Source organism: Sciurus carolinensis, chromosome 9 (genome assembly GCF_902686445.1).
Source record: "Sciurus carolinensis chromosome 9, mSciCar1.2, whole genome shotgun sequence".
Taxonomy (NCBI): Eukaryota; Metazoa; Chordata; class Mammalia; order Rodentia; family Sciuridae; genus Sciurus; species Sciurus carolinensis.
In genome coordinates, this window is record NC_062221.1 from 115,739,538 (window position 1) to 115,883,716 (window position 144,179).

The 144,179-nt window shown below is 37.2% G+C and overlaps 2 protein-coding genes across 3 annotated transcripts; one reads left to right on the forward strand and one right to left on the reverse strand.

Annotated features, from left to right (window-relative positions):
* The first annotated feature begins 21,379 nt into the window (after positions 1-21,379).
* On the forward strand, positions 21,380-82,322 carry Cxadr (CXADR Ig-like cell adhesion molecule). Of its 2 annotated transcripts, XM_047563518.1 has the most exons (8): positions 21,380-21,550; positions 46,969-47,135; positions 50,245-50,449; positions 57,232-57,387; positions 58,420-58,542; positions 59,114-59,252; positions 60,292-60,475; positions 81,970-82,322. In XM_047563518.1, the coding sequence occupies exons 1-8, from the start codon at positions 21,508-21,510 to the stop codon at positions 82,009-82,011; spliced, it is 1,059 nt and encodes a 352-aa protein (XP_047419474.1). In that variant the 5' UTR covers positions 21,380-21,507; the 3' UTR covers positions 82,012-82,322. The 2 variants fall into 2 exon arrangements, with proteins under 2 accessions (XP_047419474.1, XP_047419472.1); XM_047563516.1 differs by lacking the exon at positions 81,970-82,322 and having other exon boundaries at positions 21,381-21,550; positions 60,292-64,620.
* A 136-nt stretch (positions 82,323-82,458) lies between these two features.
* On the reverse strand, positions 82,459-99,722 carry Btg3 (BTG anti-proliferation factor 3). Its single transcript, XM_047563519.1, has 5 exons — positions 99,462-99,722; positions 96,024-96,202; positions 91,747-91,884; positions 87,086-87,293; positions 82,459-83,140 (listed from the first exon to the last, which is right to left on the reverse strand). The coding sequence occupies exons 2-5, from the start codon at positions 96,194-96,196 to the stop codon at positions 82,901-82,903; spliced, it is 759 nt and encodes a 252-aa protein (XP_047419475.1). The 5' UTR covers positions 96,197-96,202; positions 99,462-99,722; the 3' UTR covers positions 82,459-82,900.
* Positions 99,723-144,179: the final 44,457 nt, after the last annotated feature.

The window sequence follows — 144,179 nt, forward strand, 5'->3', positions numbered from 1 at the left end:
CAACCATCTGCCCTCACTTTACATTTGGTTGCAGTGGTCTTTTGTTTCAAGGACATTGGTGTGGAGAATCAGTCATTTCCCTGGGGTCTAGATAATGTTAGCCTTAGGAGGGACCATTTAGGGTAGCCATTCTGTGCCAGCATGCACATTAGAATGCCAAAGATGCCCATGTCCTTGAATATATTTGTTTTGTGCATGTTTCTGTGGTGTGTGCGGCTGACTACAGTGTGAGACCCACAGCGGAGGTCCCTCCCACCCAGGTCAGAGAGCAGAACAACTGCAGGGAAGTGAGTATTCCAACTGTCTTCAAAGTCTTTGTCCAGAGCTCCCAAACAGACATTGCTATTATTAGGGTTGCTGGTGCCAAGTCCTTTAAAATGTGAAGTAGAGGAGGTACAGGTATTCTCTGGGGCCAGATTTCCAAGAGAGAGCTCTAAGAGGCAGACGGCCTTTACAATGATAGCAACTCAGGGAGCAGCTGGCCCAGGACAGCTAGTTCAGGAGCTGGCCTCAAGCCCTCCTTGCTCCCACATCTTATTCCAGGGTATCCACTGCATGACTTGTAGTTGGACCTTAGCCGGAACTACCCTAGTCAAACCAGATGTCTGACAATAAATGAATGGATCAAGAGAATGTGGTATATATACACAGTGGAGTTCTACTCAGCCATAAAGAAGAATGAAATAATAGTATTTGCTGGTAAATGGATGGAAATGGAGAAAATCATGCTAAGTGAATAAGTCACACTCAGAAAATCAAAGATCTAATGTTTTCTCCTATACGTGGGAGCTAGAGCAAAATAAGGGGGGGGAAAGCAGTTGGAGCTGGGGGATTGGAGATCATTAAGCATAAAGATATAGGGAAGATCAGTGGCATAGAAGTTGAAGAATGAGAGGGAAGGAGGAAGGAAAGGAAAGGGAACGAAATATGGAATGACTCTAACAGAAGCATGTCACAGACATATATAAACGTATCAAAGGGAATTTCACCTTTAAGTATATATAGAAAGTACCAATCAAAAATAAAGGAGTGAAAGGAATAGAGTAGAGGAAAAAGAAAAGGGGGAGGGAGGAGAGAATAAAAGGGAGGATGGGAATTGAAATCAAATTCCTTGCATGTATAATTATGTCGAAAAGAACCCAAATACTATGTATAATTTTAATGCTCTAATAAAAAAAATCAGTATTTTAACTTCTTTATATGCAGACATAATATGTAAAAAGGAAATTTTATTGCTTAGGGTCTGGCCTTTAAGTAATCACACAATAGGAAACTTTAAGATTCTATTTAGTATCTATAATATTTATTTATTTTCTGACTACAAAATTAATTTATACTACAGAAAACCTTAAAAATACAAAAAAAAAGCACAAAGATAAAATTAAAAGTCATTCATATTTCTTCATCTGTATTTAAATGTTTACATTATGATGTAAGACTTATGCTGTATTTTTTTCAGCACCTATAAATGTATACCATTTATTTCAAAAACCTAGGTTCTAAATACATTCAGTTTTATATTTTGATGTCTTTACTTAACACTTTGCAATTTCTTCACATTATTCAATATTCTTTTTGGATATTTTAGTGGTTGAGGAAGAATATATCATATAGCTATACTTAACCAAACTCCACTTTAAATCTTATTTGTGCCAGGTGTAGTGGTGCATGTCTATAATCCCAGCAACTGAGGAGGCTGAGGCAGGAGGATCACAAGTTGGGGGCCAGCCTCAGCAACTGAGCAAAGTCATAAGCAACTTAGTGAGATCCTGTATCAAACTAAAAAGTACTGGCAAAGTGGCTCAGTAGTTAAGCACCCCTGGGGTATAATCCCCAGTACAAAATTTTTTTTAAAAATAAATATATAAATGATTTCTGGTTTATTATTATTTATTCAAGCAAATTTTTAAAGTAGAAATTTGAATTAAAAAATGTATATATATGTTGCAGTCTCAAGATACCTACTGCAAATTACATGCACTCACTCCATGCCCCTTCTTGCTTTTCACCCCAATTGATATCAAAGAACTAGTTAATATACCCACAAAAAAATGCATACAAATGTTTGATTCCAGTAGCTTCTGTCATGGGGCAATATGTTTTTCAGTATTGCCAATGTTTATAATTACCACAGAAGACTTTCCTTTTTTTATATCTAAATGTCTTTTGAGTATTTTACCTATTTTTAAACTTGGGGGTTCAACTTTATTATCTTTTACCTTGAAAAAAATAAATATTAAGGTAATTATACTTTTCATGTATTGACATATTTTCCTCATTTGTCATTTCCCTCTGTATTTTGTTTGACATTTTTTGATACACAGATGTTTTAAATTGTTTATGTTGCCAAATTTATCAATCATTTCCTTTATGTTTTTTTCCCTTGGAAAGATCAATATCAAGAACTGATAGAAGGATAAACAGATGTGCAGGAATCGTTGGGCCAAATGTCTATACCATTACCAATGGCAGGAAAGGTGACATCATGCTGTGAGCTCACCCACAAAATAAAGAGCTGCTCTGCCGTTAATGTGGCTATGTTGGCCGCTTCTGATCGCTTCTTTCCAGGACTATTTATTTTAGCTATCTGGAAGAAAAACCTTCTTTTTAATTTTTTTTTTTTTTTTTTTTTTTGTGGTGCTGGGGATGGAACCCAGGGCCTTATGCTTGCAAGGCAAGCATTCTACCGACTGAGCCATCTCCCCAGCCCCCTTTTTAATTTTTTATTTTTAGGACCATAACCATTGATAGGTTGATCATTCAAGTCTTTCTAGACTTGTTAGATGAAGTGCCTGATTGGTATATTTAGTTCAGTGTCCTCTTTATGGCTTTAAATCACCAAGGCTTACTCTCCAATATCTATGTTACTAAGTCATAGAACCGATGACTCAGAGAAGAGCCAAGACATGGATCTGTCTTATTCATTTAGAAATATCAGTGCTAAGATTGGGGAGCAGGCCAGCTACTAACCCATTATTCAGAAACAAATGACTTTGCTAAAATTATGTGGCAAATTTGGAACAATATATTTGGTTGGCTCATTTTATAACAACATGAACAATATGTATTAAACAATTTTAAAAACATACTCTTTTTTTTTTCCACTCAATTGTCCTCAAGTTTCTCTCATTTGCAACTGAAACAGTCCCGTCTAATGTGTCAACTCACAGTTGCTATAAGCACTCCATGATTTAATGCATGTGCAGTACTTAGGAAATGCTTGGTGCACATACAAACGTAGGTTGTTTTTGGTTGTTATTCACGGTGGCTTTGCTTTAATCTCTGCTACCATCTGGAAACACTTGAAACTCCTTACAAAAATTGATCATAAATATCTTCAAAACTGTGAAAACAGTCCTGTTTTCATGGCTACCATGGGATGATCACAGAACTGAATTCCCCGCAGCCTGGCACCAAGGTTAAGCTTCCTGTGGCGGCTCCCAGCCAAGGATCAAGTGTGGTGGGAAGACAAAGGCAGACCCATTCCTAACCTGGTGACATTGGCTCAACTCCCACTCAGTCATGTCAAAACGTTCTTAGCACTACACTGCAGTCTAAGATGTCTGCTGTCCACCTTTCTTCCTGCCCTTCTCCTTCCCAGGTTAAACCAGAATTGTGATCTCAGGTGCTTCCAGCCTCCTTTGTTCCGTCTCCATTTTCCCTTAGAGGTGTTTTTTGCAAGAAATTTTTTATAGTTTGAATATCATCTTGACATCAACTTCTTTTGTTTTGTTTTATTTTGTTTTGTAACTTTTTACTATTTTTAATTTAAATTTTACTTATTTTTGAATTTTTAATTAAATTTATTTTTAATCACTACATAAAAAACATAAAAATTCTATATATCAATGGAGTAGCCTGATGTTTTGATGCATGTGCATTGTATAATGTTTAAATCAGTTTAAACAGGCTGGGGATATAGCTCAGTTGGTAGGGTGCTTGACTCTCAAACACAAGGCCCTGTATTCCACCCCCAGCACCGCAAAAACAATTATCTCCTTAAACATCAATTATTTCTTTATGGTGAAACTTTCAAAATCCTTCTTTCTAGCTTTTTGAAGCATGCAGTGCATTTTTTTTATCTATAGTCATTCTACTGTGCAATAGCAAACCATAATTTTTTGCTATTATCTAACTATAAGTTTACATCCATTGACCAATTTTTCGCTATTATCTAACTATAAGTTTACATCCATTGATCAATTTTTCCCTACCCCCTCCGTCCCAGCTTAACTTCTGAGATCAACTTTTTTAGATGCCACCTATGAGTGAGATCATGGGGTACGTGTCTTTCTATGCTTGCCTTATTGCATTTAACATAATGATCTTATTTTCATCCTTCTAATCACAAATGACAGGACTTCAGTTTTTTTTTGATTTTTTTATGGCTAAATAGCATTTCATTGTGTGGATACACCACATTTTTTTTATTGGTTTATCAGTGGATGGACACTTGGGTTGTTTCCATGACACCAGCTTCTTGAAGGACCTGAACTAACATGTGTCTATAGTCTGTCTTGTCATTACCAGGTGCGCATTTCTCCCTAAGCGATGAAGGTCAAGCAGAGATATCAAACTTGTTAAACATACACATCCCCCATACTCCAAACCAAAGGCTAAAGCTGGTCATCAGGAGACTTTAGGAACTGAGAGTGGCAGTACTTAAAGGAAGTCAGGCTGGTTAAAATAGATGACAAAGAACCACAAAGCACTGGCAGTTTATCAAGATGTTGAATCATGGACAATTGTTCCTCCATCTTGTTGGTGGGAGTTTGTGGCCATAATTTATTCCTGGCACCCCAAAACTGGAACTTCTGGTCCATAAGTCACAGATCCTTTCTCCCATTCCTCACCTCCGATGACTCAGTCACCATGTGAGAACCATGCAGGCCAAACACTTGGCCACCACTATTCTTCTCTGGACCAGCAGGTCCTCTTAGAAAACAAACCACAGAATTCCCGGCCCTTGAGAGTTGTTTTATGGCTAGCTTCCAGTTAAGAGGAAGGCTCTCTCTAGGCAGTGAACCCACCTGTTGCCAGTCTAGCCTGCAGTGCACACCAGAAGCCAGCAAGTTCATACACAGTCCCCACCAGAGGGTCACCAGGCATTCATTAAGGTGTCACCCTGCCACAAGGGATGTGCAGGGAAGTGTCATCCACCACAGTGGGAAAAATGTTTCTGTCACAACATGCAAGGTCTGAGCCACCCCAGAAGCCTAGAAAACAAACAAACAAAAAACCCAAAAAAACTCCTTTTTCACCTAGAATAGACATAGACATCATGAATGCTCTTACTGGTTTTATGATATTGCCTTTGTTCCAAGGTCATGATGCCATAGTAGCAATTGTGAACACCGTTTCAATAATGGTTTATTTTCTTAGGTACTGAGACTATCCTTCCCACAGCCATTCATACCACCATGATAGAAACTGATCACACTTATGGCTTCTGAAGGAATTCTAGGTGACTAGCAGTCAGGTATAAGGAAAAAAATTAATTGTATATCCTTATATACCTATTGAAGTTGGAGTCGTAATTGCAATACCTACTTAAACAAAATGTAAAATAAAATAGACTATTGTACTGTTCCTCCAGGACTGTTAGGCGACTGCACCAGTATCAAATTAGGGTTCACAATTCCCCTAATTTGGAAAGACATTGTTCTTTAGTCTCTAGGCATTTCTCTCTGACACAATACCTTTGCAATGATATTTGGATAGCCTGCATGCCATATTAACACCTGACTTTTCCTCCTTCATATAGCTGAGTCCTGCCAAGACTGTTATCCCTCCCTCCATTAAGATCATGGTATCTCCATATAACTATAGACTTTGTCATTCAGATCTCACAATAATTTCTTCCATGAGACCATTCAATATTGATAACTCCCTAGCAGGTCCTATCCATCTTGGATTTGTCTTCCAGCATGCTGAAAAAAGGTGAAAATATTCTATAAATCAGAATAAATTCCTAAAGATAGAGACCCTGGCACTTCAGGTGAAAATCCCAACAAATTGAATGCAAAATCATATATATATCTGCATGTATTATTTTTATAATGAGAAGATTAATAACTTTAATCCAATTCTCTGATTGATAATCACACACATACACACACACAAAGAAAACAACAACAACCAAAGAATTATGTAGCAAATGCTGTAGATGCCTGTCCTGTATCCACTTAGCATTTGCTGGCCCCACATTTCCTAGAGGCAGTGATGCCTGAGAGTTTTCTCCAGCTGCTGGAGTGCTAAACTCCTGAGGGATGGGTGGGAGATGCTTGGGAGTTGATGCCTCCTGGAATAGCCTTCAACCATTGGCAGATGGTGAACAAATATCTCGACTTCTTACCATTCAAATAGTGAACTCCAAGACCTACTCAAAAGAGTCTTCCAGGGGCTCCATGGGCTTGACCCGATAGAGTCAAACAGCTCAATAAACATACCCTCTATGACTTTATTTCATGGTTGTCTTACTTCCCTATTCCCCTGCCTGTGTTTCCTGAGACCACCTTCCAACCTGGACTTCAACATGTACTTCAGTGTCCACCTCTGGAGAAATTCGGCCCAAGTCAAATCACTACCCATTAGTTCTCCCTTTCTGGCATTTCTTCTGCCATGCTGTCGTTGGATTCTATTGATGTAACATCTAGGTTTGTTTGGGGCATTTTCTTCCCTTGTTTTCTCATATTGTTCAGGAATCAGTGGGTCATTAAGATATTGCAGATTTCCTCTATTGACTTAAAATGTCCCTGAAGATTGCTAGTATATCCCCTCTTATCCTTCAGTAGCCTGAAGTCTTGGAGGAAGTTGACAATGCGGAGCTCCACAAAGAAGCTGCCTCTCTAGGGTGGTGACCCTCAGGTGGTGTATATTCCCTGCTAGTGGGCAGAGGTGCCTCCACTTGTTGACCAATGGTCATCCAACGGGGAACTAGGCTGCGGGCTGAGGCAAGTCCTGTTTGTGCCTGTGTCTCTGGTTTTACCGTCCCTGTGGGAAAACCTCTCCCAGTAGGGAAGACTCACTCCGTGGGAACGTCTCGCTGGTCAGTTCCCTTCCTAGAGGTTCCCCTCAATCTACAACTACCGCCTGGGCTGGGCTGTCTTCCTCTGCAACGTTCCCAGGGGCCCGGACCTACCTCCTGGGCCTGGGAGCCTCACCCTCCGCAGGCGAGTCTCCTTAGGCTGCCTCTCCCAGAGACTCTGCCCGCAGTCCTGGAAACTTTGCTCCGCCCCTAGGCGTGTCTCTGTGTGGCTCTTCCAGCAAGAAGCCACCTAGCTCCTGGGACCCTACTCTGCACCTAATTGCCTGGCTATGCGGCCCCTCCTCTGAGCCGCCACCTGGAGCCCCGTACAATAGCTCCGATACCCAGAGACCCGCCACACACCTCCTCCACCGGACAGCAGCCCAGTTTCCGACGCAGTCACTAGGAGTCCAAGCAACTCACTTCGTGTTTCCTCCTCCCGCCAACCGCCCGTAGCCCTAGGCAGTCACTCCAAGTCCAAGTGACCCGCCCTGTTCCTCCTCCTCCTCCTCGGGGTAGCCCCCCGGGTGTTCAGGGGTGGTGGCTCCAAGACCAAGTGACCTACCTCGCTCCTCCTCCAGGCAGGCCACCGGTGTTCAGGAGGGGTCGCTTTGAGTGCAATCACCTCACCACTCGCCTCCTCCTCTGGCAACCGCCTGTGGCTCTGATGCAGTCACTCCTAGACCAAGCGACCCACCATGCTCCTCCTCTTCCTCCGGGCAACCCCCCGGTGTTCAGAAGTGGTCGTTCTGGGTCTAAACAGCTCGCCATGCAGCTCCTCCTCAGGCAGCCGCCCAGAGCCCCAGTGGTTGCTCCGAGTCCAAGCGCTGTGCTGAGCCGCCTCCTCTACGATGATCCCAGTTGTCCGTGTTTACCGCTCCAGCGGGGGGAGGGGCGTCTCGCCGAGCAACTCCACTTCACAAATTCCCTGCGTTCCGGGGCTACTGCCCCATCCGAGACGCCTCCCCAACGGGAGAGACTCACCCGGCGGCTTTGAGTTGGTCCCAAGTCTCTCACTATCTCCTCTTTTGAATCCTGCGTCCTGGAGCAACGTGAAATGCAGCCGCCCTCTAGGCCGCCATCTTGAAACCCATTAGTTCTCTTATAGATAATCTATTCTGGCTATCAACTGGGTCATCTATAGTCAAACCAACCAATGCTAAAGTCAGTGTGCCTGCTAAAAGGGCCCAATTCTGTATCCATCTTTTGATATATTCATGTTCATATTTCACTGATCCCTCCTATAATTGAAAATAAGAACCTCCTTTGTGTTCATACTCTCCCAAAGCCATAGCACACTAGAGGTAGCTTATGGAGAAAGTCCACTGCTCTTCCTGATATTTTAGCCTTTTGTGTTCAGCATAGGGGCTTAAAATGCCTGGAAGTCCCTTGGAGCCTTGGGGATGAGGAGATCAAATGAATAAAAAAAATTATCTAACTTGGGATACCATGGAAGCTAATTATTTAACTGATCTTATTTTGTTGAAGATCACAACCTACTCAGGTTTGTTTTTTTTGTTTTTTTTTTAAACTTGGTTTTGGATCCTTCCTTCTTTCTGCCTTAGCTTGGTGCACATCTTTCTTTGAGATTAATTGGAGTGTTAGTAGCTGTTACAAGAAGTTGGACTCTGGAAACTGTAGTCATGTTGTTTGGCAGATGGATTTTTGTAGTTCTGCAGACTAAACCTAATTATCCATTTTGAGTTTTTATTTGAGTTGCCAATGTTTGTCCATTTGACTTTTCTCCTGTCCATTAAGCAATTTTACTGCATGATAGAGCATCTACACACAAAGAATGTCAGGAAACCAGCAGCCATGTGCTGACAGCAATAGGAGATATGATCAGGCTCTTCATCAGAAGTCCACTTCTCTCCTGAATCCAGTGGGTAGGATATGCATAATATTAGAATAAAGAACTCAAAAAAGACAGCCTAACACACCTACAGAACAGAGTCTGGATAATTCCTATTGGTTAGTAGAGTCCAACATGTGGCCTGAATGCCTTTCTACTTGTTCAAGCCAGAAAGCACTTAATCTCCATCTGAATAATACAAAAACTAAGATGCTATAAATTGTACCCACCAAAGTTTTTTTTTTTAATCAATGCATATTAAATATATTTAAATGTTATTTCCTCAATTTTCTCAAGTTTCTAAAAAGGATCAAATGCCACACCCACTCAGCACCTTCTGCCAAATCAGAAGTTTATCTGACTCATTGACACAACAGAAGTTCATCTCCCTTTAGTAATACATCCTAGGAGACTCTTTCCTCCATTTTATCATTGCTCGGTAATAGCACTAGGGGAAGAGGAAAGCACAAAAAAAGAATAAATTTAACCACCTTATTTTTATAGACAAAAATAATTTCACTTTATACTACAATGAAAGCATGATGCTTATCATCAACACAAATTCTTTTTAATGATAAGGGGACTTCAACATTTCAAGTATTTTTTTTTTTTTTTTTTTTGAGATGGGGTCTTGCTCTATTGCTCAGACTATAGACTAGTCTCATATGCCTAGGCTAGGCTCAAACCATCTTACTGCCTCAGTCCCCTGATCAGCTGGAATTACTGGTACACACCAGCACACTGACTTCAAGTGCTTCTGAATAAGGAATTCTTAACTGACTCTTTGGTTGTTGGTTGTTCTAATGCACTTTGACACACCATACATAAATGGAGTAAAACCTCTCATTCTTCTTGTTGTATGCGATGTAGAGTTGCACAGGTCATGTAATCATATATGCACATAGGTAATAATGTCCAATTCATTCTACTATCATTTCTACCCCCATGCCCCCTCCCCTCCCATCACTCTCCTATGTCTACCTTTACCCCTCCCCTTATTGTGAATTAGCATTTACGTATCAGAGAGAACATTTGACCTTTGGTTTTTTGGGACTGGGTTACTTCATTTAGCATGATATTCTCCAGTTCCAGCCATTTATCTGTAAATGCCATAATTTTGTTCTTCTTTAAGGCTGAGTAATATTCCATTGTGTAAAAAAATATTCCATTGTGTATATATACCATAATTTCTTTATCCATTCATCTATTGAAGGGCACCTAGGTTGGTTCCATAATTTAGCTATTGTGAACTGAGCTGCTATAAACATTGATGTTGCTGTATCATTGCAGTATGCTGATTTTAAGTCCTTTGGGTATAAAACTAGGAGTGGGATGACTGGGTCAAATGGTGGTCTTAAATGACTTTTAAGCCTGTAAGAGTAGGGACAGTTAAGATCACCTAGACAGAATTTCTATTTGAACAATAGTAGTTTTCTTCCTTTATCAGAAGTTTACAAACTTCCTAGTCCTTTAAAGTCTGATTTGTAAGTTGGAAAAATATATGTTCTTTCTATTGTAGAATGGCTGTCCTAACCAGGCAGTCACCTGATGTCAACAGAACACCATTTGCCTACCTAGTCCCACTCCTGAGTACCCCTCCCATTCACCTTCCTTCTTTTCACCGCTGATGAGCAGGATGCATGGCTGATATTCTCCCAAACCCATTAATGTCACCAAAGTGGCCCGGGATCTGTGGTTCCCAGGCTTTCTTATTTATGACTCACTCTTCTAACAATAATCAGGGTCCTTCGCTCCAACTTTCTACTCCATCCCACCAGCATCTACACCTGCTAGATCACTTTCCCTACCGGAAACATTGCCAATCCTCTCACTTAGTTCTTTAAATGAAAACGTAGCCCCTTCTCCCTAAGCCTGCAAATAGTACTAGTTCCAGGCCATAGAATCTGCTTACTTACCCTTAAACGATCTATGCTCCATCGTTACTGGGAAGAGAATAAGTTATGGCAAAGAAGTCTCAGCTAACAATTCTGTGTCAGGGCAAGAAAAGATGCTTTATTGTAGTACTGAACTGGCCAGGTGAATGCGAGTCCCCATAGAATCATTCTTACAAATGACATTTCATCATGTTCTATCAGTAAAACTGTAGGCTAAACAGGTATTTGTGGACTTCCATCAGAAATTAACCACATTTGTTATGAGATGTGATTTATAAAATTCAAACTCATTCCTCAAAGGAGTTGATCTAGGTTCCAAATCTGGATCTCCAGCCAGGTCGTCTCTCTTTCGGGCATATCCATTTGCATGTCCCCCAGGCGCCAAAAACCTAACATTTGCACTCCACTGAACCTGCTCTTCTGCTTCCTTATCTAGTTAATAGCACACTTACCCAAGGACTGCCCAAACCTAGAAACCAGAGACAGCCTGTTTTTTTCCTTTTCCTCACTGCCCACATACAACTGGGCTCAAATCTTTCTAGTCCTTCCTCTAAAATACCTCTCAAACCTCACTTGCTGCCATGACTTGAGTTCAGACCTTCCAACTTTCATTGTGACCATGGCACTAATTTCTTCACTGATTTCCTTGCTTTTGTTTCTTAACCATCCTCTTTCCCATCTATCCTTCTCTATCCTTAGCAATGCCTCTAGAGTTTTCTTTTCAAAACACAGATAGGATTATGAAGGCCCCTGTTTAAAAGGGGCGGGGTGGAGGAGATGAATTGTTATTTGTACTAAAACAAAGAGCCTGACTTCACAAGAAAAGGGATTCTTGCCCATTCTGTCACACTCGAGCACCCAGGCAGTATGACTAAGGTTTTTGCAGACAGTAGATCTCCAGGAGTCTCAGATGTGAACCATTCAATAAGGCCTGAGAGTAGAGACCTCTAATGCATCCAATCTTCTCACCTCAGGTGCCCTAAAAAAAGGACAGAGTCCCTCCTTACTAGGATCCAAAGAAATATGGAGAGAGGAGTCCCCCTCATGGATTCAAGTGGGGACTCCTGCTATAAAAACAATCCACTAGCTTTCTTGTCTAATCTCAGATTTCTAAGGACCAGAGATAATTTTCTCATTAATTATCGTAGCTCTCCTCAATCTCAGTTTTTCTGAACTCTCCTGCTTTCACTGCATTTCTAATTTGTCTCAATTTACTGGAATTTCAATGGTTTTATTTGAAAGTAAGTTGCCACACATTCCTCTATTGAAACATATTAGAGTAATAATTTAGAATGTCAATTTCAAGTTGAAGTTCCAGGATTTGGGTTCAAATTCTGAAAGAACATTTTCCCTAAGAATACAAATTAATTCAGTCAATACATGTGTTTAAAACCCATATTTAGCACAAAGTGTTAAATTACTGCTGGGGTTACAGCAGTAAGGAAAAATAGACATGTTGCTTGCCTTCATGGAGTCTACAGTTGGGGGGGCGAGGTAGGCATTCATCAAACGATCCAATAATTAATACATTCAAATATGAAATTGCAGCTGTGGCAAGTGCCCTGACTGGGGAATACCCTAAGACTAAAATATCAGTTCCTCCCTGACCTTTGAGCAATCCATGTGAAGCCAGAATTGGGGACAGGCAATTAGTGTAGAAATAGGGGATCGGGTCAAATTGAGGAAATGGAGGCCATGAAAGCCATCTGCCTCTGGAATTTGGAGACCGCCCCTGGGAGAATGGAATGTCAAGGATCTCCGGAGCCCATTGATTACCAAATTTACCTGCCCTTATCAAGGACTGCAGGCAAGGAGCTGCTAATTAATGCCCCCTGGGTCCTTGCCTGGCTGAATCACCTTGGCCCTCCCCCTGCCCATTCGCTTCTCACTTTATGTATCTCACCTGCAAAACCAGGCCTAGTCACATATGCAGGAACTAGAGATAAGTGGGGAGAGAACTGGAGAACAAAAGAGACCTTAATCTATAAAAGACGTAGGGCACGCTCACTTCTTGGGATACTAGAACATCAGCCATGGTCCCCTTCTCCCTCCTGGGAGAAGTCTGTATTATTACTACTTTTAAATAAAACCTGCTTAATATGCTTGCCTTGGCGTGCTTCTCTAGTGTTCAAACTTCAGACAAGCAGAACTCATCACCGGTAAATGGCGGTATCACATGCTCCATCCATCTATGCTTTAGAAATGATAATGCTAGAATTTAATTTAATTGGAAGTATGCTTACCCACGTGCCCCTTTGGGAAGAGCCAGTTGATCTGAAAGGGGAGACTATTAGGAGATATCCACTTGATAAGTGGTAGGTATCCAGGCAGAGGGAACAGTATCTGCAAAGTGTCTGTAGTTACTGTAGGAGATGAACTTGAAGAGTAAGTGCTACACTCTTCAGAGTTAAGAATTGTCTTTCTTGTAAATGTACCTGAAACCCTTGAAGATCTTTACAGGGAGGGAATGTGTGCTATTTGTTACAGTATAATCAAAGAAAGGGGAACTTATTCTAAATTCCATCTCTGATTCCTGAAGTGCCGTCAATATTTACATCACCTCCAGTTTTATAGAGATAATTTAAAGAACAATGAGTCATAATTACTGAGTTCTTTGAACTCCTTGCATGAAAGATGTTTTACTGCCTATAAATGTAAAGCATTGTTATTATCAGACAGAAAGTTGTCTCCAGCTAAAAAGACACCAGTGAAATGTAAAGTACACAAGGCTCTGTACACTTCTGTAACATTTAAGTGATAATCTGGGTATAAATTAAATGGGTTTATGTTGGGTAAGCCAAGTATCTTTGATCTAGTATGCCCAGAGTGCTAAGCAAACATCAAATCATGTAGTCTCTAAATGCCCTATGGGTGTGTGGGTCACCAACATCAGGCGTTATGACTTTTTCTCTCAGCTTTCTTTCTGAAGTTCACTACCAAATTTAGTAGGAAAACCCTGAAAGTGGGGTTGTGGAACGTAGCTCAGTGAAAGAGCACTTGCCTAGCATGCACGAAGTTCTGGGTTCAATCCCCAGTAATACAGAAAATTTAAAAATAATAATAATTGAGGAAATGAGAGTGATGAACACATATAAAGAGAAGCAAGAATCTGCCTAAACAACAAAAAAATAAAGTGAGACACTGAAAGGTTTCAGATGATCTAATTATTGTACATATTGTACATATTATATATATAATATATGCTTACATTAACATATATATATAAAGTACATTTGCTATGTTTCAAGAAGTAGAAGAGAAATTGGTAGTATGAACAGATAATAAGAAACCAATGGATATGAAAATAAGACTAAATATCTATGAAAATATAACAAATTAAAACCCATGCTGTGGTTTGAATATGGAATATTTGTTCCTTCCAAGCATTCATGTGATTATAAAGGATTGAATCTTAGGGTGGCACTATTGGGAGGCAATGGAATCCTTTAAAAAGTGGGACCAGTGGGTGGTTCGTAGGTCCTTAGGTCCCACAGGTACTGCTCTTAGAAAGGAATACCAGTCTTCTAGAATGAGCTATGGAGAGCGAGTTGTTCTAATGTTGTGTTGGAGAAGCAGCAAGCAGCACTTGGAGAGCAGAACTTCAACCTTTTTTTACACTGGTGGGCCCAGAGGAAAATAAAAACTCCAAATTCTGAGAACTGATTCACAGTTTCTCACAATATTTATAGGTTATTTGACGTCATCGTAGGCCCATCCTATCATAGGGACTTTTACCTCTTAAAAAAAAAAAATTCCTATTCTATGCAGCTGAAGACCTTGTGCAGGGTCTGTAATATAAAGCATGCTTACAGAAACAGATAAGAAGAAAAGGCTCTTTTCACAAGCATCTGTTACATTTCAAGAAGGAGTAGTCAGATTTCTAGGGCAGTTATTTACAATTCAAAAGGTAGACCCATAGTTAATCTAGGTTTCCTGGAGAAAGCTGAGAGAGTGGAGCTGAACTGACCCCTTCCCCAGGTATTGACTTCTTACCATAACATTTTTGTGATTTCATTTCACAACCAGGTCTGGTTTTGCCATCTCACTAAAATCTTGAGCCTGTTCTAAAGCCCACCCAGTTCTTTGGTTTCTGGCTTGAGATATAACTTCTGGTCCCAGACATGTGCTCTTTTCATTGCCTCCCACCACAGACCATGTTCCACGGGGCCCTCCCCAGAACTGAGCAGGTACCAATGACCTTGAACCTACAAAACTATGAACTAAATCAATATATCTCTCTCCCTCTCCCTTCCCTCTCCCTCTCCCAGCCCTGCCTCTGTGTGTGTGTGTGTGTGTGTGTGTGTGTGTGTGTGTCTTTCTCTTTTTCCAAAAGAAGGCTACGTGGGGTATTTTCTTAAGTGATGAAAGTTAATACAAACCATTAAAAGTAATAAATAGATTCAATATAGTTGAAGGGAAAGTTGTTAACTAGTAGATAAAACTGTAATCATTACCTAGAATTCAGCTAAGAATATAAAATACATGCAAAACACAAGACAATAAGATAGAAGGAGAAGGTATAACATATATCTAATTGGCATCCCAGAGGATGAAATTAGAGAATGTGGGAAAAGCAACATTCAACAAGAACATGAATATTGTGATATCTCCAGAATTCAGGGATAACACAGATACTAAATTTTAGATCAACATAAGCCACACAGATCTTTTTACTTTAAGGAGATCGTCAGTAAAGAAGTTTGGAAAGTACATGCTTCTGAAAGAAGGAAGATGATCAAGAAGACAATACAAATAAAGATGAAATGGTGAAATGGTGAAAAAAGACACATAGAAAAATCTAACTGTTGAACATATGAAAACATGACATTGTATAATTCATAAGGCAGAGAGAAAACATGTTGAATTACAGTACAAATTAAGAGAGGAATATGATAGTTTGAGATTCAGAAGAGTAAAGATACTCATTCTTTTTAGACTTTTAAAACTTAAATATGCCTAGGGACATTTCACTGCAATTGAGGGCAGATTTCTGTAGAAAGGTGGAGATTTAAACGCATACATTCACCTCCACTTCTCATGAAAACTTCATTAAAATTACAGTAAATACAGCTGGGGGTGTGGCTCAGTGGTTGAGCTCTTGCTTTGCAGGCATGAGGACCCAGGTTTGATCCTCAGCACTAAAAACAAAACGACAGTAAACGGAGTTTTCAAAAGGCCTGTAAACACAGGACAAAGAAAACATCAAACTTTGGGACAGGTATGTAGAAAGATGAGAATTTACTGACAACATACACAAGAAAATGGATTCTAAGTCAGCAGTGGTCAAAGTGAACATTTCTGAGAGATTCCGAATTTAATAGTATTTGGATATTTGAGAGTGGGATGGAGGTGAGGCTGAAAATAAGGAGATTGACTCAAAGTTAATTTTAAAATAATTTAAACATTGATATCCCATCTCTACCCCTGTGCACTATTACATAAGACTGGATGTTTATTCTGTAGAGTGAGAAAAAAAGAGAGATTGGGGCTAGGGATGTAGCTCAATGGTAGAGTACTTGCCTAACATGTTCAATCCCCAGTGCCCCAAAGGGAAAAAGAAAAAGAGAGTTTTTAGACAAGGGGTCACCAAACTAATGGGTAGGTGGAATACCCTATTGAATACACAAGGATTAAATAAAAGCTTATAAACAGGTACTTAAATTGAGGCTACCTGTCCTATTCCAGTCATCTTTCCAGAACACTGGCCACCCTGTGTTTATACCTGTGCTTATATTTGAGTGCCAGAAATTAGTGGGATTTTTTTCTAAAAGTAAGTAATTATTTTGGGGTCCTCCCCCAAAATAATCTGAGGCCACAGTAAAAATGTAATACTTACAAGCCCAGAACTTCCATACTTCTTTTTTTATACCCTATCCTAATTGTTGAACAGAAATCCATGAATTACCAGAAATTGGAGGAAGAAAACTAGTATGAAATGATAAGAGACAAAACGGAAAGGGAAGCAATATGAATAAACAGATTTTTCTTGGATAAGAATATGTAAATAAATGCTCAATTTTGGTCTGTATAAATGTATCACTTTTGTGTATTCATTTTGCAAACATTATATACATGGCATAAAACTAAAATTGTATGTATTTATGAAATCACTGCTTAGGGGTAAATGGTATGGATGGTATTAGTCCTTGAAAGCAATGTTCCTAGTAAAATACTAGTAAATGTAAATACTAGTAAATGTAAATACTAGAAAAGTGATAAACTTTGGTTCCTTATCAAAAATAGCATATGGTTCTCTCCCCACCAAAAACACAAAAACAAAAACAAAAACAAACCATAAAAATCAGCAGTCTCATGTATGATAGAAAATTTCTGACTCTAGAGCCAGACATGGTGACACATACCTGTAATCTGTGATTCAGCATTGGGGATGGGGAGAACTGAGACTAGGGGATCAGAAGTTCAAGACCAGCCTCAGCAAATTGGTCAGACTCTCAGCAAGTTAGTAAGACCCTGTCTCAAAGTAAGATATAAAAAGGACTGGGGATGTAGCTCAGTGGTAAAACATCCCTGGGTTCATTCCTAGTATCAAAAAAAAAAAAAAGTTTCCAACTTAATATGTCTTCATAGTCTAGGTTCTGGAGAGGTGATAATCCTTTAATTCTTAAGTATAAATTAACCTTTGAATGTACTTGTAGAATTTTAATTACCTGTGGGTGTGTTGACAGATCCATTACTGCTGAGAAATTTATGTAAGGATGGACGCTTTATTAACCACAGGGTTATTTATGTCTCTCTAATTATTATCTTCTTGATGGACTGGGAATCACCTTTCTGCTGGTTTAGAGGCTATACAATGTGGAGTGCTTGGTGCTTTACTAAGAAAGGATAATTCATTTAATGGTTGTGCACTATTTGCTATCTTGGTTTAAGCACACAAAGCAATGCATAATTTGAATGTTCCAGAGTTAATGAGATAAACTCATTACAGCTTCCAGAAGACATAATTTCCAAGCTGACAACAGTCACAAAACCTTTTTAAGGCATCATTAATAGGTTTCACCTAACTGCATGAATTCAGCTACTATTTATATAAAATATTAGTCACAATTCAAAGACTAAAGACAACTTCTTATAACTTTTCAAAGGATACTTTGAAAGGTGAAGTCTTCCTTTTATGATTATTTATGTTAGAATGATATAACTTTAAAAATTTGCATTCAGTAAAGAGTCAGAAAACTGTAAGCTTATACATTTTACATTTTTATGAAGTACTTTCTCAAAAGATATGTCAAGGTGTAATGATTTGCTACTGAATACATATTTAAATATTTTAACATGACATTATATATTAACATATAAAAATGTTTTAACATATGAAAATATTTAATTCAACAAACACCTGAGAACCTAATATATTCTGTGCTTCCAAGATTGACGGAAATGAATAATATGCCTTTTTTGCTATCTAGAAATATTTAGAGTAAGAGAAATGAGTAATAGGGATGCAAATTCCTACCACAGAAGGAGGCAAAATGTGAGGATTATAAGAACAAGTGCCAGGAAAAGAAGAGAAATAAAAAATTTTTGGATAATTTCTAAAATTTATTTCAGTAAGTGGTTGAAATGATTCCTGAAGAGTGGGTTTGCTTTCTTCTGTAGGATACCTAAGGTTAGCAACATTATGACAAATGTGTGCTTCTATGGAGCAATACATATTAAGAAAAGTTCTCAGAAAACTGTGAAATGGGATAGAAACAACTTGATCTTCTCTACTTATAAAGTATAATGTGGTATGACAGCCTTCCACCACTGTGACAAAATACCTGATTTAGGCACTTTAAAAGGAGAAAAAATTAATTTTGGCTCATAGTTTTAGAGGTTTCAGTCCATGGTTGCTTGGACCCCATCACTTTGGCTTTGAAGAGGTCATGGTGGAGAGCTTAGTGCACAGCAGAGCTACTCACCTGGTCGGCAAAGAGAGGGGAGAGGGAGAAGAAGAGCGAGAAGGACAAAGGTGAAGGAGGAGTAGAAGAGGAAGAGGAAGAGAAAGAGGGCCAATCAAAGGAGAGAGTGGAAGAGAGGAAGAGAGGAAGGACCTAGGAACAAAACATAACTGTCATGAACAAGCTATGCCATTAACATAGACCAAACTCTCTTTTGTCTTTCTACAATGTCAGGATTTATTTTAATAACAATAATTTCATAAGTTACACCACTTTCAGTGGTTGCAATTCACTGACTCTCATGAGTCATCTGATAGTCATAAGTCAGGCAGTCACAAATTCCTTTATTCCATTCTGAACTTAATTTCTGGTATCTGCAGCACTCAGTCTACCCATCATAATTCACACAATCTTATAAGAAGAGCAAAGAAAGGGTTAAGATGGTGTAGGGGTAGAGAATGCTGTGCCAAGAGCACAGGTGATATGAATACAAAGAGTCAAGAGTCACTGTAGGTGGTCAGATAAGGGTTTTAAGAAACCAGTTTGAGTTGTCAAGTAGAGTATCTGGAGGCAGGGATGGCAGTTTCAAAGTGTCAATTTAAAGTATCAGTTTGGAGTGGCAGCTTGTAGTGGACCTGTGTGTAACCAGCAGGAGAGACAGGGTTGTGTGGAAACTGGGAGGGGCTGAACCAGGGACTCGTTGCTGTGGCAATTGTCCTGAACAAGTCTCCTGATAAGTGACTAGGTGATGGGAGTCAGCATGCTGCCATGCCCAGGCTTGGGGAAATCCTGCCTTTATGGGTCTTAGGTGAGAGGGTTACATCTGGAGGCTGATAAACTCCTGTGTTTCTGATGATTTGGAATGACAAGTCTAGGTGCTTCTGATTTAGTTTGATAGTTGACATGAGTAAGTTATTTATCAATTTGTGCTTCATGGTTGTGCTAAGCAAATAGGGGTTGTTCACCTGTACAAGCAAGGTGTAGTCATTCTGTATTAGCACTTGTACTCAAAATGGAGTAACCCACGGCAAACCATTGCTTTCACAAAACAGAATTGCTCAGGGTTAGGCACAGCTTGAAAACTACCCTTCTATACATCATGGAGTAACTCAGAGCAAGGCCCAGTCCGCTTTCCACAAATACCCTTCAAAGTCCCCATTGATCTACTAGACCCCCCACCTCCTGAGTCCCTTTCCTCTCCTCCATAACACCACCAGCTGGGGAGCAGGCCTTCAACCTGAGCCTTTGGAGGGCATTACAGATCCAAACTACACCATGTGATTAGTAAAATGTGAATTTCAAATATTATATATCTGCAACTATATCCAGTAGAAATCCTGTTTCCTCAATTAATAGGAAGTCCGTTATTGATGTTGTCTCACATCTACACTTGCATTTCTTTTGGGGTAAGCCAGGATTCCACTCAAATTACGTTAAACACTAGGGTGAGGCTTAGGCAATGTAGGGTATTTTTGAAAATTTCTATACGTAATTTTAATGTGCACCCATGATTGCAACCAACTGGGCTAAAATGAAGTTGGGCAACTTTGGTCTTCTAGATAACTATTTTCTCTGTCCTTTCTCCTTTCTGATTCAATAGATAAAAGAATGGTCCACTATTATTTTTATTAGCTTCCATTTACTGAGAATACTTACTACATGCAGTGCCAGATAGGTCACGCCCATTTTTATGCATTATCTCGTTTAATTTTCACTTCAATCCCAAGGTGCGTGCCACTTCTGAGTAACTTGCCCACAAAGAGGGCAAGCTTCTACCCATGGCGCAACACGGCTGCTTTTTTCTACTTCACTCTTGATATGGAACCGTTGTGCAACCCAGTCTCTCAGCAGTTATAAATAAACGTTATCTGGGAAAAGCAACCAGGAACAAGCCACAAAATAGCACCAGAACAAGTCCGTGGAAAGCATCAGGAGGCGGAAGCGACACTGCAGAGTTGAGACTTTTTAGCTCCTTAATTGTGCGGACCCGCCAACACCCCACCCTACCTAAAGCCTTTAACTGCCCCACTTAGTCCCACTTTTAAAGGTCCTTGTTGGCCAATTTCGGGGCTAGGATAACCTATACATGCAATGAGGAAAAAAAAATTGAGCATTTCCCAAATCGTAGCCGCAGTTAATAGCTTCAGTCATTACTGGAGAAGGAAAAAAAGCCTTTTCTCGCTCCTTTTACATCAGCCCACCGACTCAGTGAGAAGATAGATAGTGCTTAGGGCTGCCCAGCTCGCTTTCTCCAGCACATCGCAGAAGGTGGGACCGGCGGCTGGAATCCTGCGCCCCTTACTACCCCGAGGGACGAGTCGGGTGGGTGCCCGCCAGACGGACAGGTCGGGGGAGAGGCGAGCAACCATTGTCCATCGCCGCGCCCCAACGGAGGGCGTGACTGCAGTTTCAGCTGCCCGGAGAGACTAGCCGGTCCAATCCTGGTGCACAAATACCGATTTAACTGAGATGAAGTCTGGGTCCCCGGGTTACGCTTGCGGGCGTGGGAGGAGGCTACCAGCCGACTCCCAACGCCGCGCAATGCAGTCGGAGGAGTACTGGACCTGAGGTGTCCCCCGGGGCGGCGGCGCGCTGCACCCGGTTGCCATGGCAACCCCACGCGGCTGGTGCTGCGGGCACTTGCTGCCCAGCTACGACTGCTGCCGGAAGTGACGCTAGTTCACCTGCCGAGAGGGGGCGGGGGAAGGCGGGGTGCAGAGGTGCCGCCGCCGCCGCCAGCCCAGTCGGGAGCGCGCGAGGCGCCGGGAGATAGAGAACCAGAGCTAGAGCCGCCTACCTGCAGCCGCCGCCCACGGCCGGGCAGCCACCATGGCGCTTCTGCTGCGCTTCGTGCTCCTGTGCGGAGTCGCGGGTGAGTGGGCGCCGTTTGGTCCCCAGCACGTTCCCAACCCGGGGGCGCTAGCTGCCCGCGGCCACCCGGGAACAATGGGTGTGGGGGAGGGGGCGGGATTTGGGGGGCGCTGCGGCATTGGCGGGTGGGCAGAATTGCACCGGAGTGATTTTTGTAGAGCCAAGCGCGCGAGCCGGGAGGGTGGAAACGGCCCCGAAGGGGTAGCACAGCGATTGGGGTGCCTGAGGTGCCATAGCAGAGCTGAGGACCGAGCGGGGCGGTAAGGGGTGGGCGCGGCGTTCCGCGTGCGCCTGGTGGGTCTTGCTGAGCGTTCTGTGCCTCGGGTGCTGCTTTGCTCCTGCCTATTCCGATGTTAGCCTGGGTCCAGCGATACCCAGTTTCCAAGCCTTGGGCGGCGAGTTTCAGGTGTCGAGTAGTCCAAGCCGGGAGGCTGAATTACGAACGCCATTATTCAATGGACACTGAGCTGTTCCGTGCCTCGAGTCGTCCCAGCTACCTCTAGGAAAGGCGCTGGACGAGCACCAGAACCCTTGGAAGAGGCTAGCCCAGACCAGGGCTGCTCCGTAGAGGGGAAATTAGGAGCAGACCGTGGGAAATCAGAAGTCCGTTCCTGCAAAAATGCGGTATTGATTCCTGCGGTACTGGGGCAAAGTGCAAGGGAGAATTTAACAACCTCGGGTTTGAGTTTGTAATGAGTTGGTTCATTTTAAAGATAAGATATGGTCACTTGTACAGGGTAATTCCTAAAGGACTTGCCAAGTACATTTTTTGACTGCACCTTTTTCTGGGAGGGGAAAAAGGCATTTAAAATATGCGTGGACCACTAGACAGCGTAAATATTTTGACACTTGAAAAAACGGATCTGTTTCCTTGTCTGTTTTAACCACCTGATCTTAGCCCAAGCACTTGCGGCTTTTTGTAACTGAATGATTCATTAAAAAATAAAATCAAATTCATAGGTGGGACAGTAAGAGACACACTTTGTGTAGCCTACAGAATTTTTTTTTTTTTTTCTTTTAAAGTGCTCAACAGCAATATCGGGTGGCCTTGTCTGTTGGGATGGCTCTGCTTCCTGTTGAAATGTTAATTCCATTGTTGGATGCCACAGCTGTGAGCATTACTCATGGGATCACCAGTCTATTAACAAGTCTAATCTTTGATCTGCGTCTATAGCCCTACCTCCACCTTTTTTGATACATTTCATTTAGGCTTGCCTGAAATTTCGAAAGAAATCTGGGGGGAAAAAAAAAAAGGGTCAAATAACCAGTTTACTTTTCCACCTTTGTTTTGTCAAGGCCTAAACTGAAGTTGAAGTTGAGAACACAGGGGTTTGTGTTCTCAGGAAAAAAATCATCTCAATCAGAATATAAATCTCGCAGAAATTTTTTTTTTTCTGGGGGGGGAAATCTTCATTTAATTAGGCTTATTCCCCCACCCTCAATGCCTCACTTTAAGCACAATCCCAGTTGAGGCTATTTTAATACTATATAATCTTTCTGCTCTCAAAGTGTACATTAGGGTACAGTGAATAAATATATCATTAAAAGACTAACGTCTTCAGCTAAACAAGACAACTCTTTTTCTCCCCGGTGTTCCAACTTAAGAAACAACTCAGAAACTATGTAATTGATGTTACATATGCTTCTGAATATTTCTTCAGATATTTCAAGCCATTTTAGAAATTCTTTGCTAGAAACTCAAGTTCAGTGTTAACATTATTGAATCCTACATTGGCAAAACAAGGCTTATATATTAAAAATTGAAATGCTGTAATGATAGCTGTTCTAGATTTGTCCCTTTAGAGTTTCGTGGTGTACTGTGTTTGCTAGGGGACTCTTTGTGATGCATTTTTATTACCTATGTAGCAGCAAGTCTCACTGTCATTAGTAGTAGCAGCAGTAGAGCAGAGACAGTAGCAGCAGTAGTATTAAACCCTTGATTCAGCAGTTATTAATGCCAGATACTTTTCCAAGGATTTTACATGTATTCAATCTGTCAAACAACCCTTAAGGGTATTTCTTTTTTTTAATTTTTTGATCCATTGTACCCAAATGGGATACAACTTTTCATTTTTCTGGTTGTGCTCGAAGAAGAGTCACACTGTGTAATCATACATGTATATAGGGTAGTGATGTTCGTCTCATTTCATTATCTTTCCCTCCCCTGGAATTTCTTATAATTATCCTGTTGTGTAAGCAGAGAAACTGAGGCATGGAGTAGTTATGTAACTATATTTGCCAGGCCATAAATTTGCATTCCAGTTTGTGCTCTTATCACTATGCTATTATATGTGAAATAGCCACTTTCCTCTTTGATTACCTCTAATTGAAATCCTAATTTCTGCCATTGGTCACCTGTCATTTATTAAGAACCTGTTGTTATGTTGACTGGGCACTGGTTATTAAAGACTTTTATTATTTGCTTTTAAACTTCATGATCTTAGGTGAGTACTTTGAGGCATTGTGAGTACTCCAGGATATTCTGCAGGACTTAGATTGTTGGAATCTAAAGGGCCTATGTACCTAAGGTATCATCATTAGACTTGGTTAAAATAATAGGTCTGGGCATATGACTCAGTTGGTAGAGTGCTTGCCCAGCATGCACAAGGCCCTGCATGCAATCCCTAGCACCACACACAAAAAAGTTATATATATATATATATATATGATGTTTTTCACAATGCCAGTGAGTGGAACTAAAAAAATGTCCAGCTAGTCACCCAGCCACTTATTAGCTATTTGATGGTGACCAGGCCACCACTGTCTTCTGTGTGCTTCATTTGCCTTATGTGTCAAGAATGAAGATACTGCAGAAGGTGTTGGGGAGATTTGGTCAAAGAAGAAAATATTTCATGGAGATGGTAGGAGTAAGTTCAAGACATCTGTTGTTCAACATGCAGGTTATAGTTATAGCAACATATTGTATTCTTGAAAATTGCTGAGAGTAGATTGAAACCACCACAAAAATTAAGTATGAGATAATATGTTAGCCTGATGTAGTTATTCCCCAGTGCTTCATCTCTGACCTTGTTGTTGTATTTTATCCCCCCACTCCCCAGTTGTCATAGATAATGATAACCTGTGTGCCAAATGCACTTATCTCTTTGGAGCTCCATGACACCTATTTTGGTTCTTTTCAATCTTGTTGACCTGCCCTTAACTGCCATCTGTAATAGGTCCCTTAAATGTCATCTTCCCTATGGTTTGGCCCATAACCCTTTTCTCAATTTCCATCTTAACCCTGGATGACCTCCTCTGTCCATCACTGTAACCGCCAAGTAGTTGTATTTCCAGCCAAGTCTGCTTTGAGTTCTGGGCTGCTGTTTTCAACTGCCTAACAGTCATTTTGAAGTACTTGAGTACCTCAGACCCTCCAGGTTCCCAAAATGAACTCATCTGTTAATTGATTTATTAAATGATCCAGTCACTCAACGCTTTATGGTCTACTATGTACTATGCCCTGTGCTAGGTGCCCCTACAATAGTAGTATGTGGCATTACAAATTGCACAGGGAATGGTTTTCCAGGTAGATGGTAGTTTTTTTGCAGAGACATGAAGATCTGAAGGGTATGATGTATCTTGAGAGTTGAGAAGTTCAGTGCATATAAAGCATCTAACCAACAGTGCTCAGATAGTTAATATGCATCTGAGTCATTCATATGAGAAGACCTGGGGTGGGGCCTGAGATTTTTAAAATTTTAACAGTTTCACATGATGTCACTGCTGACCTCATTTCATGTGGGCAGGAAGCTACAGGTTGTGCTTGAGAGCTCCATAGGAAATGATAGGTCAGTCACATTATGTCCCCCACCCCCATGGCACTAAGAAACCTATGGAGGTAATGAAGAAGTGAGGTTATTCTCTTAAGTGGTAATAATACAACAGTTTTGGAGATAGGTAGAACCAATAGATCTAACACAGAAGTCCCTCTGGGATGATCTGGATGGACATAAGCAATCCCTGTAGAAACACAGCTGAGCAGAGTTAGACTTTCTTTTGATTTGGAAAGCTTTTCTGAGGAAGTAGAACTTGGTAGTTGCTAGAATGAGTGACAAGAAAACATTGAAGAGAAGCAATCAGATTGCTGATTTGAGTGTATGGTAATGTCACTGACCTACAGGGGAAATACACAAAAGAGGAGCAGGTTTTAGGGAGAGGACGATGAACTGAAGTTTGGAAAGGTAGCATTTGAGGTGCCTGAGAAGATTTAAAGTTAAAAAAATAATAATCCAGTAGAAAGATTTAAACAAAGGACTGGATCTTAAAAGAGAGGCAAAGATTGGAGATGCAGAATTGAGCAATCACTGCTGATAGGATTCACCCGTGTAAGGCTGACCAGGAAACGCAGGTAGGGCTAGAAGAGAAGGTGGAAAGTGAGGCAGGAGAAACACCACCCTCTAAGAGGTAAACACAAGATGAAGAACACAGGAGCAAGAGAATAGAGAACTAGAGGGCAAGGATGTCCTAGACACTGATGGAGAAATGAGACTGTTCTTACCATTTGGAGACAATTGAGAAATTCAGGAAGTTATTGATTTCACAGGAAGGATAGTGTCTGTACTGGTGAGAGTAAAGCTGGATTTCAGTAGGTTAGTGGAGAATGAGAACTGTACTTTGCACTTGCATGTAGTGTGATGGTGAGGCACCACCCATGTGGCTGTAATCCCAGAGGGCAGTACATACCCCAAGAGAGAAGGTGGAAGCTAGCTAATAAGGACTCTCTTAACTTTCCTCCGTCTAGACCTAGAATTTTGTTCATCTCGTAATTCTTCCCTGATTTCCTTTCAAATTAATTCCTGAACTCTTCGGCATCTCAGAGATGTCATTTTCTCTCTTTTATCTGGATCTCATCAACTTTCAACAGGCTTATTTATTTCTATTTATCGCCCTTTCAACTCTGCAGTCCTCCATTCAACACTGCTCATCCTTCCCCTGTCTTACCCAGGCTTCTTAAAGTAGTTGCCTGCATTTACTCACTCCATTATTTCCTTTCTTGTTGCTAATTTTTCCTTGCTTTAAAATTTAATTTTCACCCCCTCTGCTTTAGACTGCAGTTTTCCAATGGGCATCTCACACCTTCAGCCTCTTAAACCTCTCAGCATGAATAGCTCTACTGAACACTTTCCCCTTTGACTTATTCTTTATTTTCTTTTCGGTGCTCAGTTTTCTCCTTACAAATGCTGAGGTTCCTCAATTTATGGTTTCAGTCAACATTTTTGTGCTTACAGTCTTCAGTCTGTTTCTAGTTTCTCTCTCCCAAGCTTTATGCATAATATCAAACCACCCACCTGGCATCTCTGCCTGGACTTCTCATAGGCATCTCCAACTAAACCTGTTTACACATTATTCCCACTCCCATTAAGTGATTTTTTTTTTAGCTACAAAAATGCTCAGACAGAAAGACAGGTATTTGATTTGACTCTTTTTATATTTCCACCTGCTCACATCCAGTGTCCTTCCAGCCACTACCTATAATCCAGTTTAAACCATCGTCTCTTGTTGGAAGTAGTTTCATAATTGGCATCTAATCAAGCAAGCTTTTCCCTGTGCTCCAGGCATATCCTGTTACAGCAGCATGTTCTAGCACTTATCAAACATGCCTTTATAACAAAGGCATAAAATAATTGTTTTCTCTCTCCATAAGCTACTTTTCATTAGGTCAGGGACTATTTCCATTTTATTTCCCACATATGGCACAGTGATGTTCAGTGAATGAATGGGGCAAGGTGTGCTAGACAGGAATCTATGCTTGTAGCTCATTCTTTCCCTCCAGGGGAAAGAACATTTGTAGATCAAGAATAGGGACATCATGGAAGAGATGGGCAAGGCTGGGCTCTATATGGTACACAGGTCAGCTTTGTGTATTTGGCTTTGCCCGGGGTTTGGGAATGGAGTGAAGGCTTATTTCCACTCCAGTCTCAAATTTTAATCTCCTGTTTGCAGTCTGTTCCTTCCCTCCCCTTCTTTCCACATTTCTTTTGTCATACACAGTCATTATTGAGTGAGAATTGATCCTTTTTGTAATTAAGAAAGAATAGGGACTGGGAGTTCTCAATTGGATTGATTTGGTGGCCAGCAAGTAGTAGATGTGAACTTTAAAGTAATTACTAAAGTTACACAGAAAGCAATTAAATATTATCTAACCAAAATGACCTTAGGGCTTTATCTGACTTTCATCTAACTTGTATTTTTTAAGAAAACAAAGTTCATACTCCAGAATAATAACTGTTAGATTGGTTTGGATTTAGATTATTTTCTGTGGAATGTAGTGCTAAGTAAGAGTAAGAATTCAAAGAACAGAGGAGTAACCTTTTTGAGTTCTGGTTTCTTAACCTTTTCTACTTGATTTCTTCAGTGGGGCTGGAAATGCAGATGGCAGTATGTGGAAGGTATGGAAGAAGGTCACTTTGTCAAGGAGAAGTGATCCATTCAGGAAGCTGGCACTGAGGTCATGGTTTGGGTTGGTGTTCTCTTGGAGCTCTGTTATTTGTATTGCTTTGTAAGTGTTCAGAAGTTAAACATGCTTTTGCTGGGTGCAGTGGCATGAGCCTGTAATCCCAGCAACTTGGAAGGCTGAGGCATGAGTCACAAGTTCAAAACCAGCCTTAGCAACTTAGCGATGCCCTAGGTTAGTGAGACCCTGTCTGTTTCTGGAGAGTGGAGGCTGTCTCTCTCTGCTTACTGATTATCATGTGAGCTGCTTTCCTCCATCACACTCTTCCACCATGATGTCTGCCTCACCTTGAGCCCTGAGGAGTGGAGCTATCCTTCTATGGACTAAGAACTCTGAAACTGTGAGCCCTCAAACTTTTCCTCCTCTACAATTTTGCTGATTGGGTCCTTTAGTCACAACAGTATAAAAACTGACTAAAACAGAAATTGGTACCAAGTAGAGTCTGATGTTACTGACCTGACCATGGGGTTCAGAAGTTTTTTGGAATTGGTGGTAGCAATTTTGAAATGCTTTGCAGTGCAAGCTGGAAATATTTTTAGATTGTTGTAATGGGAGCTTAATGGACCATTCCAGTGGGAGCTCAGAAGATCAGAATACCAATTGGACCATGGACAGTGAAGAAAGGGCTCAAGAGGGTTCAGAGGAGGATTCTCGTGGAATTTGGAGTAAGGGCCATTCCTATTATATTCTGGCTGAGAAGTTGTCTGCACTGTGCCATGTCCTGAGAATTTCTGTAAGGCTGATTTTAAAAGCAATGGACTTCTTAATCTGGTGAAAGAAATGTCTAGGCAGCACAGCCTTCAGGAAGTGGCATAGGTATTGCTGGCAGCTTTTAGCCAAGTTTATTGTGATATTCAGAAGCAGAAAGCAGAGCAGAGAGATTTAAAAAACTTGGACTTTAAAGGTGGAAGTAAAACTGGGGCTAAGAAAGTTTCAGTTGTTAGAGATGTTATCGCCACTAAAGAAATGCTAAAGACTTTATCCATACACAGTGACAAAGATGGCTTGATGGCATCTCAGGCTCAAGGGAGGAAAAGTGAAAATTCTCTTGAGCAGAGACCAGTGGGGGACCCATCTTGCACAAGGGTGCCTAGGAGGTTTTTTCAAAGTGCTCAGCCACCCAGACACTCAGTGACTGATACAGCCAGGATCCCTGGAGGCTTGATTTCTGTTCAGGATGGTGACCAACTTTGAGGTCAACCATGTGGTGCTGGTTCTGCAGGAATTAGGAATTAGTTAGGAGGTAATGGAGGCTTCTACCAAGATTTCAAAGGAAGGCCTGGGAGGCTAGGCAGAGTGCAGCAGGTTTGGAGTCCCTGCAGGAATCCCCTGAGAAGGTGAAGCATGAAGATGTGAGGAGGAAGCCAAAGCTTCAGTGGAGACCCCCAATATTAAGAAATGCCAGAAACATGGGACATCATCCTAGGAAAGCTGCAATTGAGCAGAGATAAGCGAACAGAAAGGCCACTTGAGCTGCAACCAACAAAGCTGCAGGGGTGGAGCTACAGAAGTCCTTTGAACAGAACATCACCATGCCATGTGCCCCAGATGCTGGATATGGAGCTACAGGACTTGTCTACCCAGCGGGATTTCATTCTTGCTTTGGTGCTATTCCTTCTTTGTATACCCCTATTTTTTTCTGAATGGAAATGTTTACTCTGTACCATTATATATTGGATATTTGTAAATTGCTTTCAATTTAATAGGAGCTCACAAAGTGAGATTACCTTGAGTCTCAGAGAAGACTTTGAACTTGAACTTTGAGCAGTCTCAGAACTGTTGAGACTATGGGGACTCTTGGGCATGGACTAAATGTATTTTGCATTGTCAAATCAGTGTGAGCTTTTGGAGGTCAGGCGTGGAATGTTATGGTTTGATTTGAGATGTCCTCCAAAACCTCATGTGTGAGACAATGTGAGAGGGTTCAGAGGGGAAATGATGGGTTATTAGAGCCTTAACCCAGAGAATTAATCACCTGATGGGATTAACTGAGCAATAACTGAAGGCAGGTGGGGTATGACTGGAGGAGGTGGGGCATTGGGGTTAGGCTTTGGGGTATGTATTTGTATTTGGTAAGTGGAGTCTCTCTGCTTCCTGATCACTATGTGAGCTGTGTTCCTCTGCCTCACTGTTCCACTATGATGTCCTGCCTCATCTCCAGTCCTAGGGAATGGAGCCTGCTGCCTGTGGATTGAGACCTCTGAAACCGTGAGCCGCTAAATAAACTTTTCTTCCTTTATAGTTTTTCTGGATGGGTCATTTAGTCACAGCAGCAAAAAAACTGACTAAAACCCTGTCTCAAAATAAAAAATAAAAATGAACTGGGATGTGGCTCAGTGGTTGTTGCCCTGGGTTCAATCCCTGGAACTAGAAAAGAAAACATTAAACATGTTTCTATAATCAAAATGGTAACAGAGTAGCATTTTAGCTTTTCTGTGAGTTTCCATTTGTCTTTTCCATATCCTCCACCTCACAGCCTCACCCATTCTGATTTAGAATAAGCAGTTAGGCAGTTAAAGTCTTACAGGTAACTTGAGTCAGCAGTTTTTGCAGTTTGGTTGGCAGGGTACTTGTAGGAAAAAAAAGTAGTTTTCCTGCTCTGTGGGCAAAGGGAAGATAGGAAAAGAGAGGGAAAGATAATAACAGTATTTTTAGGGTAGGTATGAAATCTGAAATCAGTGGCATGGCTCTGTTTGTCGTTTGGTATTCAGTGAGAAAAAGGATTAACAGTTAAGTAAACAACATGTGTACATACTGAGCAAAAGCAAATTTCTTCAGAAACGTTTACATCATTTTGATGCTTTCAAAGTTTACAGATTGGAGTGGGAATGAGTTTTACTTCATTTACTTCTAAGAAATAAAAATAAGTTTAGATTTCTCAAAGAAACAAGTTGCAGTTACTTTTGTACCATTCCCTGGTATAGACGTGTTTTCTACGCGAGCCTTATCAAAGAAAGATGGTCGGGCTGCACAGATGAAGTTCTCTCAAGGAATCCCATGGGACAGCCAGATACAGGGAACCATCTTTGTTGAGCTGTCTTTGTTAAATCCAAAGTGTGACTATCGCTGACCCACTTCAGTCTTCGCAAGGGATATGTCTTGAACTGTTGAATACCAGACCTTTCTCAAATAGTGTTTCTCGAATGGACTAGATAAAAACTTTTGACTTTGTGCCAGAGTATTTCTGCAGTAAGAATTGAGAGGACTCTTCACTGAAGACAGTTGAACAATATGAAATCTGATGTTTTTAGAATGAACTGTTAAGTGTGGGCTAGAAATGTGAACATATATTTTTTTTTAACACAATTTCCCACATATCGCATTTGAATCCACTCAACCGCCTTAGGACAAGAAGGATGCATCATATTGTTCTCATTGATAGGAATTAAGGCCTGAGTGCAGCATGTGTGGCAATAGTGTAAACTGGTGTTGTTCCACCTAAGTATCATGCAAGCCACATGTGTAATTTAACATTTTCTAGTAGCCACATTAAAAGATCATTGGAAAGAGGTGAAATTAATTTGAATGTAATTTGCTTAACCCAGTTTATACAAAAGATATATATATATTTCCATATGTAGTCAAATTAAAAACACTGAGATGTTACTGTTTTTCATACTATCTTTGAAATCTGGTCAGTGTTTACTTGGGTAAAACAGCTCCTTTTATTTTATGCCAGCTGTCTTTGCAGTGTCTGACAGCTGCCTTAGTTTAGTGTCAGCATAGGGCTAGAACTTGGGGCTTTACTTCCACTGTTTAGTCTTAGAACATCTAACCTGAAAAAGCATGGGCGCATAGTGCCGTCAGAGCAGCTTTGTCCAATGGAACATGCCTTTGGAATGGTTCTGGTGAGATTTTACTTCTGAAATTATTATTTGTGTCATAAAGTGTTTCCTGTTGGCAGTGAGCTTAAAGTCTGTTGTTTCTTACTTAGTTTCTTGTATTCATGAGAAAATTTGTTACCTGCACACAAAATTATAATATCTGTCCTTATTCAATAGTTAGGAACATTCACATTTTAAATATGTCAGAAAAAAATAAGTCTGTGCCCGGAAATCATATTTTTAACTTGACCAAAGGGAGAAAAATGCATTTATGGAGAGGGGCAAAATAAACTGGGTAGAATGGCCCTCCTAATGGTTGCTGAGGATATTTGAATTCACTGTGGGATGTTAAAAAGGGATTTATACCAACATTGAAGGAATGAATTTAGGTATGTTCCCAGTGGGTGTGATTTTCTTATTGTAAGTAACCATTTCTTTATTGACTTGAGACTTTTCCATAAGGAGACACACAGTTTACTCATTTTACTGTTACTGAGGTTTCTTATTTTCTTTGATCTCATCTTTACAAGACACTTATTTCATCTGAGTGAATTTTTCTTGTGGGGGGGGGACAAAAAGTCACTTTATCCGTCTTATGTTAATTAAAAAGGAAAAGAAGTAACCTGAGGTTTTTGTGAGCAAGGAAGCAAAGGAAGATTTCCTAAAATGGAGTGATACATATTTTATGAAGGTGATGAAAATATTCACCATGGCAACTGGTCTGCTTTACCCACAATGCAAAGCACCCTATTTGCATTTCTCTTTTTTTCTTTTTGCTAGAGAATTCTGAAATTAACATCTGTGTATGAGAGGCCAAGGGAGATGTAATATACTATTTAGATTGAAAAGAAGGTCTAGGATAATTTGGATTGCAATTGAGAGTTGAATACTTCTCTCAGATTCATGTCTGCTCCAGGGAAATAGGGGAGGGGTGGATCACAATCCATTTCAGCAGATTCTTGTGGTAAATCTGTCTGCTTATTTACTTTAACTCCCTGTTTGGCTTTCCATTAGAGTTTACATTTTCACTAGTCCTGCTTTCTAAGAAATACTAAATATTTCTCATAAGCCATCTCATTCCTGTGGAAGTTCCAGAGTAAATACGTACTGTGACATGAATTTATAGCCAAGGTATTGTGTTGGATGTTTCAGAAAACAAGTAAGACCGTTCCATTTCTCTTGGCACGTTTAAATCCAGAGACAGTTTTCACTGTCTTTATTCTAAGTTAATATAGTTTGCCTCCTTTGTCACAGAGAAAATAGAGCTTAGCTGGTACACATTCCCTTAATTTTTTGAACCCCAGTATGTGAATTTACCTGCAACTGTACCAATCCTTACATCCTTCCCTCTCTCTGGTCTTTTTCATTTTGTTTGCTTTTGTGGTGCTGGTAATAGAGCCCAAGGGCATCTGAGCATGTTAGGCAAGCACCCTACCACTGAGCCACACCACACCCTCTTCCCTCCAGTCTTAATTAAAGGTGTCTTGTCTTAAAGTTGCCCAGGCTAGCCTTGAACTTACGATCCTTCTGCCTGGGCTGGGATTACAGGCATGCACCACCAGGGTCTGTCTTGCCCTTTTGTCTTGACTTTAAAATTGCTCAATAGTTCTCATTTTCAAAACAACCTTTTCCTGACCTCACATCACATTCTGTCTGCGCTTTTCATTTTCTCCTGGAAGGCCAAGTTCCTCAAGACAGTAGTCACTTCTCTCTGCTCACAACCATGTTGACAGCTGTGTGGCATTCCACCTCCACAGAGCCTTCACTAAATCAGGTTTGCCTTATGTCACCAGTGAATACATTTCGGTGTCATTTCTTTCTTTTTTTTTGGGGGAAGGGTGTGTACTAGGGATTGAACCCAGAGGTACTTAACCACTGAGCCACATCCCCAGCCCTTTTTTTGTATTTTGTTTAGAGACAGGGTCTCACTGAGTTGGTTAGGGCTTGCTAAATTGCTGAGGCAGGCTTTGAACTCGAGATCCTCCTCAGCCTCCCGAGCTGCTGGGATTATGGGTTCACGCCATTGCGCCCATCTGTCTCTCATTGTTATTTCTTTATGTGGCAAATGTTGAGTTCTTTCTATGTGGAAGGCACTGCTAGCTGTTAAGGGTGAAAAAGATCAATAAAGTACCTCTCAACACACACAGTTTGCATCATGGTAGGAGTGACAAGCTTCTAAGATGCCAGCCAATTAATTGTCTGCTAGCCATTGTTTCCTGAAGAGTGAATACCAGCTTATGGTGAAACTATTCGAAGAGCTTTATATAAATTATTTTATTTAATCCCTATATTGAAATAGGCATTATTACTGTTGGTATTCATTTTAAAGAGGAAAACATCTAGTCATAATGAGACTAGAAATTGCCAGTGGTGGAGCAGTTAATAAGGTGAATTTGAGTTTGAACTCAGATCTGACTTAGAAACCCATGCTCTTAATGAACTGGACTACTTCTATAATTCAGGATGCCATTGTTTAAGCAATGTCTGCATTTTGGGGGGAAGTGGACTCCGGGCTGCTAATGCCATTGAGATATGTGGAGGGCAGGGGAAGAGACCATATCAGAAAGGCTTCTTGTTGGTTGACTGATTGATGGTCTAGAACTAGAACATCATTATATCTGAAATATGTAGTTTAGTTTAACAACCTTAATTTATGTTTGAGCCCTAGAGAAGCAACTTGTCCAAAATGATACTTAGCTTTTGTGTGTGTGTGTGTGTGTATCATAGATTTGACAACAGATTTCTGGTCTGATATTTAGTTCTCTGTTAAGAAAAAAAGAAAGAAAAGAAATATTACCCCAAACTTCACCTAAATTGCTACCTAGAACTCTAGTGTAGAAGAGGACTAGTGTAAATTCCAGACCTTCCTCACCATGGTGATTGGAATGGAGTTTCTAATGGGGTACTCATTATGTTTTATAGTGATTTCAGAAATGAAATCTCTGTGTCTAGGGTGTTCACTGATTTACTCTTGCACCAGGGATGAATGCAGCTGAGATTTGCCTGCATTTGTCATATTGCTCCATTAGCTCAGTGTCTCTCTTTCTTCCCCCCTAAAGTGGGAATAATACTAGTATCTCTTTAATGGAGTCATTATGAGAAGGAAAGAAATGTGTATAAGGTATTTTAAAAAGTGCTTGGCTATTTTTTGTTGAGATGATGGCTTCCCCATTTCTGTCTCAACTGATTCACTTGGTACTTGCTTTTTGATTCTCATTGTGGGTAGGGAGCCAGGAGTTGACATTTGTAAAAAATACCTAGAAAAGTGAAAATCATCCTATGGCATTTCACTCATTCTTATTAATTTATCAGACTAAGTTATAATTTTCTTAGTTCTGAGTGCATTAGTTTTGTACCTACAGGAATTAAACCACTAAAACTCCTGGACAGCAGAGGGCATACTTTGTATCTACCTGTTTTCTTATCTCTCTCAAAAATATTTAAAGGCCTAGTTGGTGTAGTTAATTATATTAACAGTTCAAAGTATCTTTCCTTTTTTATTTATAAAAATGGGCATTTGCCATTGTGGTAACTGTCACAAATATCTAATCTCAAAGCAACTTCCTGTAAGAAGCAGGTTGGCACAGGTGGTTGAAGGGGGAAAGGAAGTAGCATTGCTGTGCCTTTTTGCATAGGTTTGGAATGTCTGTGACTTGCAACTTAGACATTTATAGTATTTGTAGTCAGACACATAAAATTGTCCGTGTCCTTATCAGTCCCTTAAAAATACTAGCTCCCAGTTTTTCTAATTCATTTCTTAAAATTGCTCTGGTGAATTATCTTTCTTTTTTTCTTTTTGGTACTGAGGATTGAACTCAAGGGCACATGACCTGAGGCACATCCCCAGACCTTTTTTGTATTTTATTTAGAGACAGAGTCTCTGAATTTCTTAGGGCCTTACAAAGTTGCTGAAGCTGGCTTTGAACTCACAATCCTCCTGCCTCAGCCTCCATAGCCTCTGAGGTACAGGCATGTGCCACCTCACTGAGCTCTGGTGAATCATTTTTCAATATTACAGTTTTAATATTAAGGTTGATGAATTCTGGGATCTGAACTCAGCAATATTACTGAATGTGTCCTCTCTAAAATAGTGACACTGATAACATGCTTTGACAGGTCTCAAAAAGCTTAAGTTTGTAAGTAAGTTTTTCATAACACTTGACATTGAAGTCATTCCAACATCCTTTTGGAAAAAAAAATGTGCAAGACTTTTGGAATGTGAATTGAAAGTTCTCTTATTATTTCCCGAATTTTTCCCTTATGTTAATATTTTGGGGATAACTAGCTCTTTTGCATAAATGTGTAATTTTTTCTTTGTGCTTCATTTTGCCTTAGAGATAGTTGAAAGATAGTCAAGCAGTTTTTCTTCAACTGTAGTTGTGCTTTTAGAATAGCTGCATGTAAGTTTTTCTTAACACATTTCTCTTGTTAAAAATAGCTATCTATAAAAATAGTAAGTATTCTGTCTGTGGTTCCATGTATAGCAGGCAGCAATGACCAGGCTGTTCATCTCCCTCTGAGCCATATTCATGACTGACTTCTTTGCTTTCCCTGCAAGGTCTGATGGTTCTCTCTCCCATCCCCATTCCTTTTTCAAATGGCTCCTTTGCTTCACCTTCGCTTTGCTCTGAGTTCCTTCCCTCCACTTGCTTGGTCCGCAGACCCATTGAATGAGGCTTAGGACAACCCTCCAGATATGAAGCACCAAGACCTTATTAAATGAGTAAAAATATGTGCTTCAGGGGAGGTACATGGAAACAATTACCTGTAATGGAGAAATATAATACATAGGAGGAAGAAATTAACACTACTTTTGGGGACAAGGGAAACTTCAGAGAGGAAATGACAGGTTAGATGTACTTTGGTGAATGACCAGAGAAGGTGAAGCAAGGAAAAAATGGGCCTTTCAGACCTAAAAGGAAGAGCATATACCACCATGGGTGTTCCACAACTATGGACTTAGTTGTTTTTGCTCCCTTAATGCTTTCTCTGATTTTTTTCCCTCTAGGATTGGGTAGGTAAAAACACAGAAAATGTTTCCAAACATTCCTTTGTTTGTTTCCTTAAGATAGAACAAAGAAAACTTTCAGCAAATATTAATTGACTTCTAGCTGAGTACTTGAAATTTTGCTGTGCCAAAGGAAAACAGTGATCACCAAGACCATCTTGGTCTCTGACTTCAAAGTCAGATGTGAAATAGTCAGTAGAGGTGAAGGTTGGGAAGGACAGAATAAAGCAGTGAGATCAGTTCTTGTGATGGTGGCATTATTGGCCTGAGGAGTACGTGGAACACTTAGTCATGTATGGGCAAAGGAATGCTTTCTGAAGAAACGAGACTGAACTGAGAATGTGGTGGTAGGAGTTGACCTCAAAAATGGGATGGAAGAGAGGAGGTATCTTAAAGTGTGTGAATGCACAGTGGGGAGAGAAATGTAGCCTTCTATGAAAGTGGGGAGTGGGAAGAAGTCAAAGGTGGAGGGTTTCAGATCATACAGGGCATTGGAGGAGAGTTCAAGTGGCTGAAGCAGTGTGGAGCCATTGGAAGTTTGCAAACATGTCAATGACATCTCTTTTTAAAAAATAAAAAAAATAGAGAACTCTTGGTAGTATGGAGAATAGGTTTGAATGAGAAGCAGTGGATACAGGGAAGCCATTAGCAGACTCTGTTGAGGCATGGGAGAGATGATAGTGGGCTGCATGTGGATAAAAATGGTTGGATTTGGAATATATTAAGACGGCAGAATTAACAGGATATAATATTTGCTACACAGAAAGGAAGTGAATGTTGATACCTGCTTCTGTAAGTTTTATTTCCAGGTTGATGCAAACCAATTGGTAATGCAGCTGTTTCTTGTATTCATGATCTTATGCAGGGATTGATTGCCACAGGTGATGGTGGTGGGTCTCATCACCAAGATTGGGCTTCAGATTCAGTGTTTTTCTGGGGGAACAAACCCACTGCAACTTGATGTCATTGGCTCCTTCTGCCCCCAAATCAAGTGTGTGGGTTGAATTCTGAAATTAACCTCATATTTTCTTACACCATGAAAGGTCTTCCAGTCCATCTTCAAAACTGTTGGTGTTTTGTGCTTTGCTCATTTTAGATTCTTAGGGGATCTACAAAGATCACTCTTGCCTTATCAGTTTTTTTCTTTTTCTGCTAATGAATTTTCTTGCCTTATTAATCCTTTTTCTTATACCAGTGCTTTTTTATCATCTGTTACCCCCTCTTACTCTTTTTTCCTGGGTCTGGAGTAAGTAACTGGTGTTATTCAATGTTTACCCAGATTTCACATGAGAAACAGTTCCTTGGTATCATCGTTAATATCTATTTCATATATTTTGTAAAGTTTAAATGAAGGTAGGGGGTAGAGAGCAGAAGCTCACTGGATTAGATGGAGGGAATGAAGGGAAGAGGGGAAGAGAAAAGGAAAGACAGTAGAATGAATCTGACATGACTTTCCTATGTTGGAGTATGAAATGCCACATCATGTACAACCACAAGAATGGATCCTAATTAGAAGAAGTTATACTCCATGTATATATAATATGTCACAATACACACTACTGTCATGTATATCTTTAAAAAATAACAAATAAAAAAAGATTAAATGAAATAATAAATATAAGGCCCCTTGCACAGCGCCTACTTACAGATAAGCAGTAAATTTAAATTTTCATATGCCTCTGTACCTTAATGTCAATTTATTATTATTATTTTTATTATTATTTACTTCTTGCCTGGAAGAGTCATGTAAGGAATTCCCTCCCAGCCATCTTTACTAGCTGTGAATTGATTTGACTGTGGATTGATAAGCACATTTTTCCATTGTTTGGTAAATTTCAATATGTTTAAATCTTCTTCAGAGTTTTTGTCCTATTGAACAGTGTGCCTCTTACAAGGAACTTTAGGTAGTGTGTATTAGTCTGTCTGAGCCACTGTAACAAAATACTGCACCCTGGATGGCTTAAACAAAAACTTTATTTTTATAATACTGGAGGCTGGAAGACTAAGATCAAGATACGAGCAAGTTTGGTTTCTTTCTTGTTTTTAAACAGCTGCCTTCTCATCTTGGTTCTCTCCAGGTGAAGAAAGAGCTCTGATGTCTCCTTTTCCACCAGTACTGTCAATTCAAAGCTCCACCATTATAACTTAATTTAACCTTAATCACCTTGAAAGCCACCTTTTTTTTTTTTTAAATTTTAATTTTTGGTGGTACTGGGGATTGAACCCAGAAATGCTTTAACATTGAGCTATACCCCTGCCCTTTCTTCATTTTTTATTTTGAGACAGGGTCTCACTAAATTGCTCAGATCTCTAACATGCAGTCCTCCTGTGAAAGGCCGTATCTCTAATGCAGTCATGTAGGGGTTTGGAGCTTCCAATTACAAATTTTAAGGGGGCATTCAGTCCATAGCACAGTCCTCTTACTTTTATTATATTAGTATGTTTACCACACATTATTATATGTTTAAGGTAATGTTCTTTTTGGAAGACGTAATTTAATTAGATGATTCGTCTTGCTGTCAGGTGAATGGAAGTAAATCATAAGTGGCAATGTTTTGTCTTACTTCCATTAATATGGAGGAAAGTAAATTGTATGACTAAAAAGCCAAAAGCCAAATTTTTTGCAGGAGGAGAATGGTTCTACCTGATACCGTTACCCTAGGTTTTTGTCACAGGGAGATAGATGAGCTCAGATTATTTTAACCCTGACTTTTCTGTCTGTTATTTAGCATTTCGGTTGTTTTGAGATGTTTTCTTGTTTCAGAATACATCAGGGAATGAGTGTGTTGGTGAATGATGTCCTTGCACATGTGAGCCCTGCACCGTAGAGTTCATCCCACAATTGCTAAGTTGTGCTAGCAGTACCTTCTGTTGATAGTAGGCTGTACTGATTGAGTTTTCATGTTCCCTGTTTCCAACACAGTTGCCAAGGTTGGCTTTCATCATCATCATCACCATCATCACCATCACCATCATTATTTTTATGATTTTGCCTTGTGCATGCTAGCCAAGTGCTCTGCCACTGGGCTAAATCTCAGCCCTTTTCATTTTATTATTTTGAGACAGGATCTTACTTTCTGCTTTAATCTTCCAAGTAGGTGGGATTATAGGTCAATGCCATCATGCCTGACTTACTCAAAATTTTTTAAACACTGAGTTTTATATGAGGAATAAATTTTTACATTGTTCCAATTTATATTTCTTCAATTATGAATGTGGTTACATATTCCCTCATTGTCTTTTTTAATATAAAAATTTTAGAGCAGTTTTAGGTTTACAGCAAAATTGTGTAGAAAGTACAGGGTGTTCTACTGTAACCCCTGCCCACTTCCACACCCAGTCTCCCCGACTAGCCAAAGGGTACATTTGTTAGAACTGATCAATCTTTATCAACACATCATTATCACCCATGGCACCTAGTTTATGCTAAGGTTCACTCTTCTTTCTGGTTCTGTAGATTTGGACCAATCCATAATGACATGTAGCCATTGTTACATTATCATATAGAAGGGTTTTGCTGCCTTAAAAATCACCTGCTCTACCTTTCATCCCCTCCTCCTCTCTAATCTGTCAACCAGTGGTCTTTTTACTGTCCAAGTTTTGCCTTTTCTAGAATGTTGTACTATTGCGGTTGAACAGAATGTAGGCTTTTCTGATTGGTTTCTTTCACTTAGTAACATGCATTTAAGATTCTTCCATGTCTTCATGTCTAGATTTTTCATTTTTTGTTTGGTGTGCATTGCCATGAAAGTAATATCATATCTTTTGAATCGGGAGGCACACGATGTTTATTTGTTCTGAAGGCAACTTTGATCATTTGGTTAAAGAGGTGCTTACATGAATTTCACATTGTGAAGTTATTCCTTTTCTTTCTGTAATTGATAAATATATTTTAATTTGTTCTAATTAGTCGTACATAACAGTAAAATGTGTTTTGACACATTGTACACAAATGGAGCATAACTTCTCATTCCTGTGGCTTTACATGGTGCTGAGTCACACCAGTAGTGTAATTATACCTGTGTATAGGGTAATGTCTGTCTTGTTCTACTGTTGATAAATATTTTGTGAGAAAATTTTTTTGACACCATGTAAAGCATCCTGTTTTTCATCCTCTTGTTGCACTAATTTTCAGTATCTTGCCTGAAGCAGTTATTAGTGTGATTTTGCCAGATGGTGATTTTCTAACTAAAAGTGTTTAACAGAGTCAGATTCTTGGTTTTCCTTCATAGGTTCATTTTGTCTTTCTCTTTACTTTTCTTCAAGGCTTTCTGCACTCAAAACACTTAAAAATTCTCACAGAAGATTTCTCACAAAGAGGTTTCTTTTTAAAAAGCAACCATAACATTTCCTGAGCACTTTCTAATATTCCATAATTTTAAGATTGTCGAACTTCCTATGATTTTGAGGTTGCTGGAAGAAAAAGATCTCTTAAATCAATTAGGTTCGCAAGTAACTTAAACTTGGAAAATCAGGTTAAAGGAATCAAGGCTTGTTGTTCGTTTAGAATACTGACTCCCTTCCAGAGGACTGGGTCCTCCCATTGTCCAGGGTTATGCTCCATTCTTATTTTAGAAAATGAGCTTCTATGGTCTTAGTAGGAGGTGACATCAAGGGCTGAAAAATAGTCTTTGATGAACTCATGTCACTTTGATGCTCAGAAAGAAGTCAGACTGGACAGCAGAGAAGCTCTGACAATCCAAATGATTTGGTAATTGAAGATTGAAAAAGCAAACAGAAAACTGGGAGATGTTATTTCAATCACTGCCAATATGAGATGTGGTTCATTTTGTTTATATACTCCAGCATGAACCGCTTATTAACTGGACTCTACAAATACATGCGGCTTATGAATGTGCTGCATATTTCATCACACTCTGTGAGTTTGAGTAACATAAGATTTCTTAATTGATTTCGTTTTTTGAATCAGGTTTGAACCTGAAAATGGTTTGCAAATTAAGTTGTCACTCAATTTGCTGCATAAATAAAATTGGGCAGTATTAGGAAAGAAGCCCCAGGACACTACATGAGACCAAGTGTCTGCCCTTTGTCTCATATTACTAGTCACTGTTGCATACGTCGGAAAAACTATGTGTCTGTGGAAAGAGACCTTTCATTGTTGCTAGGAAACCCAACTGTTTTGCACAATCTTGAGATTTCAATTCATTTTTAGTTCAACACAGTGAAGAACAGTAGAACGTTTTAAACATTAAAAAAAAAAAAAAACACTGAAAATCATTTAAAAATCTGTTTACAATTTCTCAAGCAGTATAGTTCTCTCTCGGTATCTGTGGGGGATTGGTCCCTCTCACAGATTTTCAAACATGCTCATGTTTCTTATATAAATGGCACAGTATTTCCGTGTAACTGAAGCATATCCTCTGGTAGACATTTAATCATCTCTGGATTACTTATAATAATAATACGTGTGCGAATGCTATGTAAATAGTTTTTAAACTGTGTAGGTAATAAGGACAAGAAAAAGTCTGTACATATTCAGTACAGGTGTAATTAAAAAAAAACCTCAATTCAAGATTAGTCAAATCTGTGAATGCAAAGCCCACAGATGGAGGGTCATCTGTATATAAATAAAATTTCCAAAAAAAGTAGAAATGGGCATTTACCTTTCTCAAAACCTCAGCTCTCAAAAATAATTTGTTATCAGTTTAGACTATATCTTTACAAGTTTGTATCCATATACTATTATAGTTTGGATCTGTTTCACATGTTAAAGTTTCACATGTTAAAAGCTTTTTGGCTAGACTCTGTTGCTTTTGGGAGGTGGTAGAAACATTAGGAGGTATAGCCTAGTGGAAGGAAGTTATGTCATTGGGAGGCGTGCCCTTGAAGGTGTGTTGTGACCTTAACTCCTTCCTCTTTTTGACTTTTTGACCACCATGAAGTCGAGCTTTGCTCTACCATCTGTTCCTTACAATGATGTTCTGCCACACTGAGGGCCCAGAGGGACCATGGAAACTGTGAGAATAAATCTATCCTCCTTTTAAGTGTTTTATCTCAGGTATTTTGTCACAGCAATGGGAAATTAACACACACATATAATACTTTTTTAAAGGTGGTTTTATAAAATTTAAGTATTTTTTCTATATCAAACAAGAAAGAATGAAAGATAATATGAAACTAAGTTGCATTTTTTTCTGATGAGTTTGTGTATTGTTAACCACTGAGAGCATGAATTAGCCTTTGAACTCTTACACATTTAGATGTCTAATCATTTAGGTGAGATTCAGCATTTATTTTTTTCAATTATTGTTTCTAATGCCATAGTTAGGGTAGTCAGGATGTTCTCCTTAACTTAAATCTTGTTAATATTTGAGCCCATTTTCACATTGTTTGTTGTCAATTAGAGAATTATTTTGGAACATTTTCTGTATTTACAGCAACTCTACCTGCATTATCTTGTTACACACACACACACACACACACACACACACACTTTTGAATAAATGGGACATCAAAGAACACTGGAAAGAACACAGACTCAGACAGACCTGGCTGTGAATCTCTCATCTTCCTCTTTGGACCATTACTACCCAGGACCCCAGATTTCCTTTGTGACCTTATTGGTAAATGGTACTTATAAAATATGAACATTTTGTGTTACAGATTTGGACAGCAATATCAGGTGTGTTTGAGACAAACTGTCACATGTAGTTCACTGTCTATGCAGCATTATATATAATTTTGTATAAGTTTAACTGAAACTTACCCAAAGTAAACTTAACTTTTATGTAAGTTTAGCTGAAAGGAGAAGACCAGTTTTGTGTTAAGTGACATTTTATAATAAAATCTTTATGTCCTTTGACCTATAAAAAAAAAGATGTCTAATCAACGTCATTTAAATTTTTATTTGATTTCTACAAAATGAAAACTCCAAAAACATATGTGACCATGAAGCTTTGTTATTTATAGTAATTTTGAATTCTCACTTATATGATTTTTTCCTTTATATTTTTAGACTGTCTTGATTCATTTTGAAAGGAAATTTTTATTCTGCAATGTACTTAGGGTATTCTTATCTTACTTGATACAAGCAATATTAATACTAGACAAATTAAATGAGACAATAAATTCTAGTAACTATAAAAAGCACTTGAAGTAGCAGGAATTTCTTATGGCATATTAATGCGTTTTCAAAAAACTTTTTAAAATTGATGAAACTTATAATTTAATCACCAGTTATTTTCTGCTATGTGCAGGGAACTACCTCAAGAGGTAGATGTATCCATGATTTCTCCCAGTCTTAATAGAGCTAATTATTTAATGGCAAGCCAGGAAATGCACTTCAAAAGTTCCTAAGAAGACAAAGTAGCATGGGAAGAAGATAAGCTCATCAATATCTAGGAGATATTGGGTGCTATCAGTCAACTTCACCATAAAATTGATAAACCGGGGGCAGGGGGAGGACAATCCAAGGTACCATATGCTAATTGCCAAATAGGTGACCCAGATGTTGTAAATGAACCCTCAGAGAAGGAAGGACAAAGTCCTTGTCAGGTGGAAAGGTGACAGATATCTAGTGAATATGGTAGGAATGAAGTAAGTTTATTAGAAATGACAAAACGTATTTATTCAGAGGTTTAAATATTTATTCAGGAACATTTGTGATTGTACTCAGAAGTATGAAGTAATGTAATTTTAAATAAGATATGTGGACACAAAGAGAAGACGGAGTAATTTGGACTTTTGATAGTTGATTTGGTCTGAACTGGTGGATTCAGATGGTGTACCATCAATCTTTGCTATATACCAAACCAATCCCATCTTAAGAGGCTTTTCACAAAAGTCATGTATTCATAATCTTGACAATGCCAGACTAGGCTAGGCTGGAATTGAAGTTCTGGCTTATACAGGGTCTGCGTGTTCTAGGATGGACATTTTGAGGAGGGGAAGCTATTGGTCAGACACTGCAGTTCTTTCCCTGTGGCAGTGATCCAAGGAGGGGAAGATGAGCAGAAAGGGCTTTTGAGGGCTAAAGGCTCAACCTGCACAGCAGCACTGTGGCCACATTCTATTGACCAAAGCAAAACCAGACTCCAATTTTTTTTTTTTTTTTGTATTAGAAATTGAGCTATATCCCCAGTGCTTTTCACTTTTTGTGACAGGGTCTCGGTAAGTTGCTTAGGGCCTCACTAAGTTGCCCACACTGAGCTGGAAGTAGCCAATACTCCTGCATCAACCTCCTAAGTCACCAGGATTATAGGAGTGCACCATCATGCTCAGCAGATATGTTTATTTTTATGAGTGGGAGCAGGGGGACAGGGAAGAGGCAGGGAACCATACCACAAGCTTAGCTCTTAGGGTCTCTCCCAGGTCATCGCCTAGCCCTGAGCGTCAGTGTCAGGCAACAAGGTGACCCAAGTGGTAGAGCTGCCTCTTAACAGAAAACGGTGAAACTTAGGGATCTGCACACATTAGATGCTTGTGTTTATACTTAAGGAAATGTTAGGTTATCACAAGGAACCACAGATGTGACAGTTTGTGCTGTGCACACTTTTATATTGTAAGGAGTAAAAAATACAAATTATATATGATTTCATTTGTAGACTAAATTTGTATTTCAGATCAAATTGATGGCTCTTTCAAATGTTTGATCTTGTTTGAAGACAAATACTGAGCACACCTATTTTTATGTGCAAATTGATATGAATTGAATTACTTTCCTTTTGTAAAACAGAACTGAATTTATGGAACTGATTTTCTCTTATGATTAAGAAATAGAGTGATTTCGCTTATAGTTTATTTCTACACTTTATGCATCTAAGATATACTAGTAATATAGTAATAAACTATTATATATAATAGTTTATTATATATAGTATTTATAATAAATGTAGTACATATGTAATAAACTATGATATAGTTTATATAATAATTTATATATATATAATAAGCTATTAGCAAGGAGGAGACTGTGAGATCTTGCCCCACTGCAGGCTGTTTAAGACCTCTCTTTAACAAACCCTACTGGAAGAATGTTTATGGTAATTTTCGTGTATAGCTCAGGGTATCTTATTTTATATCTTTTTCAGACATTGCCATCTAGCATTGATTTTTCTCTTCAGTTAGGATGTAAATGGAATTTTTGTGGAATATGAATTTCAGAATAAGTTTGGGATTTTAAGATGTCTTTTTAAATATAATTGGTAAATAAGAAATGTCTTAAAGTTAATACTGAAGTCAGTTATTTGGTAAATTAAAAAAAAACATGCAGTCATGGGTCATTTAATGATGGAGGCACATTGTGAGAAAATGTATCTTTAGTCCATTATGTCATTGTGTGAAGAGTGTAGAAACACAAATTTGGATGGTGCAGTCCACTGTACACCCATGCTATATGTTGTGCCCACTGTTCCTGGGCTATAAACCTGTATAGCATGGTGCTGTGCTGAGTACTGTAGGCAGTTATAACACAATGGTGTTTGTGTGTCTAAACACAGAAAAAGTACAGTAAAAATACTATAGATAGTGGGAATTTTCCCACAACATTACAGTCTTATGACCCTACTGTCAGATATGCAGTCCACCTTTGACTAAAATAGTTATGCAGTGCATAACAGTATATAAATCAAGTGTTTCGTTTCATTTTGAATTGTCCTCATTGGAATTTATTGCTTACAAGTATTTAAGCATTTAATAGAAACTGGAGAATCAAGTTTAATAAAATATTAGAATTAAAGAAGGCAGAAAATGTGTCAAAATTTATCATCATGTGCCCCATGAACAGTGAGTTCTCAGTGTGTTCATGGAAGTTTGGCAAACATGAATTAATGTACTCTTGAATTTGTATGACATAACTGACCTTTTAGATACTCTGACTAAATACATTTTTAAACATCTGCTAATATGTAGAGACCCTCTGGTAGTAGAAACTTTAATTTTTATATGATGCTGCAAAGTCCACAGTGCTCTTACAAGGAATTGTATGGTGTCAGATAATATTAATAGTGTCATTCCATTTTTATGAAGGCACTGCTGAATTTGAGCTTCATCCTTCTGGACCCAAACCCTGTCCTGTGTCCCTCACATCACTGTGCTCTCTTCAGTGGCTGTAAGACCGTACATATGTTAGAATCATCACAGATGCTCAGTTCTGTGTGTGTTTCTTTATACAGATTTCACCCGAAGTTTGAGTATCACGACTCCTGAACAGACAATTGAAAAAGCAAAAGGGGAAACTGCATATTTGCCCTGCAAATTTACCCTTAGTCCAGAGGACCAGGGACCACTGGACATTGAATGGCTGCTATCACCACCCGATAATCAGAAGGTGGATCAAGTGGTAAGTCTGATATGTGCTTATTCACTGTGGATATCCGTGCCTCTCTCTCCTGTGTCCATCACTACTTATTACATAGATGGGGTGTAGGCATCTGGGAAGAGAGCCCTTAACTGCTCATGCTGGGTACAGGTGAGGAAGGCAGTCACACTGGCGGAAACTGAGATACCTACAGTGGAGTGGAATGGATAATAAGTGACCTAAGATTACAGAAGGGGACTAGATTTCTTAGAGAAGGCCTCAGAGAAGAAGAGGAGCTTGTGAAAATTCTGGAGATCTGGGTTTGAGGCAGGGCATCGTGGAGAGGTGCCTGGGGCAAGCAGACCACTGCTCTGATGGCGTAGACACGTAGGACAGGAGAGTGTGGGCTTTGGTGCTTCTGTCTGAGACATACAAGAGCTGGGAAGCCTGTGACAAGGTGCGTGCAGAGACTCAGAGGCACTCCATCGCCTGAGCCTAGAGTGTCCTCATGGAAGGAAGACCCGAGTCTTCCTGGCCGAGTGACAGGCACAGCCTTGCTGTCCACAGGAGTTGTGAGATAGGTGAGCACCTGGCCTTTAGTGTTCATTTCTGGGTTAAAAACCTAGCCATGGGCTGGGGCTGGGGCTCAGTGGTAGACTGCTTGTCTAGCATGTGTGAGACTCTGGGTTTGAGCCTCAGCACCACATGAAAATAAATAAAATAAAGGTATCATTCCATCTACAACAACAACAACAAAAAATTAAAAACAAAAACCAAAACCCTAGCCTCAACCTAAAACACAGTAAAATCAGACCAAAAAAAAAAGTGGAAGGATTAGGGAGAGACTACAGGAGAGGACGCTTAATAGAATTTCAGGTATAATGTTAACTGAACCCCTATTTCAGTTTATTTAAGCTGATTAAGGATGAGAATTTGGAGGACCAGACTGGAGACACTTCCATCCTTACTCCTATGTAGTCACTTCAGTTAGCAGTGCCATGTGCAAGACAGTGCTTGATATACTTTCTATAGGCCTTCATTGCTGCTTGTCAAGAATACGTTCTAAGAAACTTAAGATGACAGTGAAATAATCTGATGATTCAACTTTTGTATATATGCACTTGCAGTTTGTGACTGTATTTTATTTAAGCCTTAAAACACACCCTGCAAAGTTTTTTTTTCTTTTTTTTATCTTTTTTTTGTGGTGCTGGGGTTTGAACCCAGGGCCTCATGCGTGAGCTCTGCCATGCAACTATATACCCAGCCCTATAGTGACAATTATTGTACATACAAAAAAAGAGGAAAAAGGGCCAGAGATTTGAAGAGACATACACAGAATAGTGACCACATATGCAGTAGAGATTTTAATCTAGTTTTCTGTTCTCAAACCTGCACTTTTTTAAAAAAAAAAATCTTTTGCATTGTCTTTTCCTGCCTCCCATGTTACATAGACCTCTGTTTCTTCATATGTACAATAGGGACAAATATACCTACCATTTCTAGGTTGTTTACAGATAACTGTATGCACAGGCATTTTGTGGGCTCGTAAGTGATACAGAAACATCAGTTGTACAGTATGCCACATCAAACAGATCTGGCTTACATCTTAGCTGTGTTACCATGTAAAAGCTGGTGTGTTGTGAACCACTGCTCTTCTTAGGCTAATGTGACATGTGGACAATGCTGTCTGAAGACATGTAAAATTGCCCAGTAAATATGAATTCCTCATTTTATAAGCCTTTCATGGGAAAATACTAAGGTAGTTTATAAAATAACTACCATCTGGGACATATCTTGTTTGCCAGGCCCTTCTTCAAAGACTACTAAAGTGTGTGTGTAGCAAAATGAGCTACTGAAAGTAGAAGAGATTGAACTTGATGGCCTTTCCCAGCAAATGAGCCAATAGTTTAATACAAAGGATGCTAGAGCAGTCCATTGGTGGGATTCTCGGTGTTGCTGCTGACAACTGGGTGTGGCAAGAGTGGAACAAATAATGTAATGGTGTGTGTTTGCAGTGTAAGTCAGCTGGGGACCATCCACCTGATTTTTATATTTACGTAGCAAACTGGTTTGAGTGCATCCTAGTTGCAGACACTTGGTATATAAATAAAAGATCTTGAGGGGACTGGCGGTGGGATCAGTGAGGTAGGGGAGGTGAAAATACAGAAAAGAATCCAAATCTTTCCATTCAAGACGTTCCTACAGAATAAACTTGGAAAAGATATTTTTAATGGCATTTATTCTGATTATACTGCCTATAATTAGCATCTCAGATTAAAAAAAAATTATTTGCAGGGTTATGTACTTGTTGTCTTGATTACTATTTGAATTTGGCAGTCACTGCTTTCTGGCCCTTGAGTCTCACATGACCAGAAGAAGGAATTCATTAGTCCCTTCTTGTGATAATGTGAAAAATTAACAAGTTTTAAACTAGTTTTAGAAGATTATTCAAGATGATTGCCACAGTTTTCTTCTAAACCAAATTCAACACAGATTTTATTTTCTTTCTAAATCTAGCCTTTGATGATTCCCATTAAAACCTGTAACAGTGCATTGCTCAGAAAACCCAATGTAATAGGAATTGGTCTTTGATTTAATCACAGAAGATTCATTGCCAGGTCTTGTTAACCTGGGTCCACTTATCTTAGCCCTATTTTATGATTTTTGTATATTCGAGTCTAGAACCCTCAAGTGCTTTCAACTGAGTATTAAGATTTAAAAATTTTCTTTTTTGTTAGATTCTACAGGTAAATTATGGTAAACCTTTTTGGGAAGGGGTGGTATGTGTTTGATTCGTACCCTTAGCTGATGTACTGCAGCCTTTGAGGCAATGGAAAAATAGAGTGTGCAGGAATGAACAAATCTTCACCCTTGTCCAGTTTCCCTGTATCTCTTGCTTGCATAGGGGTATGTTACATAATCATGTGTACCTCTTTTCCTCCATTTAAAATGGGAGCATGGGACTATACTCAAGGATCCCATTGATCCCTTTCCATTCCATCATTCTGTGGTTTGGATGGTGGTTACTTTTTGTAATAATACAGTGTTTTTCTTCTTTTTCTGTTCTTGGATTCCACAGTGTCATAGTGTATGCAGAGATCCTTCAATGACGCCGGTGTTTGTCCCAATCTTTTATTTTGTTTTCTTTTAGATTATTTTATATTCTGGAGATAAAATATATGATAACTACTATCAAGATCTGAAAGGACGAGTACATTTTACAAGTAGTGATCTCAAATCTGGTGATGCCTCAATAAATGTCACAAATTTACAGTTGTCAGATATCGGCACGTATCAGTGCAAAGTGAAAAAAGCGCCTGGTGTTGCAAATAAGAAATTTCTGCTGACAGTTCTTGGTAAGTCACCTTGTTTGTATTAATGGATTACTTAATTTTAGCGTCAGTGGTCATACATAGTACTGTAGTAGCAGCATTTATGTGAGACAGCTTAGTTTCTTAGTGTAATAATTTTAAACATTTGAACTACTTCTGATGTAGTTTTCAAATAGCATAAAATATAAAGCTTAGTTTTATTATTATTATTATTTTATTTTTTTAAAAATTTTTTTGGCAGTACTGGGGATCGAACTCAGGGCCTTGCACTTGTGAGGCAAGCACTCTTCCAGCTTAGCTATCTCCCCAACCCTAGTTTTATTTTTTTTGATAAGGAAAACAAGAAGTGCTCCACTTGTGAAATTCTTCAGGATTAAAAGTAAGGGTTTGGGGATGTAGCTCAGTGACCGATCACTTGCCTAGCACATGAGAGACCCTGCTTTTGATCATCAGTACTGCAAATCAATCAACCAATCAATCAATGGAAGTGTCTTGTGGTCAGGAGATAGAACTCTTCTATGGTTTGAATATGGTTAGCGCCATCAAAACTCACAGGCTTAATTTCCTAATATAACAGTATGTGAGAGGTGAGTGGACCTTTAAGAATTAATTAGGTCATGGAGGCTCCGTGTAGTTCCTATAGTGGTAGATTAGTTCTCATGAGAGCCGGCTCTTACATGGGTCAGCTCCATTTCCCTCTACCTTTTTTCCTCTGTTACCCATTTCCCGTCTACCATGAGGCCTTCTGTAGAAGTCAAGCAGATACTGATGCCATACTCTTGGATTTCCAGAAATATGTTTGCTACATAAACCTCTTTTCTTTATAAATTATCCAGCCTCAAGTATTTTGTTGCAGCAATAGGGAACAGACTAAGACAAACCCTAAGCCAGGAGTTAAGAGATCTAAATTTTTTACCGGGTCCTCAGAGTTAAATAGAACCTCCTCATTTCCTTATACCTCAGCCAACTATTTTGAAACATAGAGTTTTAATCATCATTAAATCTGTCAGATCTCATTTGGTTCAAAGTTATTTATAAATGCTTTAAAGCTTTTACCTTCATTATCCAAAGAATATATGAGGTTACTATGATGAATAATTGTAGAATAATGCAATGTGGTAGCAGGAATACTGAATTGGAGTAGGGCCATTAAACATCAGGTAGTTATTTGAACTCCCAGCATCAGTGTCTTTCATCCTTCAGGTGGGGAATTAGACAGTTGCTAGGATGTCTTGGAGTTCATGTTAGTTAAAGAGATGAGTGTAAGCTTCTTTGTAAACTGTCAAAGACTCTAAATTCTGTGATCATTGAGTAAGCCTTTTTAATCTCTTCAAATTGAGAAGCTCTGAAAGGTTATAGCTCATAAATAAGCTTCTAAAACTTTATTTACACAAAATGTACAATGGCTACCATGTAGTAAAACACAGCTGTTCATTTCTCTATTCTGAGTCTGTCAGTCCTCCTGTTCTGTGACCTTAGGTCTTGTTCTGGATGACATTTGGAGATCCATTTTTGTAGGAAATGCTGATTGCTTGAATTGTTTAGTATATGCAGGAAATAAAAAATCAGGGCATGTCTGTCCATGTCAAATTTTACCATATTCCTTTGTTGTAAAGATCTGGTTAGGGGTAAGATAGAGCAGTGAGTAGTTAATGTGTTTGGGGTCACCAAACTCTTAAGAGTTGTTGAACACCAACTCTTTTCTAAAGAATAAGTATCAGTGCAGGGATTGTCTTTGTTGGTAAGGTGGATTTTTTGCTGGCAGCTTCATCGAGTGGACATCCAAGGGGGTCCTGGTGAAAAGGATTCTATACTAAATGGCATTAGTTAAAATGTTTCCTGTGGTATGAAAGCAGATGAACCTGAACAAGGAACCCAAGGAGGAACTGTGGTAACACTGGAAATGGTGGCTTTCTATGTCTGTATTCTGTATGCGTGAAGTAATCTTGTTTGTTTGTTTGCTTGCTTTTTATTTATTTTTTTTGGTTGGTTGGTTGTTTTTTAGAATAAATGTGTAAGCAGGTGAATATTTCTTTACTAGTTGGTCTGAACTCTTATCCTAGGTCCAGAGGTATCTGAGATTATAACCCTGACTACACATTCTTTCAGTACTGTTCTCTGGGCAGCATTAAGATGATTATGGACTTTTAATTGATTTATGATATACTAAGCAGATCATACCTGGTTATGGAATCAGCATTGGATTCCTCAGAATGGATAAGTGGGAAGCACTGACTGTTGCGTTAGCTCTGTGGAGGACTGCTTTAGTCAATAAGCTTTGAATTAATCAGGGTAAGTTGAATATGAGGAGAAAGAAGGACGTGATTGCTGAAGGATAGCAGGGATGACTAATGCTGTGATCTCATGAGGCTGTCACACAACCAGAGAGGAATGACTCATAACTCTTGCCTCCATGTTTTCTGATGAGTCATGACCTCTGCTGGGAGAAATCACCTGAATTGTTTTCCTTAGAAAGTAAGAATTGGAAGGAAGCTTAGCTATTAGCTTTGCTTGGGAAATTCTGCCTGGATAATTCAGGAGTGGACAAATGAAGTGCCCTGTAGTGACCCAGCTAAATGGTAGTCCATTGCAGCTTTCACTTGGTTCACTGGTGGTGGCTCTGCCTATTAATCCTTTGATTCTGAAGGAGTTGCCACCATGGCATTCACAGGTGTTGATAATGGTTCATTCATTGAACCTATATGCTGTATGACGAGGAGCCCAGATGACTTAGTTGACTGAATGTGAAGGGTGACATGTTGCTGTAACTTAACCCCATTGCCAGAGCCTGCCCTGCTTTTTCATATGCCCCAAAAATTCATATGGTAAAGAAGCTGAAGTAGGTAATGATAACAAAGGTAATTGATAAAGGTTAATATTGCGGTCTCATATCACTAATGCCTTCCCCTGAAGCTCTGAGAAGTCTTTTATGGAGACCTATTTAATATGAAAAGTTGTTTTGAAGAGTACAGTAGACATAAGTGATGGTCTCCTAGATGTATATGGTAAACTCGAACAACGTCATGCTGTCAGAACTCAGTGGCAACAGCTCATATAGTGGTTCAGTCAACTCTGACCATAAAGGTCCTGGGGGATTTGCAAGCCATTGGTACAGACCAGGGCCCCCCTAATTCTTTTTAATTGAAATAATTTTTATTTAATAGAAATGTTGGGAAACTACTAGAGAGTTCTGAGAATATAACCATCATCTAATTTCCCCTAATGTTAACATCTTACAAAAATCATATTGCAATTGTCAAAATCAGAAATTAACATTGATATATAATACTATTAAAATACAGACTAATTTGAATTTCACAGTTTTCCACTAATTTCCTTTTTGTGCTAAGATGAAGTCTAGAATCCACATTGCATTTATGACTCCTTAATTTCCTCTAATCATGTTAAGGGGTATATGATGTCATATTTTACCGTTAATCATAATTTCTTAGTTTAGGTTTTATCTGATGAGTTTCCCCACCATAAAGTTGCTATTTTTGACTCTAATTTAAAGTATATAAATCTTAAGGATTCTACTGTGAGATGCAAATATCCTGTTTCTCTTCTTAACTTTTGCCCATTGATTTTAGTATGTATTGATGGCTTTTGTCTGCAGTCAGGATATTTTAAAATCAAGCAGAAATGACATTCTTGGAAGGATGACATAAGTATAAAAGTGTGATTTGTCCCATGTAGGGCTTTGGAATGTATTTCTTGTCAGCTGTGATAGCCACTAACATGGGAGCACATGCAGGACCAGTGTGGAGTACAGGAGTATTAGGTTGGTGGGATGCTGTAGCCAAATGCAACTTGATGGTCACAGTGATCCTAGGGCCATGCTGACAATGATGGAGTCAGATGTTCCCAGAACAATGGAAGCATAGACCAGAGAAACACATAAGGGGTGAGACAGTAGCTGTGTTTCCTTTGTGGTTTTCTTTCTTCTACTTCAGCAAGAGTGTCATGTGTGAAGAGTTAATTGTTTGTATGGTGTAATAACTGGGGATTGGCATAAAAAAGACTTTCTTCTCCACTGGAAAGGGGCTGGGCCACTCCTCAGTGAAGCTCAGAAACCAGTGCTGATAAAACCTTGTTTTTGGGGGGATAGGATATGTTGAAATTTCAGAGACACTGAATAGCCTAAGCAACCACTTTAAATAAGTACCCATTATTGGATTTGTTTGTTATATCATATTTACCATAGAAAAGATGAGGATTTGAGTTACGGTTAGGATACTGTTTTACCAGTAGTTGTTTGATACACAAAATATTACTTTAATATCTTATTTTTTGTTAGGATATTCTAATAAAGGATTTATTGATAGTTCAAAGAAATGGAGGCAAATAAGACTTATTTCATTGAAGATTCATAGGGTGAAATAATTTTACCAAACTTATTTTCAGTTGATACAGTCTCTAGGGTAACTGATCAGTCTGAAAAAGAGAGAGATTCATTTAGAAAAATCAATAATGCAGATAAGTACATCTATTGATTCTTATTAAAAAGTATGAATAGTAAAAGGGAGATAAAAGGGAGAAATTAAGTTTGTTAGGAAATTTTGATCATGATTAACAACCTTATTTGAAGATACCCAACTGGATATGACATTCTGTTGCCCAACTCTGGGAAACACTTTTGCATTTTCTTATAGAATTAAATGTATACTCACCATATGACTCAAGTACTTGCCAAGAAAAAGGAAAATATATGCCAATATTAGAGTGTTAAAAAAGTGGTGTTCATAATAGTGCAAAACTATAAACCTCATTCATCTTTCTACATAATACTGAAGGAATAAAAACGCTTCCAGGACTTAAAGAACAAAAACCAACTTAGACTTTAAAAAAAAGGAGTGTTCCTGGCAGAGATGGACTGGGAAGACAAATTATAAAGCCAGCTATAGAAACAGTGTTTCTCCCAAGGTCATAGAGCAGCAGCAAAATATTGACTGTTACTGTTTTTCTAATGTCTCCAGACCCCCTTTGCACTACAGAAGCTCCAAAAGGTACTAATACTGAAGGGTCCTACCCTCTGACAGCACCTACTCCACATTTAGTCCCCACTTCGAATTGTTTTTCTGAGAGTCTCCTTAAAATCATCAGGCTCTCCCCTTGCCAGGTAGCATTCCACGGTTCCTCCTAGTGCATTCCTCTCTGGTCATTCTGATTTTGACAGATGACACACTTGCTACTGGTCAGTTTGGCCAGTTAGACTTCAGCAATAACCCCCAAACTGGAAACAGTGTTCCTTAGCCAGGTGAATGGAAGAGTTCACATGCTATAACCATTCAGTGAATCTAATCTGCAGTTACAAAAAATGACTACTGACATATCCAACAACATGAATCAGTCACAGAAGCATGCTAAATAAAAGACCCAAGATTAAAAGTACATACTGTAATGTATTCTTCACTCATATGATTCTAGAAGAAGCAGAACTAATCTAAAATGATAGAAATCAAATCAGAGGATGCCTTGGGACCACGGTTTTGAATTGGGATCGACTACAGCCATTATGAGGGAATGTTCTTGGGAGAGAATTGGACTGATACTGGATATACAGTTGGCCCTCTGTTATCTTCCACCTCCACAGCCTCAGATTGTACCAATTTTGGATTGAAAATATTTGGAAATAATTTTGTACAGAAAACATACAGGCTTTTTTCTTGTCATTTTTCTCTAATCAATACATTATAATAACTGTTTATATAGTATTTAGATTATATTAATAATCTAAAGAAGAAACTTAGGTATGATTTAAGTCTACAGGAGGAGGTTATATGCAATTTTTATATTCTTATGGTATTTTATATAAGACACCTGAGTTTTCTAGTATTTATATTGATATTGGTCCTGGAACCAATTTCTTCCACAGGTACTGAGTTATAGGTGTATATACAAGTTTGTTAAATGTGATAAATCTATATGACTAACACGTGTTAATTTTATTATTTAAGTATTATGCCTTAATGCAATTCAGCAGAAGGGCAGGTAATGCCAGTGTGTTAATCCAGATTTGCAATAATGGGTTAGCAGTTACTCTAAAGAGTTACTTAGAGACATACAGATGACACCCTCTAATTTACCTTTATAACACTGCTCTCTCAGTGGATCTGAACTAATATAAATATAGAACGTTAAATGTCCTTGCTGTACTGAGTGAATTGTCCCTGTTGTCAGCATTCTTGATTATAAATCCCGATTGTCGGGTTAACGGCACCAAGAGATGTGACTTGGCGCACACTCCCAGAGGGCTACATTTCAAGCACATCAGAGAGTAGGTAAGGAGTGGAGCAGGAGCTTTTTTGAGTCTCAAGTGGCCCAGCCCGCATTGTCCTTGCTTCACTTGTGCCTCATGCATTGGAGGGTACCGAGCTGCGCCTGAGATATTGCCAGACTTCCTCATGCAATGTCTGCTTTCCTGAGCTGCTTATTCTTACCTGATTTGTGGGGGGTTTTTTTGTTTGTTTGTTTTAATTTTTTGTTTTGTTTTGTTAGTTGTAGATGGATACAATACCTTTATTTTCTTTATTCATTTTATGTGGTGCTGAGGATCGAATCCATTGCCTCACATGTGCGAGGCAAGCACTCTACCACTGAGCCACAACCCCCCAGCCCTGTTTTGTGTTTGATAAAGTTGAATAAACTGTGCTGAGTAAATTGTGCTGACAGCCTATTGTGAACCCAGAACCAACTGATAATGGGTCAGTGGTTGTACACCATGCTGTGTGTTGAAGTCATGTTTTCAAAATAATTTCCTTTCTCTTGTATAAAGTTGTAATTTACTTTCTTTTTTCTTTTTGTAGTTAAACCTTCAGGTACAAGATGTTTCATTGATGGATCAGAAGAAATTGGAAATGACTTTAAATTAAAATGTGAACCAAAAGAAGGTTCACTTCCATTGCGATATGAATGGCAAAAATTGTCTGACTCCCAGAAAATGCCCACCTCATGGTTAGCAGGTACTGCTGATGATACAAACTGTACCATGTGCCCCTGATTTGGACTTAAATCTAGTAGGGTTTGTATGAATATTTACATATTAATTCCCTTTTCTGTCCAGAACAATCAAAATTTCCATGGGAATTATTCAGTGCTTTTTAATGATAGCCTGTTGTCATAAATGAATAAATATTTCTGGAATGATTTTACTTTTTAGGATATTACAATTACTTACTTTCCTAGATTTTTTTAATTGGTGGGAAATGTTCATGATCATAAATTATTTAGTGGCTAAAGTATATCAGAGTTGGATCTGGAGTGTTTTGCCAAGATTCATGTTGATGTTGCAGTACACTAGAAAGTTACAAATGGGCTACATCTGTTTGCTCATCTGTTTATTATAATTAATCTATTAGTTCAGACTGATTACCATACTCTACCTTCTTTCTGTTCACCCCACCCTGATCTTCAGTAGGTTTTCTCTCTACCCCTCTATCTCTTTTTTTCAAACCAGAGGCTTAATTACATGAATGATGTGCTCTGACTTTCTTACGTGTGTTTTTCTTCCGTCTAGGGGGATAAAATAGATCTTGCACATTTTCCTGCTGAATGAAAGAGCCTTTGTGGAATAAGTTTTTTTTTTAAATAATCAGATATGGTCCAAAATGGGATTGTCACTGCTGCACAGTAGACCAGCACCGTTGCTTTAGCTGAGGCTCTATGGCTGAGGGGTTGTGGTTACTTTTGCTTTGACTGGAGGAATGTCGGGCATGCTTGTTTAAATTCCAAAGATGCACATGTGGCTCCATGGCATTTCGTTTGCACCCAGCATTGTCTGTCTTCCTTTTAGTTGAATTGTCAAAATCGGTAGCGTTTAACTTTATTAAAAACTCAGAGTAATACATACTGTAAGCGTGAGTCTGCTTGTGGGTAGGGGTGTAGCTCAGTGGCGGAGTGCTTGCCTAGGTATGTGTGAGGCCCTGGGTTCCATCCCAGTAAAGAAAAAAGAAAAAGATTGTGTTTCTCTTTTTTTTTTCTTGCTCTACCATTAGAAATGACTTCACCTGTTATATCTGTAAAAAATGCCACTTCTGAATACTCTGGGACATACAGCTGTACAGTCAAAAACAGAGTGGGCTCTGATCAGTGCCTGCTGCGCCTAGATGTTGTCCCTCGTAAGTATCTTCCTGTTCTGTTTATTTTTTTACGTTCTTCTTCAGTTGTCAGCAAGGGTGTATTGAGAGCACTGGGGTGCTAAGTTTGATCAGCACACTCTGGCTTGGTTATTACCTTTTCTAGCTCATGGAGAGGGAAAGTACATTTTATTGATAAAACCTTCATCTTCGTAATGATGTTTAAAAGAGCTACATTCCAAGCCACGTTTATTTTTTGAGACAGCCTTGCTAAGTTTCGTAGCAAGTAGTTGACCTTGAACTTTTGATCCTCCTGCCTCAGCCTCCCAAGTAGATGGAATTACAGGCGCGTACCACCATGCCCAGTGAGAACATTCTTATATGCTAATAAAGATAACTTTGAATATTATTTTTGTTTAGTTTTACTGTTTTATGCTGGAAATATACAGTTCAGAAGAAGAGTCTTTTAGTAGATTTTTCCTGCTAGATCACAAATAAGTAATTTGTCTCTTAAAAGTTAATATATGCAACAAAATCAATTAGTATATATCCCATTTTCAATAGCAATAGATTTATTTTTTTTTTTTTAGCTAATATTAACATCTCATTCTAGCCTCAAATAGAGCTGGAACAATTGCTGGAGCTATTATAGGAACTTTGCTTGCTCTCGTGCTCATTGGTCTTATCATCTTTTGCTGTCATAAAAAGCGCAGAGAAGAAAAATATGAAAAGGAAGTTCACCATGATATCAGGTAATCAAGTGAAAGAGAGGTTGACAGATTTATACCAAGTATATCTCTGAAAAATTGGTTCTCTTAAGCACTTGCACCATGCTATTTCTCTCTGAAAATTGAGTAAAAACTTTGGCCCCTCCCATATTTCAAAGCATTTCCTTTGAATTTCAAATGCACTGGCCCAACCGTACTTCATTATTCTCTGCCCAGATTTTCTTGTACCCTATTTTGCGATCTGCAAAATGATTATTTTAAGACTACTTTGCCTGCCTTTTCACAATAAGATGGCAGGGATGAAGTTTTAAGAATTGGAGCAGATGTTGAGGTTTGACCTGATTTTATCAAGTGATGTAGGTAGCTTTTGAACTGTTGGTGTATAATTTTATTTTTCTTAAATATGCTAATCCAGTAGATTATACATTGTATTATAGAATCTCAAAAAATAATAATACTGGACATAATTTAACACCCTTAAAATTGACATTTGGTCGATCTGGGATGGGGTTTGAGCACTTATATTTGTAAAGTACACCAAAAGTTATTCAGATACATGTTTTTTGTTGGTACCTGGTGTGAAAATTCTTAAGTTTCAAGTCCCAGGTTTTGCAGACTTAGATCTGCAAGGTTTTCAGCTAGATAACTTTCATAGCTAAAAGGGTTTCCTTTTCTTTTGGGGGGGATAAAATTATATCTGTAGGTGTTAGTATCTTATCAACTAGAAAGTGTTATATGACTGTAATTACATGATCTTCATCATGGATATTGAAATATGGAGCTATTCAAGATTTAATAGAGCCCCAAAGCACACACATTTGTGTAGAAACCACATTTCATGATGTATGAAGTTACACACTCTAATCAGAATGGATCAGTTGGGTTCAGATACACAGTTAAGGACATTATGCCTTGTTCTGTTTTTTTGTATGTGTGTGACACACACTCAACTGTATATACTTCGTATTTAAATAGAGGCCCTTACGCATGATTCATATCTTACATAATAGTAGGTTTTTAGAAACTTGTTTATTTAACTTGTATTGTGGACTCTGCTTTCCAGGGAAGATGTGCCTCCTCCAAAGAGCCGAACATCCACTGCCAGAAGCTACATTGGCAGCAATCATTCATCCCTGGGATCCATGTCTCCTTCCAACATGGAAGGGTATTCCAAGACTCAGTATAATCAAGTACCAAGTGAAGACTTTGAACGTGCTCCTCAGAGTCCAACTCTTCCACCCGCTAAGGTAGCTGCCCCTAATCTAAGTCGAATGGGAGCGGTTCCTGTGATGATTCCAGCACAGAGCAAGGACGGGTCCATAGTATAGAGCCTCTTACCTCTCTTCTTTGTTCTCAATATTTTTTTTCTTCTCTTGATATATTAAAGCCTATTCTAGTCTAAATTTTGTTACCAGTCTCAAAAAAAAAGTTAACCAGAAACTGTAAGAAATATGCTTCACAAAATTTTATTTGGTTATACTGAAACAATAAAATCATCTGTAGTTAGTAAAGACAAATTCATCATCTGGAAAAAGGTGGATTTTTTAAAAGAGGTTGATTTTAAAGGTATCTGAATATTAATACATAAGTAAGATGTAGCACTTTGAATATTAAATCATAGGTGAAGAAATTTGTGAACATACATGCATACCAAGTTGGTATTTGAATCATCTAAAGTGGCAATTTATAATTTCTACCATTATTTTAAAGATGTTTGTCTCATTTATTTATGACTCAACAATGTCCCCCAAATTAGTAAAGAAATATTGTCTATGGCCATACCATCCTGAACATGCCTGATCTTATCTGATCTTGGAAGTAAAGAAATATCCATGGCAAAAATACTCATGTATGTTTTTACTTGTTTTTATAACCTCTGTGAAAATGTTAAAGATGTTTGGAATATCTCTAATAACAGAAAACACTACAGCGTTTTAGAAATGACTAGTTTTTTTTTTATTGCTAAGTTATTCATAAGCCTTGTGTAGTCAATTATTTTTAAATTTAATTGATAGACTGCTACAGGCAATAGGAGCATCATAACCTCTTTTATATGCTCAAGAACAGAAGCATCAACAAATTCACTTAGAACATTTGCTTCAGCTACATATAGAGTTGGCACCATTGGTCCAATAGCGGGGGTACATTTTAAGTGTTGAATGATCTGATACCTTGAGGCCTGTGGGCATCTGTATGTGGTGACCAGCTAGATCCAGATGTATTTCACAGTGTCCAACTAAACACTGGCTCTCCACTTTAGGTGATGTTTTTCTAATAAGAAAATATTATAATTCATTTATTATTTGACAGTTATAAATGAAAATGTCCTAATTATTGCTACTAAATTTTAAAGTGGTATTTTGTTTGCTTTGGTGTATTTTTTTGTTTTGGGTGGTATTGCATATAATATGTACTTGAATGCAATTTCCGGAGTGTATTTTCATCATAGACTCAGAGGTTCAATACATTTTACACAAATAAGGATCCTCCACCAATGCTGTATTGCAGACTTGGGAGGACATATAGTTACTGTTGTGTGGCCAAACATGTCTTTGTGTAGTTTCAGCAAATCAAGTTGAACTTTGAAAAAATTTGTCTGAAGTTTTGTGAAAGCAATTTATTCTTGAAAAAAGAAAAGAAAAAGGAGTCAAGGAAATACTCCTGCCTGCCAAATGTGTTAAATACTGTTTAAGTAGAAGAAAGTGAATTTATTGTATTTCCCTTAAGATTGTGAGGGAGTGTGCATATAGTAGAATGAGCCAACAGTTTCATAGTAAATAAGGTCTGTAATAAATTATTTCATTAGCTCTAAAGCCTTTTCCCTAGATTTTAGTAGGGAGTTGGTTTCTGTTAATCTCTTTGGGTGCTTTGGGTGCTGTGGTGGTAAATGCTACATTATGAATTAATGTTGGCATGTATTCACAATTAGGCAGAGTGTTGTGTATACTTTTTAATGGTAAACTTAAGCTGAATGTCTGCATAATGGGTTAGTGTACAGTTTTACATATTTGGAAACATTTTTAAGTAGATTTTTAACCTTACATAAAGTTGCTTTTTATACTTCTGTTAACATCTTCATCTGTGCCTTTTTGGGTAATTTAATTTCTATCATGACTTTCTGGTGCCTATGAGCTAGCTATCACCTACCCGAAAGGTGCTTAGAGGTGAAGGTACTGTTTTTGAAAACACATCACTGTGACACCTTTTAATCCTCATTCTTTGAATCTTGCCTCTCCCTCTCTGTTCTTTTTTGATGTCACTTAAGTAATTGTGTTCTTCATAAAAATTTAAAAACTTTTAACATTCCCAATACTCTTTGACTGTGTTTCTGATTTCGTAACAGTAGTTATTTTTGAATGCCAGATGTTTGACTTGTTTTATAAAGATATTATAAGACTAAAACAGAACACAAACTTTAATAACAAAATAGTTTTGACCTGTCCAATTTCTGATTTTATGCTATCAATCAAAGGAGAAATTATTGTAGAAAGTAGACCTGTGTAAGATTTTCCTTCTGTTAAACTCTATATTAGATTTGACTATAAGTAAATCAGAATCTCTTCTAGAAAGTATTTTAGTTCAGATCCTGAGCAGACCTTTCAGGTATGATTAGGTTTAAGAGGACCCAGCTCAGTTTTAGACTTACTATTTCTCCATTTACTCTTTTAGTGTAAATTTCACTTGTTCCAAAGGTCAGGTAGTATGAGTAATTTCCCAAATAATTCTCACTGATAATTTTAATTGAACCAGAGATCAACTTTTATTCTAGAATTACTACTCAATGATCAAGCAGTTCAATAAAAAAATTATTAAACTATTTGAACTAGAGTGTCAATAATATTAGTCAAGGACAATACTACATCTTTAAAGCAAAACTGTTAGATTCCACTTTATTCCTGAGAGATTGTAGTACCATCTTTTAAAGTTACATTGGATAATTTGAAGAGAAGTGATACTGTAGATTAATATGGCTCTGTGTTTTGAATATGGAGTTTATAGGTATTCTCATTATTATTGACTGATATTAATATTTCCCTGTTAGAAAGCCTTCCCCGCCCACCCCCCCCAAAAAAACCAAAAAAACAGAAAAACAAAAAAAACTCTTTGATTATACTCACCAGTTATTCTGGGCAATTTTTTCCTTTACATTTAAGTTGTCTTCCAAGGATTTGTTACAGTGGAAACACAGCCTGAGTGTATTGTAGGGAGAAGTTAATTGAAAACTTCAAAATCCATACAGATTATGGATACAAAGAAATATCTGAATTCTATTTAAAAGATAATTTTAAAAATTTTCCTGAGTCCTGGAAATCTGGATCAAGTAAAGGGGCAAGTAAACATTTCGATTAAATATAAGAAAAACTCATTGCATGAACTTGGCTATCAAATTATGTAATATGTGGCTTATTAAAATAACTATTCTCAGTCTGTTTTTGTGTGCGTGCAGCATGTAAGTTTGAAGTTATGTGAATGTTTATAGTTTTTTTTTCTAATTCTCATTTCAACAGTGTTTAGGGCTTTCAGATGCCTTATTCTAGTGTAAACAGGAAAAGTTCATATTTTTTGTGGTTAATACTTTGATGTGTCACATATGGAGTAGTTTGTAGAAAACGTTGGCACAATTTTAGATTTTCAGTGGCTTGTGACATATATTATATATATATGTATATATATTATCTTTATAACGTTTCCGTGTTTAGTAGTATAAATGTTCTGGGCAAGTTTTAATATTTCAAATGTCTTTGGATATTCCAGCAATAAAGGCAACATGTTCTGCAATAGAATTTCATACTTGTTTGCCTGCTTCAACACTAAAATAGTCTGTAATTGAGCACAAACTCCTTTTATAATTGTTATAGAAGCAGGGAAGAATTATAAATAAATTCTGTGAATTGTGGTTCTGTTTATTTCTCTTTAGGGAAGGCCGATCATTTATCTTATGGATGTTAACATTAGTCTGTTAAAATCCAATTTCGCAAAATACATATTCAATTTAGTAATTTAAGAAGATATTTAGTATAAGTTGTGTTTGGTTTCAGTCACGGACTCTAAAGGTTCCATCAAAAAAGAGCTTTATGTTTTCTGCTAACTTGTTTTTTAACGGCACAAGTGTTAAGAGAACCACAATTCACTGATCACTTATTCTTGTCCCTAACTGTGAATTTTAATGGTAAATACACTTGTACTACTGAGAACTATTTTGACACTTCACATTTGCAAAATAGAGCATTGGTAGTATCAGTTTCAGATTTTATATTTAAAATTTCTGGCTTACATATCCAATGGTGCAGATTTTGAAATTTGTAAGAAAAAAACTTGTTTTAAAAACCAAAAACTTGCTCTTATAGTTTTGTGACCTTGTGTACTTTTGAAATAAAACCAAGAAAGCAGTTTTCTGCCTTGTGTGGCTTTATTGTGCCTTTTTTTAAGTGTCTACTAAGGCTTCAATATGTTATTCCTTCCTACTTTCCTGCATGAAGGATTCCCTTTTTTCCCCCTGTGTATCCTTTAACTGGGAAGAATAAAGATTGTAATAATCATGTCAGTGAAAACAAGTCAAACATACATATTTATTTTCTCACCCTGGTGTCTTTACATGATGGTATATATTTGAGGTGGACCCTCCAAAGTTGTGTCCTTTCAAAATTTTATAATATACACTCAGTTTTTCACCTGAATTAAAAATAAGCATATATGTATTAAATGTATACATGAACAAAATCTCTTGGACTGGATAATTTATAAACAACAGAATTTTTTTTCATTTTTGAGATGGGGTTTCACTATGCTGCCCAGGCTGGTCTCAAACTTGTGAACTGAAGTAATACTTCTGCCACTGTCTACAGGGACTACAGGCTTGTGCTACAGTGCCCAGCCAAACAACCAAAACTTATTATCGCTTATTGTTTATTTCTGGAGGCTGGGATACATGATAAAGGAGGGCATGCATAGCTTAAGTGTCAGGTGGGAACTTGGCTCTCTGCTTCAAAAATGGCACCACTTCCTGTGTCCTCAGAAGGCTCGAGTTTTTTATGTAAGGGTGTCGATTCCATATAAAAAGGTGGAGTCCTTGTGACTTGATCATCTCCTAAAGCCCTTATCTCTTAATACTATGACATTGAGTATTAAGATTTCAACATAAGAGTTTTAGGGATAACTAAAACATTCAGACCATAGCAGCATCTCATTATGGTTTAAATTAAGTTATTCTCGTTGACGTTAAACACTGATTTCAAGACAAACCAGGATGGGGTATTAATGCTTCTGTAAGAAGACATGTTGAGGAAGATTTTGTTTACATGAGGTTTTCTCAGCCTCAGCACTACCAACATTTTTGGCTGGGTAATTTTTTGTTATAGGAAACTGTTCTGTGCATGTAGGATGTGCATCTCTGGCTTCTACCCATTAGATGCTAGTAGCAACCTGGTTCCCACTCATATAATTGTGATAATGAAAAGTGACCCCAAACATTGCCATAATGTCCCCTCAGTGTAGGCACATCACTTCCACCTGAGAACCAGTAACTTATACTAATGTGAAATTTTTCTACTCTAGGATTAAGAAATGAAAAGCACAGGATTTAGAGTTAGAAATGTTTGAATATTGCTTATTACTAATTGCTTTACTTGAGTCTCAGTATTTAAAACAGGGATAAAAATACTTATATCATAAGGGTATTTACACCACCACACAGGACATTGGGAAGTTGTAAAGAGAGAGAATTAGTATAATAATGAAAATTCTTTGTATTTATTCCTGATAGCTGAAATGTGGAAAATGACATAGACTTCAAAGAATCAAGATTATAATAACATATGCTAAGTGAAATTACTGAGTATAATTTAATTCCATTAATTTAGATCATAGTTAAGTCTTGTAGCTCTACACCAGATTATATTTCTGGTTGATTAAGTAACAAATAGCAAAGCTGATTAAATTGAGATGATATTGAATAAGAAGTAATTTGTCATTATAGTTTAGTTTATGTCAGAGGCATACATAATTAAATGGGATCTTAAGATGCAATCATAGCAACCATGAAAACAAGGAAACAAGTCCTAGAAACTAAGCTTCTGATGTATAAATCAAATGTGTTTTACTGTTTGTTATTTAGATAATTTAAAAAATCATTTTAAAATTATTTTTTAAATGTTAATTTTTAAATTATTAAAATTTTAAATTCTATTAAATATTTATTGGGGAAAAGAGTCACTGCCCTAACCACAGAAAAAGAAGATGTTATATTCTTGATTATGGATATTAAAAGAAGAATATCTGAAGCTAATGAAAAGCTGAGAAGTAAAATTTCAGTCTAGGTAACCAGGGCCTAAGTTCTTGATCAACTTCTCCTTTATTGCTGAGTTATGAAAATTCTAACTCTGTAATAAAGAATGGGAGAGTTGAGAAAAATACAGGAAATTATAAAGTTTAATGTCAATTCCAAACAATGTATTAGAAGCTCTTATGATCTTAGCTTGTCCTGTAAGCTGTTCTCCCGTCCAGTGGATTGGTTGTATTAAAAGGTAAATATGATCATATTAAAAATCAGATCATTTTAACATGACACAAAAGCCTTCTCACAGTTCATTATATTTCTCTATGGTTTATTTTCTCCACACCTCCACATAGAACTGGGTGATAGCCATCCTCAGTAGCTAAGGGTAGGGTTTCATATTTCTGTGAACATGTAACTTCTTAGGCCAGGCAGTAACCATTTCTTTTTTTCTTACCTAATGCATATTTGCCCTGCAACTGTTAAGTTCAAACTCTCTTTTGAGTCATTTTTCTTGATTCACACCTCTGAGCACATGACTAAAGCAGGGGTACTTCTGGGCCCTCCACATTACCAGTGCACAAAAAAGTCTTTGACATTCTAATTGTTGTACATGCTTTATATACCTCTCAGGAGTCTGAAGGTGGTTTATGTACCTCAGTCCCAATGCCTAACCATATGACTTGCAAATTACATAGTTAATGTTGAGTGGATGTTTAATAAGGAAATGAACACTTAGGGGACAAGCATTAATTTATTAAGTTAGGGTCAGCAAAATGCCTGACCTGGTCTCTAAAAGGCAATCTCATGAGAAAAAAAGGTGAGTGAGTACACACAGTGAGAGAGAAAAGGCTTAAAGGCAAACTTGCCCAAATATAGAACGGGGTGACCTGATTGAGTAGGAGCTTGCACTAAAACAGGATTCATTGCTACAAAATCTGGAGAAGCATCTTAGAAATTCCTAAAGCCTTCCTTAGAGATTACAACTGAGTAGGTCTGGGGAGAAGTCAGTGGTAACTCTTCTCTGCCAGATTATTTCAATATGTACAACTTTGGGAACCTCTGATTGATCTAAGAAATTCAGATAACTGATTTCCAAGCTCAGTCTCTAAGGGAAAAATATTTTTTTTTCTTGCAAACATCTGACTTCAAACATATCTGACTGTATTTGTAGTATGTCTGAAAGAAAACATACTTAAAAGCTGTTGCCTGATTTTTGGTAGAGTAATATTTTTCATATCAGAAATTAGGGAAACCTGCTTAGATACCAAAAACACCATTTCTTAGATTTCTAGTTTCCAAAACAACAGTATTGTATCAGTTATTTTTGAGTCTTTTTAAAATGGCAAATTATCTGAAATGGTTGGTCATGGACAAGTCATTTCTATGTGTTAATTGTATTAATTTGCTAGAGCTACCATAAGAAATTGCCACAAACTTTGTGGCTTAGATACAGAAAGTTAATGTGTCTTAATAGTTCTGGAGGCTAGAAGTTCAAAATCAAGCAGGGTCGGTACCTTCCAAGGGCTGTGAGGGAAGGATCTGTTGCTTGTAGATGACCTGTTTCTCTTCACACAGCCTTCCCTCTATGAAAGTTGTCCAAATTTCCCCTCTTTTATGGACACCAGTCATGTTGGATTAGGATCCACCTTAATGACTTTATCTTAACCATTTGTATCAGTAACAAATCTATTTCCAAGTAAGATCATATTTTCAGTTATTGGGGAGACTAAGACTTCAACATGGTTAGGATGGGTGGGGAAAATTCAACTCAACAGTAATTGATCACAAATTATGAAGAGGGACTAAAAATAGTGAAAGTTGGTGTGGAACACATACGCAGAGGATTTTCTGTTTCAGTGATATAATAAAAATACCAACATCAGAAGTTACCTTATGACCTTAAATTGCCTCCTTCTCACTCTAGGAGTATACTGCTTGTATTTCAAGTATGGATGACAGTAATACACTTTATAAACATCAGAGCTTGTCAAGTGAAAAAGGAGTAGTTGGTGGTTATGAACTTTTTTCCCAGTGTATCTTGCTGAAACTTTTTCAGGGAAGTAGAACTTTGAAGAAGTTCTTTAAGTTATTCATAGGAGAGCTCTTTAAAGATTTAAAGTTTTCTGTAGTTTAATATTTTGAAAAGATAATAACACACAGTGTAGGATAAAATGTAAGTCACCTTCTCACCCATGTTCTCAGTTTCTGTTACCACTTGCCCTTCAAAAGGCATAACAATTACTTTTTAAATTTAATAGGTTATCTATGCACAGAACACAAAATCGAATGCATGAATATATCATGAAAACTATGATCAGTCTTACTTTATCCTGGGAATGTTGCACACACACACACACACACACACACACACACACACACGTATGTTCTTATGTTTTTGAGTTTCTCCTAAACATTTATTTTAAAAAGTTAATAGTGAATGGATTGGTTACGAGGGATCAAGGGATTATTAGGTTTTGGGTTGGAGCAACTGAGTGGAGAATTGAGGTGGGAAAGATAGGATTAGCAAATATTAAAGTAGAAAGAGTCCTGTTTTAACCTTGCAACATGTAAAATATTAGAATCTAGGCAAGGTGATAGTTGGCAGGTGAATTATAAACTTGAACCAAAATAGGAAAGTCAGAACTCGAGATAAAAATCCAGAAGTTGTAAGCATTAAGATAGGAATGGATGAAATCACCATTGCAGAGAATTTAGACAGAAATAAAAGCAGAAACTAGAGCAGCGATTCTTCTAATGTGTGAAAGTTAAGGAATTAAGGGTTGAGCATATTAAGTTTGAGGAGTTTATTAGAATATGCAGGTGGAGATATTGAGTATGCAGTACATCTGGAGTGTGAGAGAAGACTGGATTGGAGATAAAGGAATAGGATTCTTGAGCATGTAAATGTTGGAGAAGTGGTAAAGATGAGTGATCAATCCTGGGGACTTAGTTTAATATGAAGTAAGGAAATGGAAAAAGAACATATGCATATGTGATTTTTCCCATTAACATTGTATTAGCTTTTTGTCACTGAGACCAAAATACCTGGCAAGAGCAATGTAGAAAAGGAAAAGTTTATTTTGGGCTCATGGCTTTGGAGTTCAGTCCATGGTCAGCCAACCCATTGTTCTGAGCATAAGGCAGAACATCATGGCCAAAGGATATGAAAGAGGAAAGCTGCTCAACTCATGGAACCAGAAAGCAGAGAGAGAACCAGTAGCCAGAGATGAGAGATAATCTTCAAGGGGACACCCCCAGTGACCTACAGCCTTCAGCCATGCACTGCCTACTTATAGTTACTACCCAGTAGTCCAAACTATTAATCCTTTAAACAGATTAATCCACTGATGAGGCTACAGCTCTTATCACTGCCTAAAAGCCTACCTCTGTACCTTGCTGTGTTGGGAACCATGCTTTTAAAACATGCCAGACCATTTCACAAGCTACTTTTGTTGATGCGATGATCTATACACCACAATTTAAATAACCTGGTAAGGAGAAAAGTGAAGTTCTGGCTCTTTTATTTTTTTTTTGCTTTGCCCTGCCCCTCCCCATCCCAATTATGGCATGTACACTTAATATGAGGTCTACCATGTTAACAAAATTTTAGGTGTACAATACAGTATTGTTAATTATAGGCACAGTGTTGTACAGCTGATTCTAGAACTTAGTTATCTTATATATAACTGAAAAATTTTACTTGTAGAGTAACAACTCCTGATTTCTCCCTCTCCCCAGCCCTTGGCAACCATGAGTTTACTATTTCTGTGTGTTTTATTTTTTTTAATATAGTTGATACAAGTGGTATTATACAATATTTGTTCTTCTGTGACTGACTGATTTCTTAGGATAATGGCCTCCAGGTTTATCCATGTTGTCACATAGGCAGGACATTTCTTTTTTAAGGCCGAATAATATTGCTTTGTATACATATACTACTACATTTTCTTTATCCATTTGTGAATATATTAACATTTTGATTCTTTTCACATCTTTGCTGTTTTGACTAATTCTGCAGTGAACATAGGAGTGAAAATATCTCTTAAGATTGTGATTTTCGATGAATACCCAGATAAATACCCATTTTCTTTTTGGATAATACCCAGAAATGGATTTCCTGGATCATATGGTAGTTCTATTTTTAACTTTTTGAGGAATCTCCATTTTATTTTCCATAATGGCCGCATCAATTTATGTTCCCAGGAGTGTACAAGGGTTTCATGTTTTTCCATATTTTTATCAACACTTGTTATCTTTGGGGTTTTTTTTGTTTGTTTGTTTGTTTCTTTATTTTTAAATAGATGTCATCCCAACAGGTGTAAGGTGAAAAGTTCTGATCTTTTTAAGTCAAAGACACACAGATTATAGCCACAAGATGAATGAAATAATTGAGAATGAGTGTTTAGAGTGAGATGAGGACCCAAGTGAGCACCCAGGGCACAAGAGAACTGAAAAGAAGCAATTCTGAGAATGAAATCACTCATGACAGACAAGTTCCAGTGGAATGGTCCTGAGAGTGCTGGTAAGATTTGGATTATAAATTCATTAGACCTGGCCTATTCAGGGCATGGTACTTTTTACTGGGAAAGAGTAAGTACTCAGTAAGTGTTTATATAGAGGCATTTGTTCCATTCTTGCTGTTTTATAAACAGTAACAATCTTTCCTATTCTCTTTCTACTCTTTATAGAGGATTTGGAAGCATCTGACTTCAGGAAGACATGAAGTGGTCTATGGATCACTTTAGAAATTAGAACCCACCTGGTTATGGAAACAAATAGATGGCTATTTGACTTAATTTCCCTATGTTCTCTTAGATGAAAGTTGATTTAAAATGTTGCTTCTAGGTTTATTTTCTTGAAACATGATGTTCACTCTCTTGCTCAAAAGCTTTCCCAACTTGTAATTTAAAGTTCAAAGCTTTGCTGGGTGCAGTGGTGCACAATTGTAATCACAGCTATTAGGGAGGTGGAGGGAGGAGGATTGCAAATTCAGGTCAGCCTGAACAATTTAGGGAGACCCTGCCTCAAAATAAAAATAAAAAGGAGTGGAGACATAGCTCAGTGGTAGAGTGCTCCTAGGTTTAATCCCCAGTAATGCTGAAAAAAAAAAAATTAAATCCAAACTTATGCTGGTTTTTCATTTTTACACCTGACTCTCTGCTCTCTTACTTACTCTACCCTAACACTTGCTTATACGTGTATTTTTTCCTTAGGAATAAAATTTTATATGAACTTACTTTTTAATTTAATTATTCCTCTCAAATTATCCTATATTCACCTGTGTATTCCATATAAAACTTTTCTTTAAAATCGTATATTACATCAATATAATTATTTAGCCAGTCCAATTGGCAGCCATTGAAACAATCCCATTCTTATATTAGTATGAATAAATTATAAGCAGTATATATATATATATATATGTCATTTTACATATGTGTGAATATATCTAAGATAAATGTCTAGAAGGAGAGATAATGAGTAGAGTATTTTGATGGTAAAAATACTCTCCTAAAGTGTGGTAGCATCTTATGTTCTCAGTGGATGAGAGTGCTTAATTCCAATAAATCTTCATCAATACTCTACCCAAATTTATGATCTTTCCTGATTTCAGGAGAAAATTATTTTGTGGTCTAAAATTCTATGTTATTTGTTCACTTGATCAATTTTTCCTTTGTGTAAACAGCATTTATATTTTGGAGAACTGGGTTGTTATCCTTTGCCATTTTTCTTTTGTACTTTTATTATGCTAACTTGGAGGAGTTCTTAAACATTAATAAGCCCTTTATATACACTTTTTTCCCTCAGTTAATTATTTCTACTTGGCTGTTTATGGATTTGCCCTTTCCTGACCATGCAATCCTAATTCTTCCCTAAATCCCACTACCCAAGAAGCCACCTCCAAACCTTTCTGGTTCAATCGGACTTCTCCCTTCTTGTACCCTCAAAGAAGCTGAGGTTCTCAATTCTCTGAGCAGGTATCAGACTTCTCGTAGGTGGAGAAATCTTTACACCTAAATACTCAACATATAATAGATTCTCAGAAATCGTTATTGGTGATAACACTAGCAGCTTTGGCTATGTTCTTATTAAGCTACTGCCACATCATCCCCATTACATCACAGTGTTTCTCATTCATTCATTGTCATTTTTTTCAAGTTGTAGGAATTTTTCCCTAAAATAGTTTTATAGAATCAGTACAAACTAGACTAATGAAGAAAATAAATTTTATTATGCCTAAAAAGAAGATGTATCTAGGTCACATGTTAGGTCAACTGTCATACACTATTCCAAGTTGAATGTTGGCTGCTGGCACTGTGCTCTTTTAGTATTGCTAAGTAGGACATCTTTCCTCTCACATAGTCCTAGAACTGTCAACAATAAGAACATTTCTAGGGAACAATAGAATGACCCTATAATTCTGGGAGGACAGAGTGTGGTAAAGTAAAAAACCAGTAAACTGTTTGAAAATTACAATCTCTCAATGTTCTCTAGTCTTTTAATCTGACAAGGTGGGGACATTTTATGTGTTCATACAAACATCTACTTCAGTACCAAAGCAATGTGTGAAACACAGTATCTTGTCCTCCAAAGTAGCCACAGATGATTTGGTCTTGCTGACACAGTTTAAAATTTATGTGGCTCCCCAGCACTCAAGTAAGACTATTTTAGTGTTAAAATACTCAAAAATGAAGAAATACAAACAAGTATAGTCCTCTCTTCCCATTTGCTCAAAGAAAATTGTTTTAAAAATTCAGTGCTATCCCAATTATCACATGGGAATACTTTTTGGATCCTTTCTTGAGAACAATTTATAAAAACATCCAGAAAGACGTTAAGATTTTGTCTCCTCTATTAAAATACCCTGCAATAGATTCTAGGGAAATTAGGGCTGCTCATAGGTATAGCACTTCACCTAGATCTTAACTTTGTTTTTGTTGCTGGACTAGAAAGGGCTTCATTATGCCACAAGTTAGGAGTTTTTCAAGGTTTGCAATAAGAAATTCGTATTTCTACCTTTTTAATGCAATCAGCTTGGAAGGGAAAGGTTTCTGCTTGCCTGTGATTTAAAATAAATGGAAGGATTCAGTTGGAAGAGTAAGTATAAAGGTTAAGAGTTAAGGATCTGGAATTAGAGATGTGAATCCTGGCTCAGTCACTGAGAAAATGAGGAACGAACTGTTCATGACTATACATAAGATAAAGTGCCTAGCACAGCACCTGGCTGGTGTTGCCATTAATATGTGATGATTCTTATTAAAGATGAAGCTTTAGCTTTTTTTTTGTTGTTGTTTGGTCTGTAACAGGGATGTGAAGATAGTCTTCTAAGAGAACAGAATACTATGGCACATGTCGGTCAATATACACGTCATGGTGTCATCCTTTCGTTACATTGGTCATTCATTACCTTGCAGACTCTCATATTTTACTATTAAGGACTTGCAACTCTGAAAATGAAAATTCCTGCTTTCAAGATGGCAAAGCAAGAGTAGGGAATAAATGCTTCAGAAAGAAAATGCTTACTTGATGAAAGATGGCATTTTAGAGGCGGTTTTTCAACCAGATACAGAGCAATTGAAATCACTATGAATGATACAGTAACAAAGATATCACTGTATAATACTGTTTTCTAGTTCAACATCATTTTATGAAAAAACCAAGATCCAGAAAAGTTTTGATTTCCCAAGGCCACATAGTTAGAATCCAGGTGTCCTGCTTTCTGGTGTACTGTTTTCCTAGGAACCTTGAGTTCTTAGCACCAGCCCCTAAATGGAAGAGTTAAGAGTGTAACGTTTCTTTATTCCCCTCACGGCTCCCCTTGCCAACACCAGCCAGAGGGAAGGCCATGCTAGTTGACCTTCTTAACTGGTGCCTACTGTTCCCTGCTTGAAACATGGTCATTGCTGCCCTGGGCACACCGAATGTTAGGAACCCAACTCTTCTTTATGTCCATGGCCCCAGTGAGAAGTGCATGCTTAAAGTAACCTTTGTTTGGTGTCAGTTGCTTGTGATTGCTATACTTGTTATAATTTACATAAGTAAATAGTACATATCAACTATGCTAAATATGATGATGACAACATATCTAAGGAAAATTAAATTCTGATTCTGGGAATGGAGATGCAGCTCAGTAGTAAGAGAGCTTACCTAGCACACATAAAAGGTCCTGGGTATGGTCTCCAGCACTGGGGGTGGGGGAACATGATTGTGCTGTCATATTGCTTTAAAAGTATATTAAATTTTCACTCTACTGAAAAGAAACTAAACTTTAAATGAGGATCCATATGTTACGGATACAGATGACAGAGAAAACAGATAACTTCTAACAATAGACGCCACCCCCTCTTTTTTTGCCAGTACTAGGCCTTATACACATACTATGCATGCATTGTACTTCTAAGTTACATCTCTAGACCAGAATCATCCTTTACAGCAAGTTACTGATTTATGGTAGTCTAACTTAGGCCTTTTTAACTTTATGATGGTGCAAAAGTGACATGCAAAAAAAAAAGAAAGTGATAAATATTCAGCAGAAACTATTTGGAATTGAAATTTCTTTTTTCTGGGCTAGCAATATGCAAATATGATACTCTCTGGCAATGGTGGGCAGTGGCAGTGAGCCCCTACTCTCAGTTGGCCTTGGGGGTCTCAAACTGATGCTTTATAATATACTATGTTGCTAAGCTATGGTGTTCAGTAGGTTCAGTATATTAAATGACTTTTCAAAATTTTGGTATTTTCAACTTATGATGGTTTATCAGGATGTAACATGATCATAAGGAGCATCTGTAGGACGAAAATTGGTGACTGAAATTATATTGATGTATTTAAACATTTAAAATGTTTCAGGAATTTATTTATCTAATGGATCCCCATCTACATTTTAATTGCCTGATTGTGTCAGGGAAGAGGGACTGTACTGTAAACCTGTATAGCAAATCTTTGTCACATCCTGCATTTTAACATTTGCGCGTTCCTCCCCAGATTTCTATCAAATATCACAAATGTATTTTCAAAATTATTTGCCAAATAATTTTTTTTAGTTACCAATTCAAATTTTAAAATACAATCTATCTTATCACTGGCACTCACTTTTATCAGGGGAATTGAACCTAAGGGCACTTTATCATTGAGCTACATTCCCACCCTTTTTTATTTTGAGACATGATGTAAGTTGTCCAGGCTGGTCTTGAATTTACAATCCTCTTGCCTCAGGTTCCTGAGTCTCTGGGATTACAGGTGTGTGACACTGTGCCTGGATTTATCTGTCTTTTGATCTGTACCTTTTATTTACCTTTAAAAGGTAAATAATGTCCTTAATATTTGTGCTTTCTCTCCCTGAATGGCAGCTTTCCTACTATGGCAGCCTAGATATTTTTAAACATACCAAGAAGATGTAAACATCAGGTATACCTGTATACACTGCAAGCAAAAATTCAGTAATACTCCTCAGTACAGTCTATCAGAATTCTTATAGAAAGATTTGTCATAATGAATTTTGTTTTTATCTCTTGCATTCTTATACTTTCATCTAGCAGATAGAATTAGCAGGTTGCAATAAACCAGACAAAAGAAACATGAAATAGGTTTCACTTGGTAACAACTCAGATGACAAAAATTATATATTTTCTATGTTCCAGTCACTTTAGACGAAGTTCAAAAATTTTAATAGTTTCTTTTTATTTTTTTGCAGTGCTAGGAATCAAACCCAAGGCCTTGCCCATGCCAGGCAAGTGTACTGAGCTACATCCCCAGCTCCCCTTTCAAATCATTATATTTTTTTACTACCTCTTCTATGGAAGTGTTTGATGGATGATTTATATGCTGCAAAACAATGTTTATTTCCCATTGAATTTAATGAAATGATCACATTGGTTATTTTTCTGTTGAATTTTACAGCTTTACATATTAATTTGACTCTAATAAATGTATTATACATATATTTTGAATGCATAAACTTAAAAAATTTGCAGTTGTTATGACATCAACTTCTGGTAATGAAAGATTATATAACTCATTCATTATTCCTTAAAGGAATAATCCCCATCACTACAGATTGCTTATACTAAGATACTTGATGAAAAGACTTTCAAAAAGCCTGGGTCTACTGGTAAAGATTGACTAAATAAGTTAAGGCACATGTATTTGAAACTATGAAACTAGTAAAAATCATATTTAAGAAAGAAATCAGTGATATAAAAATATTACATATTTTCAAATGATGATCATAAAATGAAATATTTCATATTTTCAAATGATGACCATAAAATGAATATTCTTCGTAGCATAACACAATAGTACAGGAGCATATAGAAGTAAAAGGTCTTCCATCCTCTAAAATATTAATAGTAGCTGTATCTTCTAGAAGGATGATGGGTGCTTTTATTTTCTTTCTTTGTTTTTGTGTATTTGTTTTCCTGTGAATAATATTTCTATTAACAGAAAAAAATATTTATGATATATAATAACTACAGCATCCTAAAACTATTGAAAAATCAGTGCTTCAGAGTATCACCACTAATGCTTTTTATTTAGATAAAATTTGCTATTCCAACTATTAGCTTAAGTTGGAAAACAATATCTGATGCCCTCTTGTGGTCAGTAATTTTTATAGGTATTTTTTTCTTTTCATTGAAATCTGGTCTAAACCCAGAAAATACCAAAATAGTATCTATTTTATTGCTTTCTAAATGACAAAAAAAAAAAAAAAAAAAGGGTCACGCACTATTATTAACAGTTTAAATTGTAATCATTACTAATGATTTAAGAACTATATTCACAACCCTGTATCTACCTTCTAAAAGCTGGTGTCCTTAAGTCCCAATTCTGGGTTAGAGCACATGGGGCAAGTTATTTGAATAGTCAATTTCCTCATCTGTAAAGATAATACTAAGCATATACAGGTTTCTCATAGAATGGAAAACAGTACTTAAATTAGCAGTACTTAATTTCCATTTTATTAGATAAAATGCTTTTTATATGTATGTACACAGATTAATTATAATGGTAACCTTAGCCTGTGATAAATGTAGGCAGATTCTATTATTATCCTTATCTTTTATACTCTTTTTCACTCCTTATGTAAACATAATAGAATTTATGCAGCATTTAATACTTGCACATACTGCAGTTTTACATTAATGATTTCATTCTTTGATAAACTTAAAACTATTATTATCCTCCTCTTTTGCACCTATTTTCACCTCTCACATAAAATATCATGGACATCTTTTCACTTCAATAGACACAAACCATTTTTTAATTGATTCATTCTCTTTTATAATATGAATGAGTTATAATCTTTCATTACCATGAATGCTACAAAACATTCTTGCACGCCAATTTTTGTATATTTGTGAAACTATTTCCATAGGCTGCTCAGTGATATGTAGTGTTTGTATTTTTGAAAAGTAAATCCATTGAACTTGTAGTAAACATTTTAAAAAATGTTTTTTGTCCTCTCTAGTTACATAGTAATAATACTTATTATAAAAATCTAAAAATTAAAGTGTTCAAAGTAGAAAATTATCTGTACTTGTCCCCTTTGCCTTGCTTCTGAGACATTATCTACTGTCAACTTGGTATTTTTTCAGATAATATATAGCCATCATTCTAGACATATCATTTTCATTGCCCCACTTGGAATATTTTGTTCTAAGTCATTATATATGAATATATTCTCCTTTTTACATGGCTCCATGGTATTTTCCACAGTACTTCCTGAATAGATGTACAAAATTTATTTAATTGTTCATCTTGGTTATTTATTTTTGCCATCCCAAAATCTTTTTCAATCAACGTATTTATTGGTCCCCTTATTTGAGTACTTCCATAGGTAAGTTTCTAGAAGTGCAGTTGCTTGATTAAAAGATTTATTTCCTTCAAAAAGATTATATACCTTAAATTCTTCACTAACACTAGAGAGAATGACTACTTACCCACATACCCTCACCAACAATGGGAATTATTATTTTTCAATTAAATGTTTTTTAACTGATAGATAAAAATGTACATATTTGTGGATACCATGTAATGTTTCAATACATGTACACATTGTATAATGTTTAAACAATGGGTATTATTATGATTACCAACTCTATTTTAACTTGTATTTCTAGTGAAGAGGATATATTTATTGGCCAGGACACTAAAATTATATCCAGAAATGATATATTAAAACTTTAACATGGATATAAATGATTCTTACCTTATAGATTTATTTTACAAATTTTTATATAAATATACATGTATACACATAAAAACATGGTAAAATTTCTTCACCATGCTATGGCTAAATTGATTGTTTCCAATTCATATGAAAGTCCTTTCTGTAGCTAGATAGGCCTTTTGTACCAGGGACATGCCCAAACCACTGCTTTTTAAAAAAAATTTTTTTTTGATACAGGATCTCACTTAGTTACTTTGGGCCTAAGTTGACGAGGCTGGTTTTGAATTTACAATCTTCCTGTCTTAACCTCCCAAGTCACTGGGATTACAGGTGTGTGCCACCACGCCCAGCTATAGACCTTTTTTGAGGGTTGAAATGAATTCAATACTTTTTATTTGTGCTGATTGTGTGCTTTAGAAATAAATACCAAACCACTGTAATTACAGTGATGTATCTGCTACAAATCCAAGTGCGTTGTAATGTGTTTTCATAAGGGTTGTGTGTTCCCTTTTTTTTTTTGCTTTTGTTTTTGAGATGGAGTCTTGCTGTTACCCAGGTTGATCTCAAACTCAAGGGCTCAAGTAATCTTTCCATCTCAGACTCCTAAGCAGCTAGAACTGCAGGCATGTGCTACAATGTCCAGCTGTGTTTTCATTTTGGGTCCTTAGGATATTTTTAGAATTATACATGAAAGAATTCTGGAAGATGGCCTAAACAGCTATGAAATTGGGAAGGTGATGGTTTCTATAATGAATGAAATGTACGCATTTTAAACTGGAATCACATGAGCATTTCCTATTACTTGTGCTTTTGTGACAACTTGCCAGAATGCTGAGTCAATACCATGCCATTTATAATGTAGGGATATTGTGTTTCCCTAAGAGCTTTGGTGTTATTGTTTCACACACCGGAATATAAATTCCAGAGAGTATAGGAAAAAAAACCATACAACATTAAATCATGAAATATTTGATAACTAAGAAAAAAAAAAGAAGTTTAACGATAAACTTGGGCATTACTACAATTACTAGTTCTCTGGATCTTTCCCCTTGATGAATCATTGGTAGAGCTGGCTTTCTTATTTCAATTCTTGTTCAACGGGCTATACTGCAATTTGATTTATGGTTTAAGCAAATATAATTGTTATCAAGTTATTAGTCCCTCTTCTAGAAATATCTGAGTATTTTGTAACAAGGAACTGTTATGGACTTATTAGTGATTAATATGGATACTTCAGTGTCTCATATTCTCATTCAATATAACCTTTCCATCAGTCCTTTTTTCAAATCTTGACCTGATATTGAACCTTCTCACAAGTTTCAAGAGTTGGTAAATTTTGTAGGTAATAAACATGGTGCTAAGGCAGGAGCATCAGCTTTTTTAAAAAACCCAACTTGTTTTTAAGTCAGGATTTGTTACTTAGCTTTCTATCATCTTCAGCATTTTAAACTTTTCTGGGAGGCCTTATCTGAACCAAGAAAATAATGGTAGTTACTATGAGGATTAAAGAAAGTTTTGGCACAGTCATAAAAACAAAAGTTTAGTTTACTATTATTAAAATGAATAGAATGGCTACTCTGCTGGGTAAAATGTATGGGGTTGGTGTTTTTTCTTGCTCAGTCAAGTAGAAAATTAACAAAATGTGATGGCCCAATAGAATTCAATATAAATGCTTTCTCTTAGCTTAAAATCATAGTTTACTGAAAAGGTAAGTACTTTGAGGTAAATATACTAAAAACCAGCAATAAATACTTTAGTATTGAGGTACTAGACCTTACAAAAAGAATTTGTATTTTTCAAACATCATGTCCAATTTTAATCTTTAAAATTTAGAGTTTTAAAGTTATGCCTACAAAATAAAATAAAATGGAGAATTAAAACAAATCGTCTTCACTGTTTAGTCACAAACCACTCCTGAAGTAGCCTGAAAAAATTTCCAAGCTGGAATTATGCAGTCATGTTGTTTTCATTTAGAGCAGTCTTGGGATTGTGTAAAGGGGTTAGAAACATTAACTCCAAGTCCTAATTTCCATTAAAAAGGGTTTGGGTCCTCTATTATGCATAATTAAAATGCACTAAAAAAAAAAAAAAAAAAAAAAAAGACGGGGAGCCTGCAGTGGCACATGCCTGTAATCCCACCTACTCAGGAGGTTGGGACTGAGGCAGGAGGATATCAGAATTCAGGCCAGTCTAGGCAACTCAGTGAGAGGGGATGAAGCGCAGAAGTGGAGTGCTTCAATTCCTAGTACAGCAAATAAAAATAAATGGGGGTGGGGTGGGGAGGATGTCTGGTAAGCTTTTGTACCCCAGGTTTACTAGCATTTAAGACCCAACAGCTGAGAAAGTGATTTATTTCATTAGTAACAGACTGGAAAAGCTATATTGATGAGAGTTTTATATATTATTTTGATTTTAATAAACTTTAGAACAAAGTGAAGGATAGTTAATAAAGGGCAGAATCTTCAACTGGTAGTAATCTAAGATGAAGTCAAATTCAAAATTAGCATTTTCTCCAAGAGGTTGTCATTTAGGTGTCTGCACTAATGAAGAGACTTAGTTTGTACTGATGTGAAATGGTCTGGTTATTAGGTGTGTGTAAAAAAAAAAAAAAAAATACTTTCATTCTTATATTGGCTATTATGCTTCTGATTTTCCCAAGGAACGTATACCTACAACATAAGCAGATTAAATAGAAGAAACTCTATTTGCTAAATCTCATAATAAAAATACTTGAAACTTTCTAAAACTTGCCACAAAATCTCTCATTACCACCCTATAGTTCTTCAGGACAGTTAGATGATTGACAGTGAGATGACTGACAATTAAACTTGTTTTTTTATTTTAAAACTGTGATGCCAATTAGTACTAGGAAAAAATTTCAGGGCAAAAAGTAGATATTATGGTTTACAAATATAAGATGGCTTAACAGAACATAAAATCAAGATTAGAGAAGTCTCTGTAGTTTGAAAATGTTTCCTCATAAAGTTGAAAATACTATAAATTCTGTGAAAACTGATTTCATATTTTGACAAAATTCAGCTACACCTTTATGATTTTTGCCCTTTTCTGTATTCTACACTTATACAAATTTTCTAAAAATGAGAACAAGAATTTTGAACAGCTAAGGCTATCCAATGAGCTATTAGCAAGATGTGGCTTTTGTGATTAAGTCAAATAATTTAATACTAAAAATTTAAAGATGGGAAAAATATTGCTGATCTTAGTTTTTAAAAACTTACCTTAGAAAAAAAAATATCCAAATTCTTATAGATGTGTCTCTTTTTTTCTTTTTGTAGTTCAAGTACGCTTACAAGACTGATGGGATTACAGTGGTATAAATAGAAGGACTACTGAAGAATCTGAAGTACTGTACTATTTGACTTTATTTTAGACCTCCAGTAAAGACTTAAACTAGGGTGTCTATAAAAACATTTCTGCTTTATGTAAAGGTATAAGGCATGTAAGTCAAATGTCCTATCAAAATTATCATAGGTCAAATTCTTGGTTAGAAAAATGATATGTATAGTGACCTTGATAGTTGGAAGGTATTTTATTATATTTATTTTCAATTACCTACCACTAACAAATTTTAGAGTTTTTATATGTCCATTTTGGTGTGGACTTTGGGAGGGTATGGTTAATAAAAAGTTGATTTTTTAAAGGAAAATTCTTGAAATTCTTACTGTTTCTTTTCTTTGCTAAATATTTAGTTAAAATATATTGAAGTAACATGTACCTTCTGCTCTTTCTCCTTTTTTTATGTACAGAACAAAAACACATTATCATGCCTCAAACTACTTTTTATTTGCAACTACATGATTTCACGCAATTTTTCTAAAGAATGACATAAAATAGATTTCCTTGTATATAAATAACTTACATACTCTCCATAAAGTAAATGCTTAAAGGTGCTAGAACAAATTGTCCACTCCTACAGTGTTTTTGTATACAACAGAGTTGATGCACAATATATAAATACTCAAGTCCAATATTAAAAACTCAGGCACTTGACTAACTTTAATAAAGTTTCTCAAACTATATCAATATATCTAAAGTGCATATATAATATTTTTTTAAGAAAGATTATTCTCAATAACTTCTCTATAAAAATAAGTTTGATGGTTTTGGTCCATCTAACTTCACTACTGAGTATGAACTTTGAACTTTTAATGTGTAGTAAGGTATATTCTACCTTTCTCTCAATATGACACTCAGAATCAAAAGGAGCTAGTGAGGTGCCAACATATGAGGATTAATCCAGTGATTCCGGTCACAATGCATTCCAGGAGGAGGTACCCATGTCACTGGAATTGGGCGATATGGTTTATTTTTCCTTCCCTGATTTGGATAACCAAATGGAACAGGAGGAGGATAGTGACTCTGATGGCCATTTCCTCGGTACATTCCTGGTTTTTTCCTGGGCAAAGGGTGCCACACTGGAAGAGGTGGGAATATCAGTTCTGAAATCTGTAAGGAGAAAATACTGAGTTCAATACTGAATTCAAAGGAAAAACGATGTGATTTTCCAAATATTTCATTAAAGACAAAATCACTCATCCATAACCCCCAAAGTAGATCTAAGTAGCATTCCTATGGTTAAGTCTAAATATGTTAAAAATCTCATCCATAATAGGTGATCAGTGTTTTCCAAATGAAGAAATGAATAAATTCAAACACATTTAAGACAACTTCAACCAGAAAATATCAAAACTTGGAACGAATGGAACCTTATATAAACATATAATATTTTAAACCTCTAGTTTCCATAGCTAGCTAAGTAAGGAGTCATTTAGGGAGCCTTTAAACCCAAAACATTCATGCTTCAGCCCTTATTTACTAGGCAATAATAAAATTTTAGGAATAGAGTATTTTGACAAAACTCTCCAAATCATTCTGTTGTAGCCAGTTCAGAGTTTGGGAACAAAGTCTTAGATTATCACCATAAGTCAGATAGACATCAAGTTCACATTATTCAAAATGTTTCTATTGGAAGTTTTGGAACACCTCTGTTCAAAATGCTGCATCCTGTACCAGGAACAGTGGTGCACGTCTGTAATCTCAGTGATTTGAGAGACTGAGGCAGGAGGATTCCAAGTTCAAGGCCAGCCTCAGCAACTTTAGCAAGGCTGTAAGCAACTTAGCAAAATAAAACCTCTCTCAAAATAAAAAAAATATAAAGGACTGGGGATGTAGCTCAGTGGTAAAGCACTGGATTTAAATCCCCAGTACCACGAGGGGGGAAAAAAAAAAGTGGTACCTTGTGAATTTTAGATTTCTCTTGATCTCTAATCTGACCAAATATACATTTAAGAAAATTACTTATATTCTGTATAACATTACATTCATGATACAAATAAAAAAGATACAAAATGATGGCGAGTGGGAAGTCCCTGTTCTTTATTGAACAAAGCTACCTAATTACCCTTCTCAGGAGCAACTGACACTAGTCAATTTTTTGGATATACCTGAAGATATTCTATGCATGTACCTATGATCATATAACTATGCATTTTAAAACATACATACTATTCTTATTTTTTGTATTTGGCTTTATAACCATGTTTTTATTTTCATGGTAAAATACTTAGGAGCAGAATTTTTGGCTAACAGGGCAGATGTATATTTACTTTCAAAAGATCATTTTTTAAAGTGGTTGCAATCATTTTAAACTTCCATCAGCAATTTATGAATTCTAGTTGCTTTACATCTTTGCCAATATTTGGTGTTGTCATACTTTTTAATTTGGAAGAAGTAAGGTTTCATTGTGGTTTTTGTTAGCATTTTCCTGATGACAAATGAGGTCAAGCACATTTTTATGTGCTTATTGGCATTCCTTTTGTATAGTGTATATCCACAACTTCCTCTCAATTTTTTATTTTTGACAATAATGACAATTGAACATAGAGACACATTACCACTGAGCTAATGTATATTTATGTACATAGATATGTAAGCACACACACACACCATTTTGTTTCAGTGTATGGTCTGACCATTCATTTTCTTAATTCTTTTTTCTGTTTTCAGTACTGGGGATTGAACCTAAAAGCACTCCTTGTCCATTTTTATTTTGAGACAGGGTCATGCTAAGTTGCTGAGGCTGGTCTAGAACTTACTGCCCATCTCTTGAGTTGCAGGAATTATAGGTGTGTGCCACTGTGCATAGCTTTTAATGGTTTCTTTTAATGGTTTCTTTTTAAGATTTTTAATTTATGAAGTCTGATTTTTTTCTTTGTTAGTACTTTTGTGATTCCTAGAAATCTTTGCCTTTATAAAGATAATGAAGATACTTCCTTATGTTTTCTTCTAAATGCATCAGAGATTTAGCTTTTATACTCTGGTTTATGTTCCATCTCTAATTTTTGGAGTGTATGGCACTGGGTAGCAAATAAATTTTTTTTATCCAAGTATTTCAGTACCAGTTCCTAAAGACTTTTCTCACTGAATTGCTTTATATTACTTTTGTATTTATGTTAGAGGGGAAACCAACTGTACATATGTGGGTTTATTCTGAACTTTCTATTCTGTTCCAATGATAAAGATGTGTATCTGTAAACCATTAACACACTGTCTCAATGAATGTAATAGCTGAGTTCCCCAACTTGATTCTGTTTTAAAATTTTGAATGCATTTGTCACTTTGTAGAAAAAGGCTTTTAGGATTTTGATTAATATTGACTAATACTAAAAGCCAAGCCTCTAGGATCAATTTGGGCAGAACTAACATAAACTTCACTTCTTGATCTGTGGGTAGCTGACTCAAGGAGTACCTTTCAGAAATACTCCAGTACAAAGACCACAAGCTAGGAATTTTTGTCCTTATTTGATCACTCCCTTTAAAGCTTTTAGCAATCCCAGATTCAGGATGAAGAAGTGGACAAAAAGAAAAGATTACAGTGGGCCACTTGCACTGGCTTTCTACACAAGGGCTTGAAATAGGAGTGTTTCTCTGTTAGGAAATGTTTTATCCAAGGAGAAATGTTTTTCTGAAGAAGCCAGTAAAAGCTTGATTTCCATGCCTTTCTGTTGTCCTAATATTCTTTCATGATGGAGGAAAATAAATGCAATTTAATTTTAAAAGAAATCTGAAAAATTAAGGATCTATTTACTTATAAAGAATGATCAGCACTTGATTAATAACAAAATTCTGAGGTAAAATTGCCATACATCTGAATGAATTACAGGAAATTCAATAAAGGTATTTTATAGTATATAATATACCACACAGAGAAAAATAATGCCCAAAATATGTATGGAAAATGTTTAAAAATTATCCTGAAATGCAGATATATTTACTTATCTATATAGAGAATTTCTATGGAAGTATACCAAAACAAAACAACACAAAAAAAAACCCTGGTGATGAATGCCTCTGTTGAAAGGTACAGAACTGGCAGCTGAAGAGGGACGGTGGACAAATTACTATAAAACTGAGGTTTTATAAAGCAGGTGTATGTTCACATATATGCATAAACACATATCTCTAGTATGATAATCCTTACAACTAACCTAGGAAGGATAATTCAGTAACATCTCCCTCCAGAAAGAAAGCAAAAATTTTCACTGAAAAATGTTCATTATATAAAAGTATGCTAAATTTAGAGGTTTTGTTTCTTATATTCAAAACTCTCATATCCTTCTTCTTACTCATTAGCTCTAAATTTTTATTTTAGTCCAACTCTAATCCATAACATGGTATATTAAATGATGTCTGAGGCAAATTCATAAAGAGAGGTACATTAAAATATACTCAAAATTAGAAATAAGTACATGTTCAGAATAAGGTTCAATTCAAAAGATCTCCGAATTTTTCTGACTTTAAAAAAATTTCTTCTGTTGAAGAATATTTTTTGGCCAAACCTTTTTAAAAGTACATTAAATTTTCTTTGATATAGATATAAATAAATGAATGAGTCTCTAAATGCATCATGTATCATATGACTCTTCAACTATTAAAAAACCATGAGGGAGACTTTGTTTTGGCTTAAGTAAAAAATTAACCAAAATATAATTTAGTGAAATTTCTCTTTAATAATGGAAATGGAAAGAACAAGAAGAAAATTAAACCCAAAGTTAAAACTGGAAATGTTCAAGAATACAAAACATGAGTGGCAATTTTTAAATAAAATAAAGAATTTTAAAATATCAGGTTTGTTTTAAACATTCCTATTTTTTTGGAGGTGCACATATTCTGAAAATATATTTATCCTAGTTATTAAGTAGTCAAGTAGACTTTTGAAAAAGTAATGCAGAAAGCCAATTTACATCTCAAAGAAGCAGTTTCCCTGAGTGTGGGAAAGGCAAGGAACTGAATATAAACTCAGAATATAAAATCAGAAACCTTAGGCAACACAAGTAGGACTACCTGCAGGACAAGCAAGTTCCACTAATGTCTTTAATATGAGACTCTTACCTGGTACACTGGGCTTGGGGCTGCAGTCACAGAACTGGGTTTCACTTCCACTTCTTTACTTGTGTCTTCATCTGAAGAGGAGGATCCCGAGTGATAATCAGATGTAACTTTATCAAGGGCCCTGGTAACTTTCTTGGAGATCTCATCCTTGTTCTCATCCTCATTTTCAAAGCTGGCAACAATGAATGCATTGTTTTTCTCTCCATACCTAAGTGTATATAAAAAAATTTCAAATCTTGAAATCATACTAAGAAAGCAAAAAATGTCCATAAAAGCAATCAAATAAGCCTGGATATGCAATTATTCCAAGGCAAAAAAGAAAGGCACCATCCCAGAAATGGACTTAACATATTTAATAACCTAACCCAGCTACATGTCAGTCAGAATGCCGTGATTTTCTACTTCTGGTCTATTTAGGTACAAATAAAAGTGATTCCGTTTTCTTCTTTTCTACTGACAATATTTAAAACATCACAAGAGATCCATTGTTTTGACCAGATCTTTGTATATATGGATGAAATTTGTTGTAAAGTAAAATTTTCTAATTTACTTCAGAATGACCACCATAATGTACAGCCCAGTAATTTAAGTCACAAATCAACTAAACATTTCTTGTGAGATTTATTTTTACCATGGTTACCTGTGTTTCTTATGTTCACACTGACAAAAATGAGCTTTCAGACAATTATTGACTGTGAAGAAAAAAATACTTGTTCAGGAAAATAAAGGGGTTCTGCTTGAATTATACTGCTTACTCATATTATTTCTAGAACTGCTCAGCTCTTAGGTTTTTTTAAACAAGTAAAGTACAGAAGTCTTTTTATCCTTTCAAACATTTCTGAAAGTCTGATATAGAAAAACTAATTATCAAAATATGTAGCGTTGGGTGTTGATTACTTAAAAGGTAAATAAATTCTGCAATGAGAGAAAAACCCATGCAAAATGAACAGTAAAACCAAGTTTTATTCAAAAAGGACAAAGGAATGTAAATACTGTGAAACAATTTCTAATCAGTGTTAGAACAAAAAAATTAATTTTTGAATAGTTCAAAACACAAAGAAACACAAAGTGATTCAGGGCTTAAAAAAAGATTAAACAAGTAACTTCAAGTGGAAATGTCATACTTGGATTCAACAGAAAAGTAAGTGTTAACTGCTGTTACTTAATTTCAAGATAACTCTTGTTTCAAATTATTTTTTAATCATGACTATTTGTTCAAATAACTGTGTTGTTTTCCATCTCCATAGGCTGAATGAAGGTATCAGTGCTACCCAAATGCAATGTACAACACTTCTTTCCTCTTCTCTTTTTTTGTTTATCTCACAAATGGAGATGTTATAGGTTGGTACAAACAACACTGGACTAGTTTTTTGTTTCTGGCTCTGCCACTAACTAGCTCCATGACCAGAGGCAACTCAATCTCCTCAGGCCTAACTTTCCTATGCTGGATGAGGAAGCTGGAGTTGGCTGGATAACTCAAGAGATCTTCAACTAGCAGTTCCTCTTATAAAAAGCCCAAGCAGTTGGCTAAGTTCCTTAAACACAGAAAACATGTAGTACGTATTATTTTAAAGTTTATTTAACATGAGCTTTTAGCAACAGAAACTTACCCTTATGTCTCCTTCATGCTTTAAAGGCTCAATTTTGACACAATCAAAGCTTAATTCATATATTAATGGCAGTAATATTAGTAATGGATTTAAGAATATCTTATTTTGTCCATTAGTGAAGTAAAAATTCAAGCAAAAGAGAAAAGCAAGAAATCTGTGAAAAATCCCAGCCTTTTAGGAAAAAGGCAGTCATCTAATGATGAAGGATCAGTTTTATTAACTCAATTTCTTTGACACCCAGTTAGGTTCTATATCATTCTCTTTGTAGTATTTTGGTATGAGGGCCTTTTTCATAGTAAGTGAAGCTGCTGGCTATATTACTGTAACATTAGAATGTACCGTTAATTCCTTAGGAGTATTAGTATTGGACGACCTCTAAACTTTCCAATTTTTAATGATGCACTGCTAAAACATCAAGATTAATTTAGTCAATATGAAACAAATCAATAGCTATCTACATTCTTTATCAGAAAGAGTGCAGATATATAAAAAGTTACAAAATATGTTGTATAGGAAATAAACCTACCAGCTATTCTGTTTTTATCATCCTAAGAAAGTTATCTATTCTGCTTCCCCAAATATTTCACTAAATGATAACTTTTCTAACTATATGGCATTCTTTGTACTCATTTAGTTTTTCATTCTGACAGAGTAACTGAGGACTACGAAGAATGTTCTGAGTGCACTTCAACTCTTTTTTATAATCTCAATCTCTAGTATACAAATGAGTTATTAATTTTGAAGACTCTGATATTTGTTTGATTATATAATTGCTACATCAGTGCTGTTTTAATTTCCAGAACATTCCTCTCCAGTTTTGATTCAGAAGCTGGGCACAGTGGCAAATGTCTGTAACCCCAGTGGCTCGGAAGGTTGAGGCAGGAGGACTGCAAGTTCAAAACCGGTCTCAGCAAAAGCAAGGCGCTAAGCAACCCAGTGAGACTCTGTCTCTAAATAAAAAATTGGGCTGGGCATGTGGCTCAGTGGTCTAATGCCCCTGAGTTCAATCCCCAGTAACCCTCCTTCCCCTGAAAAAAAGAAAAAAAAAGAAGATTACTGAATATGAATACTTTCTTAAAATAACAAGATGAATGCATAGTGTTTTTCATTATCTGGTATTATCAAATAATACAAATATCAACTGAAGTAAAATGCTCATATAACTAAAGCTTTTACCCTCACGTGCCAAGACATTTTAAGCATTCAAAGAAAATATGTCCAAAATATTAATAATTACCCAACTTCTTAAACATTCTTGATATAATAACTTTTTCCTGATGATTTAGAATCATACCATTTAACTGTGTGATAATATATTTGTGCTCACTTTTTAGCTTTTTCATTCTTACCTGTCAAGACTAGGTAACATTTTTTTGTAGCTTTATGACTACCATGAACAACTTTCTTTCAAATGCTATTAATTTTTTTATGGGCTAAGACACTACACAACTAACTTAAAGAACCATGTGTTAAAAAGGAGTCAATTGAGGTAAACAAAAAAGGAAGCAATTCAATAAAGTAACTTTATGAGTTTTTTTCTTTTAAACTGAGGTCTTCTGCAGGAGTCCAGTCACTACAGTCTCCAAAGCCTGACACCAGCCTAAGATATTTACTTAATTTGTCCCAGGATCTAAAAATGTTTCACATTCTCAGATCTAAATTTGTGATGGCTTACTCTTCCTTTTTTCTACTTGAAAAGAAGTGGTGGAGAATCTTCATCTCTATAAACGTCTACTTCCTCCATGTGGTTTCCCAAAGCAATAAACTTATAAGCTAATATAATAAGTTAGCAAATCAAGTAGTAATTTTCAGGTGTTCCTGATAAAATTTAGTGGAAGAACAACCATGTATTTTTAGCAGTACATATCTTCACTCCCACCCTCACTGCTGAAGCTGAGGAGCATAATTAGGCTTATATCCAAAGGCAGCTCTACTACAATCAATACAGAGACCAAGAGAATTGCACCTCAAAACCGAAGAGAAACACACTTGAGGTTCAGCCACAAGAAAATTCTTGTGGGGATTCCATGCCTCTGGTTTCTCCCATTGTTCTTTCTTCCTGGAGGAATGTCATTCCCGCCTAGTCACCTAGTCAACCTCAAATTATCCTTTCCCTGTCAGCTCAAGTTTCATTTTTTCAACTTCTCCAACAAAGCCCATAACTTTCTCCTTTGTGTCTCCTATCACTGCACTTATGTACAATTTCTACTCTCTTTTTTTCTTTGTTTTATTGCACTGGAGATTAAACCCAGGAACTTGCAGTCTACCACTGAGCTACATCCCTTTTTATTTTAAGACAGGGTCTCAATAAGTTACCCAGGCTACCCTTGAACTTGTGATCCTTCTTCCTCAACCTCCAGAGTAGTTAGGGATATAGGCATGTGGTAATGCCTGGCTACATAGTTCCAACGTAGCACAAATCAGACTATGGTGTCATGGCTTACCTTTCTTCTCCCTTATCACATTGTGAACTACCTAAAAGGGGAATGTTGCTTATAATTTTTAAAATTTCACAACTAAAAGCATTTAGTCCATAATGTTTTTTGAATGGTGTTGAAATAGATTTCATTCTTAGCACTCACACAATTCTTTGAGACGAAAGAAGCAATTTCCATTATGAAAACAAAACCTTGACAATATCCCTCAGTTACCTGCAAATCAAAATAGGGAAGGAAGAAATAGTAAAAACAGAGACCAACCAAAAGTTATTATCCAGTATTATTTGGAATTAGTTTCTTTCCTAAATTGAAGGGAAAGTATACCACCTTGAAAGACAATAACTGACTTAAATAGCCAAGACACCTTAACAAGATCCCGTCTCAAAAAAAAAAAAAAAAAAAAAAAAAAAAAGAAAATGAAAGAAAGGAATGGCTGGAAATGCCACTCAGGTAGTACACTCCTGGGTTCAATCCCCATTACCCCACACAAAGTATTTCATAAAGTAAATATTTGAGAAGATCAAACCACTAGCTTCTAATTAAAGATATACAGACAGGCCACTTACGAGAGAATTTGGTAAAATCAGGTTAGTCGTCAAACTTTAGAACTCACCGACAGCACACCTCACATGGGTCCACCCAGAGAGTGAGCTCCTTTGGCAAACCCAGGTCACTATACAAGATGCAGCTGTTCTCACAGGCTTTTAGGACATCAGGATCAACTCTCTGAAACTTATTGACACGAATACATCTACAATAAAGTGAAGTTTTATTAATGGTTTAGCTGAATCTTAATCAAAAAGTTTACCTATCAGTATTTGCCAAAGTAAATAATAGTTACAACAAAATCCCTGATGGAAAACCCAGGAGCATATTTACCCTAAATAGATAATATATATTAACGTTAAGCTAGAAGGTAGCATCAACCCTCCCCAGTCTGCTGAAAACAAGGCTATTATATGAGCCCAGAGTAAACACTAGAGCTGGCTCTACCTCAATTTACCCAGAGACTATTTGGTTGCACATGTACAGTTAATGTGCACTGAGTATGAAAAGTTGCATGGAAGTACTTAGAACTCTGAAAGTAAAAGCTTTTGTATGCCAAGTTCCTAGACATCAAAACTTTCATAAGCTAGGAGGCAGTATCAAGACAACAAAATCTATAACAAAAAACCTCAACTAGTGTGTCAAATGACATTTGGAAATTCTTGTGATAAGTTTTAATGTGTCATGAACCTGTTTTTATTTCTCAAATAATGTTAAGAGGACTCTGCCTCACCTATAGTTGTTCTAAAAATATAGAATTAATCAAGGACATAGAACCATTTGTATTACATAATTGACTAATATATGATAATAAAATGTTATTGGTTTATTTCATGTAACTTCTTTCATCCAAGGGTTTTCTTAAAAAAAAAAAAAAAAAAAAAGATGGCAATAAAGCCTATTACAGTTTTATCTGTTAGCACATATTTACTGGATGAACTCAGAGAAATCATTTCACCTCTCCCTCAGACCTGAAACTTCAAATATGGTGGCACAAATAAATTAACAATTAGTAATTATGTCACAAAATACAAAAAATGCATAAGTTCTTATTAGTAATAACTAATAATAACTGTTTAAATGTTTACTATTCAATGAGAAATTTCTTAAATGCATTGCCTATATTAACTTTTTTAAAATTTTTAAAAAATTTTTACAGACTGCATTTTGATTCACTGTACACAATTCTCACAATTATCCCATGAGTTAGAAATTATTTTCATCCCTGCAGGAAAACAGGAGGCAGAGAGTTTGAGTAACTTTCCAATATCACACAACTAGTAGTGATGGATCTAACTTTTTAATCCAGGCACCAGACACCAAAATTCATGTTATGTGACATTATCCAGAGTCTTGCCTAGCATGTGGAGGCCCTAGGTTCAAGTTCCAGTGCTGAAAAACAGTAACAACAACAACAACAAATAGAATGCTCTATTCCGATTGTCTGTACCTATCTCAACTCATTAACAATACCACAAATTTCGAGTAAAAAAATTGCTTTATAGTGTATGTAAGAAGGTGCTCAATCCTTTATAAGACATAGATTCTAATGTTGTGTAAGGTTAATTCAAAAGTTCCAGCATCAAAAGCAGTTAAGGATAAGGAGATAGTTCTTACAATGAAGGTGATACAGGATCTGAGACCAAAAATTACATGTAAATATAAAGGCTTAAACAGAATTTTTCTTCAACAAATGTAGTTACATGTGTGTGTGTGTTACTGGTTATTTCTGGATCTCACACATGCGAGTACTCTACCACTGAGCTACATCCCCAGCCCTTTTTAAATTTTTTAAATTTTGAGACAGTCTCACTAAGTTGTCCAGGATGGCCTTGAACTTGGGATCCTCTTTCTTTAGCCTCCTGAGTAGCCTGATTACAGGCATACGCCACTATACTTGGCTAGATATCTTATATATTTTCATGCTACCTGTTTACACACTGTGACTACTTCTCCTTTAACTACTCTTAAAAAACAAGATTTTAAAAGTTGCATAAAAATAGTCTACCATTCAATGTTGTCAGTTTAGTTCTTTCCAATTACAAAGTGTAAGAAACATCCATATTCATACATATTTGTCTGCATTTCTGATTATGCTTCCAGAATACATTCTTGGACTTAATGCTTAAAAGGCATTAACATTTTTTAGACCTTAATGTCAAATTGCCCTTGGTAAGTATCTTATTAGTATATATTACAGAGAAAACAATTTCAAGGTATAAACATTTGGAAGAAAAAGAATGCTTCAACCTACTGTATAAACTGAAGACATTTTAATAACTCTGGTTAATATTATACTCTCATTTCTATAACACTTACAAACCACCATGAAGTCAAATGGTTTTCCATCTCCAAGACTTCAGAGTTTTAAAATGACTCAATGATACTTATGATCACTTGTCAATTTAATCCTGTTCAACAAATTTTTTTTCTCTAGTTTTTAGAATTAGTGGAAATAAAATCATACACTGTTTGACCTTTACTTGACAGTGCCATTTATTTTTTTTCTAATAATACAGTGTCTTGGCACATCCAAAAGCCTCTATCAATTAGGTCATTGTAAAAAGCCTCAAGAGCTCTAACTCAAAAGCTGTTCTCAGAAATGTAAATGTGAAAAAGTCAGGCTTTATGGTACACGCCTATAATCCCAGCAACTGGGGGATACTGAGGCAGGAGGATCACAGGAGCCAGGTCAGTCTCAGCAATTTAGCAAGACCTTGTCTCAAAAAGGGTTAAGGATGCAGGTCAATGGTTAAGCACCCTGGATTCAATCTCCAGCATGGTGGTGGAAGGTGGGGGAGTACATGTGCAGAAAAAAGGGAATCAAGTCAAAAGATAAAAAAATGACTGAGCAAGCCAGGCATGGTGGCACATGCCTGTAATCCCAGTGACTTGGGAGGCTGAGACAGGAGGATCATGAGTTCAAAACCAGCCTCAGCAACGGTAAGGCACTACGCAACTCAGTGAGACCCTACCTTTAAATAAAATATAAAACAGGGCTAAGGATGTGGCTCAGTGGTCAAGTGTCCCAGAGTTCAATCTCTGGTTCCCGCCCCCCCCGAAAAAAAAAAGACTGAGCCCTATGTTAAAATCCACATTTCTATTTCAATCTACCACATTTTTTAATTTATTAAGGAACCTCTTTGGATATGTATGAAAGAGAAAATACTCTATTTTGGTTCTCTTGTCAACTGAACACTAGCTCTTATCTTTCAGCAAACAAGAAATAAAGGAGTCATATTCTTGCCCCCCTCCTAGATTCCTTGTGTAGTCCTATACTTGCCAAAGTTCAGTAAGAAAAGAAGTACTTTTTACATTAAAGCACAGAAAGGCTGATATGCAGAAGAAACTTTAGAAACAGCAATGGGCTCAAATACAAGAATTTCTGTTGTGTTACTGTAGTCACAACTGTTCCACTTTTATTTTTTGTAGCCACATGCACAAATCAGGAAAGGTCTGCCAGCTCAATTTAGCGAAGAGATTTTCAGACCAGGTTCTAAGCAGTCACATAAATATTAGGTAGTAAACAAGCCAGGACACCTGCTCTTCTTTAATTCAAACTGCAAATGTAACTTATTAACCAGAGAATAAAAGACAGCTGCAAGGAAGAATTTTCTTTCTTCTCAGTGAAAAGGTTGGTGTGCAGAAAGCTCATGAGAATTTGGTCAGTTAGACTTGAGTTCAAATCCTAGAACTCAAGAATTACCAGCCGTGGATCATAGGTGAGTTACCTTCACCTACTGTATCATTACCCTGGCTTCTATCAAAAAGAATCAGGCATAGCAGCCAAGCACCGTGGTGTATGCGCAAACGACTTAGGAGGCTGAGGCAGGAGGATTGTTAAGTTTGAGGTCAGCATGGGCAACTTAATGAGACCCTGTCTCAACATAAAAAAATTTAAAAAGCTGGGGATGTAGCCCTGTAGCAAAGTGTCCCTGAGTTTAATCCCCCCAAACTGTGTAGCATGTAATTTACTTTTAGATACAAGACAATTCAACTCTTACCATACTTATTTATGAATGATTAGAAGTCCTCTAGAACTGTGAAAACCCCCAATACCTATGATATGTAGAGAAATGTACTCAGTCAGGAACCATTTTATAATCACAAGAGACTAAATTCTATGAGCCTAAGCATTGGTCTTCCAAGTCTACGCAGTAGAACTCCATCAACAAATAGTTACACTTTAAGTAAGGAGAAAATTGACACCGTAGAAACTGTCTATATTTTGCAGATAAAATCATTATAGGGATTTTGGGACTTCCTTCAGTCCTCTGGTCTTGCACCCTTTTCAGGAGTTGATTTGCCTCTAGTCCAATCCAACTGTCCAATCTAATCTGTTACCTGTAAGCCTGTCCTTTTGATGGTTTTTCTGGATACCAGTGATTTTTATATTTTTCTTGAAGTATTAGAGTCAATTTCTCAGCAAATCTCTCAACTGCCTCTTTTTTCAACTTATCATGTTTTCGAACTAGCTTTGTGAAAAAGAAGACAACGGCAGCAATTTCATTCTTCATTTTTTCCTGCAAAGATAAAATAGATTTTTTCAAATAAAACAAAATATAAAAACTGGAAGATAAAGCTCTGCAAAAAAGCCTCCTTACAACTTTTCTTCCTTCTTCCAATTTGATGTGGTATTTCATATCTGAAGTAGGGAACAATCACTAATTTATGTTTATGCTATAAAGAGATTATAAAACACTATTTCAGAACTATGCCACTTAGCTTTGTGAAGAAGTTCAGTAAAGAGAGCACACCCAATTGTTCCTGTTGACTAAAATGATATCAGATATAAAAGAGAACCACTATAATAAATTATATTATTATACAGGTTTCACTAAGCACGTCAGTATTTAGGTACAATAATTGAAGTTTAAAATTCTATGAAATTATTTCAACTTTAAAACACACAAGAAAGTTCATTTTAAAATCAAGTACTGAACAGCTGTTTTAGATATTTTATAGTTCCTAAAAAGGTCATAAACACTTGTCATATTATCTAGTAACTCCACTTCTTAGCTATATGCCCAAGAGAAATGAAAACATATGTCCACACAAAAACTTGTACAAAAATATCCACAGAAGCATTATTCATAAAAGTCAAATGCAGGAACAACCCAAGTGTCCACCAACTAATGAATGGACAAATATTTGTGTATATACATGCAATGGAATATTATTTAGCAATTAAAAGGAATGAAGTACCAATATATGCTATAACATGGATGAAAACATTACACTAAGGGAAATAAACCAGTCACAAAAGATCATCTATCATATGAAATGTCCAGAATAGGCAAATCTATAGACAGAAAATAAATCAGTGGTCCAAGGGCAGGACAGAAGGGGAAAAGGAGTGATGCTAATAAGTTTTAAGGTTACTTATAAGGTTACTTATACTTAGGGTGATAAAAATATTTCAAAACTCAGTATGATATTGGTTATACAACTGTGAATATACTAAAACCACTGAACTGTATATTTTAAATGGGTGAGTTGTATGGTATGTGAATTATATCTCAATAAAACTGTTATACATAAAAAATTTCAGCATTAAGTTTCTGTAAGTACTCTTTCAGGAATAGATACAACTCTTTAAAAGATAAGACAAAAATAGTGGCTCTAGAGAGTGGAAATTCAGGGTTGCCCACAGAAAAGCTAAAAGAAATGGAGATGTAGCTGCAATTTGAAGAAAAAAGATGGTTTTAAAATGGCAAATCTGATTTATCATTGATTAATCCATAAAGGCAAAAATCTTATTTTGGGATTGTTTCGATAAATATTCTGTTTACTGGATGAGCTCATTCATTTGGCTGCTGTAACTAACTTGATGCTGCATTTACATCCCCCTTTTGGGAGCCTCTGCTATGTTTAGTATAAAATTCAACTAACTTAGCAAGAGTTTGAGTTACTACACATTCAAAAAACAAAGCAGATTCTGTTAGCTTTCTTTCTTTTCTCAAACTGCTCTTTAAATCTCTCTTCATAATGTGATTATTTTACTCTATGTATAAATTCAAACAAGGGAACTTACTGTGAAATAAATTTCTATACAGTTTGAGAAGTGTAATGGAGTTATGTGCTTTCTGATCCTGGAAAACACCTAGGGTCCTAGAATGTCAATCCAGCTTCTACTGCTAGCTACAACATAAGGACTTAAGTGGACTACAACTGCTATGGAACTTCCTCCTGAAAAATGTAAGTCATTTCCACTTTATAGAGCAACATTTATACTCTGCCACCTTATGATGGAAAAGAAAACCTACTGCAACTTAATACACAGTTTGGGAAGAAAGCTGCTGAAGGAAATATAATAGCTTCTATCCCACCAAAGAAAACAAGGAACCATACTAAAGAAATTAACTGAATTCTAAACTAATCACTGTCCTCACTCATTAAACTTACCAACTATGTGATACATATAAGAATTTTGGGATTTGCTCTTGTTTACTCAGTTTCATATAAAAAATAAAAAGGAAGAAAGGAAGGAAAAAACCACTTACTGGCTGCTTTTGGTTGTAACACAAGATGAGTCATATGGACTTTATTTATTTTTCTGTTTGAAAAATGAAGCAATGGTGACTGGAATAGCTAAAAAGTTAACCCACCCCCAGCAGTATTCTAGGAGTCCCAAAGGGTAAAAAGAGGGAGAGTTATAAAGTCAGGGAGATAACAAGCAGAAGCAAGTGGGGCCAGTAAGACCTTCGACATCTCCAGTAAGTGGCCGCAACCCTTCCACCCACAGGCAGAGCAAAGAGCTCCCATTTTAAATATCGCACGGTGACGTCATCCTGGGACGTCGTCACCGCGGCGGCTGCTCCTCAAGTTCTACTTTTGTTCCAGTCTCCTCAGCTCCCGGCTGCGTGGATCAAACCAAAGGAAAACCAAGCCCGGCATTCGAGGAGTTCATAACTTTGTACTTTCCCCTCCCTAGTAACGAAGAGCTAATCGCACCCGTTTTCAGAAACAAAGCTCTTTTCCAGAGAGGTGTCCCAAGGCTGAGAGAGCGGGAAGGCTGGCCCGGGGGTGCGGAGTCCGTGACCCGCCTCGGCGGCGTCACGAGGCGGGATCCCGATCCCGACCATGAGGCGGGTTAGAACTTCAAGGGACAGGGAGTCTGACTTTTTGACGCCATCAGAACCTGCTGCTAAGCACTCCCGCGGGGATTTAAGAGGGTTGGGCCAAGAGCCATCAAACACCTCCACCCGCTCTGGAGAAGGACCTGCATGCCGGTCCGACTTCTGCAATCCTGGTTTTTCCCAAGTTGAGGGGGACGGTCCCCAGGGCCCAATTCCCGGCCTCCCCCACTGCATCCTCGCCAGGGCGGGCTGTCCCCGGCAGGCGGCCAGCTCCCGGGGCCCTGGGTTCAAGACCCGGCTTCCGTGAGGCGCGACCCTCCGACAGCAAGCCCGGCCCCGGGCCGCGGAAACGCCACCGACGCGAAAGGGGCTGGCAGAGGCTGTGAAGGCGCAGGGTTGTCGCCCACCCCAAGGCGGAAGGTAACGCGCGGTGGAAACGTGGCACGAGCCTCGAGGCGGCGTCTCCTCGCTCCGGGGCCCGCCGGGGTCCCGCGGAAACCCCCGCGAGCCGTCCCCGCGGACCCCAGCCCTTCCCGAGGCCGAGCGGGAGCCCGTGCACCCCGGTTCGAACCCGCGCCTCTCCCTTTCCCCTGCTCCCCGCCTGCCAGCGAGCCTTCGACGTGGCCGCAGGAGCGCTCGGACCACCCTCCTCCGATGCCCTCCGCCCGGCCATCACCGCCTCCCCCGGGCCGGGTCTCCTCACCGCCGCGGTGCCGCTGCTCTGGGGCTGCAGATTCGGCGGCCGTGACCGTGTCCGGGCCGGAAACCGAGGGCGCCGGCTCAGCGGCCCGCGCTGGGCGACAGGGAGCGCTGCGAGCTTCGTCCGGCGCGTGCGGCTCCCGCGTCGTCGGGCCGCCGAGCGCGCGCTGAGGGGACCCGCTGGGTGGCTGGCGGGCAGGCGGGCGAGCGCGCGTACGAGCGAGCGCGGTCCCGAGGCGGCGCGCGGGGGGCTCGAGGCCCGGAAGAGGGGAGGGGCGATGACCCGGGAAAGGGTTGGCGCCGCGCGGGACCAACTCGCGCGCCTAGGGGGAGGAGCTAGGGGCGGGGCTTCGGCAAGGGCCCGCCCCCGAGCCCCGGACCGGGCTGCGCTCTTCGCGCCGCATCCGCGATCCTGCCAGAACCCCGGCACAGACTTTGGGCGTGGGCGGCAATGCCCACTGCCCGGTGGACTTCCCTTCTGGGCAGAGACCCCTACCGAGGACCGAACGGACCCCGGTCTGGCCTCCATACCTGCCGAGGTGCCTTCGGGGGTCTGCGGCCACATCCCCTTGGCTGTGGGGACGCCGCTTCCCGCTCTGGTCATTCCTTTCCACTCTGCGCCCTGAGAGCCTCCTGCCGGAGGGCAAGTTCTCGGTTCTGCTCTCTGGACCCAGGGCTTCCCGGGAAACACGATCAGACAGGAAGGGCAGCTTCGCGTTTGTGGACTGATCCTCATCCTCGCTGAAGTAATTTCAGGAGCATTGACTGTGCAGCTGCCCTGCTGTAATTGAGGTAGTTAGAACTCCTGTTCGGGCTGTTCCCTGGCTGAGCCCTGCCTCTTCAAACTCAGGGACTGCCTCCTGTTGACAACTGTGCTCCTATCTTGTCCTGATCAGCGTTTTGTCCAAAATAGAGGTTCCAAGGATGTTGATCGAATGAAGCCTTGAGCCCAGGCTATTTCTGAAACGTTTCTACTCAAGGACTTGCCACAAAGCTTTATTTTTGAACAAATACGAATATTGAAAAAGGAACATTAACTTTGTGAAGAAAAGACGGAACATCTCCCCTCCTTTTTATATTGAATTGGCACCACACCGAGGTATTAGTTTTGTGAAAGCACTTTACATCAATAGGGTCAGAAGAGGACAGGGGATTCTCCCTTGAAAAAAAATAAATAAATAAAAGAGAGGTAAAAACGTAAGTTACTCAAGAAATGATTGTTAGATTTATATATTGACTAAGTTCCTTAATGCCCACTAGACCTGGGAGCATGTTTTCAGTCCAGTTTTATGAAAGTTTAAAATTTTTATTGCTGATCTTGGTGATTATAGTTGATTAGCAATTCAAACATATATTTTTAACCAATAATAAATATGCAACCCCCAAATCAGTACTTTATTTGTTTAAAAAAAAAATCACAGTGTTCTACAGCCAGGGCTACTTACTTGTCAATTTAGTGAGGTTACTATTAATTATGCCTTGGACCATTCTAGAAGATGTGAAGGTGTTTTCATTTTAAATTCGTATCAGTGAGATTGATGTTATTTTACTGATAAGGATTTTTTTTTTTTTTTTTTTTTTTTTTTTTCTGGCTGGTACTGGGAATTGAACCTAGGGTCTTTATTATTTTGAGTTAGGGTCTGACTAAACTGCCAAGGTTGGCCTCAGCCTCCCTAATAGCTGGGATTACAAATGTGGACTACTGTGCTTGGCTTCAAAATAACTTCTAAAAAATTCTCATAGCTGAACACTGTGAAATAGATAATGGTACATACTAAACAGTATATCTAAACACTTCCTTTTCACTCTCATCCACTTCTCTCCCAAATAATAGCTGCTTTTGTGCCTTTCAAAACTTGCCCAGTTCTTTCATCCGGTGTGCTTCAGATCTTTCTCCTCTATCAAAAGCACAAAATCAAACAAAAATTTTGATCTAGCAAGGCAAATCCTCAACGTCAGAGTGTGAAAAGGGGGAGCTGCTATGGAGTAATATTTGTGTCCCTTCTAAATTCATGTTGAAGACTAAAATCCTCAATGTGAGGTGGGGAATCTTTGGGAAGTGATTATATCAGAAGAGTAGAGCCTCATGAATAGAATCAGTGCCCTTATAAGAAGAGACACAAGAGGGATGATCACTTTCTGTGCTCTTTGCCAGAGAACACAAGGAGAAGACAGATAGCAAACCAGAAAGCATACCTTTACCAGACATTGGAACTATTGGCACCTTGATCTTGAACTTCCCAGACTCCAGAACTGTGGGAGGAAATTTCTATTTTTTGAACCACTCAGCCTATGTTTTTTTTTTTTTTTTCTGTTACAGTAACCTGAACTAAGAAACAGCTAACACAAATAATTATATTTTGATATGTTTTCTCTTTAATAACTAACTGTAAGTGTTCACTGCTGTTTTCTGTTAATAGGTATAGTTTGCTTCTGCATAAGTGGTTTCTTTTGAAAATGAGCCACCATGATAGGGTTGAAGCTTTATTGTCACATACATCCTGTGGCTATTCTTCAGAGAACAAGAGTCATAATCAACCAAATCTGTGAATAACTTTCAAAATTGTATTTTCAGCAAACAACTGTATAATTTTAAAATCTTTTGTTCCTTCAAACTCAGAGAAGTTCAGCATTGAAAATGAAAGTCTCAGGTATCATATTCTCAATCTACATTTCCATTTGGAATCTAAATAGAAAACTGCCACTTTAAAGACAAAACAAAGCAAAAAGCAAAAAAAAAAAAAAAAAAAAACTCTTCACTTTTATAATTGACATAGTTCTGTTATAGTATGTAACAGGGTGTAGCCATTGAGGGTCATTGGAAGTCAAGCAAGTGAAATCTAAGACTTTTTGACTCTAAAAACACTTCAATACATTTGTGTCAGTCTGCTTTCCCTCGTTATAATGAAATACCTGAAATAATCAACATATAAAGAGAAAAGGGTTATTTTGGCTCACATATTTGAAGGTTCCAGTCCAAGGTCAGGTGGACCCATTACTTTAACCTTCTTTTAGATGTGCTAGATGGCATTGGTGAGGAACAGGTGGTAGAGCATTGTCTACCATGAGGTGCTGCTCACTTTATGGCCAGGAAGCAAAAGAGAAGGAAGAGATCGAGGTCCCACAATCCTCTTCAAGGACGTGCCCCCAATGAACTAAAGACTTTCCACTAGTTCCCACCTCTTAAAGGTTTTACCACTTCCCAATAATGCCACTGAGACCAAGCCTTTAACACATGAACATCTGGGGGATATTTAACCTCCAAATGGCAGCAGAATTTCTTGAAAACTTTCTAGAGTTTAGCCATTTACCTAAATTAAACTACTTCTATTTTCTTTAACTTCTTAAATATCCATAAAATGGCAATGATTTACAAAAACATAAGCATAAAGAAAATGTGTAATCTTCATTACTTTCTCCATTACAACATTTCAGAAAGCTGATTTCTGAAAGTCACAGAACAAACTCTCTTGACGAATGAAGCAATACAAACTGGACATACCAACCTTCTATCCTGAGTTCACTTTGTAAATCTCCTTTTGCCCCAACCAGAACCTGATCATGGCCCCTCTTTTTCAGAAGAAAATATTTGGATCAAATTTCTCGGTTTTTATTGGTGAAGTTAAAATCTGTATGAACTAGGTTAAGATAAAACTTAAGCGTGCTAGACACTCTAGACTTAGTTAGAGCTTTATATTGGAAGCCTCAGGTATAAAATTCCCCTGCTTGGCAGGGAGAGGTACCACAGTAGTTGGATTTCTTTGACAATATTCTCCTATTCCTTATTTCTCTCTCTCTCTCTCTCTCTCTCTCTCTCTCTCTCTCTCTCTCTCTCTCTCTCTCAATCTCTCAATCTCTCTCCCCCTCCCCCTCTCCCTCTCCATAGAGAGAGAGAGACAAGGGAGAGATTTATTTTTTAAGTGATTGACTTGTTGATTGGGGGAGCTGGTAAATCTAAAATCCATAAAGTCAGCAGACAGGAGTTGAAATTGTAGTCTTGAGCCCCAAATCTATAGGCAGGATATCTATATTATGGTCTTGAGGTAGAATTTCTTCTTCTCTGGAAAACCTCACTTTTTGATTTTCAGGTTCTTTACTGATAGAGTCATATCATTGAGGGAAATCTCCTTTACTTAAAGTCCCCTGATTATAAATGTTAATTACATCTACAAAAATACCTTTCAAACCCACACATAGACTAATATTTGATAAAAAAACTGGGCACTATAGCTTTGCAAGTTGACACGTGAAGTTAACTATCACAACAACCTTTATTCAATAGTATTGCCTTAAAGTCATGTTTTCATTAAGAAAATAAACTCTGCCTGGAATGGTGGCACACACCTGTAATTCCAGTGACCAGGAGGCTGAGGCAAGAGGATTTACAAGTTCAAGGCCAGCCTAAGCAACTTAGTAAGACCCTGTCTTAAAAAATTTTTTTTAATTGTTTTTCTATTTAGTTATATATTACAACAGAATGCATTTTGATTCATTGTACACAAGTGGGGTACAGCTTTTCATTTCTTTGGTTGTACACAATGTAGAGTAACACCCTTTGTGTAATCATACATGTACATGATGTTTGTCTCATACCACTGTTTTTCCTTCCCCCGCCCCCTCCCTTCCCCTCATTTCCCTCTACACAATCCAGCGTTTCTCTCTTCTTCCCTTACCCCTTCACCCCACCACCATTATGTATCAGCATCCACTTATCAGAAAAAAACATTTGGCCTTTGGTTTTTTTGGGATTGGCTTATTAGCATGATATTCTTCAACTGCATCCATTTACCTTCAAATGTCATAATTTCATTCTTATGGCTGCATAATATTCCATTGTGTATATATACCACAGTTTCTTTATCCATTTATCTATCAAAGGGCATCTAGGTTGGTTCCACAATCTAGCTATTGTGAACTGAGCTACTGTGAATATTGATCACTGTGGTATGCTGATTTTAAATCCTTAGGGTATAAACTGAGGAGTGGGATAACTGGGTCAAATGGTATTTCCATTCCAAATTTTCTTAGGAATCTCCATACTGCTTTCTAGAGTGGCTGTACCAATTTGCAATTCCACCAGCAATGTATAAGTGTAATTTTCCCCCACATCCTCACCAACATCTATTGTTGCTTGTACTCTTGATAATTGCCATTCTAATTGGAGTGAGATGATAGCTTAGGATAGTTTTGATTTGCATTTCTCTAATTACTAGACATGTTGAATTTTTTTTCATATATTTGTTGATTGCTTATATATCTTCTTATGTGAAGTGTCTGCTCAGTTCCTTAGCCCATTTATTGATTGGGTTTTTGTATTTTTGGTGTAAAGTTTTTTTGAATTCTTTATAAATTCTGGAGATAAGTGCTGTATCTGAAGTGCATGTGGTAAAGATTTTATCCCACTCTGTAGGCTTTCTTATCACATTATTTATTGTTTCCTTTGCTGAAAAAAAAAAAACTTTTTAGTTTGAATCCATCCCAATTATTGATTCTTGCTTTTATTTCTTATGCTTTGGGAATCTTGTTAAGGAAGTCTGGTCCCAAGCTGACATGATGAAGATTTGGGTCTACTTTTTCTTCTATTTGGTGCAGGGCCTCTGGTCTAATTCCTAGGTTCTTAATTCATTTTGAGTCGAGTTTTGTGCAGGGTGAGAGACAGGGATTTAATTTCATTTTGTTGCATATGGATTTCCAGTTTCCCCAGCATCATTTATTATACAATCATATATTATACAATGGAAAAATATTTTCTCCATTTATTTTCTCCATTGTATGTTTTTGGCACCTTTGTCTAGTATGAGATAATTGTATTTATGTGGATTTGTCTCTGTGTCTTCTATTCTGTACCATTGGTCTGCCTGCCTATTTTGGTGCCAATACCATGCCTTGTATTATAATTTAAGGTCTGGTATTGTGATATCCCCTACTTCACTGTTCCTACTAAGTATTGCTTTGGCTATTCTGGGTCTCTTATTCTTCCAAATGAATTTCATGATTGCTTTCTCTATTTATATGAGGCATGTCACATTGGGATTTTAATTGGATTTAATTGAATCTGTGTAGCGCTTTGGCAGTATGGCCATTTTGACAATATTAATTCTACCTATCCAAGAACATGGGAGATCTTTCCATCTTCTAAGGTTTTCTTTAATTTCTTTCTTTAGTGTTCTGTAGTTTTCCTTGTAGAGGTCTTTCACCTCTTTTGTTAGATTGATTTCCAAAGGTAATTAACCACATCAATAGACTTAAAGTTAAGAATCATATGATTATTTCAATAGATGCAGAAAAAGCATTTGACAAAATACAGCTCTTCTTCATGTTCAAAACACTAGAAAAACTAGGAATAGTAGGAACATACCTCAACATTGTAAAAGCTATCTATGCTAAACCCTGAGGCTAACATCATTTGAAATGGAGAAAAACTGAAATCATTCCCTCTAAAAACTGGAACAAGACAGGGATGCCCTCTTTCACCACTTCTATTCAACATCATCCTTGAAACTCTAGCCAGAGCAATTAGACAGACTAAAGAAATTAAAGTGATACAAATAGGAAAAGAAGAACTGAAACTTATTTGCTGATAACATGATTCTATATTTAGAGGATCCAAAAAATTCCACTAGAAAACTTCTAGAACTAATAAATGAATTCAGAAAAGTAGCAGGATATAAAATCAACACTCATAAATCTAGTGCATTTCTATTCATAAGTGATGAATCCTCTGAAAGAGAAATTAGGAAAACTATCTCATTCACAATAACCTCAAAAAAAGACAATAGATACCTGACTCAAAATTAAAAGGACTGGGGAGGTAGAAAAAAAGAAAAGAAACTCCCTTATTTTTACTTTTCTTTTTCAGTCAGTTGTGTGGTAGTGAGAATAGGTGGGTATGGGAGAGGGAGATTGGATGCCTATTTTTAGGTTATCTTTTGCATAACCCTATCAAATATTTGTTAAAGCATTAAAGACAGTGCATCCATTATGGTCAAAGGCGGATAAGTTAGTCACAATTCATTTGAAGATAGAGACATGTTGCTGTGATTTGAATTCAAGTATTGCTGATGTGATAGTATTAAGAGGTGGGTCCTTTAAGAGATAATTAGGACATGAGAGCTCCTCGCTTGTGAATAGGAATAGTATTAGGAAAGGGGTTGACAGAGGTAGTTTGTCTCTTTTGCCCTTTTATCTTCTTCCTCCAAGGGAAGGTACAGCATTTTTCCCCAGAGGATGCCACAATAAGATGCCAGCTCGGAGGAAGAGAACAGTCTTCATCAGACAATAATCCTGCTGACCTAATCTTAATCTTCCCAGCCTCCATAATTATAAGAAAAAAATTTCTGTTATTTTATAAATTACCCATTTCTTGGTATTGTGTTGAAGCAGTACAAATGGATTAAGACACATAGGAACAATCTGTTTTACATATTACAAGTTATATTATAAATTAAAGACCACATAAAGATATAAAGGCAACAGCGGTGTAGGTATTTTAAAAGGGTCTGGGTCTGAATACGACTGGGCTCCCAACTGAAAGGAAGTTTTACAGGCATCCCTGCAAATCTTCCTCACAACTTTTTCAGTACAACAGGTAGAAGGGGAAAGGCCATAAACATAAGAAAATTGCTTCCAAGGCAGTCATTTCTTTAATGCAGGCAACATCAGTTGCACCACAGAGATGGCTAAAATTAATCAAATTCACACAGCAAGTCCTGACACTTGATGGTCTAATTAGAGTGATTATGGTAAGCTTTAAAAATCTGCTTTGTCAGCAGATGATCCAATGAGATGATTCCATAAAGAATATCATCCCACCACACCCCTGATCTAGTAGTAGTTTATAACATGGTCTGAAATAAGTACATTAATAATTGCTTGTGATATGGTTGGCAAAAATATTTTGTAATAGCGTTTATAGGAGTGCTTTCAAGATAATTGAGGTAGGTTAGGTTTTTCTTTTCCTTGCAGTAAGATTTCTATTAATGTTTTAAAAAAGTGTGTGTGTGTGTGTGTGTGTGTGTGTGTGTGTGAGAGAGAGAGAGAGAGAGAGAGAGAGAGAGAGAGAGAGAGAGAAAGAGAGAAAGAAGAGAGAGAGACAGAAACTTTATTTCTGGGGGTAATTAATAGAGAATTTATAACAGAGAGGTTCCCTTCCCCAAAGTGTTTTTATACTAGTCTAAAGTGCTCACAAATCTTTTTTTTTTTTTTTTTTTCCAGGAGGAAAGTTGCTAACTATGACCTATATCCTTAGCAACAACTGAAACATGATGGTGACATGCTTGGAAGAAAACCAAACATTGTTTGGACCAAAGTTGTCCGGTTGGTAATTTTCTGTTTTGTTTTGCTTTTGTTTTTAATTGCAGACATGTAAATACTGAATCCTCTTGGTGCTGGGGAACTTAAATGAAAGAAGAATACTTCTTACTAGATGTTCAGCATAAATGTTATATAAAAAGGATCACAATTCTAAGACATTAAATTGTCTTAGAGTGACAGCAGTTTGGGGAATATGATTCATTTGTTGTTTAATATGGGTGTGGAGCTTATGCTAATTTCACTGGTCTTTTTCAACAATATAGTCTGTTAAATTTTAGGAAGATCTAAAATTAAGTGGCGAGTGTTTATATTGTCAGCAATGGTATGGTTTTTATTCAATTTTATTATTTTAAGGCAGTTACGTCATTAAATACATGGCTAAATGTCTTAAAAATATTTTTGGCTTGTGGTAGTCTCCATATATTTGTATTTACAAGTCAGAAAAGAAATTATAACCTAGGAAAAACTTCCAGAAAGAGGTAAACCTTCTCCTTTTATGTTCATTTCCTCCATGTTTGAATCAATCACTTCTTGGCTTTGTTTTATCTGTGAAGCGGGGTGTACTATGGATTGAACCCAGGGGCACTCTACTACAGAGTTATACCCTAGGCCTTTTTATTTTTTATTTTGATCTAGGGTGTAACTAAGTTGCGCAGACTGGCCTCAAACTTGCTATCCTCCTTAGCCTCCCAAGTAGCTGGGATTATAGGTGTGTGCCACCACATGTGCTACCTCATGGCTTTGAAAATCATCTACATGAAAGGAATCCTGCATGAATAGTTTCAGTTTCAGACAATCCTCTGAACTCCACACCCTACCTAACGGTTTAGTAGACATCTCCTATTGTATGATAGGCATTTCATACTTACATCTTCCAAGATGAACCCATGTTTGTCTCTGTCCCCCAGCTTCCACTAAACTTGCTCCTCTTTCATTTTTTGCCATCTCAGTATGTCTTTTCTCCACGTCTTAGGCCAGAGATTTGAGTCAACTCCTCTCTTTCCCCACCACCCCATAAGCCATTTGTGAACAAATCTCTTGACTCATCTTTAGGTTTTCAACTCTTTTGACCCACTTAAGTAACAATCTTATATAGTTCAACCTCATATAATCTGAAGCTGATCATTCCCATCTTTATTATGGTTTCTCTAGCTATTGTTTAACTTATTGCCAGCATCTGTCCAACTGGATTTTACACAGGGATCCTTCTACAATGTAAGTCTGATCCTGTCTTGCCTCTGCCCCAAAGTCTTGTTGGCTCACCATTTTCACCCATTGAAAAGACACAGGCTTTACAAGGTCTACAAGGCCCCATGGTAGCTGCTTCCTCATTTGCTCTCTTTTCCCAGCTCATGCTCCCTACCTATCTCACTTCAGCTCCTACCATATTCCTCTCTCATTTCAATCCAGTCTCATGGAACCCATGAGACTATTGCTGGCATAACAAATCATCATAGATTGTCATCACACACTTAGCAACTTAAAACAATATAAATCTGTTATGTCAATACTGTAGGTCAGAAGTCTGGATTAACTCAGCTGTTTTCTCTGATGATTGGAAGAATCCAGTGTCTTCAGTTGGTACAACTAAGGACCTTGTTTCCTTGCTGGCTGTCAGAGTGTCTAGAGGTTACTCTTAACCTATTAGAGGATTCCGTCTGATCCTTGCCTATAGGACACGATATCTCAGAGCCATTAACTGTGTGGTGTCCTTCTCATATTTGGAATCTCTAATTTCTCCTGATGCTGAATTTTCTTGTTGCAGCCATAGAATGTTCTCTGCTTTTAAGTTCTTGTGATTAAATGGGGTCTACCTGGATTATCCAAAATAATCTTTTTTTTCTTAAATTTTCAAACATTAATTCCATCTGCAAAGTTCTTTTGCCATGTAGTATAATAAATTTATGGGTTCCAAGACAGGATGTTACTGATGTTTGACTATGACTTGAGTATGTCCCCTCACTCAATTAATCCCCATTGTGAGATGGAAAGAGGGTGCAAACTTAGTTCAGATATAGTGTTTATAGATAGAGACTTTGGGTGGAGATTAGGATGAGGTTATTGGAATGAAGCCCCATGGTGGAATACTAGTGACTTTAGAAGAGAGAGAGAACAGAGAACATGTACATACATTTGTACTCCATGTTTCTTACTATGTAGTGACCTGCACTGTTTCCAGACTCAGTAAGCCAGAGAGTCTTCAAATGTGGATCATCATCAAATGTGGAACTTTGAAATTCCAGAACTATGAACCAAATAAGCTTGTTTATTTTCTATAGTTACTCAGTCTCAGGTATTTTGTTTTAGTAATGAAAAATGGAATAATACAGGCATGAACATCTTTGGGGAACCCTAATTGTGCCTCTTGTACATCCTCTTGGCCAAGCAAGAGGCCAAGAGGATGTATCTTAGGCCCTTAGGCTTGGGTTCCTGCTATCTGTAATATTCTTTTCCTTGATAATTATACAACTCATTCCTCACTCCTTCAAGTTTCTGCTCAGTTATCCCCAGATCCTATCAGCCTCTCTGACCAGCCTTTCAAAGAAACATTCCTCAGTTACTCTTTTTTACCTTCCTCTTTTTCTTTGTCTCACCACAGCCTGATATAGAATATATTTGTTTACTTGTCTACTATCTGTCTCCTTTTACTAATTCCCTTGAGAGCAGACTTTGATTTATTCAGTTAGTTCCCACTATATAGAGCAATTCCTGATAAATAGCAAAGTGTTCAATAAGTATTTGAGTTTTGGGGTACTGGGAATTGACCCAGAGCTGTTTCACTATTGAACTATATTGCCAGCTCTTTTCACTTATTATTTTGATACATAGACTCACTAAGTTACTGAGGGTCCTGCTAACTTGCTGGGCCGGGCCTCGGATTTGCAATCTTTTGGTCTCAGCCTCCCAAGTCACTGGGATAGCAGGCATGTGCCATCATGCTTGGCCAATAAATGTTTGTTACATGAATGTAAATCACCAAAAAAGCTCCAGAGGCCTCATGCATTAATCATGTCTGAGAAAAATTAGTCAACTAACTCTGAATTTACTGCATAGAGAAACTATAAAAATATCTTATTCATAAGAATATCATTAGTTTGTCAAACACCTTGTCAAAATCATTAGTAATAACTTCTCTCAGCATTTCCTGATCTGTCAATGAAAACTTGCAACTTGGAAATTTTTGTCCTTGTTGTACCTAAATATTCAAAATCTTCATTTCTCCTTCACTAAATGCTGCCAATATTTTTAATAATCTGTGCTAAGATCTTGAAAAAAACTCAAGATCAAATCTGTAGTTTTCAGAATTCACCCTTTTAATTCTTTCAGAATAAGGACATGTCACACAGTTCTTGCTCTTCCTCTTATTTTAAATATTTCTTCCGAGATTATAGACAGTATACCCTAAATCTATGAATGACTCTAGAGCTAGAGAGTTATTAATCCCCTTAAAGTTAGGACTCCTTTTTCTTTAACTACCCTCCTTAGTATGTTTTTTGTTTGTTTGTTTGATTTTTCTTGATCAGGGTTGCTTTATTTGGATTAAAGAGTGAAAACAGAATGAGATTTTGAAGGTTTTGCTTTTGTTTTCAGCTGCAGTAAGCAGGGATCTGAACAGTTTCTCTAAACTTAGCTGAACAGCCCCTTGTCAAGTACCAGCTCATTCTGACATTTGGCCTTTTCTTGTTAGGAGTTTTAGCTGTTATCTTTTACATTTCTAATTGATCTATCAGGTGTCATCTTATACAGTCTCTTCAATTTTGTAAGTACTCCCCCATTCTCTTTCCTCCTGGGTATTGTTTTGTTATTATGGGCAGACTCTTTTACAGTTACCCATCCCTCATGAGTCATTTTCTATTTTAGATCTTTGTCAATGTAAGTGTACCTATTCCTTAGAATTGAAACAGATTTAAAAGACAAAAAATTTGATCCTATGCTAAGTTTAAGCAAAAAAAAAAAAGTGTGCTACATACAAGTGAGGCAGTTTTTCCTTAAAGTGTGGTCCCTGGACCACTTGATTCAGAATCATGGGGCAGGGAAGATGGTTCTTCTATTACAATGTAGACTATTAATTACTGAATCAAAATTGGAAGGGAATGGATGGTTGACTTGGGATTCAGCATTTTTTCAGCAAGTGTGTCAGGTTGTACTCTTCAGAGTTTGAGAGCTTTATCTGTCAAGGATATGCTTTGCATAAATCCCTGCTATTAAGGAGCCAATATTGTACATAGTATGACAAGGCATAAAATGTGTGTGTGTGTGTGTATGTGTGTGTGTGTGTGTATAAAGAGGAACACACACACACACACACACACACACACACACACACACCCCTTTCAAATGAAAGGCTTAGACAACCAGTGTACTTGAGTCAGCAAATTTAGGTATTAGGGAAGAGATGGTGAAAGTTAAGTTTACATTCATAGAGCAGATGTTCATTGCTTATAACAGACACTCAAGAACTATTGTTGAACTAATGACAAAAGTTGCCCAAAAAGTAAAGATATCATAACATTTTTTAACTGAAAAAGAACTTGGGACTATTTTGTATTTCCCCATTGTCATGAAGATAAAGAAATTAAGTTCCAAAGGGTTAATTGACATAGTTGCCCCATGTCACAGAACATGGTGATATTGGAAAAAATTAAATTGGAAAAAAGGTTTTATAACTTCAGACTTAGTGCTTTCTCTACTGGTCCCTGAGATAATTTGGACTGACTGAGAGTAAGGGGAGAATGTGTTTTACGAACTGGAATAAATTTAGTTCAGTGTATATCAAAGAGGGTGCATTAATCAACATTACAAGAAAGTCAGAGGATTTGATTGAGAGATTGATAACAGATAAACCCAAAGAGGCAGACTGGGATTAAATTGTGAGCAACTTGAATACTAGAGTAAAGGGTATAGACAGTATAGAGCTGCTGAAAATTTGGGGACAACAGAAAACCATTATAGTCGGAATATTAACCTGTAGTTGCTACTAGGGAAAGATGAGAAGAGTGAGAGACCAGAGCCTGGGAGACATGTGAGGAAGAGCCAACTTCATGGTTCATGAAGAGAAAATAAGACTTAGATTGATAAAAGGATGGATGTGTGAAGAAATTCAAGAGTTTGGATCAATAAAGCATACAATATAGATTAATTCTAGTGTAGTCTAGTAGTAGTAGTTTCCTTCTTTTAGTTGACTTTCTAGTTGCATTTTTTAAAAAGGAATTTACTTTTTCTCCTATCAATGCAGAACCCAACTTTTCTAAATTTTTCTTTTTACCAGAGTTCAACTTTTACTTTCGTACACAAACTATAATCAAATTTAAGTCTTACATGAAGGAGATTGTAAAAGTACTGTATTAAAATACCAGGTAATTCACCAGACTTTTAAAAGAAGCATCTACTTTTTGTCAGGCTTGTACCCTCAGAAATGCATAAGATATGGTTTCTGTTTTCATCAGGTTCTCCAGAGAAAGGGAACTGATATGATATATATATATATATGAATTTATTTCGAAGAATTCACTCATACAATGATAGAGGCTGGCAAGTCCTAAGATCTGTAGGATGAGTCAGGTAGCTGGAGATCCAGGAGAGCCTGTGGGATAGTTCTTGCCTAAGAATGAGGAGAGCCCAGGGTATATCTCTAGTCCAATTGCTGGAAAGCTTAAAAAACCTAGGAAAAACTCCAGTTGGAGTTTGAAGTTTGAAAAGCCAATATCCCAGTTTGGAGGCAATCAAAAAAGATTCTCTTTCACTTGGGGGAAAGACAGCATTTTTTATCCACTGATTAGATGAATCCCACCTACGTCGTAGAGGGTAATCTGCTTTGCTCAACCAATTAACCATTCAAATGTTAATCATATTCAAAAGCATATTATTCTGGAACACCCAGAATAATATTTGAATATCTGAAATATTATGACTGAATATCTGAGTGCCCAGTTGAGTGGACACCAATTTAACCATCTTCAAGGTGCTTACAATTTACTTGAGGAAAGAGTAAAGTAAAAAAATGATAGTAACACATATTTTTAGTGCTTAAAAACCCAAACTCCTGAAACCAAGAGGTCTCTGAACTAAAAGAGTTTTTTAAACCATTATAGATGCTAACCAGAAAAATAAAAGACAAGCATTGGAAAAGCCAATGTTCCAGTCCTGGGACAAGTTCTCATAACTCAGTAGTGTCTGCAGGATCTATCAAGCCAGAATACTCCAAAATGAAAATTTTGAAGGAACAAATTATTTACATTGAATCTGGTCTGGCTGTTAATAAGAGGGGCAAGGTTATCTAAAGTGGGAAGGCTTTGAGATAGGACAGTGTCTATAAGTTGAAGCAGTCATCATTTCTGAATTGGTTGGGCTAGCAAGCAATATGCAGTGGCACCTAGGGAATCACCATAGGACTTTTTTTTGTTTGTTTGTATAGTGGATTGAACCGAGGATGCTTTAGCACTGAGTTACATCCCAAGATCTTTTTATTTTTTATTTTGAGACAGGGTCTTATTAAGTTGCTGAGGCTGGCCTTGGACTTGGAATCTTCCTACCTCAGTCTTTCAAGTAGCTGAGATTTCAGGATGTGCCACTGTACCTGGCCTTACCAGAGGACTTTAGTTAATGTTTTAACATATATTCAAGAATGTAAAATTGTCTTTGTTCTTTAGGTCTGTAGTATGTCATCATCGTTGGATGTAAGGAGTTCCCCTAAAACTCACGTGGTGAGACAATGCAGGAAGGTTTGGAGGAGAAATGATTGGGCTATAACGTTTACCTAATCAGTGAATTAATCCCTGATGGGATTAACTGAGTGGTAACTGGAGGCAGGTGGGGTATGGCTGGAGGAAGTGGTTCATTGGGGGCGTGGCAATGGGGTGTATATTTTGTATCTGGAGAGTGACACTGCTTCCTGATCCCCATGTGAACTGCTTCCCTGCACTACACTCTTCTGCCATGATGTTCTGCCTAACCTCTATCCCTGAGGAGTGGAGTCTGCTGTCTATGGATTGAGACTCTGACACCGTGAGCCCTCAAATAAACTTTTCCTCCTTTACAGTTGTGCCAGTTGGGTCTTTTAGTCACAGCAGTGAAAAAACTGACTAAAACATATGTTGCTGATTAACCTACCCTATCTTTCTTTTCTTCCACACTCCAGTCCTTTGTAATTAAATTTAGGATTTAGATCTAAGAATGATTCTCTTGTTAGTATTCCAGTGCAGTTATTTTTTTTAATTCTATGGAAACACAATAGAAGAATGATAAATTCTGCCTGTGGAGAAAGGGGAAATCAATGAAAATTACAGGAAAAATAGTATTTGTTTAGGAAAAACCTGTACAAACCATTTTGTTTATGTACATCAGCTCTCTGACAATTGCCAGAATGACCCAGGATAATTCCAGATTGTCCGGATGGGAAATAAGTGGGCATTAGAAGATTAGAAATGGTTGATAGGTTAAGTGTGAGAGTCTAAGATGAAACCAAGGCTGTCTATAACATGTTGAACTGATTCTTGAAGGCAGAAGACACTAAAATTTTCTGAGTCAGGATTTATCAGGAGTCCTAAAAATAGAGATACATGCTTTTTATTTTTAAATTTTATAATTATATGAAATTTTAAAAATCAAACACACACAAAAACAGGGAACATTGCACAATGAAGCCCCCATATCCATCAAAATTTGATAATTACCAAGATTGTGCCATACATGCATAATCTTTTTCTTCCTTTTCTAAATATTTGAAAACAATTTTCAGAAATCCTGAAATTTTACTTCGATGTACTTTAAAATGTGTCTCTAAAATATATGAACTTTTTAAACAACATAATTTAATGCCATTTTTATACCTAACAAAATTAATAGCAATTGAGTATAGTTTGAGGTATGTTGAAATTAAAAGATTTGTAGGTCAATTTTGTGGTTGTTAATGAAAGCCAAGAAGGCATATAAACTATTCTATAGAAGTCTATTTGTGAATGTTGAGAAGCACTGTCCCTGTGCAGGGTGCTATTTTGCTCCAATTGATGAACAGAAGGAAAGCAGTTTCCATTATCATCTATTTGAAGATTCAAGATTGTAATGATCCTTGGTTGTTCAATTTGCTTAGAAAAGAATTTTTTTCATGTTACCCAATATAAATCACTGTGAGAGTTAAAATTAATAGCAATTCCTTAATATTATTTTGGCATTTGCAGATATTCAGTCCATATTAAAATGTCCTGGGGCTTGTCCATAGTACTTGCCTAGCATCTTAAAATGTCCCTAGTTGCCTCAAAATTTTTCTTAGACGTTTGGTTGATTAAACAATAATTCAAGCAAAGTTCACACATTACATTTGAATATTCTGCTTTCATGTCCTTTTAATATAGAGAAGACCTCCTTCTTTCCCTCTTTTTGATTCTCCTGTTGTTATTCTCCTGTTGTTATTAAGAGATTGTTCTTAAAATTTTCCATGTTTTGAGTTAGTTCTAGTATTTGTTTTCAAGTTGTTTTTCTGTTGTTCTACAGTCTAATCCTTATATACATTTATTTTTTACATGTTGCCAATATCTCTTTTTAATTTTTTCCTAGAATGTATTCTTACATAATTAAATACAAAATAAGGAACTCTCATATTTCTAGGAAGTACTACATATGATGGGTTAGTCAGTTCTGCTCCCTGCTCAGCTTTGAATCAGGGGATCTGATGGGCACAAAAGAATTAAGGAGATGCTTTCCAGGACAGTAGCTGATGATGGCAAAGAGAAAAGAACTACAGAATTTGAAATACAGGGCATACAGCAAGAAGATAAAGGGAGTGGGAACAGAGAGGAAGAGAATATAAAGTATCTCCCTGCCTATATTATGTCTATTAAAGAAAGTGAACCAAATTTGAAAAAATGATGTGAAGGGATGTAAGAAATTTCCCTTTGCTCACTGAAGGTTTGTTGAAATGTTTGACAGTAGACTGATTAACAGGATAAAGTCATACAAATTTATTAATGTATGTGGGAGTATCCCAAGAAAGTGATCCAATGGGATTCAGGAATTTCAATATGCTTTTTTAAATTTTATTTTTATTTGTTCTTATTAGTTATATACAACAGTTGAATGTATTTCGACATATACCTATTTGGAGTATAACTTCCCATTCTTCATGATGTGGAATTACATTGGTGTCTATTGATATATGCATATAGGAAAGTGATGTCCTTTTTCATAATGAAGAGTGAGAGAGGGGAACACAGGCAATTTTAAGGGGTAAATGCTTTTCAGGGGAATTCAGTGGGCCCACATTTGGGCCCATTGTAAATGATTCTCTCAAAGTTGAATGGACTGGAGAACACAAAATAGCTTATGACCAAGTTTGTTGAGGTGTGGTGACACTCTTCATTCTTTCTTCCTGTGATATGAGTTTAATCTTTCCTGATTTATGGAATCTTAGGGAGGGGATCAAAGGCAATTGTGTGCTTTTTTGACAGATCTGGTTTTAGGTTGAAAGATAATTTTAGAGAACAGTTCTTCTTTGTGCTTTGAGTAGAAAGAGAAATAGCAGAAGCTAAAGATACCTTGATTCAAGGCAGCCTACCTATGCCTTTCAATTTCTTTTAGTTCAGAGGTCTCAGCTTATTAAAGTATCATATTTGGGGGTTTCATACTCTCTAAGATAGTCATAGAAGGACCAATTGCTTATTAAGAGGATGATAGAAATCTGAATACTAAAAATGCATTAAATTCACTAAATAGATTATCGATACATTAACTTTGTAGGTTCTTTAACCTAAACAGAATTTGTGCAAAGATTATGATACTTATTGTAGAAACATGTAGAATTCAGGGGCAAATAGTTTAGTATAGTATAGTTTTATACAATATAGTTTTATGCTTTGTTGCTTTTATGGTGTTAGACCATAAAATAAAACAAAACAGTTGGACTGAAAATGTCTTGCTCTTCCTCATTTTCATTGCCCCACTGCTTTTCACGCTCTTTTGCTTTTTGTTGGCCAGCACTTCAGCTCATTTTAAGCCAGGTATTTCAAAGTGTCAAATAAAAGTACTGCTGCAACCAGGCAGTGCTGCCTTTGTTTTTACTTAAGTGTGAGATAACACTCACAGCTGTCAATTTGTATTCTTTTTGCATGAAATAATTTTTTGGTGAATTCCTAGTATACTAAAACAGTGCCAGGATCGCTTTTGAAAATTTAGTATAAGGTAGCAGGGCATATTACAACAACATTGCAAATATATCAAATATTTCTTCTTAATGAAACATAGGGTAAGCACATGATAGTATTAATAATTTAAACTTTTTTTATTCCCCCTCGATATTGTTTTCATATTCCACATTTCTCCACAAGTTGTCACTTCATACTTTTTCCGCATTACTGCCATCTAAGACAGATTGTAAGTTAAAGACATTTGTTTGTTCTGCTCAGTCACCCCAAGTGTGGTAGACTAGATACCACTTGATTACAGTGACAGTGAAGGAAGATGAGGCATTTTACACTATTTATAAAATGTCTGATGAATTTGAGAGACTTCAACAGAAAGTAGCAAACATATTTGAGAATTTGGGTATACATAACTTACTTATTTCCAGTTTTAGTACCACAAAGTAAAAGATTTACAGTAAATCATTGAGGTCTGAAAGATTTTATAGTCTTATAGCTAAGATTGGAGCCCGAGTGAAAATGTCTGTGAAATACAAAGTTTAAGGGTTCAGAGGAAAACTTAAGGGGATATAATACAAGTTAACTTTCTACTAGGAAAGATCAAGGATGGGAAGAACAGAGAAGGATGGCACTCAGATTAACAGTTCCATATTGATATGGAGGCTCAGTTTATGTGTTAGGACAAGGTGATCGAGGTTTCCAAAGGGCAACATTTATGATACACAAACTATGCCTGTTAGTCAGTGGTCATTAAAGACATCATTTGTACTAAAAAACTAAAGGGAATAGACTTGGGTCAACAAAGCCTGAATCTATTGGTTTGAAAGATAGAATTCATATTCTAATTAGAGCTAGGGTCTTGATGCTCTTGAGGATTATGTGATCTATTTTTTTAAAACTGTACTAAAGTAATTGTATAACATGAGACTACACCTGGAATTTTGTATACTTATATGATGCTTATACCTCAGAAGAGCCTCGTACACACACAGGCAAAAGATTAGCAGGTCATTTGGACTAATAGTGTGCTTTAGAATAACACAGAAGGGAAGAAAATATCTTAATGTCATAAACACAAGAGTATGATCTTCGGAGGACAAATTCCATCTATTTCTATCTCTTTTTATTTTTATTTATCTATGTATTTGCAGTACTGGGATTGAACCTAAGGCCTCACTCTTCCACTAAGCCATACCCCAGCCCAATTTTTCATAAAGAGTGAAGCCCTATATGGGAGGACATTTCACCTGGGACTTGTCTTGGCCAAATAAGGTAAAGTTGTCTCATTCTTTACAGCTAAAGGACAAAGTAATTTTTTGTGAAATTTTGTTCATGTTACTTATCATTTTGAATTTTGGCTTTCTGAACTAAAAAGAGATATTTTAAACAGGGCTCTTTTTGGATTAAGATCATTTTGAGCCTGATATTTTTTCTAGTAAAAAGAGAATTAACAAAAATATGGAAGGGAGTCTTCCAGCTACAGCTGGAAAAAGGGCAGTTGGTGGACTCATTATTTTGGTTTAGGTAACAGATCATTATATTTAGTTTATTTAATGTATCCTCCAGTATTTTTGACTGATTTGGAAATCATTAGTGAGAAATAATGGTGATATTTCATGTAGATGATGTAGCAAAGACTACATTTTGGAGCACTGTGGGTAGAAGAAAATCAAAAGTATTCATAACCAGTGGTAGAGACATGTTGCTAAATCCCTTCTTTACTGGTCCCTGATGGTGAAAAGTGAGACCATGTTAGAGCCCTTGACTCCTTGGATGCAAACAAAATAATCTCATGGTAATGTTCTCTAATAAACATATGTAAATTATGAGGAGTTGGAGTCCATAGGAAAAAAATGAATGAAATTATCTCAAAATGTAGCAACACTGAAATATTAATAAATAGAATCTGTGGTAAAAATCTAAGAACAGCCCTTCAATAACCCATTTTTGAAAATATCAATGAGGCTAACACTTAACTAGCTGGCGAGTGACAAAAAGTTTATAAAGTTTATATCAGCAGATTCTCAGTTCAATGTATTTTCTGAAGCTTCTAAAACTTGATGTTTTGTTAGTTTGCTCTATTGAAGCATATGTATTAACATTGAATACTTATAAAGTATTATGTATAATATAAAATATTTACTTTTAATTTATTAGTAAATTTACTACTAATTATCACCACATGGATTAATTAGTGCACAGGTAATTAATTAATTCTTAATTTATTTGAAGACATAGTCTAGCTAAGTTACACAGCCTGGCTTCAAATTGCAATTCTCCTGCCTCAGCCCCTCAAATATTTGGGATTACAGACATGAACCACCACACCTGGCTATTAATTCATTTATTGAATTAGGGAATTTTCCCTTCTTGTCCATAAGATATGACACCAGCAAGTAATCTCATCCCATCCCATTTAATTCTCACCTGGTTTTCAAAGGGTTGAGTCACTTAGGCATTTCTTAATCTCTTATAAATTTATAATTTACCTTCAAAATGTTTCACATTTAAAAGATTTTTTTAGCACAAAATTTGCTTTAATAATATGTTGGCCAGAAAATATTAAACACACATACATACACTGCTTTCTGCTCCTGTTTGGTTTTCTCTTATTTGTTTTGTTAATGCTAGATGTTTGTGCTTTTATATATATTTTAAAATCAGCTTGCCACCTCTACAAAGCATCATGCTGGGATTTTTATTAGCAGGTCTTAAATCTACAGATCGATTTGGAAAGAAATGACATTTTAACAACCGCTGCTCTTCCAATTTGGGAAAGTGGTATATCTCTTTGTGTACTTAGGTCTTTTTAAAATTTTCTCAGCTGTATTTTACAGTTTTCATTGTATAGTTCTCAAACTTCTTTGGTCAAGTTTATCCTTAAGCCTTTTATCTATTTATTTTTTGATACTGGAGATTGAACTCTAGATGCTCTTAGTTTTGAGACAGGGTCCCATTAGATTGCCCAGTGTGGCCTCAAACTTGGAATCTTCCTGCTTCAGCCTTCTGATTTGCTGGGATAATAGATGTGTGCACCATACCTGGCTTCATCCCTTGTATTCTACTTCACTATTTGAGCTAGGACATTTCATCTCATCTGCTTCGGGACTGAGATTTACACCATGAGCTTCCTCTCAGGTCTTTGACTCACGCTGATTAGTACTACTGGCTTTCCTGGGTCTCCAGCTTGCAGACATTTTATGGGACTTCACAGCCTTCATAATCCTGTGAGCCACTTCCTTATAATAAACCTCTCTTTCTCTCATGTGTCAATTTCACTGGAGAACCCTGATTAATACAACACCCTTGCCTCGTTCTGTCTTAGGAGGATTGGGATGTATACATTTGGATACTTACATGCCTATTGGATTTTCATATATGCCTCTTCTTGGATGAAGGGAGTTTACCTCTATTTCTATTTTTCTGAGGTAATATGCAAACTGCAAAAATAGTTGTCAGGTTGGTATAATTATGAGTAAATTATTGTATTTCTGATTCTTCAGTTTTGATATGTATACATATATATTATTATTCTTTTTGTGGTGTCAGAGATTGAACCTTAGGGTCTTGCACAAGCTAGGCAAATGCTTTAGCATTGAGCTATATCCCTAGCCTCTGTATTTTATATGTTAATAAAATTTCATCATTAATAATAGCTGAATCAGTTACAACTCTTCTTGCTTTGGATAGAAAATTCAGTACCCATTGACTAAAATAAAAAAGAGACTTATTTGATCATATAATTAAATGTCAGCCACTGAGACTTGGGTGATGCCATCAGGGCTCAGTTTCTCTTAGGTTTCTCTGCTCTTCTCCATCTCTTTGGGACTGTTCTTAGCTTCTTTCTTCTCTTGTGATGGCTACAGCAGCTTCAGACCTCACATATTCTCAACCTTAAGGCCTCCAGAAAAGAGTATCTGCCTCTGTCCTCAAAGTTTTGCTACATTTCCTTTGAATTGAGAAACTTGCCTCTCCTGAAATGAATTGGTCTATCCTGGAAAGTATAAGTTGATTGACCGAATACTGTGTCCACTGTGCCACCAGAAATTGAGGTAGGTCGAGAGCCAACAAAACCATATGATCTGGGGTACTATTTCAATGGAAAATAAGGATAGAATGGATTATGAGTAGTCAGAATTGATACCAGTCTCCTGTACTAGTATTTATTTACTCCCCTAAAAAGTCCTTTATGTTCTACTTGTTCATCTTTCTTACTGCCAGCACCTGGCAACCATTGATCTTTTTATTGTCTCCATAGTTGTAGTTATTTCCAAATTATAAATGCAGAATAAAACAAAAAATGAAGCTAGTGCAAATAACGTCCTCAGACTTGGAAAAAAAAATAAGCTTGCTTAAGTCTGTTTTCCTAAACAGGCTATGAAGAGATATAATAAAGTATCGAAGCAAACTACATTTCTGGGTTAATGGCAAACCTAAAGGGACAGTTAGTTATTGTTTAACAGTTATATTTATTAAATATTTATTGACTAACTTTCTTTACCTACTATCCCAAAAGGATATGTTAGCTCTATCATTTTAATTAATGGACTGAGTGAAATAACTTCTTTATGTGTCTGAAGTCACTGGTAGATTGTAAATTCCTTGAGGGGAGTCCTGTCTATAACCTGGTGCCTAGACTTAGTAGAGTCACATGATTGTAAGTCTTGTTCAGTGCTCCAGGGAGAACACACAAATCAGTGAAAAATGTCCTGGCTCTTATGCAGATTACTGTGATCTAATGGGGGACACGTTAATATTAGTTATGCCAGATCTAAGAAGGCAAGAATAAGTGCTAAAGAAAGGATAACACTGAGTTCTGCTGCAATGAGTTAAAAATAAAGGGAGTTATGTCTCTTATATAATAAGAAGCATCCAGAACAGAAATCTGGATTGATGCAGATCTCCAGTGAGACTTCAGTGAGTCTTCAAGGACATTAAATCCTTCTAATTCAAACCCTTCTTACTGTGGAACCAGGACTGCCTATGTAATTTGTTGTGTTTGGTGCAAAATGAAAATATGGACCCTTGTTCAAATATTCCAAGATGGCCCCAGGCATGTAATCCTGGCGACTCAGGAGGCTGAGGTAGGAGGATCACAAGTTCAAGGCCAGCCTGGGAAACTTAGGGAGACCCTGTCTCAAAAGAGAGCTGGGGATATAGCTTAGTGGTAGAGCACCCCTGGGTTCCATCCCTAGTGCCTAAAAAGAAGAATTTCAAGATAGTGATGATAGAACATTAAACCACAGTGCAGGGCCCTGTGTGACTGTATAGGTTGCACACATATGAAGCTGGTCCTTTATCTTCATTGTTGCAAGATGGCTCCAGACATATTCCATTTCTGAGCACTAAGATGATAAAGGTGAATGCAAAAGTTATATTAACTAACTGAGTCCACTTCTTTTTGTTAGGAATAAACTACCTTTCAAGGAAGCCCTAACAAGTACATATGTATTTATATTTCATTAGCCAGAAATGAATCACATGTCAATAAATAAGTTTTTGTAATTTGTAATTTGTTTTACCACTCAAAAGGAAGTTAGAATTTAGAAGGAAAGTGAGATACACAAATAGCAGACATGGTATTAATACTGATAGTTACTGTTTAATTTATCCAGTGCTATGCAACAAATCACCTCCAAATCTAGCAACTTAAAACAATGACATTTAATTTCCTCATAAGTCTGAATTTTGGCTGAAATCAGCACTCTGCTCTACTCTGCCTCAGCTGGGGCAACTCAAAGCTGAAGGCTGGAATCATTTGAGGTGTTACTTACTCAAATGTCTAGGAGTTGATTTGGGCTCTTAGCTGGTATTTCTGTTTGGAGCAGTGGTTGGAATGCCTTCACTTCCTCTTCCATTTTGCTGCTTGTCTTTTACACAGCATGGTGGCTAAGTTGACTTTTATGACTTAGCCTGGATATCATTAGTGCTGTGGTCATTGTCCCTATTTAATTCACAGGGAGGAGATCTAGACCCCATGGATTGATAGTGGAATGCCAACATCATGTTGTAAAAGAGCTTTGGGCTGGGTTATGTGGCGGCTATCATCTTTGGAAGATATTATTTGGAAGACCATTATTTGCTTACCTGCCAATATGCTGATGTTTGAACACAGTTATTTAATTTATTTTTTGTTGTAATGCTAGGGGGATAGAACCCAGGGCCTTGAACATGCTAGACAAGCACTCTACCACTGAGCTACATCTCTTACCCAAGTTATTTTATTTTTACAAACATCAGAGTATTCCTCTTTCCCTTTTTCCTTCTCTTCTCTGTCCTTCCCTCTTTCTCTTTCTTTTTATTCAGAGCATTCTTTTAAAAAGAAAATTTTTACCTCATTGTTTGCTTGCTTAAAATGTTTCAATACTTCCCATTTTAATACAAATTCAGTCAAATCTTTTTGCCATGCTTCATGAGACGCCTAGTTTCTCTTTCCAATTTCACCTCAGTTTTTTTTCTACCGTTCACTTGCTATGCTTCTGTCATGGAAATTCTGCAAACATATCAGCTTTTTAAAATTCTTCTAGCCTTTTTATATGCTTTTTACTCCTGCTGGGACACTCTTTCTCCGGTATATTGAATGGACCAAATTCTGTTCATCATTCTTCATTTCTCCCAGGGCCTTTAAATAGGTGATCAGCTAAGATACCATATATCAACATTGATTTCATACTCAGTTTTTCCTCATTTCTCCCTCTGAAAAGAAGCTTCATAGCTGCAGAAATCTCATAATCTTAGCCACTGTTATAGATCTGCTACTACTGTGCTTGGCATTTCATCATAAGCTGATGAGCTTAGTACTATTACCATTCCCATTTTACTGATAGGACCTGAAGCCCACAGCTTGTAAGTGGCACAACCAGGCCTGAAACTGAGGAATGTGGACTCTAAAAGGACAGTAGGCCTGTTGTAGCTAGTCAGGAAAGGGCTTCACAGAGGCAAGGTCATTTGAGCAGGACCTTGAATGATGAGTACAGTTTTATCACATAATGATGGGGAAAAGGATATCGTAGGTGGTGGGAACAGTATGAACAGGAGCAGAGTTGGGAAAGCACGCTGATACATTCTGGGGATGATGAGTAATTGTAGGATAGGATGTGGAGGAGTTAAAACTGGAAAGGCAGGTTGCTTCATTCTGTAGGTAATTAGAAGACAGTAATTTTTGTTGTTGTTGTTATTGTTTTGTTAACAGGAGACTTTTATCTCCTTTTGGAAGAGAAATCTACACAGGATAAGTTTAAGGAGTCAATATTGGTTTTGAACAAACCATATAAATACCCAGAGTCCCACTGCTTATTTTTAAAATGATGCAAATAAGACCATAGTCATAGCTTTTTGTGAGGATTAAATAAGATGATCTATGTGAAAATTACTTGAAAGCTAGAAAGCACTATGTAAATATTAGCCAAGATTTTCATCATAGAGTGTTCTTAATGTCCTGGGATAGAGAAAATGTAGAAGTAAATAAGCAGGCAGGCAGGCAACCAGAGAGTTGAGAAAGCAGAGAGCCAGGTGAAAAGAAACTAAAGTCCAAAAAGATGATATGATTGTAAGATACAGTTGTCTAACAAAGACTCTCATCTCCCCTTCCTGCCTCTGCTAGGGATCAAACCCAGGACTTTACATATGCTAGACAGTCATTCTACTGCTAAGCTACATCCCAGCCTCCATAGACAAGTTTAAACGGAATTGTATTGATAAAGTTTTTGGAATGAGTATCTGGCTCATATCTCATATGCAATTATATATCTGTATCTGTATGGTATATATACACAAATATATGTCTGTATCTGTGTATCTCTATATATCTATTACCTATCTAACCTACCTGTTTGTTCATTTATGTTTTTTAAGTAATAGAAATGCAAAACACATTTAAGGATAGACCCAATTAAGAGTATATGCTTTAGCTAGGCATGATGGTGCATATAATTCCAGCTGCTCAGGAGGCTGAGGCAGGAGAATTGAAAGTTTAAGGCCAGCCTCAGCAATTTAGTAAGATCTCTCTCTCTCTCTCTCTCTCTCTCTCTCTCAAAAAAAGAGGGGGTACTAGGAATGTAGCTCAGTGGTAGAGGTCCCTGGGCTCAACCCCAGTCCCCCAATGAAAAATAAATAAATTATATGTTTCATCAAGCGAGGGTTAATTGCAGAGAAGAATCAAAATTAATTTAAAAAAATAGCCCAGAGCTTCTGAGAGTGTGTTCATTAATGAGATAGGGAAGAAAGAACATTTTTAGAAGATGTCAAGTCTCCTTTGAATGAGATACATTGTCCATTAAAAACATAGCAACTGGGTACTGTTGTGTTTGCCTGTAATCCCAGGCAACTCAGTAGGCTGAGGCAGGAAGATCATAAATTTGAGGCCACGACTGGCAACTTAATGAGACCCTGTCTCAAAATAAAAAATAAAAAAGACTGGGGATGTAGCTTAATGGTAAAGCACCCATTGGTTCAATTCCTAGAACTGCAAGAACAAAAACAACAAAACCACAAAATAGATGTTCAAAAACTTCTTGAAGGACTGGGGATATAGCTCAGTTAGAGTGCTTACCTTGCAAGCACAAGGCCCTGGGTTCAATCCCCAGCACCGAAAAAAAAAAAAAAAAAAAAAAAAAAACTTCTTGAAAATGGGGACATAGTGTTCAAGATGGAAGGAGCTCATGGTAGAGGAATAGATTCTGGGATTTTTGCTTAGAATACTTAGTTGGAGTTTGGACAAAACCATCAGGGATAAAGAGAAGGTAGGGAAGAATAGAGACAAGAGGGGTTAACAAAAATAGCCAAGGGTGAACTCTTAAGAGTAATGCTTCTCAAGCTTTATGTGTATTGGAATCACCTGAGCATGTTACTAAAATTCAGATTCTGATTCAGTAGGCCTGAGGTGGGACTGGAGATGCTGGGTTTATAAGGAGTTCCTGGGTCATAGTTCATCCATGGCCACACTGAGTAGCAAGGCCCTCCAACCTGGGATACTGAGGTAGAAAATTCAGAAGAGAGAGGCAGGGAGGTAGGGGAAGTAGGAGAGAGGGAGAAAGAGGAAATGAAAGTTGAGAGAGCAACATAATGAAGAGAGAGTGAGCTCCTTAGTGTATGTCAATGAATAAGGTTGTTGATTTTGGCAAATTAGCCAAAATGTGAAAATAAAAGAGTAGTTTAAGTAGATAGAAATGGAAATCAGATTATAGGTAGTAGGCAGAAAAATTAATCAGTAGTTGTAAACCATCTGACAGAAAAATTCAGCAGAGAACAAAAGATGTTGTGATGGTTCATAGGTTAACAGAATGGTAGTTTTAAGGCAACAATTGTTTTAGGAGTAGAAAGACTCCCAAGTGTGTAGGCAAAGAGAGAAGAAGCAATAGAGAAGAAATGACTGGAGAAAGAAGAGAGAACAGATAGAACACACACAAGAGAATGAAATGAAGGGTTAAATCTAAAAACAAGCAAAAATTAGACTTGGAAAGAGGGTAAGTAATTGCAGAGATGAGTTCAAGCAGAGAATAAGCTAGGAAATAGCTTTAATTTCAAATTAAGTCTGTTGAGACTGAAATACTGGGCTAATGCAAGGTGATTCAAGGAGCACAGAAAAATTTTGTAGTAGCCTTTTTTGTGATGAGGAACAAAGATGGGTAAAATAAGAATGGCCACACAAAATGAGAACACTCTGAGGTTAGGTAGAATGGATACATAGTGGTGCCATTAAGTGACTTTCTTTCGCCATTCATGGCAGCTTACAAAAACACCTGTTTTTATACAGATGTGGAGAAATGAACATGTAGGTACATGTGAAGGTTATGCTAGTCATAATTTGTTATCTTTGTTGCCTTAAGGTTGAGTGAAGAGCCAGGTGAAACCAGAAGACAGGGCACAATTATTGAAATTAGAACATTTTTGTGAGTTTCACAAGCCTTGTAGACCCCTGGGTCTTATCCTATTGTGCCTGAAGAGTCAACGAGTCTTGTTCCTAGCCACCAGTTCACTTACTTAATTGCTCTCTTGTCCCCTTTTTCCCACATACCTGCACTGACAGCTTTCAACTCTAGATAAATCTGTTGCGCTCTACATAGAAAAGTCATAAAGGTTACTGATGCTTTCACAGATTTAGGGTTTATGACATGAGTGTGCTCTCCATGCAGTTCAACAATTTTCTACCTGTCCCTGGTCAATTATCTGTTTCATTGCCCTAATTAACTATTGTAAATCATTTAGTAGTCACCTCTATTAAGAGAAAATAAAATGTGAGCTCTCTTAACTCCCTTCCTTCTTGTGTTCTGATAAACCTTTACTAGGTAACAAAATATATCCAAGACTTAGTAGCTTAAAACAAATTATTTTAATTTCAAGATACTGTAGATTGACTGCACACAACTGGGCATTTCTCACTTTGGGAGTCTCAATGAATACTGACTTATAGAGTCAGCTTGGCCTGTAGAGAAAAATTTGATTGGGCTTAATGCCTGAGATGTCTCTCCAACATGACTGACCACTGACGCTAGTTGGTTTGGGCTCTTGTTCAGAGTACTTACATGGGGATCTGAGGATATAGCTCTCTATGACTTGGGCTGCTAATATCATGGTGGCTGGGTCTCAAAGGTAGCATACCAAGAGCAGGTAAAAATTCCAAGACATTCAGATCGTAACTGATGTTCTACTACATTTTATTGCTTGAGCAAGTCACCCAAAACAGGCTGTATTTAAGAGTTGGAGAATAAGACTCTACTTCTTGATGGAGAAATGCTTGGTCACTTATTGAAGAACATGTGGATTAGAAAATGCAATATGCTACATGATAACACCAAATGGGTTGCCACCATGTCCATTCTTACCGTTTTTCATTCCGTCTCAGAGGAAGTAGTGCCCTTTTTTCCATTCATAGTTGATCGTTCAGCAACTTGCTCTTAGCCTTGCTCACCCCTTCAAGGACCTCATTTTATTAAATCTCTGTCCTCTTGCATGATCAGCCTTCTACTCTCTGCTTTCTTCTTAATATCCTCAAGTCTTCCCCTTAAGGATAATAAATTTATTTTTGCTTCTGTGGTCCACCCTAGATAACTACCTCATATTTTTCTTTCAGTATATAATCACGGTTTTTGAAATTTGGGTTTATCCTTATTGGTTTCTTCTTTCTTACTTGCCATTCACTGCTCAATTTACTAGATATGCATATGGCCTATTATCTTTGTTACCATAGTGAAACTGCTTTTTTGATCACTAAAGACCTTAGTTGTCTAATCTGATAGGAAATTTGCAACTTTTATCTTAAAATTTTTTATTTTAACTTTAAATATTCTTAAAGATATTCATCACTTCTGTTCTTGAAACTTTTCATAGGCTTTTATGAGTCCTGGTTTTCTGTATGACTTCTTGGCACAATGTAGACAGTGGAGTCTCAGAAAATGGAGGTAAAGAACAGGACAGTCTATGATTTTAATATAACGTGTGTCCCTGAAGGGTCCATTGTGACTAAACTTTTATTCCTTGGGCGGTGCTGTTGGGAGGTGGTGGAACCTTTGGGAGGTGGGGCCTCTAAGAAGTCAATAAGGGAATGAAGAATTTCTTGTGTAACCCCTTGTTAGTTCCTGTGTGACCCTTTTGGTAATTGTCACTAGAGGATAGTTATAAAAGGAGCAAAGCTGGTCTTTCCCATCTTCTTTCTTTCTGTTCTTGGTTTAACATGTGACTGCTTACTCTGACCAGCACTCCTACCATTGTTACCTTCCATTCACCATCAGTTCTTCACCATAACTGAGCATGGTAGACACTATGCCCTTGAGCTTCCAAACCTGAGCTAAATAAACCTTTCATCTTTACAAAATTAACTGCCTCCTATATTTCACTATAGTAAATCAGAGGTGATTAATACAGTTATGTACTTGGCTACTGTAACAAGTTGCCACAAATTTGGCTTAAGCCAACATAAATTTGTTCTCTCACAGTTCTGGAGGCCAGAAGTCAAATATCAGTACCAGTGGGTGAAAATCAAGTTGTCAACAGGGCTGTTCCCTCCAGTAGTTCTGAAGAAAAATCTGTTTCTTATCACTTCCAGCAGTTGGTAACTGCCAGTATTCCTGGGCTTGTGGCCTCATCTCTCCAATCTTTTTTTTTTTAATATTTTTTTTCAGTTGTAGATGGACACAATGCCTTTATTTATTTATTTAATGTGGTGCTGAGAATTGAACCCAGTGCCTCACACTTGTGAGGCAAGCACTCTACCACTGAGCTACAATATCACTCTAGTCTTTAAGGCCAGCATCTTCAAATCTCTTCTGTTCCTTCTTCATACTGCCATCTCTGTGTGTATTCAATCTCCCTTTTCTCTTTCTTATAAGAATATATGTGACAGCATGTAGGGCTCCCCAGATAATCCAGGACAATCTCCTCAGCTTCAGATCCTTAATTTAATCACGTATACAAAAACTCTTATTAAACATGGTAGCATGTAAAGGCTTCAGGGTTTGGGATATAGCTATGTTTTGGAGAACTGTTTTTCAGCCTCATAATGAAGAAGAAAACCGACGTGGAAATTCAAAACTTTACCGAGAGTCAAGGATAATTGACTGAGTTGGGCCTAACTAATGCAAACAAATAGTATGAATCTCAAATAAGCAGTATAAATCATTGAGGGAGTGTTTTTTTTTAAGGCTGGAGACTAGTCTGGAACAAAAAATTGACAATTCTATTACAGTTTTAGGATCAGTTGAAGGAAGTGAGTGTCGTTAGAATGGGCTACAAGGAAAGGAATCGGAAGAAAGCTGAATTTCAGTTATGACAAAAAGGTAGAAGTAGGATTAGATGGAATCCTACATTAATATAATATAATGCAATATAATAGTTATGATACAATAAAATCTGGCTAGCATGGAAAGATCATTATATATCAATCTGAAATATGCTTTATTTCAAACTAATAGTGATAGCAAAATCCATTTACTCTGGTTTCCAAGTCACTGTCCTGGAAAAGATACTATATAGTTAATGCATAATTGATTAATTATGCTTGATCTGGAAAGACTACTAAAATTCCAAACAATAATGCTTGCCTATGCATTTATTTAAGCAACTTAACTGAATGGAATTAATTGAATTAATGATCTAATAAACATAGTGATCTTTAGAAGGACTTGTAGTCTGACCTCCCATAGCTGCAGAACAGTTGTCCTTGGAGACTAATTTGAGCACTAACCTGGCATGAGAAGAGTACTTGCCTGTATAACCACATAGTCATTCAGATTCATAGCTCCTTAAATCTGATTTATACACTGTTTCCTTCTTCTTTTTTTCCTATCTGAAATGGTAAGAATTTAAAAAGCAGTCAATTCTTAATAACAGTAGGATCAGATTTCAAATTATCATGAATTTGCTTAAAAATATGGAGAAAGATTTTAGTGTTGGACATGATAGACTGAAATTCAAAAAGAATAAAGTAAAAAATGCACCATAATTGCTCCTGAAGCAGAGGCTATTGATTTCTTCTCCATTATCTCATCAAACATAAAGTGAAGGGAGAAAAATAAAAGTTCAAAGGGACCTGCTACTCAGGTAACAGGCAGGAGCTTGAAGTGAAAATTTCTGCCTCATTAAAAACATATAAAGGAAGCAGCTTGTCTTCATGTAGGAATCATTATTCTCAGTTTGAGTTCATCCTCTGGAGTTTTCACCTCTTCAGAGGTTCATTCTGTGCAATTTCTAAGAAGTACTTCTTTAATGGGAAGGATTTATGTTAAGTTGGTTCAGGGGAGGTAGACAATTGTGGAGCCTTTTTAATGGACTACAAAAGACTGTCAAGTAATTAAATAGATTTCTTTTCCCTTAGACTTTTCCATGGTTTTAAAAACACTCTGCTGAGCATGTAAAATCAATTTCCATTACTGGCCTTGACCTTTGCAGTTTTATAAACATGTTTTTTTCCTGGGTTTGGAATGTGGTTCAAAGGCAATAATAGAAGTCTAGAGGATGAGAAAAGTTCTTTTAATAAAAGTTACTTATTTATAGTGAAAATTTTCTTTCCTCACATCATTCATTCAACTGTATGATATAAATATAATTATATATACATATAAATATATATACTTATATATACATACATATATAAGTATACATATATACTTCTCTTTGTTTATATTGTTTGTGTGTATCTATATTACACTGGAATAGATATGTATAGTTATTTATAAATGGCAAATCATAATTGTATATGTTTATGGGGAACCATGTGGTGTTTTTGTACATGTATATATGTGGAATGATTAAATCTAGCTAATTAACATACCCATCTTCATTTACTTGTCATTTTTTGTGGTGAGGTATTTGAAATTTACTAATTTGAAGTACACATTGTTGCTTAGTGTAGTTATTTTCTATGTGATAGACCTCAAAGCTTATTCTTCCTGACTATAACTCTGTACCCTTTCACCAACAACTCTCCAGTCCCCCACCCCCTCCATATGTGTGTTTATATATTTTTTTCTTTGCAGGTCAGATTTGCACTTTGTTTTCACTGTTAAATGGTATTTTTCCCCTTCCCATTCCAAGAAAGTAGCCAAGCCATTGTGTTCTTTTGCCCCAGGGGCTTTGGATTGCTGAATGGAAAGCTAATGTTGCCAGAAGACACAGCTCCATTCCACTTTTGTTTTGTTTTGGATCATTAGACTGGTGATACCATATCACCCAGAGTGGAAGAGAAGATGAGATCTTTTGGGAGGTGCTGGGAGGTGGAGACAGACTTGACCTCACGTAGAAATTCCTTGAGACAAAGAGAAGGAAGAGAGTTTGTGTAGTTTCCAAAAAGGGTAGCAAACATCCTTCTGTTAATCCCCATTTGGGTGGATGAAAACAGGATGCTAGGGATTAAGAACTCTAGCAGTGGTGGTCTTGGGAACCACTATGATGAAGACACTTGTCCAAACTTAACAGAATTACGACTTCAGGGACAGATCTTATGGCCCTGGATATTGAGCATAACAGTGGGGACCAGTTACTCCTTCCTTTCGATATTTTGGGATACAGAAAACATCATCATTCCCAACTTTTGCATTACTTGGAAATGGTAGCATAGGAGGGAAGTCCAGAAATGATTGAAATGGAATGTCCTGCCAGCTGCTTGTTACTCTAAGCAAATCAATTTGATTTAAACAAAACAAAGAAAAGTGATACTTCTTCTACCCAAGGCTATGGTAAAATTGTCACTGCTTTCTTTTTTCCCTCACTTTTCAATTCTCTGCAAAATGGTGACTATTGAACTTACCTTGCAGAGTTGTTTTTAGCATTAAGCTTGATGACTCAAAGTGACTCTTTCACAGTGGTATATGTTCAATAAATTGTCACCAGGAAATCTTTATGTGTACATACTGTTGCAATGGAATAAGGTACTAGATTTTCAAAGAAGCACAAGACACCTAGTTCTCAAGGATTTTATGTTATAATTGGAGGTGCAAATTAAGTATGTAGAACTATCTGGAAGGACTGGTTCATATCTCTTAGCAAGAAACACAGGCAGGTGAATCATGAGAGTGGCCATAGGAAAATTGAATGGAAGAATTTGAAGGTAGGAGTCATGAGTAGGACAGAAAACCTATGGGGAGCTTAGAAGAGAGATGAGAGGTGAGAGGAATTGGTGTATGATGCTATCATTAGAAAATTTTCTCTGAGACACAAATAGGTATTCACATAACATGTGGACAGCAGGTTTTGATTTTCTTCATGTTGCCTTTTTTCCATTCAGTTTTCTTAAAAATTAAAATTATAGGTGCATAAAGTTTAAAGAATAAAATAACAATGTGCTGAAAAAACCATCGTCCCTTTCATCCATTTCTCTTTAACAAATCAACTACTTTCAACTTTATTATTATTATTATTATTATTATTATTAGGAATAGGACCTTCATGTTTCTAAATAATGTGCTAATGTTCCCATTCTTTTTGAGGGAAGGGGGAATACTGGGGATTGAACCCAGAGTTCATGTATTCTAGGCAAGCACTCTTTCTCACTGAGCTACACTCTTAGCCCATATTTCCACTCTTGATTTTTTTTTCTTCTTCCTTTATCCTTCCCCTCTCTCTCCTTTCTCTTTTCTTTTCCCTCCCCAACCTCTGTTTTTTTCTTTATGGGACTAGGGATTGAACCCCAGTGATGCTCTACCACTGAGCTGCATTTCCATCCCCTTTATTTCATTTTGAGATAGGGTCTAGCTAAATTGCCTAGGTTGGTCTTGAACTTGCAGTCCTTTTGCCTCAACCTTCCAAGTAGTTGGGGTTACGGACATCCACCACCATGTCCAGATTTGCAATTTTGTTTTGTTTTGTTTTAGTCATTGTCTATTAATAATTTACTTAATTTTGGAATATGATGATTTTTTTCTATTTCTCGTACCTATACCACATCTCTACCCCATTTCATGAATTCCTTCTTTTGCTCTCCATCTTTCCAGTGTAGTTATATCATAATTTTACTTGGATCAAAATTATTACATTAATAATGCAAATTCTAAACATAGCTGTATTTTGAAGAATACAATTATTTATATAAGTTGATTATCTTCCCTTTCACAAGCTATGTTTTTCCTAGATTAAATAACTGTCCTTAAAAAATGTTTGAAAAAATCACTTTTCTATGTATTCCTAACTTTCTTCCAGTTGTCTAAATATCTTCTTAGTGTATTCAGACCCATAAGTATTCTGGTATTACATATCCCTGAAGCAACCCTTTCTGAAGAATGATAACTTGTTTTAATCTGGAAAAATTGAACTAAGAGCCACCCACACATTTGTGATCATGAATTTGCTCATGAATATGGTTCTCTCAGGGAGAGGGATGGAGAGAATATTTTTCTTAAAATATATATTTTATGGTTTAGTCACGGATTTCAGTAAAGCATATTCTACAAGTGACTGAGAGAGGGCACAGGTGATGTAAAATTTTTGATACTTTGGATGTCTGAAAATGTTTTTATCTTCCTTCATATTTAATTGATAACTTGACTGAATATAGATGTTTCTATTGAGACATTTTCTTTCAAAAATTTTAAGGTATTGCTCTTCTAACTTCCAAGGGCTACTGAAAAATTCAAAGCTATTTTGATTCTTGGTCTTTTTAGGTGATCACTTCCCTGTCCCCTGTAAGCTTGTGTTTGTCACCAGTGTTTTATGATTTTGTGATGATGCGGGTGTTTTATTTCAGTCATCAGCTAGGTACTCTGATCTCTTTAATTCTGAGTACTTAGGTCATTCTATTCTAGGAAATTCACCTGCAATGTTTCTCAAATGATTTTATCTGTTCTGTTTCTTGGGAATACCTTTTATTTGAATGTTAAACTTGTGGACTTGTCCTGTGATTTTTGTGATATTTTTGGTGTTGTTGTTTTTTGGTTAGACTTTTCCATGTCTTTGTCTTTTTTGTTGTCATTCTATTTTCTGGAATATTTCTACAGTTTCTATTGAATTTTTCATTTATGCCTTTATATTTTTAACTTTTATTTTATGGATTGAATTTTCCTTTTTTATAGCAGGTTATATTCATTTCATACAAACATTATCTTCTCTTACCTTTTTAAAAATTATTTATTTTTTAATTTTTTACAGACTGCATTTTGATTCATTGTACACAAATGTGGTACATCATTTTGTTTCTATAGTTGTACATGACATAGATTCATACCATTTGTGTAATCAATCATACATGTACATAGGGTAATGATGTCTGTCTCATTCCACGATTTTTCATAACCCCCTCATTTCCTTTTACATAATCTTAAGTTCCTCCATTCTTCTCTCACTCCTCAACCCTCCACCCCCATTATATATCATCATCCACTTATCACGGAAAACATTCGACCTTTGGTTTTTTGGCATTGGCTTATTTCTCTTAGCATGATATTCTCCAACTCCATCCATTTACCTGCAAATGCCATATTATTCTTCTTTATGGCTGAATAATATTCCATTGCGTATATATACCACAGTTTCTTTATCCATTCCTCTGTTGAAGGGCATCTAGTTTGGTTCCATAATCTAGCTATTGTGAATTGAGCTTCTATAAAACATTGATGTGACTGCATTAATGTAGTATGCTGATTTTAATTCCTTTGGGTATAAACCAAGGAGTGGGATAACTTGGTCAAAAGATGTTTCCATTCCAAGTTTTCTGAGGATTCTCCACCCTGCTTTCCAGAGTGGCTGCACCAATTTACAACTCCACCAGCAATGTAAAAGTGTGCCTTTTTCCCCACATCCATGCCAACATCTATTATTGTTTGTGTTCTTATTAATAGTCATTCTAATTGGAGTAAGATGAAATCTTAGGGTTGTTTTAATTTGCATTTCTCTAATTACTAGAGATGTTGAGCACTTTTTCATATATTTATTAATCACCTGTGTGTCTTCTGTAGTATCTGTCCAGTTCCTTGGCCCATTTATTGATTGGGTTCTTTGTATTTTTGGTGTAAAGTTTTGTTAGTTCTTCATAAATTTTGGAGCTAAGTGCTATCTTTGAAGTGTGTGTGGAAAAGATTTTCTCCCATTCTGTAGCCTTACTTTTCACATTATTGATTATATCCTTTGCTGAGAAAAAGCTTTTTAGTTTGAGTCCATCCCATTTATTGATTCTTGCTTTGATTTCTTGTGCTTTGGGAGTCTTGTTGAGGAAGTCTGATCTTAAGCCAATAAGATGAAGATTTCGACCTACTTTGTCTTCTATTTGGTGCAGGGTCTCTGGTCTAATTCCTAAGCCCTTGATCCATTTTGGGTTGAGTTTCGTGCAGGGTAAGAGATAGAGGTTTAATTTCATTTTACTGCATAAGGATTTCCAGTTTTCCCAGTTCCATTTGTTGAACAGACTATCTTTTCTCCATTGTATGTTTTTGGCTCTTTTGTCTAGTATGAGGTGACTGTATTTATGTGGGTTCGTCTGTACCTGTGTCTTCTATTCTGTACCATTGGTCTACCTGTCTATTTTGGTGCCAATACCACGTTGTTTTTGTTACTGTTGCTCTATAGTATAGTTTAAGGTCTGGTATTGTGATACCTCCTGTTTCACTTTTCCTGCTCAAGATTGTTTTGGCTATTTGAGTTCTCTTACAGATGAAGTTCATGATTGCTTTCTCTAGTTCTATGAGGAATATCATTGGAATTTTAATTGGAATTGCATTGAATCTGTACAGCACCTTTGGTAGAATGGCCATTTTGACAATATCAATTCTGCCTATCCAAGAACATGGGAGATCTTTCCATCTTGTAACATTTTCTTCAATTTCTTCCATTAGTGTTCTGTAGTTTTCATTGTAGAGGTCTTTCACCTCTTTTGTTAGATTGATTCCTAAGTATTTTATTTATTTGTTTTTTGAGACTATTGTGAATGGAGTGGTTTTCCTAATTTCTCTTTCAGAGGATTCATCACTTATGAATAGAAATGCATTAGACTTATGCATATTGATTTTATATCCTGCTGCTTTGCTGAATTCATTTATTAGTTCTAGAAGTTTTCTAGTGGAGTTTTTGGATCCTCCAAATATAGAATCATGTCATCAGCAAATAGTGACAACTTGAGTTCTTCTTTTCCTATTTGTATCTCTTTAATTTGTTTGGTCTGTCTAATTGCTCTGACTGGTGTTTCAAGGATGATGTTGAATAGAAGTGTAAAAGAGGGCATCCCTGCCTTGTTCCAGTTTTTAGAGGATCTCTTATCTTCTTGAGGATATCAATGCTAATGCATATTCTTCTTCCTAATTCTTCCAGTTTGCTTAAACTTTGTTCTCTATTTTGTATTAAAAGATGTTGTGGGAATCTAGTGATACTTTATTCATTCTTTATATGTATTTGAGAGTATGGCACACCTAGAGTGTGAGGGTTGAGATAATCAAATTTACTTTGGGGAAATTTATCTAGGCTAGTGCTATATAATGTAATTTTTGATGATAATGGATATATTCTATATGTGCACTCTGCAGTACCATAACCACTAGCCATATGGGTCCATTGATCAGGGATTGTTATGACTGAAGAAATAGTGTTTTAATTTTACTTAATTTATATTTTTTAAAATGAATTGTGGGGTTGGGGGTTTAGCTTAGTGGTATAGTGATGACCTCCCATGTGCAAAACCCTGGGTTCAATCCCTAACACTGCACAAAAAAAAAAAAAAAAAAAAAAAAGGAAAAATAAAAAATTGCCAGGAGTGGTTATTGGTTACTACATTGGAGAATGAGAATCTAGACTTTCTCCTTGTTTTTTTTTAGTCAATTTTGGTGAATTTGTTAGAAAAAAAGCTTTAAATTTTGGGGGGATGGTTTAGATCTGATTGCTAGCATTCTGAGAGCCAGGTAGAGAAAGAGGAGTAGGCAGCAAGGATGAGTTTTAGTTTTCAATATGTCAACATCCACCTAATCCTAACTGTCTGCTCAGTGCTACAGCTGTCACCTCTCCCCGAGCCTTCTGTTTCAGTTTTCCCCCCCTAATAAACTTCCATACTCTTACTGAGAGCAAACAGGGAATTTGAGGAACACCTTGTTTTTACTTTACTTCCAATCTTTCTTCCAGGGCTATCCTGTACCACTGGTTCCCAAGACTTGGGTGTAGTTAGTGGCTTCTTAGCTTTTCTACCACCATCTTTGAACCCAGCACTCTTTTTTTGGGGGGGCGGGGGGCGGAATTGAGGATTGAACTGAAGGGCACTCAACCACTGAGTCACTATTTTGTATTTTATTTAGAGACAGGGTCTCACTGAGTTACTTAGTGCCTCACTTTTGCTGAGGCTGGCTTTAAACTTGCAATCCTCCTGCCTCAGCCTCCCATGCCACTGGAATTACGGGCTTGTGTCACCATGCCCAACTTGAACCCAGCACTCTTGAGTCTACTCCATAAGTGAACTTTCACTCCTGTCCTTCCCAATTTCTGAATTTTGATGTTGTATCTTCCCTAATTCTGTGTCCTGAACAAAACAAAACCACATTGCCATGTTTTAGTGGGGTTTCAAAAAACAAATGATTATGGTTAGTCAGATATCTTGGCTCCACAGTTCATTTATTTCATACATAAGTCTGTGTTTGTCCTTTTCAAAATTATCAGTTTACTGCTTTTTAAATTGATCTTTAAGTGGGTTATTTACAACATCACTGTGTTTGTCAGTTTTCTGCTATTGTAACAAATGCCTCAGATAATCAGCTTATAAAGGGAAAAGGTTTATTTTGGCTCGCAGTTTTGGAGACTTTTGTTCATGGTCAGTTAGTCCCATTGCTTTGGGGACAATGGAAAAATAGTACATCAGGGCAGGAATACACGGTGGATCAAGCTGTTCACCTCATGGTGATCAGAAAGCAGAGAGGGAGGGACAGAGTTACACTGTGCCTCTCAGGGGCACACCCCCAAAAGACTAGAAGACTTCCCACTAGGCCTTGCATCTTAAAGTTTCTACCACCTATCAATTGCACCAGTCCAGGCACTAATCCTTTAAACCACGGACCTTTGGGGGACAGTTCAGATCCAAATTATAGCAGTCGTCCAACTGTTTTAATTTAGAATTCATACCTCTAGGAATAATTACAAATCTGTGCAAAAATATTTTTGCCTCCTTCTCTACCAACTCTATCAGAGGACTTCTATAAACATTTAAAACTTATTGAGATGGAATTAAGATAATGTGTCTTCTTATAATTAACTTTTAAGAATAATTGAATAGGCCTCCCATAACAGGACAGAATTTGTATCCATTCAAATATAAGGTGAATTTTTATGACTGAGAATAAAATTGGAAAAACTACACCTTTTATTCAGATACGTATAACTAGTTATTCAAAATGATTAAATAGGACTCCTATAATTGGAGAAATTTTGTAAAAACCTAAAATAAGGTTTTTTTGAAATAAAATAAGTTTTTTTAATGAAATAATTCTTGGAGCAAATACCATCTTATATTCAAGTATTTTATGGTATTTAGACAAATCTGGTCAAAATATAAAGCATGGGTATAACTTAAACACATAATCATTGCTATGGTATTTTCCTTCCTCTTCTCTCACTTAATGGGATGGTCAGTAATGACTAAGAATTTTCCTAGGAGTGAATATTCTGATTAGCCATGACTTACAGAGATAAAGTGCTATATAAACCCATGTTTATGAAATTGGGCATAAACTCACACAAAAAAATATATATAAATGAATATACAAAGCCAGGTACAGTGAGTGACACACACCCATAATTGCAGCTACTCAGGTGGCAGGAAAATCTAGTTTGAGGCCAGCCTCTGCAACTGTCTCAAAATAAAAAATATAAAGAACTGGTGATATAACCCAGAGTGCCCCTGGGTTCAGTACTGGGTGGTGGTGATGGGGGTATGTGGAGGAGAATATGACAAGGGAAATCAGCAGAGTCATAGGGAATCTAAGCCATTTTATACAGCAATACTTTTTGAACTTGCATTTTAGTTTGGACTTTGTATGAACTTGGATGATTTATTTCTGCTCCTCACATCCTAACTTTAAGCCAGCTCTTCTTGCAAAACAAAGATGGTGGTTCATCTTTTATCCATCATAGGTGAGCACAGTGAAGAACCTTCAAAGTTCTCCAGGATTTTTTGAGAATATAAAAATGGAAAATAAGTATTTATAACTGGTTAGTTTTGACTGCATGTCCTTCATCTTTTAAAATGAGTCTCTTCTTGTTGAATTGGTCTTCTCCTTTTGTTTAATCTGTATGAGTTCTGTGTTAATCTTAGCAGTTGGCACATCAGACTTGTGTTTATTTTTCTGAAATGATTGCTTCACTCTCATTGTTCTTCCTTCTCCCTAAGTTTCTACCCCATCTAGAATTTGTATGGCAAGATCTTCTATCTAATTATATAGTGCTGTTTTTTTTACTGCTTTCTTCAGACAGTTCTACCACCCCACCACCTCCTCCCCACCCCCATTTAGCTAAATTGTGATGGTTTGGAAGACAAAAGTCGTGCATCAAACATCTTTGTAACCCCCCACAGTGCTGACTGCAGAGGTACTCAGATAAGACTCTGAGAGCAAGAGACAACTATGACGTGCTACCGCTTGTCTTGTACCTCTTCACTCTCAAGTGCCTTGTATGCACTTTACATATTCTTCCTCATCCTTACATAAATCCTGCAAGGGAACTGATATTTGTATCTCATTTTCCAGTTGATTCTTAGAGAAGACAAGTAACTTCCATAGTTAATAAGTATCTGAGTCAGGACTTGAAGCCAGGTTGAACCCAGGGTCTGAACCCAGGCTCTTTCTACCACCATGTACCAGCTCCCTTCATTCTTAGACTCACAAACAGTCTGCATATTACGGAAATATACAAGCTTACATTAGTAGCATTGTTTAGTTTTTATTTTGATCTGTAATTTGGACCACTGATCTGAATGAAATCCCAGTCCTATCCTGATGACATGCAGTGTTAGCTCTGTCCTTTTGAGAATTAGGCAACCAGCTTTCTGAACAAAAGTACTTGTCTCTTGATGGCCATTGGAGCCTGGGAAGAGCCTGGAAGGGTCAAGAAATCATTGATGAACAGCCGGGTTCTGAAATCCATGAACCCATCCTGAGTCCAACAATGATAAGACTATTATACGCACAAAGTCTATAACTCATCCTTCATTTCCTTCTCTGTGTTTCATCACTCCTACATTTTAAAAACAACACTCTCTCTATGATATAATAGTGGGCAAGTACTCTGAATTTTCAAGTGACAAGTTAGTGCCAGGGATATTTTATTATGGAAAGATGTAAATTCTTGGATCTATACAGATTCCAGTGGCTTTCAGAGAGACAGAGAATACTGTTTTCCTTAAGAAAGGCCACCAATGAGAGTGATTTCTGGTGATGCAATGCTGATATTTTAGTACCATTCTGGAGAAGGGAAGAGGTGGGGTTTCTCTGGAGCCAGATGAACTCATAATTAGTTCTCACCCAGGCTGCTTAAGCAATTATGGTGAAACCAAATCACATTACTTTTTTCTGCTGCCCTGATAAAAGCTTCAGCCCCACTCCTTCTGCCCCATAGGGCTCTTGACTGACCATTACTCCTAACACCACAGATGCTGTTCTTCACTTTTGTTTCCAAGCTACAACTGTCACTGTGTAAAATAAGAAGTGTGGGGGAAATAATGTACACCTCTCGGTCTCACTACTTCAGAAGCACCTAGCAACCCTGTCTCTAGGCAGGCAGCATGCATCTCCCTGGTAGTTTACTGCCCACTCACAGCAGAGGCGGCATGCTCTCTGCAAATAGCCTGTCTTTGCCGGTGCCAGCTTGGCGGTGGGGTGGTGGTGTCATTTGGTGTCCTTTGGGACGTTTGGTTCTTGTTCTGGGAAGACTAGGGCAAAGCAATGACTATTTCCTCAAAGCTGTTTATGGAATCAGAAATTAGGTCAAGTAGTTCCATATTTGGGGTTACATAGTCTAAAGTCAAAGCAATGGCTTTCGACCTTGATTTTTTCCAGCCTTTGGTACATTTATGTCATGAACATTCCATAATGTGCTGAACGGTAAAAGGGGATGTTTCCCAGGTTTATCTATGCAATGAGCAACCTTCCTGGTTGTTTTGTTCATAGGTCAACCACCCAAAAATGTGACACATGTCAATCATTTCCATATCCCATATCCAGCCTCTGTTTTCAAAATACTTTTAGATTGAAGAAAGTTTTCCATTGGTTCACCAACCACCCATGTGGACTTTCCGTTTCAGGCTCACATATCAGAGGACATTACCCTATGAATGCTGAGACTTGTAATCCATTTGATTTTGTACCTGAGGGAATGTGTAAAGATTGTTTCTTTTCCACCCTCCTCCCCTCCCTCCTTCGTTTTCTTTCCTCTCCCCCTTTCCCTCCTTCCCTTCCTTATTTCTTCCTTTCTTTCTTTTCTTTTTCTTTTTAGTACTAGGGATTGAACCTAGGGGTGCTCTACTACTGAATTACACCTCAGCCCCCTGCACCTCTTTTTAAAATTTTGAGATAGGGTCTTGATAAGTTTCCTCAAACTTGCAATAATCCTGCCTCAGCCTCCCAAGTAGCTGATATTGCAGGCATACATCACTGCATCATGAAATTCTGTTTTTAACTATTTGCATTTTAAGCCTCCCATGGTGGAAGAGCCTTGGAGGATGAAAATTGCATCTTTTTGGGAAGGAAGCAAAGTTTTTTCTCCATCATACTTGATTGGAGAGTGGAAGGACCCAGGTTCTTATGAATGTAAAGCTTGATTTGGGAAACTCAGAGCTGCTAGGTAAAGGGATGATCCCAGTAAACCGGGTCAGGAAAAGGTTGCAAGAGTCATGCACTCACAAAATTACTATTAAATTCTTACCATGTGCCACATCCTCTGCCAGCAAGGGAGACAAATATGAATGAGAAATCTTAGTAGCAATCTCAGAGTCTGGGGCATATTTTAGTGAAAACAACAATTGGGAGAAATGTCTGGTTTGTTTTAACAAGTCCTTACAAAGTTCTTTGGGATCTCAGATGGGAATGGGAGGCTTTTTCTAGGAAGATGAGGGATGAGAGGGAAGTTTATATCATTAAACTTTTAACAATAGCTACATTGAACAACTGGTTCAAAAAATTCCTAAAAATCTCACACTTGGCTCTCATGAGCTGGTGTGAATCATCTACAGCATACGATAGGATAATGGTAAAATTGCAAAGGGTAGATATATCTTGGAGTCAGGCAAGGAGTTTGGACTCTCCATGAGGCAGGATAATTTGAAATGTTGATTAGTGTTCCTTTTTTCTTGTTTTATGTATATTTACCTTCTCCCATCAAAGAAGTTTCCTAGCCTTTATTTTTCTTTGTCTCAGGGTCTTTTTTGTATTGCTAGGCAAAATCCAAATATTTCCAAAAAGCCAGGCTTGGCATCACCTTCTTTCATAGGATATAGTAAAGGTGAAGAACAGTTAGAGTGCGTTGTAAGCCAAGATTAGAGAACCCATGCTGGAATATTCTGTGTGAAATTCCTATAAATTTCAAAAAGATTCTTGACAGAGGAAGGGGACTAATAAAAAAGATTGAAATGAAGTTTCTTGCTGGCTGAGTGGAAGAGGGCTGAGTATAATTTAATGATTTTAGAGAGGTTAACAGAAATAACTTATCTTATAGTCCAATGTTATAGGGTAAAGCTACAACTGTAAGGTCATTCATATTTTTAAACCACAAATATATTCTGATTGTATCTAAATTTTAGAAATATAGCTCTGATACCCATGTAAAGGAGAAATTGGAAGAACCTATTAAAGGGGAACCCATGTGAAAAACAGATGACACAGTGCAATGATCTGTGT

What these genes read in the sequence shown, in the direction of transcription:
- Cxadr (XM_047563516.1), top strand. Translation starts at nt 21,508, where the DNA reads ATGGCGCTTCTGCTGCGCTTCGTGCTCCTGTGCGGAGTCGCGG. An exon ending in ATTTCTGCTGACAGTTCTTG is followed by an intron (nt 50,450 to 57,231) that starts GTAAGTCACCTT and finishes TTCTTTTTGTAG; the next exon opens with TTAAACCTTCAGGTACAAGA. An exon ending in GAAGTTCACCATGATATCAG is followed by an intron (nt 59,253 to 60,291) that starts GTAATCAAGTGA and finishes TCTGCTTTCCAG; the next exon opens with GGAAGATGTGCCTCCTCCAA.
- Btg3 (XM_047563519.1), bottom strand. Translation starts at nt 96,196, where the DNA reads ATGAAGAATGAAATTGCTGCCGTTGTCTTCTTTTTCACAAAGCTAGTT. An exon ending in CCATGTGAGGTGTGCTGTCG is followed by an intron (nt 87,294 to 91,746) that starts GTGAGTTCTAAA and finishes ATATACACTTAG; the next exon opens with GTATGGAGAGAAAAACAATG. An exon ending in CCCCAAGCCCAGTGTACCAG is followed by an intron (nt 83,141 to 87,085) that starts GTAAGAGTCTCA and finishes TTCTCCTTACAG; the next exon opens with ATTTCAGAACTGATATTCCC.